The sequence below is a fragment of the Coturnix japonica genome, chromosome 3 (genome assembly GCF_001577835.2).
Source record: "Coturnix japonica isolate 7356 chromosome 3, Coturnix japonica 2.1, whole genome shotgun sequence".
NCBI classification, from domain to species: domain Eukaryota; kingdom Metazoa; phylum Chordata; class Aves; order Galliformes; family Phasianidae; genus Coturnix; species Coturnix japonica.
Window position 1 is genome coordinate 51,976,559 of NC_029518.1, and position 126,924 is coordinate 52,103,482.

Consider the following 126,924-nt stretch of genomic DNA (forward strand, 5'->3'; position numbering starts at 1 on the left):
AATAGTCATTCATTGGACCGTTCACTCCGAGTGTGTCTTCATCAGTATTGGGCAGAGCACCAATACCATCACTTCCCTTTTTCTGCTGGTAGCATTTCTCCTAATGCAGACTAGGATAGCATTGAACCTCTTTGCTTCAGAGGTACATTGCTGGCTCATGCCCATCCTGCTCCAATAGTAACACCTCCCTATTAATTTCCATATAAACTACAACAGATACAAAGAACACAATAACACAGTTTCAATTACAAACCTTTGCCACCCCATCTGCAAGGAGCAGACTGCATTGCCATGAGGCACTCCTTTTCCTCTGTTCTGATCTTTATGTTTTTCATAGCCTGACTGGAGGCAACTGTCATTAGACTAATTCATTTGAAACTGTTCACCTGAAACCATCCCTCCTTTTTTCTTCTTTCTTTTTTTCCTGTGTGTTCTCTTCCACCTTTTCACATCTCCTGTGGCTTCAGTTCCAGGCATTCAGCCAGGCAGCTGTGAGAAGTAAACAGAAATTCACGTACATTCTGAGAAAAATACTACTTAACTATCAGTCTGATACCCAGCATTTCCCACTTGTGTGACTACAGGAGTTTATAAACCAACAAGAGTTTGAATCCTGAGGATCTGGTAAGCAAAAGGCCATGATCCTGAGGAAATAAAGACAACTGAAGAAGTTAGAGAGTTGAGATAACAAATCTGATCTTCTCCTGTTCTTGGCCTCCAAAATTGTCTCTTTCTATTTCTTTGTCACTCCAGCAGGAATTACTGGGTTTACACATGCACATGCCAGAAGAATTTGTGACAGTCCCACAAGCCAACATTTTCCAGAGAGAAAAATCATGAGCAGTAATTCTCCAGTCTTCATTTCAGTGGTCTGTGTTTCGTACTCCTCCCCAGAGATCCATCTACAAGATGCAGAAGCCTGGTACTCACTGTTTGTAACAAAGGATGCAGATATACTGCCATGAAACAAAGAATTCATGTGTAAACCTAACAAAACACGGGTTATATGTCTTTCTGACTCTGTATCTTGTTACTGGGAGAAAAAAAAGAAAAAAGAAAAATCCACCCTTCTTCTCTGTCGCTTGAAATATTTCTGTGGAGAACTGCTCCTCTTGCTGTAGTTCATTGACTTTACAGAGTGCCAAGGCGGGAGGGAAGTCTGCATCTGCTTCATGACCTTCTGCAAATCACAACCCATAAAGATGATACTGTTTCCCTCCAAGAAGATTGGATGCATGACCCAATACATCATACTAGAATGATGCGTGCCAATGTGAAAGCCAGGGAGACCAGATGGTACCAGTGCCCATAGGCACCTACAATTGCAGAGTTTTGATGTGTCCATTGATCCTGCAGACAATCAATGAGCCACACTGAAGAGACTAATTTTGTTAATCTGATCTAGAGAAAAATGTGACAGTAGAACCACTGGCAACAGTTTGTATGTAAGGACAGGTGCTGTGCATTACCTCAGAGAGCTGGACAACTCAAGGTCTTTCCCTAACAGTACATAACTGCTGTCACATTGCTAGCTGAGCTGCTGTGAGTGAGATGGGCTGTATAAATGCAAGGAATTATGTACTCAGTAGGCTGTGACAGTGGTAGCCAGACAGCTCTGGAGAAGGTTTCTTCTCTGAAAAAGAGCTGATCATTTCTCAATATTATTTTGCATGACTTTGCTTTCAACAAAAGAATGGAAATTATTCAGCACCAATTCACCATTAATTTGCTTTTCCTTTTTCTAATATATTTTTGTTACTTGGTAGAATATAATGTACTTGGTAGACAACATTAAAAAATAAATATATTGCCCAATAAATACCAATAATTTCTGTTTTTTGACAATTAATTTACTGGGAAGTATTGTTTGTTTGGAGTTTATTCTACCTCGGATTTTAATCGTGTTCTGATTTTGTGACCAGCTTAGGGAAATGGAAAATCCCTTAACTCTCCATCCTTGAACTGACCAGATAAATGCACTTTATTCCCACTTTGTCTATATAACTTGATGTTATCCAATATCTGTCAAAGAAAAAAAAAAAGAAAAAAAGAAAAAAAAAAGCCTGAGTGTTATTTCTGAAACTGTTTGATGCTGATATCTATTATATTTCCAGAGCTAATAAAACTTCTATGTGGAAATTCTTTTGTTTCATTTAAAAATTACCTTCAGGCAAAGAGCAAAGAATAATTTTGTCATGACACCGTTTGGATAATAGTTCAGGTGAACCAGAAACCATGCTGTAATGGTGCGTTGGTGAAGTGCTTTATGTACCAGAAGCTAAGGAAACATGGATGTGGGAGTTTCTGTGTGATTATACTGTCTTGACAATGGTTGTGTTGTGGATATCAATGCTTCCCAATGTGTAAATAAAACAAGAAAACCAGATTTTTAGCGAAAAATGGTTGCATTTCTGCCTCAAGATCTGTCATGCCTTTTCCCAGAGATGTAAGCCATGGATGTAGATCTGAAAGGAATGCCTCCTATTTATTTCCATGGAACCACAACAGATATGAACAGAGCTCAATAACACTACTTAATAGAGCAACTTATCAACTTCAAAATGCTATTTTTTCAACAGTCACTGTTATTTTCAATGCATTAAAGCCAATATTCATCTCAGTTCAAGATTCCCCAGTCATAATTCACCAGTATTCATGTGAATGAGCTGATCAAGATATTCTTCACTACGTAGTCTGACAGCATTACCTGGCCATCTGGAACACAGCTTGTCTTTCACATCACAATTGCCACTGCTGAAACATATCACCCACAATCTCACTGCACTCACATTCACTCTTCAGTCTCCATAAACATTCAGCAAGCATCAATGAACGTCAGTGGGTGCAACTTTACTCTGTGTGGGTGCTATCTTGTTCCACATGGGAATTCAGTGATACACCTTTCCTTTACATGCACTTTCATGTCAGACATCATCTGCCTCTGACATAATGGACAAACATAATAAAATAAGAGGCATTACTTTTGGAGCAAACCTGTACTTAGGGTGTGGAAGTGGATCATCAAGAAGGTAAGATCTTTTTTAAATCGATTCAAAACAGAGGGACTTTGAGTTTCTCTGTAACAATAAAAGGCAATTTTGCTTAGAGACACAGTGGTTTGAACATGCAGTGTGTCTTGAGAGTAGATTTGAACTTTCTGAGTGTATTTTCCTTTTTCCTTTGTAGCTCTTTTCTCTTTGTATCTATTTTAGGAGCATCCATGTACAGCTCCCACCCTGTGACAGTGAAGGAATCTTAATAGGGTGTAGACTAGAACAGACTGCACTGTAGGATGATGTTGTATTACTGTAGCCTCATATTATAAGCAAATTTAGCAAGTATTTCAACAAGCCAACACAAGAAATAACAGTAAGACCATGAAAACAATGTCTGGAAATATAAACCTGTGGGTTATTTTATTCTAAGAACATAGGTAAGTGGAAAGACAGTGAAAAAGATGATGGAAGAAAGAGCACGCTACTATAAGTAAACCTGCATGAGTGATTTCCTGGTTGACTCATAATCAATCACATAAAGAGGATCTTTGATTAATTTTTGACTAAATCCTTTCCTTTTATTTTAAACTGCTTTTAAATTGTTAATAAGTTATATTAACCAGATAAATATGTATTTAGTAGATTGCAGGGACAAGAAAGGATTCAAACATCTTTTATGGCTGTTGAGGCTATCCAGAGGTCTGGGAAGGGCTTAAGGGTTTTAGAGAGATGCAATACCTCCTTCTCCACTGTGTGAACCAATCTATTGTTAATACAAGTTAATTAACTTACTTGGTGGCCACTAACTCTCCACTAACAGCTGGGCTGTCTGACAATGAGCAGCTTCTACCAAAAGATTAAGAAAACTTGCCTGTGTCCTTCAGTAGATGGTGCTCTTCCCTACTCCTGAAGTTGCAGATCATGATGGTGATACCCAAAATGCTCTATTTCAAAGGTAAATTAAAGCTACAATCCTTCTACATTTTATGCCATGATTGCATGATACGTGTTTTGCCAACATTTGTATATGTGTCCAGGCCAAGGCCTATTTTATCTTGTTTACTTCATTTATTTAAAGCATCCTACTTTCTCACCTGACAAAGTCTAGTTAACAAGGTTTAGGTCTACCAGCATTTTGCTGCTCTCCAGGAAAGAGCAAGCATACGCATTGTACATTGACTCATTTCCTCCCTTGACATGTAAGACCCACTTCTATTTTTGTTGAATTAAAGAGATTTTCTCAAGTGTTTTTCCCATTCAGTCTGCAGTATTGACTCATCTTTCTGTCTTTACAGGACTTGCACCTATACTGGTAGACTCCAGTGGGCTTATGAATGCCAAGGTCCTGATGTCTGCCTTGAGTAACCTTATTCCTAACCTATGCTGGAGCAATTATTGGGCACTGTCTAGTCTCCACTTAACATCTTGCTAACTGGTTCTCATCAGGAGAAAATATGATTATATCTGTTTCTGCCTAATCCTTGATTTTGGAGAAGTAAAACCCAGAGGCACTGCAAGAGAATGCCTAGCCTGGAGACAAGCTAAGGAATGAGGTTTGAAGAGGCAGAAAAGTTGTAAGGAAAATCCCAAGCTAAAATACTAAGCTCAAAGTTCAGGATATAGTTGGAACTGCTGTTAACAGTAATTTCCATGTAGTGTCTGATGGACGGGGTTAATTCCTAGAATACTTTTCTGAAAAGAGAGAGGTTTTTACTATTTTTGTGTGTGTACAGAAAAATTGATAATTACATTTTAAGCTTATTTAATTTTGGAACACATGAAGGAGAAGATAACTAGGAACAGCCAGCATAGATTTACCAATGATTTGCTATGCTTGAGCAACTCAATTACCTTGTAGATGAGTGGAGAGGAGTAGATTGATTGTTGCAGGACTTTCTGCTCTGTCTCCCACAGCATATTCTGTTAGGATGTGAATGTCTGGATGAGCAGAAAACAGTGAAGAAAATGCAGTTGAATGATTGGGCTCAAGTGGTAGGAGGTAGCACATTATACCTTACCTGGAGGCATGTAACAAACTGTTTGAAATCACTTTCATCAAATTTGTGAATGGACTCATTCTGAGGGGTATAACTCAACACCCTTAAAGGAAGGTCTGCTCTTCAGAGGTACTTAGACATGCAGAAGACATTCATGAGCTGACTGGAATATCATGAAATTCATCAGGGACAAAAGCAGTCCTGCATCTGGAAAAAAGAGCCCTTGATAGAGCTGTAGACTAGGGACAGCTGTGCATTGTTGGAGACTGAGAGAAAATAGGTATATATTAAAAACATTTTTTCATAGTGAGAACTGTTGTGCAGGGGATCAGAGGATGGATCAGAGATCCCTGAGATACCTTCCATCCCAAACTGCCCTATGTTACTGTAATTCTCTGTAACATTACAGCTTGGTTTAAAATTAGAAGAAAACCAGCAAGATTACTGCGGTTGTTGGTGGGATTTTATTTCAGCCAACCTTGTAGAGGAAGGAGATGCTTAGAGAAATGTGCCCAAAAGTGACCTGCAGCTGCCAGTACTGTCCACTTCTCTCCTGTGAGAGGGAGAGCCTGGGCACCTGCAGTTGGGCTGGGGACAAGCCCTGGCACAAGGGATGTGGAAGCTGAGGGACCTCAGCCTCCTAATTGTTCACACATTAGCCCTAGCTCCATTTATTTTTCTGTATTACTTAGAGACATTGGGACATGGTAGCAAAAAAAGAAGATTAGTCTGGGCTGACGCTAAAATCAGTAAGATACTTAGGGTTTTCCTTTGAGAAGCCACTGCATAGCATGGAGCTGGAACAAAAGCCTGGTTGAGAAATGGAAAATTTCTATAAGAATATAAAACTCTAATGGAATGCTTCAGCTGCAAACTAATGCCAAGGGCTGTTTATTTTCCATAGAAAATGACTACACCTTGTAATAAGGAAAGCAATATGCACATTCAGATAAAAGAAAATATATCTCCCTGACACTTTATTATAGGGTAATATAATCTCCGTATTCAGCAGACTAATGGACACTGTTCCAAAACATATGATAATATCACATCATAAAAGTGTGATTTAATAGGTACTACTCATTTTATTGGAATTTCTTGTATATTAAATTTGTGTTCACGCCTGTGAATGTGTTTTGCTATTTTGATTTAAAGTTACTAAGAAAGACCATCTTCCTTTACCTTTCCACTGCATTGCCTACCATGCTGCTCTTTTTTGTTATGGAGTCTCTGCCAGCCACTTTTACTTCTAGCTGGACCTGCAGAAATGTTCCTGAACTATGCTAGTGTTCTGTCACAATCTGTCTGGGGTTTGCACAATAATCCCAAGTGCAAATCCCACCAGTCCACACTGCAAAATACGAGCCAGAAAGCTATGACAACAGTTTTGGAGTGACTGCATTGCAAAAACAATTAGACCTCTTCTGCCTTTGTCCCAGTGAACAACAGTGCTGCAACAGGGAAAAGTAATGCTAAAGGTGGGATGACTCTCAGCACTATAGTAGAAACAACAGATACTTGTTCTACCCCATCTCCATCTCTACAGACATATCTGCACACTTCAGACACCCTAACAGCCCAAACTAGATTATAGATAATGTATAAAGGTCACTTTTATTGCAGCATAGCAAACTCTTCTAGTAATGTTTAGTAGGTAATGTGAAAGGGCCACCATGCAAGAATAGACATGGATCCATTTTATAAAGAAGTTAAACAAAACTTACCATAGATGTTGCTGTTCAGACTCTCAGGTTAGATGCAGTGTGGGTAGCATCGTGTAAATAAGCATCATTTTCCAGGCTGATTTTCTCATCCCTGTTCAAAGGTGAACATTGGATACAGTTCAGAATCTAGCAAAATAGCAAAGAAAACCACCACAAAAATGAATATTTATTATGAGCTATTTCACACTCAAAACAAAATACAGAGATGAATTTCAAAAGATTCCTTAAACTGATCACTTGATATTTTGATTTTCTCTTTGCCTGGTATTTGACATGTTCTGTATTATTCTTTACTAGTTGAATTGAACTAAACAGGGTTTTTAATGGCTCTGACTAATCTTTATAATAGGGAAAAATTTCTCCCGTGAGCAAGGGGAAAGCAGGAGGCACTAATTATCTCCAGCACAGAAGAATTCTGTGTCAAAGAAATCCAAGAACTGAAATATTTCTTCCTGTCAAACTCGGCTCATTAATATGCTTATCAGTTGTGTACATATTCAAAGTATGTGTCATATCATACAAATTTGAATGTGTCAGTGTCATGTGGATGTAATACACGATCCTTTTAAACAAAATTAATTAGGAGCCTTTTCAAAATGTATTTACCCTCTTCTTTGATTGTTCTTTGCATCTCTCCCTCTTGACTAGCCAGCCGGTGGGGGAAGGCTTCCTCTGCAATGCAAGATTCTGGTCTTTCCAGTAGGAAAACACAAACAACTTATTTATTTATCTATCTATTTATTTTGCATCCTGAGCTCAAATCTTGGTAAGTGCTGACTTTCATGTGTATGGACAAAAAAAAATCCCAGCATTAAAATGTTTCCCCTTTTTCTCCTTGGCCTCCTTTGTCTCTTCATGTAAATATTCCAAAATCAGATAACAATAAAACATCTCACAAGACCAGCCATTTGAAATAAGTATTTTCTTAATGTGTGTGCTTCTTCCCCTTGTACTTTTTTTGCCATCCAGACCTGCATTTGAGCTGGTTGTACCTTCAGGCAGAGCCTTTGCTACAGGCCTGACATCCTACTCAGTCCCCATAGTAAAGTAGGAATGTGAGTCTTCCATCTTCCATTCTGAATTTCATCTCTTTCTTCTCTCCCCACCTGAAAACACTGATGTCTGCCTTAACTGAAGGACATGACTGTGACCAGCAAGCTGTCCTATACCTGGGTGGGCAGGCATGCATGTGTTCAGCCCAAACCCCATGAGTGCTTTTAGCCATCACACTCCAGCTAGAACGTCCCTGTTGTGAAGGTTGACTGATGCCTTCCACTCTCCCCAGCATCCATCTGTTTGTACTGCATTTTGCTCCGGGCTTCAAACCCAAAGTGGAATCATTGATTGCCCTGACAGCTTACTTATGACTTAGGGCTTTATTTTGTCCTCCTTATTGTAGTTACTCACCAGAACACATACGTACACTTCGTTCTGTCTGCTGTCTGAACAGGTATAATTTCCTGTCAAAGGCAGTGCTGACAGTGAGCATACAGGGCTTACTCACTTTAAATCAGGCACTGCTTAAATATATGTTAGTGCCCATGGAAGACAGATGCTCTATCACCAGAAGACATTTGCTGATTGTGGTCTACTCCTATGGTTCACCTGACTGATGTACTGTGTTTTGGATGGGTAACATTTTAAGCTAAGACAGCTCTGATTTTATGTCATGTAGGGTATGTGTAGGAGAACTGCCCTTACATCATTCCTGGTTACACATATGCAATTTTAAGACTATTTGAAGTTCAAGTTTTCAAGAAAAAATAACTACATCACTTATTTTCAGCCAGATAAACTACAAAGGATATGCTTATACAATAATGCATTTCCTCTTCCCTCCCAGACTGCTGACTTATCATTTTAACGTTAATCTGGCTGAACTTTGGTTTGAATTGGGAGATTGACAAACCTATATTGAGTATTTTTCACACTTGTTGTCTTTCACCTACTAGTATCCAACAGGTTGGAGCTACTGTCTTTGAATTCCCTCAGTATGTACAGAAAGAAAACCCTTCCTTCCATGTTCAAACTAAAAAGTGGAAGTGCAAGTCATAGTCTTGGAATGCTTGTTTTATTTATGTTAAAAGTGTACCAAACTGAGGTCAGAGATTTATTTGGGATGAGGAATTATGGAAGATCCTGCTGGTAGCACCCAAATTTCAGTTACCTACAACCAGCTGAAGGCCTGGGCTGAATGCCCCCAGCTGGCAGCAAAAATCATCATTTGGGCTGCTTCAGCCTTCATGTACCCCAAGTAACAGGAAATGGATAGCATTTAGCATATAAGAAAGGAGAACTCTGAGTCTGGGTTAATGGATCGACATATAGAGGATTGTCCCTTAAAAGTGCTGAGGTTCTTCGTGTCTATTGACATGACAAAAATTAATTACTTTATTCAGCATTGGCTTAATTTTCAACTCAATAAACTAACTGAGCAGAGCAAGTGCACTCTTCTAGGCTTTTATTTCTAATTAAAACTAATGAATTGTCAGGAGAACAACACAGACCAGTCATTGATTGAGTCATATACCAGATTTCTAAGCAAACAGGCTATTTGGTTCCCTCTGGGAAAGTGTTCAGCAGCATGTCATTCATAGAAGGTGTTGTACTGAAAGGTGACATTGACACTTTTGTTATTCAGTATTTAATGCTAAAAATCATAGAATGGTTCAAGTGGTGGTTTAAGTTGTTGAAGTGGTCATAGAATGGTCTAATGGTTTAAATATTCAAGATGAGGTCAGAGCAGAAGTTGAAATCTATGCAGTTTTTTATCTCCTTTCAGAAGTGGGGGAAAGAGCAGTGTTATATCTGGAATTTCCACAGATCCTGAAGTCAGGCCAAGCCTGCAGCCCTGATTTGAGGGAAAATAATCCCATTGTTACCAAAATGGCTATTTTTAGTCAGTAAGGTCTTAGTCAGACTATATTTTAAAAGTCTGTGAGACAAGATTAATGGTTAAAAAGACAAATAAAAAGAGAACAAGCTCCATACCTATCACTGACAAAATCCTTGGAGGTTTTAATGCAAAGTTGCATTTAACTTGCATCTTTCATGACAAACTCTCAAAACGGAAGAATGGGGATAGAGATGCAATAAAGGCACCAGTGATGGACTCAGAAGCCAAAGGAATTCTCTATTCCTTTGTCACTGGACTGCAACATCCCTGGTTCCCCCAGCTGATGATCCAGTTTAAAATGTCACTTCCTTTGCAGGAAAGATCAAAGGTTGTGTTGCAAGACATTCACCTTAGTTTCTGTTGTATTTCTCTATGGTACGTTTGGTTTGATCTTTTGAATGCAGTTCTGCATCCAAGAAGAGCTGTGTTCACCATGAATTGTTGACCATTAGCAGTGTAAGTTTGGGGAAACACATTCTGTCTGCATTTCTTGATGGTTGCAGCTATTAGCTGATGCAATATTCTGAACAAAAAAATTGAAAGCTCAATAGGAATTATAGTTTTTGCACTGAGAATCTGAAAAGTGCCAATTTTCTTGTGTATAGAACCATTACTTTTATGTGTATTTAACTACTTTATTTTGCTAGAGTATAATATACATATGTCTGTGTTCTGGTGATCCTTGCAGAGATCTTTTGGGTTTCCTTTCTGCTTTATTCATTCTTCCTTCTTTTCTGTATTTAATGCTCCTTAATCTTTAGCTTTGTCTCAACCGTTTTAACAGATAAGTAAATTTTGGAAGGATACATCAATACAGCCCTTTACTGAAGGTGCAGTAAAATGCAAATAGACATGAACAGTGCCTCACACTGGGAGAGGAACAAGAAGTGGTTTAAGAAGAGAAAAAAAATCTCATTTTCAGGTGGAGAATTCTTAATAAAATGGAATAGAACTATAAGATCCCCTTCTGTTTTTTTAAAGTTAATTGAGTCTATTTTGAGATGTCTCAGACCAAAAGCACTGACAGAACTCTCATTCCTTAATACCTAAATGTCTCTCCTACTATTCAGCTTCACAAGTTTAAAGATGACAATATGCATTTCAGCTACATGTTATCTTCAACAGAAACCAAGACCTGGATACACCACTGGACTATGAAATACCAACAAAATACAGCCATAAAAGAAGTTACAGAAGGTAAAGGACAGCATTGTCACAAGAATATACAGATAGGATCTGGCTATTTATAACCACAACATGAAAACTTGGAGATCTGTAAGCATCAAAGCCGTGAAGTGTTGGCATGCTTTCCCACAGGAATACCGAGGGAGAAAACTCCACTTGCGCTTAAAAGCAGCATTTGCAAACTTTTCAGGAGGCCTCACAAAGTAACAGCATGACTTAGAGACTATGTCCCAGGAAGGTCCTTGGATCCTACACCTCCTGGAGAAGGGGAGGACATAAGACACCAGCAAAATTTCTGCAGTTTTTTCTCTTTATTATTCCTTTTTTTCCACCCCATTGTCTCCATTTCTTTTCATTCCAGTCTGACTTTTCATCACTTGTTACCCCTTCCTTCCCTCCCTATGAGGCAGGAGTACGTCTGGCTTGAAAATAAAACAGAACGTATGTTGTGATACGCATTGATGTCTGGCATGGCAAGATGCCCCAGAGTGCCAGGAAGCATTGATCAGAACTGCATTCAGCCACATGCAGGCACTGGTGCTGGGCTCTCTCTGTTCTTTCTTTTCTTGGTGGCGAGGAGCCACCTGCTAGCACAATGCCTTCATTGTCAGAACACAAAGGACAAAATGGCATGTTTAGCCTGATTGGTAGTGAAACAAATCACTTGTACTTATCAGATTGCAAGGCCTTTTCTGGGAACAGAAATTTGGAGCTCTTCAGAGCTTAAAAGAAAAAAATAATCCTCAATGAAAATAGCAACATTTGGGTGAGCCAAAATAAAGTGAGCTAGCTCTGCATTTGGAATTACGGTGTCTGACTAGTTGCTGTCACAAATTCATTCATGTAACTAAGTATTACAAAGCTGGATGACACATCCAGAGTACTAAACTGTAGGAAAGCATCTCTCTTGTCATTAAATACCTGCTTGCAGTAGGTAGATCCTTACTAAGTACAAACAGACCTCTCCTTGTTGGGAAGGTAGGTGTGAACTAAAAATATAGGGATTTTAACCCAGGGCAAGGCTAACCCAGTGCCCTCCCTTAAACTTTTTCATGCCAGAGAAGTTGACAAAAGGCTGTTTCACGGAATCACAGAATGGTCCAGGATGTAAGGGACCTCAAGGATCATGAATCTCCAACCCCTGCCACAGGCAGGGCCATCAACCTCCTCAGCTAATAATAGACCAGGCTGCCCAGGGCCCCATCCAACATGGCTGTGAACACATTCAGGGATGGGGCATCCACAGCCTCTCTGGGCAGCCTGTTCCGACACCTGTTGCTGGTTAACTGCTCTCCGGTGTATTTCTTCCCACTTCCAGCACTTCAATTACAATGGGTGTCAGATGATGACACACAGAAGGGCTGGATGTATGTGTCTTATTGAAATTTTCCTGGAAGTAACAGAGAAACAATAAACAGGGAATGGCCAGTGTGTGTATTTGTTCTGAAACTGACTGTTCTGAAAAATAGAAGAAAATATATAAGAAGCGGGTCACCTGAAGCAGTTATTGGGATCTGCAGTTCAATGACCTTGGCATTCTTCTTTTCTTCCCTCCTGTATTATTTCCAGGCCTCTGAAAACAACAGTTTGATAGTTACCAACTGTCTTCTCCCTGAGTATGCTATTATATACTGCTGTTATTTTTGTGTTTGTTGTTTTTTTTCCCCTAAGCTTCAATAATACTGAGTTTTGTGCCAAAAAGCCCTCACAAGCAGAAAACTGACAATTGCTCTCCTCGTTTAGCTCCAAAAATAATCTCCTCACACCCAATGTTTTGCTTTTCTTGGAGTATGGCTTATTTAATGCAAGAAGTTATCTGGAGCAAGTAGATTTAAGACTTCACAGCCTTTTGTTAACCATAGTATTCTCTAAAAACCTTATGTCTAAGTACATCTAAGTATTTTTGCTCTTCAGCAGTCCAAAGAAATAACTACAAGAAACTAAGAATTATTTTATCTTCTTGTTTAATTTTTTTTAATTATTTTTGTCCTTGACAGTTCTACTTTGCAATAACTCAGTAAAATTCCTCCAGAGTAATTCATAACCATTCTTCAGCATGAAAAAAAAAAAGTTAATATTTGGATAATTAGGGAATAATCAAAGACTCAATATATGCATGAAGAATGTCATAGTAATGGCTAAAGACTCGGCTAGGTCCTGCAGGCAACCACTCCTTCTGGCTGTGATGTCTGAAAGATACCTGGTCTTCTTTTCCATCCTGGAAAAAAACATTCTTTACTGATTGTCCCACTGCACTACTTAAATACATTTTACTACTTCCACAAAACAAAAACAAAAACAAAAAAAAACAAAAACAAAAACAAAAAAAAAAAACAAAAAAAAAAACAGGTAAGGGATGTGTTTAAACCTGATGGGTATCATTTTATTTGGCAATCTTCTTATCCCAGCAGCTGAACAACTACAGCCTGAAAGTTTTACTACTGATTTTTACAGGGCTTTGTAACATATAGATCAGTCAGATAGAATGATGTGCAGCTCTTAATCTGTTCTCTGTATATCTGTAGACATGTCTAATGTGTGAAGGATTATCTTTTATGTATTTAATGATCTTTCATAGTAAAAAGACTTAACTGCACAAAATAGGTGTTGATTTCCCCATCTGTTCTTGACCACTGACTTGGCAATATCTTCCTCATTGACATGGAAGGGCTGGACCCAGAGGAGGCATTTCAGGAGGATACAGAGACTATATAAGACATTTGGTTTGATTAGGGGGCCACATGAAGTACGTGTACTCACCTATTTTTATCAGTACACTCACCCCTTGAGGATGGGAGAAATGGGAAGAAACTGTATCACAGCAGTGTGACTCTGACATTCTTCCCAGTCTGCAGGCTCTGCAGTGCATCAGATCTTAGTGCCACCACCCTTGCCAACACCTCCAGATTGCAGGGAAAAAAAAAAAAAAAAAAAAAAAAAAAAAAAAAGAGAGATAAAGGAGAAAGGATATAAGATGCAAAGACAGACAGGGATGCTCATGCTCTGGGATGCTGCTGCAGAGCCAGGCCTTGGGCAGCTCATGTTGTCTCCATGTCCATTCCAATGTTCCTTGACTGCGGTCAGGTGAGATATGAAGAGTGTTGGAGCTGGCCTAGAAACATTAAGATGGGACACTTGGGACAGCGATGGATCAAAAGGCTGGAGTGAAGGGTGGAGGCAAAGAGAATGACTGTGGCCAGTGCCCAAAAGGCAGGGAAAAAAACACATTTGTATGGTTTGATGGGTAAGCCCAGAATAACAATAAGAGTAGTATGACCCAGACAAGAAATTGGTGAAAGAAACAGGACCATACTAGCAGTGCTGTTCTTTAGAATTGGAGTGACCAGAGAAATGAGGTTGGAAGAGCTGAAAAGGGGGGGGGAAAGAGAATATGGATGGCAAAGAAAGGAAAAAAAATGAAGCTAGGAAGGGTAAAACTTAGTAAAATTGGGGAAAATACAGAAAAAATTGGGCACAGAAAGTTCATGAAAAAATAGGCTTTCAGTACTGATTAAAACAACATCAAGCCTTGTACTTTTGTCATCAGTGAATAATTACAAATTCATAAAAATATGTACTCCCATCTTCTTTTATCTGATGTTCTTTTTAGCTGCACTGAGATAACCTTTGAGAAAAGCAGTCATTTCATTATCCTTGAGCTGACTGAGCTCACAGTCCCCTTATAACCAGAGTTGAAAGAGCAGGCTTTGAATAGAATGAAGGACACAGGAGAGCAATGTCCAAGATAGGGCACGGGCTAAAATGAGCATTCAGAGAAATTCAGTGACTGTCATGACCCAGGTTGTATCCTGCAATGGGCTTTTGTATTCATCATGCTTTTAATACCCCTGACAGTGTAGGTATTTGGGCTGAGATCTGGGTTTAACTTCTTCAGCTGCAGCAACAAATTCTGGTCCCTACTAACCCGATTCACGTTTGAACCAGTAACCCAGAGCTGAGAGGCTGCCTTGCTCATTAAAAATTCCCTGTGCGAGTTTCCTGACCCAGTTCCAAAACCACAGAGAAAGCTGTTTAAGTTGTTTTTCAGAATTCATGTCATAAAAGATTCAGGCAACATATGGAATATTTATTCGCGTAGGGAATTTAAAATTGCTGCTTTATTTTAAAAATAAAGCATCTGATTTCCAATACTGTCCTTATTTTGCAGCTATTCAGCAGTTACTGAAAGAGCAGGTGGAGGAGGAAAGGGGGAAACTGGGACAAGGTCTTGAGTGCTACTGCAAAGAACTAATCATTTCAGATCTTGTGCCAAGCTGTTTTAATGAAACATTTGATTTTCTACTTGCCTGTGAAAGTCAGAAGGCCACAATTATTATTTCAGCTATATTATTCAGTTCTTTCTGTAGAAAGAACCTATCCCATTCTCCACACAGGAGTATTTCAAATTAATCAGAGAACAATTTCTCACTTCTTTTCTTATGCAGAATGTCCTTTATTTTATCCAGACCCTCAACACAAGTCACCAGGGACCAGTCCATTGAAGACACATTTTCTGTCCTGATTTGTACCAGCTCCAGCTTCACTCCACACTTTAAAAATGAAAATGTACGGAGGCTCACAGCATCCTCAAAGCTATTGCTCTTGGCTTCAGGCTCTATATAAGCCCCCTCCTATTGCAACTGTAATGCACATCAAAGTCTTCTAAAGGAAACCGAAGAGAAAAATAGAAAAACAGCAGCATCACTGCAGACAGACCTCAAGCAGGCTGTCGTCTTGCTCCAGAACATGTGCTATGTCCAGTTACAGGTTCGGACAACGAAATATGTGGGGCATTAGGAGTCATCACATTGGGATTGTATTGTAGACTTATGGCCATAAGCATCTTCACATTTGATAAGGGAGGGTACCTGGATTCTTCCCTAAAGAGAGAAGTGCTAAACAGCAGAAGAGACACAGACAAGATCATAGAATCATGGAATATCCCAAACTGGAAGAGACCAATAAAGTTCATGAGGTCCCTCCCTGATGTCCACAGGCAGGTTCAGCTCTGAGGATACAGAAGCAGTGCTGACCCACAGCCACATCCTCCCCATGTTCTGGCAGCCTCCCCACTCTTCCCCTGTTCTTCTGGTATCGGATGACTCTTTCCACTTATTTAACCCTCAATAAGACTGATCTGAAGCCAGAGGGGCGTAAGTTTTATTTCCAAAAATTTTCAGCATGAGAAAAATGTGGGAGCTGTGCAGTGGACCAGAATGCATTTGTAAAGCTGATGTCCCACAAACTGATCTGTGGCTCAGATATTCCGAAAATAGACTAACCAAAATCATGTCATAATTAGGATAAACATCTACTGCTGTACCATAGGAAAAAAAATCAGCCACATCTACCAATTTTCTCAAACAAAACAAACAGAGCAGTCTAAGCTTGTCATTATAAGCTTGATAAACTGAAACTTATCCCAGGTAAAATACTTTGCTGCTGATAAGGGAGCAAACTAATAAAATAGTTAAGAAGAGGTGGTATATTTAATTCAGAACAGAGTTCAATTATGAAAAACTAACTTCTTATCTGCTGATAATATGATGAGATTGAGTGCAAAACCTTACAGGGGTTGTTGTAATAGACTCTGCAGGGTGTTCGATGTGACAAAGCATAGCATTCAGATTAAGATGCAGGGTGGATTAAAAACTGGTTGGTAGGTCTCAAAACGTAATGCGGATTTCTGTTTTAATGGTTGCATTTCTGCTGATTCCCACAGAGATCAATTTGAAGTACTATGTTGTTTGAAACTGTTCCCTAACACTCTAGAGAAGTCCAATAGTCTGTTAATTAAAATAAAATGATCATAAAATCATAGAATCATAGAATACTCCGAGTTGGAAGGTACCCATAAGGATCACTGAGTCCAGCTCTTAGTAAAATAAAATAATAAAGTAAAACAAGAAGAGATTAAAACATTCTGAGGAAAACAGACCTCTAATACTGAACAGCATGTATCTCAAAGTAGATGAGAAGCAAGTAAAGAGCATTTGAGTATGGCCTATAATGAAGATATATGTTTACAAGGACTGCGTACTGGGGAGGAGTGCAGGAGAGTCTGGTGGTCTTGGTGCATCATCTGTTGAATATGATGATGTTGTTTTACAATGATGATGGCAAAACCACCTGATGTTGCCTTTGCTCTCTTCTGATGATAAAAGTAAAAAGCCAAAGTAAAATGAGTTTGTGTTATGCCTACAGGGAGGCTGCTGCTAAAATGTTTGTCAGGTCTGATGCCTGAAAATTCAAGGAGGATGCTGAAATTGTAGAGGATTTAGGAAAAGAAAAATACATTTTGGTGGACTGGAACACGTCTCTTGAGAAGGTGATCAAGGGTTTTAGCTTATTTTGTTTATTCAAAGTATGTTTGGCAGGGGCTTGTTTCCTTATTAAATATTGGGGACTGCAAATTGATGGTCAGTATTCAAGATAACAAACAAACTCAAAAGCTGGCAGATATATCAGGCTGGGTATAGGGTATTTTTTCACATGGTTTCACAGTCTCCACAACTGGGGATATCCCTCCATCCTTCAGTTCCATCCCTTGTTTTCTCTGCTCCTCTCCCACTCAGGCAAGCTTAAAATGTTCAGCATGCTTCGGCATCTTTGCCCAGTTACAACCAAACATACCATAGTGAGGCAGTGGGAAAATCTCAGAGATATGCCAAATCTTTAAGTGTTCTGACAAGAAGAAATAGGGCAGAGTTGTACGGATTGATTTATGCTCTCACACAGAGGAAATCAGCTACAATGATGCTTTATGCCTTGAGTGCAGATGTGGGCTGGCTGGACAGTGCACGCACACAGCCTGGCCAGCCTATGCCCCATTTGGCCTGGATGAGATTTTTCTGAAGGCCTGAGCAAGTGTATAATAACAAAGGCTGCATTGGAGCAGTCCTGCAGCTTGTGTGTCACAGAAGATCATCAGAGAAAGCAGTGGCAGCAGCATTTCTGCCTCTCACAGCCTCAACATCCACTTAACACAAAGAAATAAAAGCTTGTGAAAAAAAAAAAAAAAAAGTAAATGAAAAAGAAACCATAACCTATAGGATTGTCCAAGGGAAATATCCATGTCAGAGAATAACAAGCACTGTGAATGCCTTGCTCCAGCTCAACAGGAGCCACTTGAGTCTGGCTGTGCCCTGCCCTCACTGCTCAGAGCTGAGTGAGCAGGGCTACCAGGGAAGCACTAGAGAGGTGTCTCTGGCATTGTCTCTCCCACAGCCATTTTATCAGGCTGGGTATGCTGTCTGAATAGCACACCAGTGCCTACACACTTTGAGCCCAGCAGAGCCATGGCTTGTTGTGAAAGCTCATTGGCATACATACAGGCCCCAGAAGATACCTTGCAGAAGACCTGTGGGCACCTGTCCTGCCACTACTGGCTTCTCTTGCACTACCTCTCTGGAAACACCAAAGGGAAAGGGCTGCTGACTCTGTTCCTGAAGAAACTATGGCTCAAAGTGCAGAATTTCACCTCACAGAAGCCCAGAAAGCATGAAGTAAATGCAGAGACCAGTTTCTGTGCAAGGAGAGGAAGATATTTACAGAGCTTGTTCCAGGAAGAAAAGAAAAAGCTCTGGGGGTGGTGCGGGAGAGGTCTCAAAGCACTGAATAAGGTTTTAATAGCGTTATATCTGCCTGAATCAACACAGCCAGCCAACAGTATTGCAGAGTTAAATACCACACTGATTTCCTTCATAACTTTCTCCCTCTGGCCCTGGCCTTTACTCTTCCATCTCTGCCACCTGCTTTCTGTGTTTCGTGCTTTCTTTTCCTACCCAAGTCTGTTCTGCTTTCCCTGTTGTAAGCCCACATGTTCCCCAGAAGAAAATACCAGATGCTCTTTGGAAGTCCAAATGAGGAGTTGTTGGGAAAAAAAAATGAAGCTGAAGCCAAATATTTTGTGACTGCTAAAAGGCACTAAACCCAGCCCTGGAGACTCACTGCTTTGAAGCTCCAGGGCTCTCTTGTCAAAGCTGTCAGCCAAGGCAAAACTTACATTTGTGAAGGAAAGGCTGGTGGTCTGTGTGTCACTCGCAGCTGGGATGCTGCCAGTTTCTCTGTGACTTGAATACAGTAGAAGGCGGTGCCCAAGCTTCACTCTGCTTCTCTCTGGAAGCCAGAAAAAAACTCACATTGTAAGCAGTTATTCTACCTTGTGGAAAGGACTCATCTATGTCCATCTTGGGAGGTGTGTTAGTGAAGGATCAGACCAGGGCACCAACACTTTGCCTAAGTATGCATCTAATTATCTTAGAGGAGTTAGGAAGATTCCGTCACTGAAGCAATATGACGTCTGCGTTGGGCCTCTGAAGGGCTTTGGTGAGGGGGCTTCAGTGAGAATTAAGCTATGCAGCATAAAGCATAACTTCTCACTTTGGCAGCATGGGCAAACTTAGTAGCAAATCCTGTCAGCATTTAAGGATTCAAATCCAGAATCAGGATTTATTATTTAGTTGACAGCACAGACAAAATTAACAGGGATAAAACAGAATTTACAACTGTTACGCTGAAACCTGTATCAAACTTGCTTGTTACTGGAAGCTTAAACTACAAATCTGCCAGGTTGTCCTCCCTTTCATCGCAGAGCAAGTGAGTGGTGTTTTTATAGTGGTGAGATCTAGCATAAGAATAAAGCCTTTTTTGCATTCATCTTCAATCACACTGATGCAAACATGCAGAGGAGTCTGTAAGTGTATTTAAAGTGAAGAGCAAAGAAAACTGCCACGCATGTGTTTTTTTTCTAGACTCCCAGGAGCTGTGAGTCAATCACAGCTGAATATGCATAGAAAGCCCCTGATAACCTTGCTGGAATTTCATTACGAGCATTGAGTGAAAACTGCGCATGAGCAGAAGTTCGAGCGCTATAAATAAATCCTTCTAACTGTTTTGATGTTAAACATAACGTCAGTGAAAGCAGAACGAGCCTTCCCTCTCTGCCTGGAGGGCTCGCAGTGAGGGTGGTCCCTGAGGTGCGTCATGCATCAGTCCCTGAGAGGTGCCCAGCCCTTTGGGTGCTGCTCACTGTGTCCCACAGAGCTGCACTGCTGCAGCTCCCCCCAGACTGCTCTGCCCCCTCGCATGGTGGAGGCAGAAGTGCAAAAACATGCAGTGGCAAAAAGTGCGGTGGCACTAACCCAGCTTATGGCTTTACCAGGGTGGTGGGAGGATGGAAAGCCATGGAAGTAAAAGAGCTGGCACTGCCTGTGTCCTTGTCCCCTGCTCAGCTGCATGGAGCTGCATTTGAAGGCTGCGTGGTGATTGCACTGAGCTGTAAGCAAATACACTGAGAAATAATCAGCCATCCAGGTTGTTTGGCTGATTTTCTCGTTTTTGCCTTTCTTTGGTGCTAAGTACCATCCCTAAATAGATTAATGAAGCAGAACCCAGGAAACTCTGCTATTAATTTAGTTGAAAAATATGCCAGCTTCATAAGCCAGTAATATATTAATTAAATAAGTTATTTGGATAGCAAGCCATGTGGATAAATAGATTTATTACTGAGCTGGAATTTAGAAGATATGTGAGTCATTATGTTCTGTTCATAGATATTTCTCCTAAATTGTCATGCTTGTGGGGCACATATATATGCTATCATATTTTGCCAGGCCAAGTCAACACTGGTACCAGCTTGAGGGACATGGCAACAAAATAAGGCCAGTGTCAGACTGAAAGGTGGCTGAGGGAGGGTAAAGACACCTCTTCCAACACTAGCCCAGCCTTTACTCAGCCTTAAGTTATTTCAGAGAAAACCATTCAGCTAAGCAATGTGAGAGTAGTCATGGAGCTTCCTCATCAAAGCAGTGGCTTGTACTGGGTCACATACTGTACAGCTTATTGAAATAGGTGTCTGAGCTAAACTGAGAAAGTACTTATCTTTAATATACCAGGGCTGCTCAGAAAGCAATGCCTCCTATTTTATTATGTTGGCCCACAGTGTAGAGGTGGGTGTTGGTGATATGGTAGTAGGGACTGAAATTTCCCATGAATATTCCATTAAAGATGTGTAATTGTATTGCTTTGTGCAGGAAAAATATGCCCTATGAAATAATGTTATTGTGTTTTTTGTATCTGCTGTAGTTTCATCAGAAATAAATAGGAGGCATTAACTTCAGAGCAACTGATGTATCTGGCTCAGAGTTAATCTTCATTCTTGAAAATGCTATTGAGAGGTTATTTTCAGCTGCTGGCTGAGCAAAGGTAGTGGTGGCTCAAGGGAGTCACTTGCAGAGCATGGTTTGCAATTGGTAGTGCTGTCAAATGACATTTCCTCCTTTAAATTTGTTCCTTCAACATGCACTATCATATAGACAGCCAAAAATACTATAAAATCTCAGCCAGTTTTTCTACTCTTTGCTGTTCTTCAGTTCACAAATAAAGAGCAGAAGAGCAGGAAGAGAGGGAATAAAGGAAATGAAAGGGGAGATAAAGGACTTTCAAAATGATTCTCTGACCTGCAAGTGAGGGATGAGAAAAGAGTTTTTTTCTCTCATTTATGTAAATTAGCCTGCTGCCTAGATAGAGATAACTCTGCAATGCAACTCCATTCTTGCTGAGCTTTTCTTTCCTTTAATCCTGCTGACTAGAAACAGTTTATTTTTGTACCGTAAGCATCATCTACTTCCACTGAAAAGCTTTAATTTAATTTTTCTAGGCATGACTGTGAGGTGTTCCTGTGACTTTCATTATGAATTGAAAAAAAAAACTAAGTACAGACTTTTTCTTTCCCAAATTAAACATGGTGACTAAAGATTTAAGTCCTATGAAATAAGGCAGCACACTTTTGGTTCCCCCGCATCATCTTGAGAGATTCACAAATGTGACTATAGTTTTCTGGCTCCATAGAGAGATTATGATGCATAAATCAGGCGCTGAAGTTCATCTGCATTTCATCTGTTGGGAAGGAGGAATGAGAGAGGAGTGAAACGAATCTCCATGTGGAGATCCATCTGATAACAAAATCAAAGATGAGATGAATTCATAGCAGCAGCAGTTGTGATATGTGGAGTGCAATGCAGAGTACAAAATACACAAGGCGAGCTCATGAACTAGTGATAATTGGCTTAATTTTACCCAAGGTACTGGAATTATGCTCAGTTTTCTCCACCTGAAAAGCAGAAAAGCAAAAAGCTTTCATCAAGAAAAGTGTGAAAACATATTTCACAGAGAAATAAATTTTTCTCAGTTGGGAGAGAATTACTGACACAGACTGACACATCACAGACACCTAAATAAATCTCTTCAGTATCACTATATGAAGAGATGGAGGAATCATTAAATGGTGATGGAGGGGCCAGAGACTCAACACTGCAGTGCTGAAAGTAATATTTCATCATGGGACCCACTGCCACAGTTATCCATGCAAACATAAACCCAAACTGGCTGCTTTTCCACTGCTGCTGTTGGTTTGGGAAGGCTTTGACTGTAACTCACTGATGGCTGGTTTCCCCCCCGCCGCTCTGCTGCTTGCGCATCAGTCTCCCAGCCTCTGCTCCCTCTGGCCATATATTTATCAATTTTTAATCTCAAGTGTTTGCTGGAAGTTTCTCAAGCGTCTTTCAAGTTTAGAAGTGTGCCTTTTGTTCTTGTTTTTGTTTTTCCTGCATTCCTCACACAAAGTCCCTCCAGCACCGATGCACATTTTAGAGGGTGTAAATTATGCAGTTAATGGCCCAATATCGGTTATGGACATCATAGACTTGTCAGCAGCAACACACATGCCTATTTCTGTAACATTTATTATAAAATATGGATGCTGCTCATGCCATCACAAGGATCTTATATTTTATGCTTGCTGCTGGGCTGTTTTCATGTGTGGCAGGAGTTCTGGCCTGTTCCTGCACCATGGCAAGGATAGGCCTTGCAGGGCGGCTCAACCTGGCCCCAAATGATGTCCTTTCTTCAGTTTATTTTTAAACTTCCACATGTAATGGAAGAGAGCTGATATCTTGACTGGAGACATCATGGTAGTTGTAGACATGGCAGCACACTGGTACCTTAATGAGGACTTGGGTTTCAGTCCCATATCGCTTCTAGAGTGTGATTGTTTTGTTAGAGACCTAATAGTAACTTAGAGACAGGAATGTAATATTTCCCTTTCCTAGATCTCTTTTGGTGGACATTTTAGACCAGTGGTGCCCAAGTATTTTTGTCTGCTCACCTTTATCAGTAATATTTTTTGAGCAAGTACACCCAATATGTTTGTATGTGTTTGCCTTTAGTTATGTACCAGTGTATTAACATAATATGAACATTATAAAACATCAAAAATAAATTAAAAAGTGGATGAGATGAAGGTGAAAAGACATCCTCTCCCTTCTCCACTAGAGACCATGGGTGTCTACTTCACACGTGGTTACCTTCTCCTCCCCACCAGAGCAGTTCAGCACTGTACTGTCTCAACTTTGCATGTTGTCACACTTCTGTTGTTAATCCTGACAACAATACAGCAAATGCCTTTAGAAATCCCCTGCCCTGGGCACCTCTGCTAACAGCTCTAATGCTGCTTGTATCACAATCACTTAAGCAGCAGGAGCTGAGATTTTAATTACATTCACAGTATGTTCAGCCTGTACAACACACAGATGTGCAGCTGGGTGTTTCTGTTTTTTTTTGTTTTTTGGTTTTTTTTTGTACTTGATATACCCATCAGTCCAAACTATTCTAAAAGCACTTAATTCAGAAGAATGAGAAAAACATGAAGGCATGCTCTTCTGATTTTTTGTTTGACTAATGTTATGACAATAATCTTTGTGCCCCAAAATATCAAGCTCCTTCATTACTCACTTCATCCTGACAAAGGAGATCTGCCCACCCTACTTCTGAAAATACTTCTCATTTCCTACTGTAATCCTGAAGCCCCCATCTGACATAGTTCAGCTACAGCCTGCAGAGATCTACCCTCCAAATCAACTGGAAGGCCTAGACTAACACAGCCAGATACCCTCTCCATCTCTGCAGCCCTCAGAGGGAATAATTTTTGTGTCTTCCCAGTACTCCTCAATGGAGTTGGGCTGGGAACTAGTCCTTACCCTGAGAAGAGGGGAGTCCCCTGGCTCTCAGCAGCACTGGCTTTCTTCTTTAACTCGCAGTGCTCTACATGATGTTATGACGTGAAATACCAGTTACCAAAAATCATAAAACCATGACATTCAGCAATCCAAATCTTCCATGCTCTCAGATGGAGATATTATTACTCAGGAGCATGAACTAAGAAGAAGTCTGGTACCGTGCACTTTTCATAGCTGTCCAGGCCCACTAAAATCTAATATCCAACCTGGGATGCTGACTGAAGTCTGCAGCACCTGAGGGGCTATGGAGGCAGCTACCTTCAATTGCAGTTCATCTTTTCACTCTTTTCTTAAGAGTAATCTCTGCGTGGATAGACAAGATAATGATTGGTGCAGAAAATCAATAGCTTAGAGAACTGAAGACAGTGCTGGAATTTGGAAAAAATTACAGGAACGAAAAAGCAGGCAAGAAAGAGCAGGTATTTTTGTTGTCTCTCTTTCTGGTCTTCAACGTGTCATTCAGGCCAGGTTAGGACTTCTTTCAACTGGGAATTTGGAAAGCTGCATCCTTGGGAAGCCAGGTTACACCCAGGCAGTGACTAGAAGGGAAAGACTCACAGTGTTGTCTGTGGGGGACAGAATCCTTCATGTGCTGGAGCAAGGACTCCCTCCCTCCTTAATTACTCCAGTTTAGTCTTAGAACCATTTATATGTTTCCCTAACATCAGACAAACTCCTTAAGTCAGTTTCTGTATCAAGATGAAGCTAATGGCTGTTACGGAGCCCATTAGAAAATGACAAGGCCAGGCAGGACCACTGCTATTGATTTTGAAGTTTAGACAACATGTACTGAAATAATTTTCTGGGAAATATATATATATATATATATATACATTTTTCTCAGAAATATTTATGAAGAGAATTAAATTTGTAAAACTAAAAACGCTGGTCTCTGACAAAGCTGTATTCTTCCAGTATCTTAGAAAATTATTTTCAGATGCTTTTACAGTGAAACGATATGATTAGTTCCCTGAGTTTTAGTTTCTCGGTCACAATGATAAGGTGAGATCTCTGCCACTAGTAAATGGGGGACAGACTTGCCTCATTCTCTCCCTCTGTTGGATTTTGAGGTAACAGTAAGAGTATAAAACTTTCACTGCTTTTATGGTTGGCTGTGCTTTAATAGCTGTGTCATTGAAGAGGGCATTTCTTTTTGGCGTCTAGCTGAAAATATCAAACTCAAAATTCTCTCAGAATGCCCTATTTGTCCTCTGCTGATAGCATTTTTATGGCACGTGTTAATAATTCATGGGGAAAAAATAATCATGGTTAAATTTCTACTACTAGCTGCCTAAAAGCAGTTTATTGACCCTTCAAAGGCTTCAAGGCTTTTCTTTTTCTTTTTTTAATTGGCTTATCCATACTTCTTTTGAATGCTGAGCTTTACAGGTTCCTGATGCAAAAACCTGTTTCTTGTTCGTGTAACAGTGGGTAAACTTGAAGTGCCCCAAGTCAAGATAAATTTCAGGAAAGAGAAAACAGAAGCAGCAAACTGAATGGTGTCTCTTAGGTGCATGGAATTTGCTTGAACCAGCAAGCTGAGTACTTCACACGGGGGATGCTCTTCTTTCAAGAATGTTTTGGAATCTTTTCCATCATGCAGAAGCATGTCATCAGAAAAGATGAGCACTGACTGGGAACAGTTTGAAGAAATGCCTTACCAATGGCACTTTACATCCAGAAATATACAAAGACTTCACATACGTCAGTTCTTGCAATAGAGCTGTGAAGCACCAAGATTTTCCTAGCTGCACATGAAGGTGGGTACACCGAGCTTCGTTTCCTTACATGAAGCCATTCCTGTGAGTACCCTGCATTAAATTTCACTTTTTGGTCACCCATTGAGATGTCAAAAAGACAAATGGAAAAGTCAAGCATCTCCTCGGTTTTGACAGCTGCCTCATGCTGCTAAGCACACTGATGCATTTTGAACCAAGTTCTGTGGGTCTGCTCCTGAAGTTACAGCTCTGGGTTATTTAAAGTAATGGAACATTACTCCCATGGTACATGGGAGAAGCAAGCACACAAAACCTGATTTTATAATTTTTTTTGGAGGGAGAGATGGGGAAAAGGGGGAGAGAAAGAAGGCATGAAGGAGGACCAGGTAGTCGTAATCTGAAAGGATTTTTTCCTTGAACTTTTTGCATCCTACATGTGATCTAAGGTCACTTTTTGTTTTCCTTCTCTGTCCCAGACTATGCCTTACAAATTAAATAGCTTATGGACTGCCTGTGTAGAAAAAAGGCCCATTAAAAAGCTCCTTTTTTTTTTATTCCACATAGAAAACTTCTGGTTCCACTTCCATATTATTATTCATCTGCATGACTGAACAGTAAGGAAGAACTTACTGTAAAAGAACCAACATTCAGATCTGTCTGGGTCTGGAGGAGAAAAATGTCCTGATGAGCCATTAACATCCATGGTACCATCAGAATTTACAACATCTGATGATCAGTATTCTGCAGTCTGCTCTCAGCATTGTTTTCTTTCTTATCCTTCCTTCCATTTCCCATGTTATTGAAGCCTGACTTGGACAGGGTCCAGCTCTTCCCTGGGAAGCTGGCTTTGCTGTGTTGGAGACATCAATAGAGGCTTCAGGCTGGTATCAATTCAAGTTTTGCTTGTTCTGAATCTTCTTCCATCTCTGTCTTTATAAAGCATAGCGAGGGATGCTGGCCAACAGGAGCCCCACTAACCATGCTGACTGCAAGTTTCTCATAACTGGGTAAGTAAATAAGAGCCCTGTGTGTATAACCCTAGTCTATAGGTGCAAGTCAGTTGTTTTCAGTCCATTCAGCATCACACACACACACTGCCCCAGGGAATTCAGTTTCATTTGTAAGGCTGGGGATTAGCCCGCTGTAAATACACCAGACCCAGCAGTCAAGCTAACTGTTCACAGGCAATGCTGTACTATCACAGCATTAATTCACTAGGCTCATCACTGTTTTAATCACAAGATCCAGGTGGCTTTTTTGAGCCATGGGATTATTAAAGCACAGTGGGATTTCTTATACCCATTGCCTTAATTTTCTTCAATAAGCAAATATTCTGCGGCAACAATGACTTTATTTCTTACAGCAGCTAAATGTTGCGAACTGCTGTTCGTCCTCATTAGAGCATGTTGGATTACATCAAGGTCAAAACTGCAACGGATTTCATAGATCTGCAGTGCAGAGTCCAGCAAAGCAGAGGAGTAAATAGTGATATTAAGAAATTAAAAACAAAATCATGTTTTCTCGTGGCCTGGGAAAACATTTCCCAGTTCAAGCAGTAGCATTCTCCCTTTGTACCCAATCTGCAGGCTGAAGGCACCCAGTCTGGCACAGGAGCATGAGGGATGGAAGCAGGAAGACCAGGTCTGACCAGCTGCTGCCAGGTGATGCCCAGTGCTGTGCCACCACTGCATCTGGTGCTGCATATCTACTATTAAACTGGGGAGGAGAGTGGAGAACCATGAAGATGCCATGTGGTGCCAAGCACACAGTGACTTGTATGGCTACAGAACTGTTGAGGAAAGGTAAAACAAACTGATGTAATGATGTGCATCATCTGAATGTGGTCATGGAACCAGGCAGAGTGCAGTTGAGGGTGCTGAGGGAAAAAGGTATCCCATAGCACAGAATTTTACCTAGTCCTCTTCACATTCAGATGATCAGTTAATCTGCTATGGAGAAGAATCCTCTGTATTTGCAGATATTTGCAATGAGGCGACATGTAGACCTGAACAACTTCATCTAAGTCATGATGCTCTGGAGCTCCTTCTACCTGCAATTGTTCTTTAATCCTATAGCTCAGGATAATAGATAACAGGTAAAAAACAGATAAGAGGCAATATTTTTTTAAGGAGATATTATGGTCTCTATGGTTACAGATACTGATGAGAACTCCGAAAAGTGGCAGGGTTCCTACTTCAGTCAGCAACGCCATTGAAGGAAAACCTTCATATGATCTCTTTCTTAAAAGTCGTACCTCATACTGTGTTATTCTGAAAGAATAAGCTCTTATTTGCATTTTTACGTGTTCGTATTTTATGGCTTTTCACTGAAGTGCAATACTAGGCACTGATATACCAGACTAAATAAATATGAACTAGAATTTTGGCAGGACAATAGTTAATCACTGAGCCTAATGTTTGGATCTGCTAGAAAAGTGGTTTCATAGGGAAAAATCAACTTTATTGCATCTATTAGAGTGACAGATGTGAAGTGGCCAGACCTTTCCCTTTGGCTTTGACAAAAACTATCGCAATTTCCCTTCCATGCTTATAAGGTACTCCATTAGCTCCAAGGTCCACCAGGTTCACGATGGACTCAAGTGTCTCTCTGTCAAACACTGTATTATATACCCTATAGATTTAATCTGCCCCTACTATCCCTCTTTTTAGAATATCAGATGTACCTCTAGCCTCCAGAGCTTTATAGAACTGAAAAAATTCTATTGACTTAGCACAGAGGAAACTACTGCAAGTCAATTGCATGACCATGGATGAGCTAGAAAGCTGCACTAGGAAGAGATGATGGAATACATGGGTACACAAGAAGGAACAAGCCCCATGAAGATATACAGGCAGTCTCAGTGGTGGTCCTTGTGCCTAAAGGGAAGGAGATGCCAGACTGTAGCAAGAACAACAAATCTTCTGGCAAACACAAGTGGGAAAGTGCAGACAGCTTAGGAGACTGGGAGCCAGGAAGGTTGCTCAGGCATCCAAGCCCTTTTATTTCTGAGTAGACTTTTTAAGTGATGCTTTCTTTTGTTTCTTCCCATTTTCCCATGCCACCTGGAAGGCTGTGAGAACTGTTCTGCATCCTCTTCATTGAAGGTTTTGGCAGCTCAGGAACCAAGGCAGAGAAAGGCAGATGGGAAGAGGAGGAACTAATGGTGCATAATAATCATAGTGTGTGTATATATATATATATATATATATATATATATAAACTATGATTATATATTATATATATATATATATATATATAATAAAAAAATAGAAGAAAACAACAAAAAAGTTGCTTTTAAAATGTTTTCTCTGATCTGATCTTCTTCAAAAATAAAGGAAAATAGTTCATGCTTCTGTTTCTGTTTCTGCCCTGGTTTTGCAATGCCTCCATGAGTTTCTGTAGTACCCACACTATTGCCACATAAACCTATTTCAAGAGCAAGGCAAGTGGACACTGTGATTCTGCTTTGGCAACTTCCTGCACTCTCTGCCTGTATCAGATCAACAAATCAATTTCTTTTAATGTGGGCTTTTCTATTTAGTTGCTGTAGACAGAGCTAAACTGACGTTGGTGTATTTAGCATGTGAATGTGATCCAGCATAATTGTCTTGAGGAGGACTGATTAAAGAAAAAAATCTTAATTGTTCCTAATAAAGTTAGAGCTGCTGCTGCTTTAGAAAATCCTTCATTGGAAAGAAACCCCTTGTCTGAACCCCTGTTTCAGAGCTGGGCACAATCTGCCATTCAGGATATCTGATGGCTGCCTTACATCACTTCACTGCATCAAAAGTGTTAAAATGAAACACTTCAGTCACCATTTTACACAGCTTTTTTTGTTGTTATGAACATATTTTAGATTCCTACTGATGCTAAAAACCTGCTAACAAGGAAGGGGTCAAACATTTGCTTTAAGAATAAAAAAGAAAACCTTTCTTCCATTTCACTCCGCCCACAACTAGGAACTTAGACTCCGGAGCACTTTAGAGATAAGTGTTACTAAAAAAAAAAAAAAAAAGTAAGAATAATAGTAAAAAGTAAAGAAGCTTATACCTAGACGTGATAATAGTTTCTAGGCAGAGTTAATCTTTCCTTGAATAAAGTAGCTTAGATAGAAAAAAGAAAAAAAAAAAGAAAAGCTTTTGGATACATAAACCCAATCTTGGAATATTGGAGGTTTGGGGTTTCTTTTGTTGGCACCTGGTTCCTTGTCTTAAGAGAATTTAGGAGATGCTTCCCAGCATCCTCTTCTCCTTCCGATGCCTCAGCTCAAGCACTCAGAAACTCATTTAAGAACTGCGTTAGCACATTAAAACAGATTAGCCATATAAATGGTGTAGTTAGAAGGACACCGTTAAGCTTAGTTGTATCTTCTTAAATTTCATGGTCCTTATTAACTTCTGAAGGAGCTCTGCAAAAGCATCCAAGGGCACACTTCAGTGTTTGAAGTGTAAATTTACCCCTCCCCATCCCAGCGGAAATCCCTAGTGTGCCAATTTGCAAAGCCTAGAAGTAGTTTTTCGCATCTTTTTGGTAGTACATCCTGCAAATTGTATCTGCAGTGGCAGCATTATTACCTCTCAAGCGGCAGTTAAAACGTAAGTCACTCACAGACCTGCTCACAGAATCCATCCAGGACACAACCCCAGTGGAGATGAGGCTCATTCCCCTGAGGCTATTGGAAAGACTTGAGAAATCGGTTATGCATTCCAGTGGACTCTGCAAAGAGTGGGATGAAAATCATCTAGAATTATCCTCACTGCCAAAGGGACTAATAAGGACTGTTGCTTTTGTAATTGCCACTTCATTAGACATGTAATATTTCCATGCCTGAAGAACTTGAGGAGCAAAGCTGCAAATACACTTGCAAGCACACACTCTTTGCTCTCTTCTGCTAAAACTGCATGTTCTGGCAACATTCCCGAGAAGCTGGAGGATTAATAAACCTTTCTCTGGTTTACTGAAAGAAATTTAATACCTCCACCATCACATCCTTGCTCCTCAGCAATGTATGCTTTAAGCTATGTGAAAGAGAAGCTTAAGCACTTGAGTGCTATAATAACTGTATTGAAAACATTTGAAACATAAACAGACAAAGAAAACAGAAACAAACAAAAACAAACCATCTTATGTGCTGAACCAAAAAAGAGAGGAGCAGCAAATGGAGATCAAGAAGTGTTCCTTGCCTATTTCTGATCTTGTTACAAGGATATCACAGAATTATAGAATCATAGAATTACTCAGGTTGGAAAAGACCTTAAAGATCAAGTCCAACCGCAGCCTAACCATAGTACCCTAACTCTAACAACCCTCTGCTAAATCATATCTCCAAGTACCACATCCAAATGGCTCTTAAACACATTCAGGGACAGTGACTCAACCACCACGATTGATTATGTATTTATGTATTATTATGTATTATTGTCTCACAGTGGGAAAACAAACAACAAACACCTAGGTTGGCCAGTGAAGGTCCTGCATTTGTCCCAGTGGTACAAGAGCCAGCCCTCAGCAATGAACTGAGTCTATGAGGCCATATACAACCAGAAGTTTTGCTTCCCTCTCCTTACAGCTGCTCCCACCTCACCCAACGCTCACAGCTGTGGGCCAGCTCTATCACACTGGCTGCTCCTAACCTATGTTTCTCCTCATCCATCACCTTGCATCTGGTTGTTCTTCTGAAAGCCCAAACCAGGAGAGAGCTGCTTTCACAGGGTTAGCAGAACATCTCACTCCACATAGCATAAGCATTATATCACGTTAGATTAATTAGATGGGATATAAGAAGTTTTTTACACTAAAGGTGGTGAGGCACAAGAACAGTTTGCTCAGAGGGGTGATGAATGCCCCTGGGCACATTCAGTGTCAGGCTGAGGGGGCTCTGAGCACCCTGATCTAGCTGCAGGTGTCCCTGTTCATTGAACTAGATGGCCCTTACGGGTACCTTCCAACTCAAATGATTCTATGGTTCTATGATTCTATGATTATTTTGCAGCACAAACTGTTCAAACTGTCAGCATTGCATGAATTTAGCAGCCAGCCCTACATGCCTATTCACATTCACTTGCAACAGCAGGACTTGCAATACATGCGGGCAAAGGGCACATCAGAGATTGAAGGAAGTACTACTCACCTTACAGAGAGCAGCAGCACTCTGATGTCCTCAGATAAATGCATAAATTCTTTCTGAAAAATACTGGGTACATCAAAGAGGGTTAGTCTTATTTCTGAAGACAAAAAAGAAAAAGATATTGTATTTTAAAAAAAGACATTAAGATGTTAAAATCCACATATTTTTTTATAATACTGGATGTGTCACTGAGCTTTCCTTACTCGTTAGCTTTTTACAGACTAATAACTGTATTTATTTTTCTTCCCTGAATGGAACCCTGAATAGCTTACTATGAACAGCCAGAAAAGAACACCAGCTCAGCATTCCCCTGAATGACTTTCAGGAAAGGAGGCTGTCCCTGCCCCACATCAGGAGTCAGGCACCAAACTTCAATCAGAAACCAATTGGAGCCTCAGGCTTCTCATGGCTGCTGTGGCTGGTGTCTGCACACAGCGGCTCCATGGGGCTGGAGCAGAGGGAGAGAGAAGCAAGCTGGGCTGCCTGATTTTGTCTCCCTGCAACCTAGTGGCAAGGAAGTATTTTGGGAGCACACAGCTGCTGTTACACATGGCACTGGTTCATGTTTGAAAGCAGACAGAGGTGCCTGCCTAGCCCGGGGGATTTCTGTCTGGCAGTGGGAAGATGTGATTTCTCTAACCCTGACTGACATATCCATGGCAATTCATCCATCCGTAGCAGCCATCCATTTTGATAAAGATCCTTTGCACCCAAAGATGGTTGGGACCCTAAATCTGCATGGCAGTGCTCATTTACGCTCTGGCTCTTACTGCAGAGAGCTGCCACGTGACACTTCTGGCACCATTAGTTCTCTAATGAGGAGCAGCGATTGCTGAAGGTGCTATGAGAGTCAACATCTGGCCTTTTATTCACGCTCCGCTTGCTTTGAATTTTCCCTTTTACTATCCCACCATGCAAAGCTGCTTCAGCCACAGTGCCCTGTTCTCACAGCCTGACTGGAAAAGATCCCTTACCCAAATGCTCCCAGGTCCTGCTGTTACCTGGGACCTGCCCAAGGATAGACCTGCAGCCTCTAGGGGTTCAGCTGGTGCAGTAAAAGCCCCCGTGGGCTCCACTTGCTGGGTGGCTTACAGGCCTCCTTTGAGATAGGCTCGGCTTACACTCACATCTGCATTGCCTTCACCATCAGGGGGCTGGTGTGTGGGAAAGCAGAAGCTGGGAGCAGCCAGGTTTGCCTCACCAAGTCAACTGGTGGAGGCCAAGGTGACAGACTGAGGCACTGAAACGTGGAGCTGATGTTCTCCAGACAGCTGGGCCTGCTGCTATCGGGGAGAGAAGGAACAGGCCTTGGATGCATGCAAATTTAATTCTGAAGCCTTGTAATGGATTTAAATGGGTTTAGCTATCCCAAAGCAGCTTTCATAGATGCCTTTCAGCAGCAGTTTGCAGACCTCCGTGGAGAATTTGACTTCACACTTTGTTGGTTTGTTTGCGCAGGGATTTTGGCATTTTAGAGGTTAAAGGAGCTTTAAAACACTGCTGGCTGCAAAGCAAAGGAGCCCATTGACCAGAAATGGACAGAGGCAATAACTGATCTGTCTGATAAGAAAGCTTAATTCAAAATGTAATCAGTCTTGCTTCGGGCTTATCACACAAAATACTCTCCCCAATCATCTTCCAAATGCCAAGGGAGGCCTGTGCTCCAGGATAAGGACTACAGAGGAAGTAAGTACCTTTTAGGTGGAGGAGGCAGAGAACAATTGGGTCACAGTCTGCTCCGAAATCTTAAACCAGTTGAGTCCATTACAACTTCCAGCAGTGACAGCAGGGAAGGTCTTTTCTGAACTGCACCCACTGCCTAAATGTGCCCATGCTGCTCAGCCCCTGCAAAGGCGTATTCACACCACTGCTCCATTTCTTCTCAGGACAGCAACTCCCAAGTCTGCCTGGGAGGCTGCTGCCATCTCAGTGTAACACGAACATCTTTTTCATGCCAGGCTTATCTCTCACAGCCCTGCTTAGGCTGGCAGCTGCACTGACCTTTGCTATGTTTGTTACTGTTCAGCACTTAAGTAGCGCCATAAATTTACACAGCACTTTACAAACACAAATACATCATTCCTGTTCCAGAGAAGGACCCTATCAGTTCAAAAAGGGCTGTGCCATGAGAACAGCCAAACCAAGGTTAATGAGCTATTCAGTCATGACTGGAGAGAAGCCAGAAGCATGAGGACCTGGGTGATTTTATTGACCTCAGCCCAGCCGAGCTCAAACTAATGGCACACTCACCTACTGCCGCCAGGAATAAAAGCTTTCCATAGGAGGCTTTCCCTATTTCCCCTGGCTGTATGAGGCAATGCTGAAGCCCTGTGACCCACTGTGAGGCAGTCCTCAGGGCAGGGAGAGCAGAAGATCTCAGTTTGCTTTGAATTTCTTTGTCATTGCAATAATCTCTATGTAAAAAGCTGCTTTGTGCTTCTGGTGCCCATGTGTTTTGCTTCTGTACTTTCTCTGGAGCAGCACAATGAGTGTCCTGGGCTGAGGCCTCTTCATCGTTCTGGAGCTCAAGCATTTGCAGAGGTTTACTTTAGCTTTCAGAAGGATGTAGTTTTGCTGTGAATATGGAACAGACTATAGTGCACAATTACCTACAAATTGCCATCAGATGGAAGCTGATTACAGTAAATAAGAACTGAAGAGTCTGTACGGAAGCAACCTGAAAGCAACGGAAATGAAGCTCATTTATATTTTCTCAGCCTGCCTCCAGTAGCTTTGTTGCATACACACTATGTCCTCTACCCTGACTGAGATACAAATTGCTTCTATGCAGGAAGGTCTAGTGAGAACTAAGAATACCATTCAGCTGTAGATTTGGTAATCATGTATTTAAAATGTAATATTCAGACAAAAATTAGGTCATCAAGCCAAGCAGCTTGACCTGAACAAATGAAGGGGAAGCACCTTCCATGAGCAACCTGATCCAGCTGTAGGCATCCTTGTTCATTGCAGGGGAGTTGGGCTAGATGGTCTTTTAAGGGTCCCTTCCAAATCAAATGATTCTGTGATCTATGACACCCCTATGGGGGAAGCCTTGGCTGCAGGGTTGGTGTAGGGGAGACCCTGGTCCCTTGCCCCAATCCCCTCACACAGAGATGGGATGGGCTGTGCAGGTAGCAGAGAAGAAAGCATGAGGAGAGCTACCAGTGGTGAGCCTCAGGCTGACCTTGAGCAACCCATCAGGGCCACCTTCTGCAATTTGCCCTTTTATGGCCTTACTTCTCTAGTGCTGCAGAGCTATGGATGATCTGGAAGTCATTGTTTTTTTGGTTGCTTGCAGTGAAATTGTGGCTATCTTGGTGAGGACTGACAGGACAAGTGTTACTAGTGAAAGCACCAAGATGCGTCTTCTAAAGAGGGTGAAATGTTACAGTTCCAAAAGAGAGGTGGCAAGAGGTAAAAAAAAGGCAGTGGTGAGGTGTGGGTGTCTGACAGGGAGTAGGTGGGTGCTCCTTAATGTTTACAGTGCAGTCGGTGAGGCAAGAGATAGCCCCATGATGCTTTGTTCCACACAGTGTTCCTCATCAGCAATGGGAAAAATGGTGAAGGGCACTCGTATAACTGAAGTTGCTACTTGAGAAAACACCCTGTGCTGCCTGGCATCTGTGTGGCATCTGAGAGAAGAACTCAACTTGTACAGCTCCTGCACATTCCTCACGTCCTGCTCTACCCCCCTCACCCTTCTCATTCACAGCTGTCTGCAGCCACCTCAACACTGAGGGGGCACACTCCAAATGTGAGGAAATGCAACACTACAACAGATATCCTGGAGCAAAACAGAGTCTGAAAGCTGTAGATGTGTCTTGACAAATGTTAATTCTTTTTACTGATAGCTCCAATTTAAAGTGACAGGTTTTAAGAGGATTTTGGATCTGACTTTCAAAGTGGCCCAAGCCATATTTTTTCCCCTTTGGGCCATGACAGATGCAGAAGCAATGCAACGAGTGTTGACTTCAGTCCTGACTCAGGCTTGAGTAGGATCACAGTGGAGACAAGCTTACCGAAAAAGCTGGAGATATTCACAGTGCTTGACTACAGAAGTTCCTGTTCCCGTTCTGAGGGTGAATAGAAGATCCTCATGTATATGAATTAGTGGGTTTTGTTTATTTATTTATGATCAATTTCCTGGACAATAAATGCCCTGGGAACTTGCAGATTGTGAAGGGAAGATTTCTGTGGAAACATTCAGTAGGACTGCTCCTGCTGAAAGATGAGATGAGGAGAGACAAATGATCTCATAGAGAATCCCCTACACAATGTTTTTTTGTGTTTTCCAATTTGATATTATTTTGCTGTTCTCATACCTGGATCTTATACTGTAATTATGACTTATGATGCCCCCAACTCGTCCTCAGTACGTATTCTGCTCCCTCTGTTGCTTCTGCAGTTGGTGAGTAACAAAGGCTACAGCATCCAGCATTAATAATGAAGCAAATGCCAGGAAACAGCTGATGGTCCCTGTCACACCTAGCAAAAAAGTAAATACTGCAGTGTGGGCTGGCCTGTGCTGCTATTCACCATGCAGGAGGCTGCAGTGATGCAGTGGCTCATGCTTGTACAGCCAGGCTGAAAGCGTGGATAGAATAGCCAGGCATGTTTGTTCTGGGAAATGTCACCTGGATTTGTGCTCCAATGTGAGGAGATGAAGGAAGCTCAGAAGGAGAGGGCAGTATGATAGACATGTGTACTCTTTAATTCATAAATATGACCCACATAGCCAAGATTCACGAGCAGTGGGTCTGACAGTTTCAGGCAGGGTGGACAGAGCTTTGCAGCAGAGATCTCTTGTGTTGCATCACCAAAGGGGCCAGGCATCAGCTGGAGCCAGCCAGCACCAAACTCAGGTCTCCCCTCATATAGGGGTCTTGTCACAATTTTTGTTACGGGATCAGTGTGCAATGTAGCCAATGGCTTCATTTGAGTAATACTTTATAGATTTCACAGTTTTCAGGGATTAGAAAGTAAGACCCACCTTCTCTGCAGGCTCCATGTGAGAACTCCTAGCATACTTCAAGAGAGAGATGTATTTGATGCAAAACAAAAAGGGCACATTCAGAACTTAAGAGTTCCACCCAGCACTTAAATTTGAAAATCACTGTAACCATAGTGAACCCACACAAAGTATTCCCAAGGTGTTGCGATTGATGGGAAAACATCAGTATGTCATATTCCCAAGGTCAGAGCTCAGATCTGCAGTTTAGCTGCAGGTCTTCAAAACACATTATTTGAAACAGCTCTCTGGTCCTTGAAAAGCTAAATAGGTGACCAGCAAGTTGTTTACTCATCCACAGTTATTTAGATAAATATTTCAGAGCACATAATGCTTTTGTGCTATTGTTGCTGTTCCTCCGCAGATTACAAACATCGATCTTGTCACTGCTTACAGGAAATGCAGCTGAGATTTTTTCAGCATAAAGGTATTTTTCTTCTTTTTATTTTTGTTCTACAAAGCGTAAGGTCTGAAGGTCAGACACTCTTTGCTGTGCATCCCTGAAAGCCCATTGAACACCAGGGTTATTGAATTCCTGCAGCTGTGCGACACAGTGCTGCAGTGCCGAGGGACAGGCGGTGGTCAGCAGATCTGGGTCTGGGAGAGGGCTGGAGAAGAAGCCTCTCAGCACACTGCTCAGGGCTGCCACAATAGTGTTATCCTTGCAATAGGAGCCATTGACTCAGGAACAGCAGGGATCCTGTCAGGGCAAACTCTTTTAAGCGAAGTTAAAAGCATACGAGCTAAAGTAGGCGTCCCTGTTCATTGCAGGGGAGCTGGACTAGACGGTCTTTAAGGGTCCCTTCCAACTCAGGAGGATGATAAACTGATGAGGCATTTATGGCACTGTAGAGATGGTAGCAGTGCAGAAGTAATCTGACTATTTCTTGGCTAACTTGATCATTTGAAGAAAGTTATGAAAGCGACCCAACTCATCTAACCATTCTGTGGGAGGAATATACTAAAGAAACCTTAGAAGTCAATTGGAAAAAAGACTACTGCATTTCTTTTGCCCACACTCCCTCTGTTTAATAAAGATGCCGGATGGGGAGACTTGCTTCTCTTCCTGGCATCCTCTCTCCCCCTGCAGAGCAGGCATTTCTGCTCACCAAGTGTACAGGGCTCCATACATCTCCTGTCCAGGTTTTGAACCTTACACTTACTTCAGGGGCATAAAGCTAATTATCCACAGGCAGCACGGGAAAAGTTTTCTTAGGGCTTCTCTGTGGGAGTTCTGTGTATTTTCTCTGTCTTTGGTGTCATCTGCTCACAGAAGGGGCTGCGAGTGCTCTTGGCAAAATTTATTTCCTTTTCCTCTTTAGGAGAGAAACCACGTTAGTAAAAGATTTAAAAAATTGGGTTTCTGTATATTTTGATTACAGGAAACCAACTGAAAAATCTTATATTACTATACACTCTATTCAGCTAATATGGTTGTATAAATATTGGGCAAGCTTTCTCTACTTCTCTAATATGTAAAACAGACCAGGAAACAAAAAATAATCCAAAGGCAACTGTCTGTTCAGTGTTCCTGAAACTTACTGTGCTTGCACTATTTTCCTTCTGATGCCTATAGCCATGGTTTGATCCATCACAGTTATGCATATTCAACGATCTGTCTCTCCTTTGATGTTGCTAAATAAGATCTTCAGATATGAATGAAATTGTTAAAGGCCCAAGGGTCTTCTACTACCAGTCAGTTCTCTTCATTTTATCAGTCCTTGCATTGGGTTCAGACTAATACTATAATAATAATTTTAAAAGAAAAAAGGCTATATTCATGAATAATGCCATAACACACCCTGGGTTAGGTCTTTGCCATTAGAGAGAAAAAAGTACTTCAGTCCAGGTAAGTGGCTGAAGTAGGACTGAGGCAGCTCAATGAATGTATGTGCTACAGACTGGTAGGCCTGGTAGGGCACGTTCCACCTCCAGGTTAGCAGCAGCAGAGCTGTGCCTGAACAAGTGAGCCACAAAGCCAACTTTGTTTCCAAGGTACCCAGGACCTGCCTCACGTTCTGCCAAGCTGGGGGTCTGTGTCTGCAAGCATACAGCAATGCATGCATTCATGGATGGGATCCATTAGCTATGACATAAAATAATCTTACAATTCTATGAAGTTTTAAAAGAAAATTTATAAGAAATTGATACGATAGGATGAGAGTTAATGTCATTAAGGTGAGCCACAGGAGGTTCAGGTTGAATATTAGGAGCAATTTTGTCTCAGAAAGAGTGGTGAGCCTGACACAGGCTGGAGGTGGTGGAGTCTCCATCCCTAGAGATGTACAGAAAAAGGGTGGACGTGGCACTGAGGGATGTGGTTTAGTGGGCATGGTGGTGATGGGTTCATGGTTGGACCAGGTGACCTTAGAATCATTCAGGTTGGAAAAGACCTCTATGATTGTGTTGATGCTCCCTCTGCTTCTGCTCAGACTCCTGGGAAAGAGGCCCACGTTGGCTCTGCTGCTCAAAGTGACACAGACACTGTTGATGGTGCCAAGCAGGACAGGTGATTTTGTTTTACTTCCCTGTCTGCTTCCAAAAATTCTCACCTAGTACCAAAAACCAGTGGGAGTTACTAACTGAAGTGGTTGCACAGGCCTGTGAGTACCATTAAAAATTAACTCACCATCCCATTTCTGTGAATAATTTTAAAAACTTCCATGTTCAAAACAGATTTTACTCTGTATTTGGAAATAGGGGAAGCTACCTGGTCCCTATTAGGATGCCACTGGAAACTCATGGAAAAGTTAAAAATATTCAGGAAAAAAATAATGAATAGAGTAGATGTAACTAATCTATTCCCACCTTACGGGGATTTTCAAAGAAATCTTTTCCCCATTAACAGCAAAGAAGTTCCAGATGATGGAGCAGGGTGATAACACAGTGCTGATAGTTTTTAAAAGACTGTCAGCATGAATAACGTAATACGCCTCGACATGAACCCTAGGAAAAATGATAATGTGAAATAATAATGAAGAATCATTGCTGATAAAATCCGTTCGGTCCATTTCAGCTGTCATACAATGATTACAGCATATATCTTTTCCAGGTACAAAATAAAAGACGTAGAGAACTTCTTTAGTCTATCAGAGAACATAAATCAAAAAATCCTTCCCGAAAGGTAAATCCAGAGGAATTCAATTAGCAATTAGGACTACATTCTTACTAGTAAAAGCACTTACAGAGACAAGCTGCTTGCAAAAGTGAGGGACCTTCTTTTTCATGACGTTTCCCAGGGCAAGCTGGATGTACCTGCTTTTGGAGCAGGCCTGGGGCCCGCAGCAGGCATTGGCAGTGCAAAGATAGAGGACTGCACATGCTTCTGGGTGTAGACATGGGGATTGGCCTCATTACATACCTCAAATTTCCATTTCAGCTGCTCACTGCCTGCACATAACCTGGTCTCTTTCAGCACCCTGCTCCATAATAGCTAGTGCTCCTTCAGCCTGCTGGAAAACAGACAGTTTCCAGACCATGTTAGGGTTCTCTTCTTCCCAATATAGGCCAGAGATCAGCTTCAGTACCATCACTCTTTAACTATCAGTATTAGCCAATAAATGCCTTTAGCCACCTGAGGAAAGTCTCTCCCTTCCCAGCCTAGAATTTGGTTTAATAGATGCTGGGAGAGAGGCAGGGAGGAGAAGAGATTTACTAAGAGCTCAGTGGAAAAGAACTTGCCAAGCTGGGTAAAATTGCTTAGAACGTTGTTTTAAATAAAACGTTGCTTTAAGTGCCCGTAGGCAAGATTAGTGTCAAAACCATCAAAATGCCATAGAAACAGTAACAGAGTTTGTTAAATCGTAAATAGCAAGAGGAAATGCACCGTTCTCTGCACAGTGGGGAAGAAAAGGAACCGATCAATAGCAGACTAATGAAAGTATTGAACAATTAAATTGCCTCTGGCATTGCAAATGAGGACTGCAGATAAGTATACATCTAAAACTCAATTTACAAGGTCAGAAGAGGACTCATACAGCATACAAAGTGACAGAGATATATTAAGAGTATTATAACTGAACAAAGACTCACATCTTCAAAAACCCGTTAAGATCTTCTCTTGGTTTATCAGTATTTTAATCATTTCTCTGGGCAAAGACATATCATTAGTTACAGAAATGTTACTTTTTGTTTTCAACATTTTCCCCCTCTCACAGGTTCTGTTAAACTATTTGCAAAGTATTTTCAGCCCAAATAGCAATGGAAAACCCCAGTGACAATAAAGAAAAACTTTCAGCTAATCCAGCCAGTAGTTAGGACTTGGGTTAGTTGCTTATCTAGTCACCTGTTGTTAACTCTGAGCAGATTTTCCAGGATTACTAATTAATGGCAGCTGTGATATCTGGAGGCATAAGCCTATTGCATTTGCTTAAAATTTATGTTGAACACTAAGACAACCACAATCCACAAACATAAGTTCAACATTTTTACTCTGGTAGATGAGGAAGAGCACACTGTGGAGCACGTCTGAATACACAGATTTCTTTTTATCACTGGATAAATCTGTTTCTCCATTAGTGTGGAAAGAATAATCCTAAAAGTACATTTTCAGGTAGGCTTGTACAGAATAAACTTTAGTCAATAAAACTACACTGACATATGCCAAAGATCTGCTTCAGTGCTGAGATCTGCATTTGAAAATAAAACTTCCTTGAATTACTGTGGCTGTTGCTCCTGCCACAACCCTCAGAAAGCTGGTGGGACCTCGAGCCTATTGCGGTTTAAGCTGTCCGGCAGCTCACCACCACTCAGCCATTTGCTCAGTGCCCTGCAGTGGGATGGGGTAGAACCCTGGAAAAAAAAAAACAACAAAGGTAAAACTTATTGGTTGTGATAAATACTGTCTAATAGGACAGAAAAGTATTATCATTAATAGTAATGGTAAAAGAATATACAAAACAAAGGTTGCATAAGCAATTGCTCACCACTTTTTGACTTCTGTCAGCCAGTCCCCAAGCAGCAGCAGCCCTCCTGACTAACTCCCACTTGGTAAGGAACATTCCTTCGGCCAGCTTAGGTCAGCTGTCCTGGCAATGTCCTCTTTCAGCATCTTGTGCAACTCCATCTCCTTGCTGGTAGGACAACAGAAGGAGCTGAAACATCCTTGGCACTGTACAGCACAGTTCAGCAACAGCTACAACACCAGTGTGTTACCAGTCTTATTCTCATCCTAAATCCACAAAATATCAGCCACTATGAAGAAAACTGGCTCTATTCCAGCTGAAATTAGTGCAGAATCTTTCAAGTTCTTTTTATTTTTTTTTTCTTGCAGTGCCAAAATAACAGGCAGCATTGCCACTACACTTTGCAAATGCAGAAGCAAGCCATGGGGTGAGTCTTGGTTCTGTTTCTGGGGATATCAGAAGGGGATCACAACAACAGGATCCTTGCAAGGATGTAGCAGCTTGCTCCTTAAAGAAACAGAATATCTGGAGAGATAATCTGATATTGGAAGCTCAGTATTTATTCTATCCTCACTATATCATTTTTGTAACTGAATTCTAGAGATCACTGCAACAAAGTCAATGCTTTCACAGCAGCAAAAATAATTCCTGACTGAAAAGTAGAATTTAATAGTGCAAAATAGCTTCAGCAGGACAGAAAATTAAAAATAGCTTTCTTTTTGAAGGCCAAACTCTTCTTGTATGAAACAGTGTTAAACATGTACCTTCAGTATGTGGGGTTTCCATTCTTCTTAAATTCTGTCTTTCTTATACTTTTCTGTCTCTCAAATTGTCAGAGTAAATACAGTCACTGGGAAATGAGTGTAGACCAGATCTATTGTAAATGCTTGGAAAATTCTTCATATTTTCCCTCACACAATGAAGTGCTGCCTGGCTTTGTTGCCTAATTTCACCTGTGTAAGCCTTAGCAAAGGATGAAAGGGGAAGAACATCCAATTTGGCTTTCACTGGTAGCACTCTTTTTATTCACAGGGTGAGGACAAGCTCACCCTGCTCGGCAGCTCTGATCAATCAAACTATTCACCTGAAAGAGAAGACACTTTTTTGGAGGGGAAAATAATGGGGGGGGGGGGGGGGAAAAACACAACAAAAAAAGAGTGAGCAGATTTTCCCAAAATAAAGACTGCCACTTCAGGTGTTCATTAAAAAAGAAAAAAAAAAAAAAAAAAATAAAAATTAAAAAAAAAAATGGATGCCAAAAAACTTTATAGAAATACAGCCCAAGATTCTCTTTCTTGTGAGCTGAAAAGTTGGTAGCTGCATATGAGCTCAACTATTTGAGTTTCTTATACAACAAAACCAACTAATCCATATGAGTTTTGTAAAAGTTGGACTGTGAAACCCCGCTACCTGAGTGTGAAGCATTTCTGCTTGACTCAGCCCTAGAATGGTTTGAAATGACGAAGCCATTGAATGCCCCTCCACTCTACTGCTTAAATTACCTCAGATCCCAATGACTGGAATAAAATCAATGTGATATCAGTATTTCATAATATCCTCCAGGGGAATTTTGAGAATTACAGGAAGTTAAATCTGCCTTCTGTATGGAGCAGATTAATAGTAAGCATATTAAAAATTGGAATTAGTGATTTTATAGATAATCATGTAAGTTATAAAGGGAATTACTTTTAGAGTAAAATCTGTTGGAATTATTTGAAGATATCAACAAACACAGTTAAGGATGAAGCTAATCACCAAATCACTTTAATAATGTATCTCCTCATAGAACCTTAAAGAAACTAAGAAATTATGCATATAAAAATCAGCAAATAGAAAATCAAATAGCTGTATAACTCCATAAAATGTCTGTAACTGAATATTAAAAAAAAACCAAAACAAAACATGAATTATTATGAGAAAAAAAAATTACTGATGATACTGAATTATTCACAGTGGTCAAAGTTATAAAGAGTTGTAAAAGGACTTTGAGAGAGCATCAGTAGATAATGCGGTGGTTAATGAAATTCAATCCTGATAACTATAAATTACTTCATGAAGGAAAACCAACTCTAATTACACAGCCACAATAATGTCCTCTAAATTACCTATTACCCAGGAAAAACATCTTGGTATTGCTATGAATACTTCCCCTACTCAGCTGTGGTGAGGATACACCTGTAGCGTGGGGTCCAGTGCTGGGCTTTGCAGTACAAAGGATGACAGATCAACTGAAAATAGCCACCAAGATGATGGTGGCTCATTTGTCTCACAAACTGAAAGCGTAGAGTAGGGAACAGAGGAAGGAGAGTCCTCCTCTGGGCAAGAAGCCCTCATTATTGATGTGCCTGGTTACATTCCCAAATAAAAGAGAAACAGCAAGTAGCTTACTCGTGTTGGTAAAGAGCTCTAAATCAAAATAAGTGGAAAAGGATGAAGAAGGATAATTCTCTGTGCCAGCAGTGGGAAAGATCCTAGTGAGGCGTGAAAATCCCCTCAGGCTATAAAAAAGAAATCTGCACATACATATTATCACCGACAATAGGCTATCCTGAATTTACTCACTCTACAGTTATATTTTTACAGATAATCTATTTGAAGATTGGTAGTAATGTTTTTTCCTGTAGTACAACAACCTTTCAAACCCCAAGAAGTACGGGTAACAAAGCTCACAGCTTTTACACAGTAGCTGAATTAAAAGGTTAAATATTTTTTTGTTATATGTTTTTAAAAGCATATTCAGTGATTTAACATTTTAGAAGAAATGGAAACACTGTACTCTATTCTTTGTTACTGACACTCTCAACATTTGATAGGAGTAAGACCAAGGCTCTAGAGAGTTAATGTCCTGTATCCAAGGCTGGCAGATACAGAAAAAGAAGTAGAAAAGGAGTAAGAATATAAATTATTTTTTCTTCCATCAATATCCTCCCACCTAATTTTACTGGTGCAGCTTTACTCAATTGGAGATGGTTTCCATACCAATCCACAGAGGATTTCCCTTCTGAGTATTCCTCCAGTAGGCCTCTCGAGCCACGTAAAGATTTTCCATTAGCAAGAGCCTTCTGCATTGGGTTCCATAGGTCAATTATCTGTTGGATGATAAACCCCTTCCTACATTTATTTTGAGGCTCATTTCTGCTAGCTTATTCTGATGCTACTCATTGAAACACAGTTTACTGCAAGGGCCTCAGCTGTTGAAGCACCAAAGAATAATATGTCCCTAGCTGGTTGCCAAGTGTTTGAAACAGATAATAATTTAAAAGAACTTGAATAGAAAAGGCACATAAGAGGAAAGGAATATGAATAATACTTACTCAGTAATACTTTCTCTCCATTTAGCAGATCTGGTACATAAAGAAGAATCAGACTCTTCTGCTAGCTGTGGTAATGCTATTCCACCCCCAAACTGAGTGGAAAAAACAAAAGTGCATCAGGCCTGAATTTCAATTACAATTAGCTTTCATATGACATTTCTCCTGACCTAAGAGTGCTGTAAGAACATTGTCTTTCAAAGTACAACTGCAGCCAAAAGGCTGCTCTGTGTTAGCTGTTCTGCCTGACATACTACATTTGACCCTCTGGCCTGGCTGAAATGCATTAGACCTGAGAGGGTATAAATTACCCAAACTGTTCACCTGTGATAGGGAGAGCTTGTTAATAGTACCTCATCCATTCTGTGCAGAACAATGTGACTGCTCCTCAGCCAGTGGCCATGGCCTTTGGGTTGTCTGGGTGGCAAGGATTTGAACCTTCCTGTTAGAAAACCAGTGCTGCCCACATCCTCCTTACACAAGAGCCTAATGTTTCTGATCCAGCACGGTAATAAAAAGCTGATGATCTAAGTATTCAAATGCTTTGGATGATGCTTGCTACGTGGTGCTAAGGTCTGTGATACAATATGTGCTTTGCCACTTCCTGTGCATGCTGTGGTGGGTACGTGTTTACAGCATATGTTCCCAAATCAGGTCCATCAGCACTTTGCTTTGGTGAGAGTTAGGACGATACCAAACAAAACTCAATTCATCATTGTTAAACAGAATTGCGTTCTTCTCTAGCTCATTAATTCCCTTATGCCTCCAACTGTCTTTTATTATTCTCTCCTTATGTCTTTTCATTTTCACTTTTTGTAATCAGACTTGTAATCAAACCCTCCAGCTCCAGACACAAACTCCCACTCTCAGAATCCCTGAAAGGCTGATTGCAGGAAACTGGGAGGATCTGCAAGGGAAAGAAACACTCAGCTGCCACTACTTAAGCAGCTACTGCAGCTTATTGTCACAGGTGGATTTCTGCTTTAATAGAGCTCCTATATTTGTATGAGCAAAGTGTATTTGGAAAACCTGTGATTCGAAACAATGTGTATTTGCATGAGAGCTCAATGAGCAGAATACCTGCTAGGGTAGGGGCTAGATCACATTCTCACTTAGCTCTGAAATACTTTAGGCAAGGAAACTCAAAAATGAAGGAAAAAACACTTCTCCAGTATTTATTTGACACAGGACTGGGCTGATTATTTACGCAGTTTGGTGCACAATGATTTTTGAGCTCGTTAAAGAGTAATGTCACTTGAGGAATGAATTTTTTAAGATGTCTGCAAGTCCACTTCTCCATCATTTATCTGCGTTTACTGCTGCGGTTCAGAACAGAACATTTGCCCTAAAGCTACTGTTGTTTTTGTTAAATGCCCCACCTTGGATGCCTTTTTCCTGCAGACCATTGGGTGAAATTACCTCAGTTGGGTGGCAGTGACAGTTTTTAAGTGTTACTCTAAAGTAGATTGGAATACTACTGCTACTACTGCTAAAAGTCCTCTATTGTTCAGTCAGTATCTCAGCCTATGAACAACTGCCCAATAAATGCCTATGAACAACTGCCCCTGGTTCTAGTCTGGGATTCTGCCCCTATACCCTTTCTCTCAATGCAGAAACCTGAGTGATCGAAGACCCTTTTGAAGCATGCTTTGATTTGAAATCAGTTTTGCTGACTTTGTTGTTTCCCAGTCCATGTTTGTTTGGCTTTTGGGTGTGCTGTCAATAGAAGCTTCTTTTTCTCCCTAGCAGAGAGGAGTGGGAAGGAAAAATCTCCTGGTACCTGCACCTTTCTTCTTATAAAAGCCTCTGTCTCTGCAGAGGAAAGTAAAGGGAACACAAGTGAGTATGTGAACATCCATCCCTCAGGGTTTCTGACTGATTTTGGCCCCATGCCCCCTGTGCTATCATGACCGATCTCCTGGGCCCAGCTGCAGCAGAAGGAATCTTCTCTTTGGCAAAGGAAATGGGGTAAGGGAGCGCCCAGTATTTTGGCAGAGCAAAGCACTAAGGGATTTCTTCAAAGGATAATGATTAACAAATGTTAACAGTGCTCTGAAACCTCCTTTTCCTAATTCTTACAAGGACCAATTGGAGGCTGGAATATTAATAGTAATGTTAATGTGCTCATGTGTTAGCTAACACAGTGTTTGGTGGAAATGCCTGCTGGTAGCAGGAACAGCTCTGCTTAGTGCCCTGGGCCTGGCTACTCCACTGGCTGCTTTGCAACTACAGATGTTCTGTGAAGCAGGAGTAGAGGGATGAGGCCCCACAGTGCAGGCTGTGAGCTTCCCCTGACCCCATGGCCTGGCATGGCTGGCTCAGGTATGTGTGCTGAGCATCAGGCTTGGCTGCACACCTGTGTGCAGATCCAAGCGTAGCTGGCTTTCATCTCAAGTGTTTTTTTGGCTCCCCTGATGGATAAGAGGCTGCTTACAACCAGTCTGAGCTGCTGTACAAGGCATGGTGTGGGGAGATACAGGATCCTGATGGCAGCAGTGGAGACTCCTCACCTCCTACCCCATGCCCGCATGGTCATTGGAAAAATCTCTTCGTCATCAGTTGAAGATGCCCAAACTGAGGCAAAAGAGAAATGTTGTGCTATGATCTATTCATGTTCACCTTCCCACCCTGGTTGTCTTGTGCTGGTGTAGTAGGTTGTTCACTCAGCGTGATAGGACACATCTTTTCTCCTCTCCATGAGGGCCCTTTATTCAATCTTCATGATCCTGATATAAATGACTACAGCAAAGATGTTCGCTTTGATCCTGCAGCCTCCAGGCTCTGTTACTCCATCAGATCCCCTAGTGTAAATTATTATCTTACATAAATTATTAATTCACATTGATGATCCAGAAATGCTACATGAGTAAAAGAGCCAAGAGCTCAGCCAGTGATTATGAAGGAGAATCCCCATAGTTATCATGGATATAAATTAAATGTACAATAGTAACAAGACAAAATGACACAAACTGATGTGGGCGTTCTCCACAGGGACCTTCTTTAGTGGGACTCACTAAATCAGGTAATGTCCAGTAATACGTTTAATCTGTGTTATTTTGGAAATAATAAATCTTCATAAACTGAAAATGCAAGAAGTGTCTGGGATAATATTAAACGAGCTAATTCCTAGTCTCTCAAAACAGTGCCTAATTTCATGTCCTTTTATCTTCCTTCAAGGCACAAGTTAAGGGGGTGTCCTCTGTATTTTAGCCCCCTTGTAGTTAGTTTGATGAACAATAGTTCTATATGTATGCTTCATTTAATACTGAAGGCCACTTCAGTTATGTTTCCTTAGAGATTTTTTTATATTTTTCACATAATGCTACAATAGTCTTTAGATACCTGTCCTGCACTTGAAGTTTTGCCAGGAAGGGTGAAATAATAAATATCTGTATTTACTTAAGAATTAGTCTGCCTTTTTCCTTTTTCTGCCTTCACTTCTGAAACTTTGTCTCCATCTTTGCGATATTATTTTTTAGTACGTTGGGCTGGCAGTTCTATACAATGACCCTTTTTTAGCAGTCATTCACTGCAACCAAGTGCAGCAATGCATCTCATTTTATAGCATAATGGTCTTTTAATTTACGCAGTTACCATATTTGCCTGTTTTTGTAGTGACTGCTAATTCACCTACCTACACAAAAAACAGACATTTCATTTCCTCTTACATTCTGTACATTACAAGCATATTGTGACACAACTGGCAGCTTGATGCTTCAGTCGCTTGTTAGCATTTGCTTATAAATATGCTCCTAGAGAAGGGAGGGAGATGTGTTACTGCTCTGCTCTGTGCTGCCCTGATGGCTGGGAACACAGAAACTCTAGGACTGTAAGATCATTCACAGTGAGACTGCATAGCTACCTGTGAACATTTGGGGACTTGGCTTTGATTTCCAAACACAGAGCTTCAGTGGACCTGCACTACGGAAAAACATTCTCAGTGAAAGAATTTCAATAACACATCCTGCTTCTTTGCTTCTCCGGAGATCCCTTACTTGAGTGTGCAGATTCAATCTCAGACTTCTTTGTCTTGTCTTGTGGGGTTTACCCACAGGATTCCCCACACACCTCACTCCAGTGTTCTGCCAGAGAGGTATTACACAGCAACATGATCAGTCAGCCTTTCCTCGCTGATATATTTGATTGGAAAACGTGTCCAGAAACAATGGCATTTGGCTCTACAGTGCATCTGAGTGACAAATGCAGGTGTGTCCCCCTCAGCTGACCAGATGCAGACAACACTGACAGTTTTCTTCATCTCACCACTTATTCTTCCGAACATTTTCACTCACCAAAGCTCTCTTACTCTGGCAGCTGTTTTGCTGGTAGCTGATGGCTTTTTACCTTGACTTTGTTTTTCTGCTACACCTTGGTTGTCTGAGTTATGACTGAAGTCAAATCATGCCAGTATCTGTTATTTCTTCTTCTCTTCTGAATGTTTCAGAGTCTGAAGTTCTTTGTGTGGCTGAAAAGAATGAAAAAAAGGATTCCAAAAGTGCAATGCTTTCCATGATTTCTAATTCATAGCTGTAATCTTCCTCGAAACCCAGAACCTCCAGAGTAAGCTCCAACCTCAAAACACCCCTTTCTTATCTGAAAGAAAAATCTCCTTTTATTTCAAATAAGCTTCTGCTGAAATCCTGATGTGTTGTTTGTTTCTTAACTCTCTTAACTACCTTAATTCTTCAGGGACTTTAATTTCCAGTAGTGAGGATAGACCCTTGGAAGAGATAGTTCCCCATTCCAGTCTCTGCATTTTGAATCTGGGAATTGCTAAACAAAACCCAAACACAGCAGGAGCAGAAAGCAGACCCCAGCAGTCAGGCACATTGTGCCAACACTTGCTTATCAATGCCAGCATGCCCGCTTTGCTATGCCAGGAATGGCAGCCGTATCCTTTTTGGTTTTCCTATATACTGCTCTAATTACTGCTCCACTATGAGTGTGTTTTACTTCTCAGCCCGGCTCTCTCTCAGGACTGATTTTCATTCTGCACAAATGTTCTCATTATAAAGACTTAACACGAGGAGAATGTAAATGAGAAGATGAGTGCACACTGAGAACTTGCTTACCCAGAAATTGTACTGATCAAAGGAGTGGTGGAGTTAAACACATGCCAGCATTCATGTGCTCCCATTTACTGAGTTCAGTTTCTATTTCCCATAGGAATGGTGTGACTCTTGGCCTCTGAAGCCAGGCCAATTTGGTGACTTTGCTTAACTGAAAGTACAAATCATTTCACAAGAACCATTATACTTGCCACTAGTATGGCAAGCAACAAGGAGTTCTTTGCAAGCAAAGTTCCTACCATGCTCATGCATGAAGGTTTATCATTATATGAAACTTCACGGAGGAACTGAAATTCCAAGAGGTGTTCACACATGAAGCCACCAGGTGAGCCTGGCTGGGAACAATCTCCACAAGGCTGAAACGTCCATTGCTTCATCTGACAAGCAGCTCTATGGCTGGATTTTGGGATGTGCATCCCTCAGGAGCTGCTTTCATCCAGTATTTTTAGGCTGTCCCTACTGCCTCAGGATCCAACAGCAGCCACCTGAAGAGCAAGACTTCAGCAAACAGCCTCCTCTGCCCCCTCCCGCTGTGAACAAGATTGGAAGTGGCAAAGACACAAACTTCTTTGGAATTTCAGCATCTACTTTTCCCCTCCTCTGTGGAGAGAGGAACTGCTGAAAGCCACACTGCCAGTTCAGCCTCTCCTTTTCTAAGGCTCAGACAACATATCATTAAGGGCTGGACAGAGGCAGGGGGCATGCGCAGATAAAGGGCTGCTTTGATGAAGACTGTGCTAAACAAAACCTCAGGCGAGGAGCAATGCTGCCCCAGGTGTCCAGCAACCCGGCTCCCTCTGAGGCCACTCCTGGCTTCCATTGGGCCAGCTCTGCCTCTGCAGCTGGTGTCTCATCTGCAGAGAAAAACTGTCAATTTACACTTAATTTCACCAGCATATTCCCAGGCACAACTGAATTTAAAATGTGCATGTGTATTTCTACTGAAGTTCAATTTACAAGCTCTGTTGAATGTGGTGACCTCAGTGTTTTTGTTTTTCCTGCTGGCAGGTTGTAGAGATGGGTAGCATGTCCTCACGACTTTCACAAAATCAGAACTCTAATGAGAAGATACACATCACATCTCCAGGCTGACATAAAAATGGAATGGTATCGTTCTTGTCACTAGAACAAAGCATGGCTCACATACCTTGACTGCTCACTGACCCAATGTGGCCTTTAGACTGAAATAGTATACATGGAAGTGTGCAGTCAAAATCAGGAACGCCCATAAATACAGAAAATGAGGTCTCTTAAATCCTAACTTCCAAGTCGTATAACTTTAAGAAGCATTTTTACTGAAAGCATCTATGTTCAATAACTCTACCACTAGACACAGTGTATTATCCAATCTAGATTCCAGTATCTGTGTATCTGGATACTCAGTGCCTGAATCACCCCTGAGGTTCCAGTCCCTATTTAGATTTGTACCACCCTCAGCCAACACAGAAGCACCACTAATTGTCCTCCTGCACATAATCTGCTGTGTTAGTCTCCTTGCAGACTGAGCATCCTCGTGCCATGTTCACCTATGCTTTGAGTCATTCTTTCTAAAACGGTCTCTCTCACCACACCAGTGAATTCACATCTGTTGTCAGGACTTAGACATGATTTCAGGACTCAGACATGACAATCCTCATGGACCACTTGCCTATTTGGGTTACATTATGATTTACTGATGTCCTTCATTACTCCTTCAATCCCTAACACCTCAGTTCAACAGTGCAGACAATCTATGGCATGGGTTGTTGAGGTAACAGAAGTATGGCTTCTACCCGGAGCAAGTGTTAATATCAGACACCGTTCCTCAGAGGGTCACAGCAGCCCAAAGAGTTCCAGCCAGACTTGGAAGCTGCTTTGGAACCATCACAGACATCTCCATAACCAGCAGGACGGAAATAGTATGGAGCATGAACCAGAGCTGAAAACAGAACGTGGATGCACTTGCACCATCTGTTTTTAATGCCAACGCTTTCCCAGAATAACCTGTGCATCACTACCTCGAGACATTCTTCCAAAGAAGCACTTAAATAAAAATCAAAATCGTTGTCTGAAGATAGAGGAGGAAGGCAACATATTTCTTCTGGCGCATGATGTTATGCTGCTCAGAGCTTCACACCTTTCTACATGAGGTTCGGCCTCTGTGTAGCTGCGCTCTGAAGCGTTCACTCCACTGCCAGTGGCTACAGCAAATAAATAAAGAAAGAAATGAAATCAAACCAAAACATGTCGTTTTTTTTTTCTTTTGTTTTTAAACCCTATTTTGAACTCAATTTTGAGTAAATTAGCAATGGCAAAACAAAACAAAACAGAAAAGAAAGAACTTTAAAAGAAACAATGCTTTTGAAACAAAAGCCCTGTTTACTTCCATGGGTCAAAACACCTGAAAACCAAGGGTGGGGTTCACTTACTTAGATACAGACGTCTAGTATGTCTCTTAGATGCTCTGGGGTGGCCTCCAGCCATTCCTGATCCAGAACACATCCCCCAGAGCCATGCTGGGCCCATACCTGGGCACCTCAACAATATCAGGTGGCCATTAATTCCCCTAAGATTAACTCTTTCAAGTTTCTATTCTTGATGATGGCCATAAGTACTGTAAGTGTGTGGAGCTTCTATCAGGTCACCCATCAAAGTGGCTGGATGTAGCTTGACTGAAACATTAATTTCTACAGCATTACTGGAAATCTGTGGGTGTTGCGTGTTGTGCACAATGGTACGAAAAGGCACCTATTCATGGCAATGACTTGTGTGGATGAAAGGAAAGTGACAACCTGAGACTCAGACATCATACAGTAACTCAGTTTTCTGTTTTCCTGCTTTGTGTTTCCATTAGTAAGGTGTACTTAAATTACCTGATGCCATGGTAAAGAACTATCTCCGGATAAAGTAGTTGTCAATAGTACGTATCGAATGTCATATCAGTTTGTTATAACCAAGATTTTAAACAGAGATACAGCAATTACAGCTTCTCTCTCCAGCTTTAGGCATCCTGTAGAATAAGAGAAAACGACAGGAACACTTGTGAAAGTTTGGACTTTTATATCCAGTAGAATCCCACAATCCAGTGGGGTTTATTTGTTTGTTTGTATTTTCATTATATTTGAGACCATTTGATAAATTCAAACTTAATTTTCTGAAGATTGGAAGAAGTGGGCCTGAAGGAAGTTGTAGCAGCATCTCCTTAAATCTAAACCTACATCACCTGCATTGGATTTTGAAAGTTTTATCATATAAAATCTTGCCTTGGAAACTTTTCAAAGAAATTAGCATTTAAAGGAAGGGAATGTGGGTAACTGGTGGCTTCTTGAAACAGCAATGACTCAGGATTAGCTTATCTGCAGGAATTTCTTCACATGATTTCAGCGCTCAGACTCCAGATCGGTGTTTTGGCTCAACACCCATCGTCAGCTTGGTGGAGGTGATTCATACAAGCAATCGTTCTGTCACTTTTATTACTTGCAAAGTATTTCATTTTATTAAATTTCTGTTTGGAGATGGCTGAAAACATACACAGTACCAAGGAAGAAATACTTTATTGTGAGCATGGTTTGAGAAACGCACGACATCTCAGAATATATTGTTATATACTCAGTGAGAGGAAAAATGCAAGCCATGAAACATGAGATAAATGATCAGTGCTTGAGATCAATGAAGAATATGCACACAGCTGTTTTAGCAGCACAAAACCAATACCAATCGCTACATGTATTAAATAGCTTTTGTCATCAGAGGCAATTTTAAACAATGTTTATAAAAATGTAAATATTGGACCTACTCCTATATTGTACATCCAAAGCTTTTCTGAATCTTGCAGGTGTATGGGAGGAATAATGAGAGCAAATGGACACGCAACCCCAGGCAGCAGAAGGCAGAGATGGAGGAAACATCACAACCCCGATACATAAAACACTGTTCTACAAAAAAAAAAAAAAAAAAAAAAAAAAAGGCAAATATCATCCCAAGGAACATTATTATCTTCAGAAGATCTTAATTGCAGCATCCTGACTCCATTAAAGCCAGCAAGTTTGCCCTTGACATTAGTGGAGCCTGAATTTTATTCTGAAATTTAAAACATTCTTGTGGTAGTGTAAACATCTGCAGAAACAGCCTATCAGCATCTAGACACGTATTCAAGTGCTGTTTAATAAAAATTACAAATAGACAGTGCCAACCCAAAACGCCGGTATATATATAAAAGGCAGAGAATTAAAAGACCTTGTTTCAAATACACATTTTAAAGTATTTAAAAGCATCCATTTCTTTTTAAATATCCACATGTATGAGAAAAGTCTGAAGTATCTGCAATGATAAAGGAAGGGCACAGTGTTTGTTCAGATTTATTTGAAACCAGTAGTTTTCCACTTTGGAACTATGATGTATATCTGCACATTCAAAGTGAGTTTCAAAGCAGTGCTGGGGAGTGGTTGTATTTAACGATGAACTGCAATCCTTGTGTGCAAGTACTTCAGCATTATTCCGCATGAGTCGTTTACACCCATTTGTATTTTCAGTTAAAAAAAAAAAAGAGATGAAAAGAAAGGAAAATACTTCTCATCTTCAAACAACCTGATGAGGTCTTATATCACAGCAATTTACAGTCACTCATTTGGAGATTCAGAGTTGATAGAACTTCTTTTCTGTTTATTGTTATGGTTGTGCCCATCTTCAAACAGTTCTTTTCTAATTTTCATGCGGACCTCGGCAGTGGATAACAGCTCCTTTATTTGACTCAGCCTGGATAACAGGGCCTGTGTTTCTCTGTGCAAAGCTTCCTTTACTAAGTCTGCTTCGTGGCTCTTTCCTAGAGGAAAAGAACAATATAGCATTTTATAATAACCAATGTCACTTAGAATCATTAACATACAGAGACAGAGACCAATCGTATCTGTTTTGGACAGTGTTGAGTGCTTTTTCCCCATTTTTTTTTTATATAAAAAGATACTCTGTCAAAAGAAAACATACAGTTTGCATCAACAACAGTTACCAAAAATACAGAACAGAAAGGTGTCGCATTTCAGAGAAACTCCTGCTATGTTACATACTGTGTAATAATATCTGTGATGAGTACCAGTAGTGGTAATTTTTAGCTCGGGATGCCTGCTGCTGACTCTGCAACAGCATGTGCCCTCGCATCCAGCGAGCAGCCCCATGGCAGTGCCAGGCTGTGCACTGCGCATTGTTTCCACTTGTGGCAAGGCCTCTTCGTGCCCATTCCTTACGATCCAAAACGCAAACACAGAGAGCTTAGTTTCTCTTCAAAAGCAAGGAAAGGACTCTTGGTATTAAGAGCCCATGGAGGCTGGAGCTGTTTCACCATTCTTGTCCTTTTCCAGCATTCAATAGATTTTCAGCAATGCAAGCGCTTATTAGACCAGCGGGCAGTGTCCCTCGATTCAGAACAAACTTCTGATATGAGCCTCTTAGAGCAGAGTGCCTGTCACCCAGCACCACTCAGCAAGTTTCAGCAGGGAGCTGGAACATGTTTTTGCCATTATTCTTGGTGGGATACTCGCTCCCAGTCTTCTGCACAGTGCTCACTTGCTGGTGTCATTGTTGCTCTCATTCTTAGTGCCACTAGCAGCTTCCTCAGCTTTCACAGGGCTCCCATCAGTCTGTCTGGCTTTGTTTTGCGTTTCTTCTAAATACTGCTGTACAGCCTTGAGCACTGCATTCTCCACCAGCCTTTTGCTGAGGCTCACGAGCTCTGCGTCATCCGGCTCTGCCGCGTGCTTTTCACCTATGTGTCACAACAGACAAGAGAAGGAATTCATTGCCATGGAAAGAGCAGCTGGAATTGCATCAGGAGGAGCCTCTGGCTGAGCTGGACATCTAGATTACAAGTTATTAGACAGTTCTAAGTCTGCCTCTTCCTGACTGTAAAAATAATTTCCCCCTCCAGGAGTTCTGAATCAAGTGTTTCATGAAGATGTACCAGTACATCAGACTAAAAGTATTTCATTTCTCATCTTTATTGTAACAGTCCTATATGCCGGTGGCTAACGTTAACAGCACCCGCTCAGCTCAGGAGTGTGCAAATTTCACTTCCTTTTCTCAGTAATAACACGTGCCTCCTGGGCACACACCGAATTTACATGTTAGTAAAATTCTTAAGCCTAGCTGCCCCTGCTTCGTGAGTTTGCTTAATAAATTTGAGAACATCTACCTTTCTATTCACTGCTTAAAATTCACGTTTCTCAAGGGAAAAAAAATTACTAAAGTATCTTGTCTGAGAGCAGGTTAGAAAATATGCTATTACTACTATTTTTCTTTTCAAATCAAGCACAAAACACGGTAAAACCATTTTGTGCCCCCGTTTCACCCTTCTGTCTTCTGATCTAAAGTTCTGACATTGATGTAAGTGCCAACTCTATTCATAGGTATCTACTGATAAAAGCAAGAAGCTGCCATTTCCCCATACTGAGTTCACAGGAGTAAACACATACAACCAAGTCACTGTATACATAACAAGGATTTACATATTACATATATTTTGAAGGTATATTTTTCCATGAATCGTTTTCCTAATGACTTATGCAGCCTACTACAGCATCCTCCTTTGATGAGGAACAAAATCCAGGCAAAATGCAATTTATTGTCCAATTTCCACAGGCTGTATAATTTGCACTTGCCACTCTGCAATTTCTTGCCCTAGGCAAACAACTGTTTCCCTGCACGTACATTTAAAGTCATATCTCTAATGTCCTTTTCTGGAGTTCGCATTCTGTAACCAGTAATAAAAGGCTGCTTAGTCACACACATCTGGTGAAAGAGATACTATTGTATGTTCTCAGTACAAAGCTTTGCACTGTTCAATTACCTACATTTGTTCTCTTTCATATATGTAAATTTATTCAAGTTTGCCAGCACATATAGATTATAGTTATAAAAGACTTTCATTAGTTTTCCTAGGGGACTGTACAACCTATGAGCAATTTCAGTGATAAAACACCGTTCATAAGGGAATTTGAGAGGGAGAGGTACACAAAAGCCTCCATTTCCAGAGGCAACGCCTTTGTAAGCTGTTAGCACGAGCATCCTGCTCTGGAACAGCAAGACAGACCTATGTCCTCCAGTTCTGTTCATACAGTCAATATGGTGCTGTTAGAACGGAACTGGAAGAACAGGGGGCTTCAGCTGAAGAGCAATCAGACTAGATGTGGGCAAAACATTTCATTAGGCTTTGTAAAAAGATGGGGAAAAGCCTGAAAGATATTCAGAAAGGCATCTGTGAGGGAGGGGGGGAAAGAAGGTTAAATGAGAAATAACAAAAATAAAACATTAAAAACTGATTTTGCAGCTCCAGGAAGACACATTTCAGGTTAACATATGAGTCACAGATACCCTTCCCAAAGCCACTCAGATGACTACATACCCTCAGGCACATCAGTTACCATGTTCTTCCATTAACTGCATTCCCTGGGTTTAAGTCTATCCTTTAACTTACTTAGAGGAGGGACTTAGTTCAGGCTCTTATCTCTTTGGAGACCTATGATATACATAAGCAGCATCTCCCTTCAGTTTCTATGAGATGATCCCTCAGGCTCCTCTGAATGCAGCCCTTTGATTCCAAATTTCCTCTGCTTTTATTAAAGATGCTCAGAACCGAAGCAAAATGTTTTGGTTGTCACAGTCTATTTATTCATTAGAAAAAATACTGCTTTCCAGGTAAGAGTTTTTTTATTTCTCAGAACTGCCACTGAATCACAGAAATTGTTACTCACACAGCTCTAATGATCTGCCCAAGGAACTCCATAAACAAAATCAATGGGAAATAGGTGCTCAGCAGCCCTGGCACTTGACCTAATAGTATTTAATATGCAGAATATGAGTAGCCAGCGACAGATGCCTCCAGGTAACACAAAACAGTTGTGATTACATTTATTCAGAGCCATTTTACTTTCACTAAATGATGCACTGTTTTTATATTTTATTCTACTTTGCAGAAAAGGACAGAGCTCTTCTCCCATAAATATTACAAATATTTATATATATATATGCATTTATATAAATGCATATATATATATGCATTTAGATGCAAGTAGGTGGTTTGCAGTGTAATTTCTGGAGCATGAAAAAGATTTAAAATATCTAAAATGAGCCTCCTAGAAGTACACTTTAGAAAGCCACAGAACTACTTTTAAAATTTTATATATTTTTTAATATTTTGAGATGTTCATGGCTTACCAAAAGTCCTAAATTCTAACTGGGAAGATCTGCATAGGATCTGGTTGATGTATGGTACGTGCACATCCCTATATCAAGAGAAACCCTATATTTATCTTCCACGCACTTTAGTGGCCTGGCACATGGGGCTATATGATTCACTAATGCTCTCTTTATATTTTCAGATTCCCTAAATAGCACTTTGTGTATGTGTGTGCATAATACTGAAGTTCATTGGCAAGGCAGCTGTGTACTCTAGCAGCATTCCTATTCATGACCATTAGCAAAATGAAATAGGTCAGGCAATAACAACAGGTATTGATCATTTATATTTGCTTAAATTGTTAATGTCTACGTCTACTCCATGTATTTTTCTCCATGCTGCATCTGCTGCTTGCAGGCAAAAGTTCCTTTGTGTAGACTGTCATGAATTTTCTGAATATCAGCAGAAAGTCATTGCTCTTCTGCATGTTTTAGATTTAAAAGGGAGGTTTATGAATTCAGAATTACTTTGACTGTAATCTCAGTTCTGAAAAAGGGAACAGATCTACCACGTGCACTGTTTTTACATCAATATTATGTCTGTTAGTATGGACTACACCGCTACATTATTTCTGTGCCTGTGAATAAAAAAAATGCTTCCCATCTTGTATATGGCTTAGAATAGAAATGAAATAAAGCCTCCATTTTATCCCAGAGTCTGATAATTTTTGGAAGATGAACACAAATTCTTATCCTGTGAATACAACTCAATGCATGCATCCTTTTAATTATTACCAAAACTGAAGCAAGCCTGTTGCCCTGAAATGGCCACACCTTTTTTTTTTCCCTCAAAAGGGAACTACCAAGTGCATAGAATTATTCAAACAAGGATTTCTGATCCCACAACGTGCTGCTGCAGTTACGGATGTGAATAGGAGTCCTGAAACCAAATCCAAGTTTAGATTCAAACTCGCTGCTGAATATCTCTGTGGGATTAGGTTTACTCTCCAGTTCTACACTCCCTGACATTTTTACAAGACCAGGAATTGGATTTTTAAAGATAGTACTGGAACATATCAGACGTGGCTTTCCTGGTCCAGTCTGTGTTAGATACATATGTGAGTACTTCAGGTTTGGAGAGAAGCAAAACAGTCACTTGGATCAACTCCTGTTTATTCTACTTGTCCATTTTTGCAGGACATTTCACCTAAAGAGTCAGCTATACATCCATTTTACAAGAAAAGACAGTTTTACAGCCTTTAATCAGCTACATTCTAAGAAAAATCCTTGCTTTATGGCCTTAACACACCCCATTTTGTTTTTCGTTCCAAAAACCTTTCAGCACAGAACGTTGCCAGCATGGGGCAAGGAGACTGCTGGTAATTCACATAGGTGGATGAGACGAGCTGGGAAGTATGTTTTTTGAGAGCAGAGGTTACAGGCAATGAATGCCTTGAGGACTTCTGTGGTAACAGAAATGCCTCTGTCTCCCATTAGTTCATCAATTTCTAATACTCTTTACAAAATCTGGAAACAAGAAAAGCCATAAAGGACTCTGGCAACCTTTCAAAAAACTAAACTTTATGAAATTCCTCCTGAATGCTACAAAATATCATTTTTCTGCTTACATTGCACCTCCTGCTGACACTCAAATAGTGAGCCAAGTTGCTGTTGCATGTGCACAGAACTTTGTACTTCAGCAAAAGAATCCCTTTCTGTGTGCAATCCTGCAATGACTGAGGAGTCCACTCTAAATCTTAATAACCACTCACCATCAGCTGACTGGCTATGGTCCCTCTGTACAGAGGCAAAGGATTTGCTAACATGCAGTATGGTGAGATTGGAAGGGAAGAGACAACCACCCAAATTACTGATGGACTAAGGAACTTTCAGCAGATGACTATCAATGATGTATATGATGGGTTTGAAGCAAACAGAAAAAGGCCAATATGAGCAAAGTCAGACAGATTTCAGCCATGTGAATCCATGCAGTTTGTGACTTCAGTGGTTGTGTCTTTACCACAGTTCACTATCCCCATGTTACGAGGAGAAGATCTACACTCATGGCATCCATGTAAATGTAGACTACTGCAAGGCTGCCATGCCCTGCTACAACCTATGGAAGTACCTCATTCCTGCTGTGATACACCTTTGTGTCCGCGGAATCTAATTCAAAATTAAATTAAATCTCATTGACTTTAGTGGGAATGAGATTCTCATACTTGCACAAAGAACTGCAGTGTCCAGACCATTGTGCTGAACATCCTCTTTGCTGAGGACTTTCTGATAAGTTTGGTTGGCAACATATTAACAGAACTACAGCACTATAAAATACCACCACCTTCATCCTGCTAAGACAGAACCCACAGTCCACAATGAGATGAATTACAGGCTATGACCATTTACTGGACTGTATGCTTCCCACTCTTGTAGCAGACTGTGAATCATCCAGCACGGTCGAGATCATGGTTTTGAAGCAATGAACACAAACAAGAGCTTGTGCCCATATCTAATCAACACAAAAAGCATCAGCAGGAAAATCACAACCCTAAACAATTTCTTGTTAATTAGGAAGGGTTTCCATGAAATGTCTCCAGAGGTCACTTAAGAAATTGGCACAAATAAAGCAATGAGAGGAAGGGTGAAATTACAATGTTGTTATGACATTACGGTAAGGACACTGAGTTGCTGCATGCTCCATAAACGATGCTAAGCAGCGTATGTAATATAGCTAGTTTAGCTCACCTTGGACATGTAAAAAACTTGTTTGGCTTTAAGAATCACAGAATGACCCGGGTTGGAAGGGACCTCAAGGATCATGTAGTTCCAACCCCCCTGCCTGGCAGGGCCACCAAACATACACATTTACTAGATCAGGTTGCCCAGAGCCCCGTCCAACCTGGTCTTGAACACCTCCAAGGACGGGGCATCCACAACCTCCCTGGGCAGCCTGTTCCAGGGCCTAACCACTCTCTTAATAAAGAACTTCCCCCTAGCATCCAACCTAAATCTTCCCTCTTTTAACTTAAAGAATGTCTTTAAGTACACATAGAACTGCCTAACAAAGCAACACTAACCCTTCACACTGAACGTATAGGTTTCTAGTTAGCTAATTTATGTGATTTGGCCTACAATAAAATAAAACCATAAAAATTATGAATTTCAAGTGCAGAGGAAATTCAGGCTCTTGCAGCTGTTCAGGGAATATGATGCTTTTGCCAGTTTTTATGATGAAAGCAAGAATATCCGCAAGCTGCCTTCAGTTTGGAAGCTTAGTTAACTTGGCAAGATTTGTTTTGTTTCAGACAAAATCCTGCAAAGCTCAGCGATCTGAGATTTCTTACCATCTCTACTCACAAGTGGAGAAGCACAGAACATGCTCTGTTAAACCTGTTATTTCATCTCCAAGCACTGAAGGATGTAATGCAAGTTATGAACTTTCCAAAAGAAAGGAAAAAAAAGGCCTAGTTTGTTAAGCAAATAATTCAGACAATCGCTTGACTGTAAATAATTCTGTCTGTCATAGGATTTTGGGCATCTTGGCTATACGAAATCAGAGTTGCTATAGTTAAAGAGTAGCTAATAACAGCTAATAACTGTGAAGGTGTGATCACAGTTTGCTAACAGTTAACCTAATTCACAACAGTTCAGAAAGCGTTGTCAGAACACAGTGTAGAGAGATCACCTCATCTAAAAAAAAAAAAAAGGGAAGATCACTATACCATAAAACTAAAATTAATACAATCAACCCTTCAAACAAACCAACCAGATTAGGCTAAGACAAACAAACAAATCACATTTTCTTTTTTTTCTCCTATTTTATGTTCAATAATACATGTATCTTAAGTTCACTAACAAGCATTTAATAATCAAACATAATTTTATTCTAGAGTCTGTTTTACTGTTAAAAATCAAAAATCACTGAGTTTTGACTATTTAAGCCAGTGTGCTTTATTGTTCACAGCTTCCCAATGCAAAAAATGAAGTAGCTGTAAAAACATTTTCTTTGTCAAACAACATAAAACACCTTAAGAATATAACCAATATTCTCAACCTAATTGGAACATTTCCTTCACAAGATTCATTACAGCTCCAAAAATGCACATGTGCAGCAAAAGAATACTTCTCTCTCTCTTTCCCCCATATTCCTGCTTCCTTACAGTCAGTGAGCCAAAGTCTATTCCACTGGCATTTCTATGTAATGAAAAAACGTCAGCAATGACATAAACTGAACTAACCATCACAGCTTTTACCAGCTTACACTCCATACCACAACACATTACTCACTAACATGCCGCAACATTCTGTTCTCTTTCCTCTCTGTTGTCCATTCTCAAGTGTTATTTTCTACAACTACACAGTATTCCCAACTCTTAGCATCCTAATAATAATAATAATTTTGTCCTTTTAGCATCAATGGAGAACTGCTTATTCATGCTGGTCCTTTATTTCTGTCTGGCTAAACAGTTCTAGTCTGAAGTTTCATCTTTGCCTCGTCATCCCCTCTTTAGTTCAAAGCAATGTTTTTCACAGTCTTTTGTCAACTCGAGGTAAAGGAAATAAGGGTTTGATATTCAAGCTAAAAAGCATTTTTACATTTTTCTTCACTACATTCAGAACTAGCCTTGAAAAAATAAAGCAGTATTTTTTTCTTTAGTCCTGTTAAAGCAGTGCATTTGCTTCAATAGTTCACTATGCCTTTACATTCTTCATGTCTATTTTTGGCTAGAAGGGCTAAGTGAATTTCCATAAAATGAGGATTAGGAAGAAGATGGGCAATGTTTCCCCTTAAGATCAGATCATATCATTCACAGTTTTGGGATTTCCTGCATCAGAAGTAACAGCACCTGAAGATCAGCCTGTCCTCATAGCCTGGGTGCAGCACCACGACAATCCAGCTATTCTGCCACTGATGTGAAAACTTACACTTGGATACATCACTGATGTGGGAGCCTATACTTGGACACATCTTAACACATAACGTGTTTTTATCTAAAGTCTAATCCTGTAATGCCTTGTATAGAGATTATGGTTTAAGAAAAAAAAAAAAAAAAAAAGGACCCAGGGAATTAAATTAATTTTTCAAAACTTCATTTGCAACAGAGTTAGTATTATTATTACTCATCACACTGAAGTGGGCATGACAAACAGTGCCTCAGTGGCCTGGGCTGTGATGTCCTTGTTGTTCCTGGCACTCACTCCCTATGTTTCAGTTCATTTGTAAGTGCAAACGCCCACAGTGCGTGAACAGAGCACACAAGAAAGAAATATTTATTTCACTAAATCAGAGCATCAAGCCTTTCAACATACGTGTGCGCTACATCAGATTTCACATTAGCAAAAAGGATATCCCCAGACTTGAGGAAGGTGTTCCATCCCTGGAACTCACCTCAGTCTCACATTCTACTACAAAAACAAACAAAGCCTCTTGCATTCTATTACTGATGTGTACATGAAAAGTAAAGGGAGAGTGGAAAGAAGAGAGGGAGAGAGAGAAACTGTTATGATTGCATTTGTCTACACTGAGTGGTAATGGATTTTTAAAGAGAGCAAAACATGCTTCTGGTTTGCTGTTTCCTCTCAGCCACAGAAGTGCTGCAAAACCTATGCCTGATACTTAATACGGCTTTGTTCAATCCTTGTGCTTTGTACTAAAGTGGAAAATTGAATAAAATGCCATTTAAAAAATTATTGCTATGATGTGAAACGGAATGAGTAATACCATAATAGACTATGACATAATACATTTCTCTTAGCGATACAAGTTTTCCAGTGAGAGTAAATGAATTATCCACATCTCAGTATTTTAACTCACAGGAAATGAAGCAAGTGGCCAGGTGGATTCCACCTGAGACTGGAAGATATTCAAAGGGATTAAGCCATCAGCAGGAATGATAAAGCTAATGGTGGATTTGGAGACTTAGGGGACTGGAATCCAGACAAGATACAAAATAAGGAGCAAGTTTTCTCTGTATCAATTTAAAACTTCAGGTTCATGAGGGTTCCACGCAGGGTTATGGGCCTGACAGAAGTTCAGCTGTGCATGTTAACATCAGAACTACAAGTCAAAAAGAACCACCCATTGCAAAAGTCTGGAAATGCAACAAGTGTGCCAAGATGTCACACTTCCAGGTAAAGGCCCAGGGATTTAGTCTATACTCAAATGTTTCCTTTGGTGGAGGGTAAACTTTAAACATCTGTGATATTCACTCCATTTTCCTTTGATAAATGCAGAGTAACATCACATCCCTTTCTCCAGTATGACTCCCAGAGCATCAGCAACACCTCTCCAACACCCAGAACTCTCCCTAAATCTCAGTCTCTTCTGCTAGTTTCACACTTCAAGGTTAAGGGAACGGAAAAGACAGCTTTACCCAAACCTTAGGAATAGCAAAAACAATTAGAAACAGTACTAAACCAATAATAACTAGCTGCTGAACAATACATCACTATACTTTATTACAACACTTTACAAGATTCCTTATTTTCCCTAGTGTGTAACAAGTAGTAACAGGACCCTTGGACCAAGGACCCTTGTTTACCTTGTCTGCTTTGTTTGTCTGCATTCATCTGAAAATCTCAGTCACAATATTGCAAAATGTAGAGTCTGCTCTGCAGCCCAGCATCTGTCACTGGAAGGAAGCGTTCCCCAGAATATATACAAAATGTTCCCTCTTGTTCCTATTATGCATGATGTAATAGAAGAAATCCTGGGCTATCTTAACAGTTGCTTAATCAAATTAACCTCCTCCTGCCGTCTGGGTTTGTAGCTCCACAGCTCCCCAGCCATTTTCTGGAACTGAAGATCCTGAGTCGCTACTTTGCTTTTGGAGCATTACCTTCTGGTGAAAAAGCAACCTTTCTGACTTCTTCCACCTGAGCAGCCCCTCACACAGAGATGTCCTCCAGCTGTACCCTGCTCAGCCCTGCTTTGTGCCTCTGGAGCTTCCTGGACACAAGTGACTCTGATCTTTCCAGGGCAGACTTAATTAGTACCACACGCATGTCCTTTATGCTAAAATGAAGTACTAGGCCCAGTGACGTACTAGCTTGCTGAAGGAAAAAAAGAGAGAAGATCTGGGTTTTGTTTCCCTTCCCAAACATGAATATTTTTTGTATGGATGAAACCTGTTCTCCCCCTTTTTTCAAAAGGAGGCAGAGTACAGCCTCCCTGTCATTCCGAGTCAAAAGTTTGTTTGACAATCTGATGATTTATCCAGATTTCATTATCTAATAAGCCAAAATGAAGTTGGTTTTTAAATGGTATCTTTAAGAGAGACAGTGCAGGCCAGGCTTCTCGCTGTTGTTGTTGTTTTAATATTTTAAGGGTTTCTGGAATAAAGGTTAGAACACGCCTGGCTGTTTCCAAGAATACCACTCTCCACTAGAAAACAAAGCACACAATTAGCTAACATTAAGCATTACAATTAAGATGGAAAAAAAAATACAAAACCACAACACTCATTTAAAACATCATGTTAGGAAGGAGCAGACAACCGCTACATAATGGCCTTATAACACTTTTCCCCTACCTGTGCTTTTCTTCATATGTTAGGATTTCTATGCTGTGACTTACTTTACTCCGAGCTCTGGTGGACCAGGCTACCACATGACCTGTCATTTAACAATACAACTGCAGAAGCAAATGAGTTTTGCAAATTGAGGTAGCTGTTTGTATCTGATAAGAGAGAACAGTATTCAACGTTCAGCACGTCACACTTCTTGTCCGGCCATAATTTAGGTTTACTCACACATCATCTCTGAGCAAAGAAGGAAAGTACAGCTTAGGGTTCTCCTTTGCTATTAGACAAACCATCAGTAACATGAAAATAATTCCCGCAGCCCAGTATTTGATTCAGACACACATGGCTATGTTGGTACAGATGAGCTGCAAAGGCATTTGCTGTCTGGCACTAAGGCCAGCTTGGGCCCACACCACCAAAGTGACTCAGGGATGCAAGTTCCTATGCACTGCCATGCATTATTTCCAAAAGCGCTTCTTCTCCAGGGCCAGATCTGGACCGTTCACCAGCACAGGCAACCAATATTACCAAGAACACTTTCACAATGCAGTGCAGCAGCAGTAATGCGACTGACAGAGGCAGGATTTGGCTTAAGACTCCAATAAAGCTGTGGGAACAACACAGCCAATTTCCTCTTCCATTATGATGTGATCCTTCTGCAGCACTTCTGATTTAATCTTCAGAAGTAAGGAAATGCAGAGGTAACATTCATTTCCCTTGAGGCTCTCTGACACTTCCTACTTTTCAGGGCAGGTCTGAGAGGATTTGAGAAAACATACTGCTCCTTCTTTTGTTTGGTGAGCTGCAAGTGGCACAAATTCTTTCTTTCAACTTGTACAGCAAGAGGAAAGGCACCATACCACAGCATACATACAGCTCAGTAAGCTGAGAAAGGAGTACTTGAAAATTAATATGAACATGAGAAACAGTAATAAGCAAGGGGAGTTCCCTTAGAATAGGCCATTTGGACACTACTCTCTTGTCCTCACAGGGAACATAAGGCAGTTTCTAACAGTATCTGTGGTGGCAACAGCCTCTCATTTACACTTTGGGGAATCAATACAAACACGTCATAGCCTTTGCTTTATGTAATAGTACATTAGAGTGAAGTAAGAACAGCTCTGAGCACCCTGCCTTGCCTTGTCTTCCTTTTGTTGCAGCAATGGTCTTACTAAGATTATCTTAAAATCATCTTAACGGCTTAAAAGAGAGAATATCCCATATCTAAGCATGTATGTGGTAGACCTGGAACATATTTTATCACTTACAAGCAGCACTGTTTGACCAGCACACTTGAAGTATGAGAAACTCAATACAACGCTTTCTCTGTTTAAACGGAACACCTGCACAGAGGACAATTATTGAAGTTTACCTAAAATGTATTTGTTTACTCTGCCGTCCTTTATTCTCCCTTTCAAACCCAAGAGGATATGGGATAGCAGTAAACAAACAGCTTAAGGAAAACAGTATATATGCAGAACATTTAAAGTGGCCTTACTCTCCTTATAGGTTTGCTCTCTTGTCACTTGAAGAACCTGTGCAGGAAGTCTCTTCCAGCAGCTGTGAGCAGAACACCAGCCTTCTTCAAAGGGAGTCTGACAGTGTCTGCCTAAGGCTAAAAGAACAGTATTTTTAACCTGTCCTCCTCTTCTTGCTACGAAGCAGATTCCAGATGAAGCTGGCACTTTGTTGGCTTGCCATCTGAACTAGCCCTCCTGATACTATTTATAGAAGGCCAATTTTACGTGGTCTTGCTGATATTCCCATCCATCTTGCTGCAGTCCTTGACTCCAGGGGCTGCCAGCAGACTGTCACAGCCATGACACTTGGCAGGCCAGGTCCCGGATTGGTATAAACCAGCACTATTCTTACTTACAGCTGCTAAGGATTTCACTTGACATTTTCACTACCACTTTATTCATGCCCCAGATAATCTGTCTTACTTTCGTGGTTTTACTTGCATGTTTAACAAATACCCGTGCTGCTAATTAAATACTTTAGCTTAGGTGTCCTTTTAGACAGTTCCTGAGCACTGAAATATCTGAATGGTATATTAATGACATAATTATTTTAAATAAATATAACGATTATTAACTAACTGGGCATTATAATGTACATTGGCAATCTTTTTAATGAGTTTTTATCACTTGTAAAAAGCTATCATTTTTATTGCACAGAAGTAAGCTTGCAGGCAAAAGCACCATGAATTGTTACTTACGGTACGCTGTCAATTGACAGACATTAGTTCACAACTAATTATTTGGTGAAAGGATGTTATCCATTCCAGTATAATTAAAGAAATATTTATTTTCTATTCAAGTTTCTATTCTAACTTTATATGGGAGATCTACAATACACAAACTAATTGCAGCTGAAAGATTTTGCCCCAGGAAAGACGATATTCCCCATTCCTTGGTCTGTGCTACTGTTCTGGTGTTTTGAACCAAGCAGCAGCATAATTTGGAATATTAAATGCAATTGTCAGCTGTAATCTGCCATGGCAGCTGCTAGCCCACAGAAATGCCCAGGGCTGCTTGAACTCTACCTCAGCAGAATTTGCTCCTATTGCAAGCTACTGTAAAGCTTCCTTTTTCCTAAACAGCCATACAGAATGTTTCGGATGTATTCTTAGGCATTCTCTGCCTGCTGCCCAGCCAGGCAAGGAAGTGACCTACAGTGGATGGAATTTAAACTGACATCTTCAACCAAAGAAATTTAAAGCTCAGTTCTGTATCTATGAAAGTTTCCTGTTGCACCAAACATTTGCCAATTAACTGAAGGAGTGCTAAGTGTGCTCCATAGACAGAGAATACACTATTTTTTTTTTGCAATCTGTTCTTCCATTCATGCATTTCTTTGAATGAATTACCTACCAGAAACAATGAACAAAACATGTGTCTAATGTCACGGTGAGAAATGTCTTCGCATAAGCAAGTTTCCAGTGCATTACCTCTCCAATTGGACTGCCTGACCCTGTAGTAAAGCGTGCTAAAAAGTTACTTGAGCATAAATTTTGAAATAGAGAGCAAACGTAAGAAAACAAGTGACAGAAATAATTCACTGCATCAGCGCGCAGTAAAATAAGCATTAGGGAAGGTTCTTCTCCCTGATTGAGGATTCTCTTTTCTGTTCTTTAAAGTGCAGAATATACTGCATGGTCTGTGCTTGATTTCTGCCCAGTAAGAGCTCTATAGTCACAGTGTAATAAATAGTTCATTTTTCCCTATCCACTATTAGGCTGATGAGTGCACTGAGTAGCTCCAGCAGTGGCATCCTCTGTACTGGCTGACTCAGATCGTAGGCTGAGTTCACATAATCTATAAATAAAACAACGTCAATGCCATCTCTCATCTTTACTCAATGAAAAAATCTCAAATGACTAAACAGTAAATAATTTGTTCTTGTATAATTGAATATATTATTTTACCTGAAAATACATAAATGGGTTACAGAACGCTCTTCAAAGCAGAAATGTTTCATGAACTTGCTTTAGTCATTGCATTTTCTTTCATTACTTCAAACACTCCCAGACTGGCAAAACTATGATTTCTTTCTCAATTAAACCTGGTTCTGGAATTCTCAGAGAATTATGGTTTGGAAGATACAAGGAAGATGGAAAAGTACACAAACGTGAAGATAAAATTCTTGTGAAACACAGGTATGATACACCTTACAGAACCTTTAAGCCAGGAGGAGTACAGCACTTTATCTTTGGGGCAGCAGCCACGAAGAAATAAAACTGGTAGGAATAGCAAGAGGGAGACGCACAGTCCATAAATCTCTCAGAGATTTGTCCCTCCAACTATTCTTGTTGCACTTCCCAAAAAGCATTAGAACTACAACCAGTTGTTCTCTCCATCTGAGTCCCATCTGATGTCTATCGCAGAATCACCGAACTTGTAAGGTCAGCAGGGACCATCTGGTGCAATTTCTGCTTAACTGGGCCACCCAGAGCAAGGTGTCCAGGAACATGTCCACCATCTGAAGATGACCAAGGAGGAGACCTCTCAGCCACTAGTTTAACATTTATCCATGAGTATTAGCAGATCAGCCTGCACTGAAGCAAAGCTTAGTATTTTAGACAATGTAAAATCCTTTTCATTGTGCCAAGGGATTTATATCTAAACATGATCACCAATACTGAGTCCATCAAGAAGACCGCAATGCCTGCACATCCAATCCTTCCCTTCTGCAAGGAACATTTCAGCTACTTGTCCTTGCCAACATCTGTCCTGGCAGCAATACGAAAGCACTGTTGTGTGCACATGTTCACAAGGGATCAAGGCTGCTCATTACTTTGCAAGATCAAGTCCATATACTTCTGATGTAACACAAAGGTATTTTTTACTTGATCCAGTCCTACACTGGAAGAAGTTATACATAGCTGCTTCTTATCATCATCTGCTCCACGGGTTTGGAGAATTCCTTAATTCACTTGAAGGAAAACTAGCTGGGTTAGTTTTGATCAATAAAGGAAAAGTGTTTCACTCCACTTGGGTGGTTTTGCTTTAAAGGACTGCTCACACAATATGCTCTGCTATGAAATGATATATGATATATGCAGCATACATCACCACTGTATCACCAACAACATTGGCAATAATGACCATGTGGGATTGGTAAACACTTCTGTCAGCACTTCTGAATTTAGAAGAGAATGGGGTTTTATGGCCTTACAGCCATTATTGTTTGCTTACTTAACAACTGCCAGGCTAACAGCTTTGTTTCTATCAACATTAAATTGTAACAACAATATTAAAATGTGTTGTTAATAAGCACTGCACATAACCATGTATTTCTTACTAGAACTCACTGTAAGAAAAGACAGCTTCCAGTAATCCACCACAAAGCACTGGCAGGATTACCAACTAGGCGTCCAGTTTTCAACTCCATAGTCTTATCCAGGAGGTGGGCATGCCAAGTATCACACAATTCCTACATCTGGGCCAAGACGAATTTGATCATAATGAAGGCGAGCGTTAAAGGCATTGTTACACTACACTCCATTCTGCCAGTAACTTAAACAGATTTTTGGAAGCTAACACAGCTGTGGAGGTTTTCACATGGAAAGTAGCTTGCAAATAGAGGCTCTTGGCCTCAACATGGAAATCAAACTTATGATTTCAACACTATACAAGGAATCTATGCAAACATTTGTGCAAAATCACACGTGTCATTCAGAAGTAAAAAAGTCCTTATTTTGTCCACATGTTCACAGCAATGATTTGGCAATTGCGCTTATTACAAAATGACAGAAAACTATTTACCCATAGATGCTTAAGCTAATGGTCAATGCTGGTACAAAAGACAGCAACAAACTGGCCACAAATAAATCCAGACGGGAAGTTTTGATAGGGTCTTCACCATCAGAACAGACATTTTCTGGAGCAGGCGCCCAGTGAGGATGGTGGAATAAAGAAACAACCAAGGTATCGCAGTAACAGTCTGTGGCACCCAGTGACCTCAGCACTTCTCTCATCTTGCTCTATTGAGTCACAACCACTTGGTGGCTGATTCTCTGATCATACACTTTTGCAATATGAGACCCCCGACTTCATAAAAGTTCGTAAAAGTTTCAAATAACATGACATTTTAGCAATCTATCTCATAGTTATCCATCAGGTTTTTCTGAACTTTCTTACTACTCTTCAACCTTTTTCATCTCTTCTCATTGTGATCAAGGAGAAATGTTGATATGCGTCCCTCACAGAACTAGTCACCTGTACCAATTAGATCATACTGGTCTTCTCTTTACTACAACTGAAATCTCTTCCTAACTTCTCAGGGATATTTCTTCAGCTCCTTTAATAAAGATAGGTTTGGTTAAAGGCTTCACTGAGGTTCCTCAGTGTTCAGCAGAAATGGATCGTTGTGGTCCCAAGCGCTTCCACGCAAGGCCTTAGGCTTCCTACACATTTTTATTTCACATATATGTTACATAAAAGGTTTGACTTCTAACCAAATCCACAATTTAAAGTATTTAAAAGCAGTTACAAATTACCCTGGACTTTTTTAGATTATGTACCTAAGAACTTTCTGCCTTTGCTCATGTTTCCACTCAGAAAAGCAGCAGTTCTGCCATATATCTAAATAAACTCTGTAATAAACACTGCTGTTCCACCTCCCACTGCCCCCAGTAACATAATTTAATATCAAGGCAATCACACTTGACTTGATTCATCTCCAGAATTCCTAGTTGTAATTCATTTAACATAAAACATCCTGACAGATATGTGGAAGGGATCCCAACATCTGCAGTCTAACACACTATAAAGTAAGACAGTCAGCTGGATCTTCACGAAATAGGAAAATGTAGCCTAGTTCTAAAAATAATACAGCTCTGTGCTCCAGAATTCCTTACACACAAATAAAAATCGACACAAAAAACTGAATTCGAAAAGCTGATTTCTTCCCATGGGACACTTGCACTTCTAGGACTAACATTTGTACTTATCTTCCCATTAAACATAAAGGGAGAGGAAACAAAAAAGATTTTCTCTTTTCAACCACAAGTCAAATACAGCTGAAATAACTATGGACAGTAGAAAAAAATTCAGCAACGTGTGTTCACACCTCATAGGAATACTTTCTAAAAGCAGTAAGTAATTATAATCAAATAATAGGGACATTTCAATTTGAGGGAGGACTGCATAAAGGCATAAGGATACATCTAATGTCATTCTACAATCCTCAGTTTCACAGTCACCTTTAGTTTTACTCTACCATCTCCTCTGAGACATCTTGCAATGAAGTTGAACTTATCAGCATTATTAACTCCCCTACTTTACCTCCCGGATTTTCTCTTTTTCTTCACTGATAAGTACAACTCCTCCTGCAGCCTTGGCTATCAATAAGCCTTGCTTAGGCTTTCTACTTTGATCGTTAAGCCTAGCATGATTGGCAGAAGAAGAGACATTTGTGTAATTATAAGTACTGAACATTCAGTTTCAGATGAGGCCACCAAATCCTAAAGGCACTAGCGACACGATCATGACACATTGTTCAGCATTGTACTGTAGTTCTTCACTGTTTGAGAAAGTCTATGGGATCGTTGTCTCTCACGCCCATTTTCTTACAGCAGAAAATGGAAGTAATGTTAGAAACCTCATTGTGATCACTCAGAAGCTTTATGAGTGGAAAAAAAGATAAATAATAATAACACCTAATTATGATTCAAGCTGTCATTTTGAGAAACACACGCCCCTTTCCTTCAAGCTGTTTGTTTCTTCATCCACATCATGCGTAACTTTGCTTGCACATACCTTCAGGGTGCAAGTGAACAGGTGTGTAGGAGTGGAAACAATTCTGCATAGAAAGAATGTTAAGACCAAACACAAGCACTAGAGAATGGAAGATCTACCAAGCTCAGCTAATGAGTGCGTTTTCATATATAGGGAAGAAGACAGGAAAAGTGCAGGGCCTTCCTGGTATCTGAATGGCCATCACTTTGAGCTTCCAGCAGTTTAAATCTCAGAAAATATAAGTGAAAAAGTCATGCACCAATACATGTGCTTGCTGGAAACCAGTTAGACAGCTTGGCAAGCATACAAGGACTGTTTAACAACAGAGACTGACTTACTGTTTGTGGTAGGCAAACCTGTCCTGTTTCTCATGACAAAAGGCTGGACAATGCATCTTCTGTGTGGATGTAGTACAAATACAAAATAATTCATGTCAACCTCTATCCAACACATTAAAAGTTTGGTCAACCCTCTGATTTAGAGTAAGAACTTTCAGAATTAATTTGAGGCTTAAATAAAATCATCACATTTTGTCCACTGACCTTTCACTTACTCTGGAAAACCAACCCCCAGTCTGATGTATTTTGGCAGTTTTGGGTCAAACCCAAAAGAGCAAGATTGAGTTTTGCTGGCCTAGCTGTGTATTTCAGCTTCCCTTGTTCCTGCCTACAGAGTATGCAGCCCCAGTCCCTATGTTCATTTGCTTACTCCCACATCTACTTTCAGGTATTATATTCACTCTACATCATAAGTAATAATTTATTGCTTGACAGCTACTATGCACTAAATGCTTAATCTCATTAAATCAAAACACAAGTGCTCAAATTGTTATGCTCTGCCCTTTCAACTTTTACAGTGCAAATAAGTTTCATATTCTACTGTGAATATCATATCACTAATTATCTGATACCACGTACCTAAAAATTAAGAAAAGCTAGTTAGGACATGAGTTATTTAAAAGGGTTGTTTGGAAAGGACTCAGCATAGGATGTGTAGAAGAATAGACATATAGGCAGCATTTTGAGATGCTGTGTGGTATCTCTCCATCCTGACAGAGCCTTTGAGCCTAGCAGCTGTTACAAGACTGTTCCCTGAGACAGTGACACGAATAGGCTGTGCAGACCGGACATGCATCACCTACAGCAGTCCCATGGCTTCACTTGTCCTGCTGTCCCTCAGCCACCGGTTAGAACTGACATTTTTTTTGCTCCTCTGAAGAACACCATGGCTCTTCGATCCCCCAGACACCTTCAGTGTATTGATTTCTCTCAGGTGTAGCAGGAAAACTGCCCATTTAGCACTAGGCAAAGCAAACTGTGTTTGTTAGCTTGACTCTGAGGAAGCACTTCCCTACAGCTGCCCTTTTGCAGTGGTCTTATTGGGCTCCTTGTGCTTGTGATGCTGGGGAGAAGCACCATTCAGATGTTCCAGAACAGCCATTCTTAACATCTTACAGTAACCATGAGGCTTGGCTAAATGTTTTTCAATGTTGTATCAGCATTTGAAGAAAACTGATATGAACTATACACTGTGTGTGAATACCTGTTTGAGTAACACAGCTCACAGCAATTTAATCACTGGCATTTGTCTGCTGGTTTAACCTGAGGAATGAAATCAGAAACAAGCCTATGGGAAGACAATAATGAATTTTGGGAATTTTCATCTTTACTGTGACTGACACAAGTAACATGGTGAGTGATAGTTTCCTGCCAAAGCTCGCCTTGAGTCAGAGTGCGCCTTGTTTCTAGTGCACAACAACCAGATGATTGCGACTGTCACTGGCCAGGACAACTCAGAGGCAATAAAAAGCCAAGGTTAATTTCCCAGTGCAATCAGTATAAAGGCCATCATGATAGCACGACAGAATATGACATACACACATGAATGCCATTCCCTTCTCCCCCTCATGTGCTTGTAGTTCCAGGCAGGGCTGTCACAGAGCTCTGATCAAGGAAGCAATCACTGACACAGCGGCTATGGAGGACAGAAACACACATGGCATGCTGGGCTCAAAGCCACGGGACATGGGAATCTGCACTGGCACACAGGGAGACAGCTCTGGTTCATTCTCCCCTCTTCACTAGGCTGTGTTGGGCTTTGCTCTCAGCCCAGCATATACTATCCCCGTCAAACACTTCTGCTGCCTTTCTCTTTCCAAGGCATCTCAGCACACCTCCTTCCCACACAAAGAGTGGTGCCACCTCTGTGTTTTTATCCCTGCATCAGACACCACTCTCTTACCTCAGCCATCACCAGATCTCCCTGCTTCAGTTCCCCTCAGCTGTGTCCAGTAACAATGGCTTTTCCACCCTCCCCAGGGCGTGTGCTGCCCACATCAGTCACTGCAGGCCCAAAGCTTGCCCTTCCAACGCCCTTCTCTCTTTGCCACAGTGCAATCCCCAAACACCACTGTCAGACCACAAGCAGCTTCAGGTCATGCTGTGCTAAATGCCATACACACTGTGCACTGCTCGCAGAACCCATAGGAGGAAAGCTGGTGCGTGACAAGGGATGCCTGAGAGAACACATAAAGGTGGAAGCATGAGAGGACTGAGAGCAGTGGGATGCAGGAGGACCCACCCCTCGTGTATCTTTGGTTCTCTGCCAGCACAACAGACTCAAAGTACACCTGCTATTGCTGTTTGTGCCCCTCCACTCCGTGCATTAGAAACGAGGAGCACTAGCAACTTGCTTCTCACACAAAGCAAGTCTATACTGGCTATATGACAAAAAAGAGTTATGAAGTATAAAATGTTCATAGCCACATTCCCCATGCAAAATTTATAACAGTTATCCTCATCCCACAACCTGTTAAGGAAAAACACCTATAAATAGGAAACTCCTTCAGGTTGCCTTCTAGACATACAGCATCAGCGGTGTACACATGATTTTGACTGATGATACCACCTCGAATTTTATTTATGCCTGGACAGCATCCTGAGGAACAGAAATGAACACAAACCAGATCCATAAAATGGGATTCTCTAGCTTTATGGCCAACGCACTATGTGAATTCAGTTAAAACTGATTTCAGAAGGAGCATGACAGAAATTTGGCTGCATCCTCTAGAAGAAAGGTTGCAAATAATTCACCCAACAGCAAGTCAAGAGTGAGAATGTTATTGTGTAACCACACTTAAGACAAACACCATTTTCAGCACATAATTGAATAGAAGTAACACTCCAGCCAAATTAGCCTGCTTGACTCGGTGCACCAAAGGGTGAAGCAATCAGAATTGCTTCCTCTTATCCAACACGGGTTTGCTCAGCCAAAAACCAAAGAGCAGCGCTGCGCCTGTTGGCCACTAAGACACGCTGGGTGGACGCAGACTGTGCTGCCAACCTTTTGCACGTTGGCTGAACGTTGCGTGGGCTCCCGCAGCACCCACACAAAGAGGACTGCTGGGTGCTGCCAGCCACCGGTGCCCTGCCCTGCAGTCACAGCCTGCCTGGTGCAGGGAGCACTGCCAGCCCTGTGTCATGCTCACAACAGTGGGACCTCTGCGTCCTGTCCTGCACCTCGCCTGTTAAATGCTGTTAACAAGGAATACCGAAATGTTCACTTAGACTGCTTCTGCCTATGGAAATGGATTGCCAGAAAGCGAATTCAATCAGATGTAATTACTCAGCTGTATTACAAAAAAATCATAACCTACTTAGCAGAAATATTGCCCAGTCCGTCCCCACCTATTCAGAAAGGTACAAATCCCACCCGCGGAACGCCAGCCGTTCTCCTCTGTTCTAAACTCCCCGACGCGGCAGCACGCCCAGCGGCACTTACTGATCTTCTCCTCGCCTCTCGAGAAGGGGAAGCAGCAGAGCTGCCCCATGACAGCGGCCACGCAGCGCTCCCCACGCCTGTCTGCCTGCCACGAGCTCGGCCGGGCGCAGACCGGAGGAAGCTCCGCCGCCTCCCACCCGCTCAGCTCCCGCGGCCGCGGCGCGGGGTGGGCGGAGGGACGGACGGGGCAGACGGAGCCTCCGCCCATTGACCCTCCCACCATCACCTGGCTCCGCCCACGGCCCGAGCCCGGCCGGAGGTGAGAAATAGCCACGGTGCCGCGGGCCTTAGCGCTGCGGATGCCCCCGGTTTGTAAAAGTTAAGCTCATAGTGCAAGTTCTACATTGATAGAAATTCTCTTCAGCTGTGCAGTTCCCTCATCTGAGGAGATGCTGTCAGCCCAATCAAGAGCAGAAAGAATGAACGTGACCCATATTCTGCTATGCAAGTGAATTAAACATGAATACTACAGGGCATTCGTGAAGCTAGTCATCAAAGCACAGAGGCTATGTCTAAGAGCCAGCGGGTCCTTCTGCACTGTTAAGGATCAAAACCAGAACACAGGCAGTATTTTATGCAGGAAAATAAATCTTCTCCATTAGGAAAAGTTAAAAAGAGAAGCATTTGAGTAATACAGCAAACAAAAGCATACATTTTTCATTTTTATGCAGGCATAATCTCCTATACACCCTGTCTATGCAGTATTTGAATGGAGAACTCGGGGTGTTGTCATTATCTTTTGGGTAACGTACAAAGCATCACATGAAGCATGTGGTGTCAAAGCCTTTGCTGAAGTCTAAGTAAACCACATCAACATTCTTTTTTTCATCCATCAGGCAGCTCATTTGATCACAGAAGATCAGGTTGGTCAAGCAGAATCTGCCTTCTGTGAACTCATGCTGGCTAGGCCTGATCCCCTGGTTTTCCCATACATGCTGTGTGATCTCACTCAAGATCATCTAATGAAAGGAGATTCAAGGAGGGCTCTGTCCAGATCAGCCTGTGATGCTGCAATACGCAGGTGAGAGCAGGGTCCATGAAGTCAACTTCACAGCTGGGTATGGTCCATTTAGGTATCGAAGCACATATTCACCGCCAAAAGTGTGACTGATCATATATCAGTGCTTTGGCAGCTTTAGTTCATTCTGTTTTGACGCTTCTTGAAATTTTGGTGAGATACATAAAGCTGTTACAGGCACAGAAATGTGACTGGATGTCTAATTATAGCAACTCTAGCCACATGAGGCCTGAGCAGCCACAGCATTATAAAAAGCAAATAGGCCCCACAGTACACTGCTGTCTGTTTTGTTGAGAGGCAGAGAAGCTGGAGGGGCCTTTGGGCTGTAGCTGATGGGTGGTTTCTCCAGGGAAGGCCTGGGAAGGAAGCACCCTTAACAAGGATGCCTGCCCAGACTAGCCAAGCTGAGCTGGTACAGAACCAGCAAGAATAACTGTTGGTCTTTACCAATCAAAAATTATAAGTTTTAATCTCAGAAAGTGTCTCTTTCAGAGCAGACTGAGAAAAACTTAAAGGTATTCATTCCAGGCAAAGATGATTTCAGCCTTCTTAATGCTTCTGTCCACACTGATCCAGAAGGAACGTAGCAAAGCTTTCTTTTTGGATTATGCTGGTCATGCAAATTATGGAAAAAGTGGTAAAGGAAGAAAAGCTGATGAGCATTTGAACTTAAGACTACTTCTGCACTCAGAACCTAAGCTGTTCCCAAGCCTGGATATCTCTCTCTATGTGTATATATGTATCAGATGGTCTGTCACTGTCAGGAGTTGTTTTCTGAGAATCTATCAATTCAGGACTACAATCTCTTGTCAAGAAGAGAAAAGCAGAAACAAATGAGGAAGCTTTTAGGACTACATGCCTTCTGTTGGACTTCCTGAAATGCAAACATTTTCCTACTGTGCTTAACACTGCAGACTACACTTTCACTTAGTTGACACGTGGTTTATAATGCAGTATATAATTCTATCAACATTTCCATTGTGCCCTTCTGAAAACAATTCCATTTGATTATTTTTTTAGCAGAGAAAAAGCTTAAATGACTAAATTCATTTTAAAGTGTTTGATTTTCTTATTCTTATGGTTTAAGTATATCCCTAGAAACATCTGCTACAGAGAAAAAAAGACACTGTGTGTTGGCATTTGCATTCTAAAATAGAACTGCCTATTTTAGCTTTGCTTTTTTAAACTACATTAAAATACATACTTCCAGGGAAGTCTCACCACTAATATGTGTTTTACAACACTGCCTTCTAGAGAGAGAATCTTGCTCTTATTCACTGTAAATCACTGCTTCTCCGACTTCCACTTGCTGAACATACGGTACCTTTTCAGCAAAGGCTGGAAACTCAGCCACTGATATGCCTGACTTCTATTTTAAGTAAGTGTAACCTGAAGGCAAGGCTCAAGACCAAATCTGCCAACTGCCCAGATTGCTTACCCTCAGGAATGCATTCAGAGCAACATTTGGAATGAGTCACACAGTTCTTCTGGGTGAAAACCTCAAATCTGGGAGTAAAGACAGCGCCCTTCCTTACAGTGTGCATGTCTATCTGTGGTGCATGCCCTAATGCATCACACCAGCTCTTGTGATTTTGCCTAAGCAGAGGGTTGGTGTATGAGGTGGGCTTCCTAAAGAATGCCAGCATATGTGAACAATGTGTAGATAAGCCCTGTGAGTATGACAATGTGAAAAACTGGGGCAAGGCACACCTCATATTTCAGGCTCTTTCCAAAGCTCACTTTACAAGCCTGAGCCTCTGAGTCCTTTCAAGCATTCCTTTAATCCAGAACTCCTATTGGCTCAGTTTGAGCGAAGGATACATCAGTTACAGACAGGGGAAAAAAAAACAAAACAAAACGAAAAAAAAAAACCCAGAATCTTTTAGCTTAATAAAAATTACCAAATGCAATGTGAAACAACACTGGAATTTAATTCAGGGCAAAAATGCTTGCATCTGTGAACTTTTTCCTTCTAAGATTTCAAAGGTGATTTGAACAGCTGAGGCTTGAAAAGAGCTATGTTTTTAGCAGTAAGGAGTTAGAGACAGCTATCACTGTTCACTGATGGTTAAATAGGAGTTAACCTGACTATGAAGATACTAAAAGAATTTAAAGAGAAAATAAAGATGTTCCCTTTTTTTAAATATATCAGATAAAGTAAAAAGATTTTTTTCTACTGTGTATAGAAATTAAGCAAGAGTTTAAAAAAAGACAGTGGTGAGATTCTAAATGGCTATATTCAGATATCTAAGCAAGTATGCCTTCACCTCCAACAAATTAACTTATGCTGTATTTCTTTTAAAGGAGTTCTGATTTATTTATTTGTTTATTTGTTTGTTTTGGTCCAAGTTGTGTCTGGAGAATTTGCTTAATTTTCCTGATTATAGCCTTTAAAAATACTTATTTTAATGAACAGGAAACTTGGCTACCAAGTCGTTAGATGTTCTCCTATGTCTTATCTTGATTGCATCCAAACATGCCAACTTTCTACATTCAAAATAAAATGCAATATCAATATGGCACAGTGTGATGTTCTTTGTTCTTTGTGCTGACAAGCCCTTATTGCTTCAGCTATGAGGGGGTGTCATCATCACAAACTCTCATCTCGAAGAGGGATTTCACACAACCCAGATATCTGCTGTGAAGGCAACATGGCACACTGCAAACAATCCAGCAGATTCCTGGAGTATGCTGAGGATAACTTCCTGGTCCCAGGTAATGGGCAGACCAACCAGAGGTGAAGCATTACAAAACCTGTTCAGAGGAGACCATTAAAGAAGTTAAGACTGGAGGCAGTTTGGATTATAGTGACCATGCACTGGTCAGGTTTGTGATTTTGAGGAATATGGGCCTGGCAAAGAGCAGTCAAGACCTTGAGCTTCTGGAGAGCATCTTCAGGCTGTTTAAGGAATTACTGGGTAAGGTCCCCTGGGAACCTGTCCCTAGGGAACAGAGGTGGTAGCTCTTTAAAAGACACATTTGTGAGAGCACAGGCGCTCTCCATCCCCCAGCAGAAGAAATCAAGCATAGGAGGCAGGAAACCAGCATAGCTGAATTTGACCTGCTGGTCAAACTGAAGGAAAAGAAGGAAATGTACAGTCAGTGGAAGTAGAGAACATGCAGCCTGGTAAGAATACAGGGATGCTGTCTAGACATGCTGAATTGGGATCAGGAAAACCAAGATGCAAATGGAACTGAATTAGAATAAGGATGTGAAAAAATAACAGGTTCTACAGGTACACTGGTCAGAAGAGAAAGTCCAAGGAGAATGCACCCCCTCTGATAAATGAGAAGGGAGAACTGGCTTCAATAGACTGAGGAAATCAACAAGCTCTTTGCTTCAGACTTCACTGGCAGTCAGGCTTCCAACAACTCTCATGTCTCTGAACCTCTAGCCAGGGGCAGGGGGAGCAAATCCCTCCCGCTTTAACAGCAGAGCAAGTCACATGAGACTCAATGCATACATGTCTCTGAAATAAGACAATACTGCTTCGCTGAAATCTAACAAGTGCACAAGCTGTGCACTCTAGTAAACTGCACACCTTAACCAATCTGTTTGTTCAGAGTATAAAGCAATAAATATTTGGAAACGAAAGGATTAACCTTTGACACCCCTTCCTTTGAAACATGTAGGACATTCTATCTCATAATTTTCCATTCAGATTCTGAATGTGCTTAGCTGAGTTCCAGCTTCCTCCACACCCATGAGGGAGAATGCAGCTTCATCTTCCCAGCAGCCAGACCTCCACTGCCAGGGCTTTGACCACTGCCTGCAGGCAAAATATCCTTGTATCACACACCGAGTACTGCAGTTTCCACACTGCCTGCGTGTTAATCTATTGGATTCATTATCACAAATAAATGTGCCAGACAGTCTCTGGTAAAAGATCAGAGAGGCAGTAACAACTCATGATTTCCAAAGCAGGAAACTCACTCTAAATAGAAGGTAAAGGAGAGCTTGGAAAGAAGCTTTCTTGGGTGGCTTTGAATAGGTCTCCTTTCAGTTAGTCACAGTCAGATTCCTGTTACTACCAAATTACAGAATTGCAGAATGGCTGAGGTTGGAAGGGACCTTTGGAGGTCATTTGGTCATATAGTTTCAAACACAAACACCTATGTAATTTGTAGAAAAAATGATATTTTGAGAAAAATATCTTAATTCTTAAGGAAGATTTCAAGAACTGGGAGCTGTGACTGAGGCACCTATATAGACACCATAAGCAACTGAGCAGACATTCCTACTTATTTCTTCACCCAAAGATCACAGTGGTATTTATAAAGACAAGAAAAAAAGGAAAGGGATTCTGTACACATTGTCAAAACAAAATCATACAATATCTGTTAAGCAAAATAACAAACCCTTCCTCCCTTCCTCAGTCTACTGAAAATATTCCTTTATAAAATGTAGTCAAGCATTACAAAAAGTGAAATGGTTTCCTCTGCTTTGGATACTATTTATTTGCATAAAATCTTTGTGTACTGTAGAAACTAAAATTGCATTCACTCCTAGAAAGAAAAATCTTGTAGAGATCACTGGCTACCTTTGGTATAAATACTGTTATGCGCTAATTGATGGGATCTGTGTATTTATTTTACTTATAATGCTAAACATGAGCTTTTCATTAATATGCTACAGAAGCTTCTAAGCAAGAATGCAAAATAAAGCGTAGCTTGAAAAGTAAGCTCACATACAAAAGATAATCAAATATGCTCGTTTAAATGGACATTCACAAACATGTCAGTCAAGGAAACTCTGAACTGTTTCCAAGTACAAGAACATTTTAATGAATCATGTACTAACAGTACATGTGAGAAAGAACATCTGGGCTTTACTCAGTCCAAAGCCTGTATGTAGTGGGCAATCTGTAATCCATGTGACTGGTAGGAAGCAACTTTGGTGTGTCAAAGACCATACCAGTTCAACAGTCAAAGAATGTTCAAAAATGCATGCTTATTCAAATGCATTTCCTTTATGCTTTTTGTAACTCTCTCCATGTGAACACACCAATTCTGAGGTTCAGTTGCTTAAAAGATTTCCAGAGAGAAAAGAGCAGCTTAAAGGCAACTTTTAGTTAAGTAAACAGCTGTGTTATGGTATACAGACATGCATGCATGTGCACATAAACAAACATGGAAATATACACACAGATATCAACCCTATATGTTGATAATTTGTCTTTAATGAATGAATTCCACTATAAGAGCAGACCAAACAGAGCATTCTGATATGTCTGCATCCAAAAGTAGAATATAAATTCTGCTATATTACATTCTAATAATTACATTCATAAATTCTACTATTATACATTCTACTATAGTCAAGCACTCGTGTAGCAGTACTCATGTTCATTTTGAACAGCCTAGAAATGGAGGCATCTCATTTTAGGACCAAATGTCTGCAAAAGATATTCCTTTCTTTGAATCGTAAGTTTTGTTTATACACAGACATATAACACTTCTTCTGTAAGACAGAGTAAGAGGACTTGTCAACATAACACACCTATCAAATGCAGAGCAGTAGATAACATTCATTCAGTCCATGGGTTGTATTTCATTGCACAAAGGAATGAAAATCTGTTTGGAGAACAGCCCTTAAGATAAGAGTCTGCAGAGGGAATTGTTAATACAAGTGCAGAAACAGCACAAAGTTTTAAATATAGTTGCAGTGGTGGACCATTACATTTGAATTTCATAAAATTGTTTGAGTTGTTAGGGACCTTTAAAGGCCGTCCAGTCCAACTCCCCCACAATGAACCTACAGCTTGATCAGGCTGCTCAGAGCCTGTCCAGCCTGACTCTGAGCATCTCCACAATTAGTCTGGCTCTATGCAAACGTACATTCAAGAACATATGTGTGTGACAGAAGCAACACCTTCCATTAAATTAATTGAATTCTTCCATTAAAGTAATTAACAAAGACTAGAGTTCAAACAAAAATCACCTGTCATGATAGTTACATCTATAAAAAGTGAACTTATTAAATATCAGCAGCTAATTCCATGCATTTAAGAGTTGCAACTCATCTAAAAAAGAGGGATTTTGACATACAGTGCTTTGTGTTTCCAATATGATAGATAAAAATGAAGAAGGAAAAGTACAGCGCTTTCCTGCATTTGAAAGATAAGACAGATTAACACTGGCTGGGTGTTTTAAAGTACTAAGTGCCATTTCTGGTCAATTCCATATGTGAACACTCTTATTTTGGAATAAAAGTGCTTTGTTCCTGTTCAGTTTGACCCATTTTTCATGTGTATTTAATCAGGAACAGTTTTATGTGTAAAGAAGCCTTTTGTTTGTTCTCTTGATTAAAGCAACAAAGCTCAGTACCTAGGCATTCTGACCTAAACATCTTTAAACAAATCAACAAGCTAAGAAAACACTAACTGGGTATTAAAACGCATTTCCACTGTTTCCCTGAATAGATGATTTTAAAATGACAAAGTCTTTTAAACAGTCTTTGGTCAGCAAGTACTTTCTGCAATGATTGGTGGGCTGTGGACAGTTAGTCAGAACAATTGAGAAATACTGACAGTGTAACTACAGAATACTGTTTTTCTTCTCAATGTACGCCCTTGGAATTACTAAAAAGCACTCCATGCAGGTACTGCAGAACAGCTTAATTGAATTACAGTAAGTCAAATATAGCTTCCTGTTGATGTTACAACTATAGAATAAATATGCAGCAACAAGATGTGGCTTCCTTGGAAATTTTCCTTTGGAAAATTGTAATAATAAAAAATTATTATTTTCTAATGGTATATTCAATTGAAAGAACACTAAATATTTTATTCACTCCTCACAACTTAGGCAGTTTATTTATTTCAGGCCTTTAAAATATCTTGACCTTAATATCTTACATATTTGCAACCTATTTAAAACACATTAAATTTAAGAATAAATCAGCTGTTTGGAAACCAATGTCTGCCTGAGGAAAAATGTTGGTAAAGCAAAAATACTTAACACACACACACACAAAAGATTGGCTGGTCGTTTTAAATTGTACTTTACAGCATGTTAGGCTACGTGATGAAAAATCAGTTGTCTGCTATTTACTCTACAAAATTTTCACTATGAGCCACATTCTCATTGATCTGAAATTCAGTTTTGTACTTTCCCTCAGATTTACTTCATCAATTTTCTTCCCTTGTCTGCACATAATTTTGAAAGCTATTTGTGGGAGATCTTATTTTCGCTGTCTCATCTGCTGGTAAAAGCAGTGGCACAGAACATCTCTACTTCAAACATCTTTTTGTTGGAAAATACAAAGACAAATACCAGCGTTTAGACTTCAGACAGCCCTAGAATTTTAATACGATATCTTTCAAAGAAAATTGCAACAACTGCCCCATACAAAGTAAATAATATGTAATCACAGAGTCACAAATAACAATCATGGAAGATGATGAGGTTTTACTTTGAGTATTAGGAAATGCATGATTGAACACCAAGCATCACGCTCCTGAATTTAAGACTCTCTGTCACCTTCTAATGAAAAGTTTCTTATACATTTGCCTACGTTAGAGCTCAAAGTTGGGGACATTAGAAGTTGCCCTTGAAGCAATTAAATATCATTCTGAAATGAAAATCTTTTCAAATCATATTTACAATGATTAATTTCATTTCAATCAACTTCTCACCCTTCCTATCTACACATAGTATTTATCACTATAGCTTTTAATCTATAGCTGGTATTACAAAGTTAACATAAAAGTGCTCTATCATTATGAAAAATGCTGTGCTATTGGTTAATGGTTCAATAGCATAAGGAGGAACTTTATACAATGTATAGCATATGTCACTAGAACTAAAGAGAGCACCCATCAAGTTTTAATGTAAGAGCTGAGAAAATGAATGACTGGGACCATTTTGTTCTCAGCAGTGAACAGAAAATATCAGATGTGTACAAAACTACTGGATCACCACTTTCTATCCACTGTCCATAAAGAAACTTGCTTTTAGGTTACAAAATAAAATGTGAGTGTTTCTCTGCCACACTTAAAGGAATCCCTATTATATGTCAGTATTTGATGACATGACACTGCTAACATATAGTGATTTTAAGAAAGAATTTACAAATTAACCCATGATGTCTGTTGCTTGATATGTAGGCAAAGAGCTGTTTAGCATATTGTATGCATAAAACTGTAGCAGCCGTGGAAAAACTCATCACAAACAGTGAATGAATTACTAATTACAAATGTTAAAAAATAGCCCCTGTGAAGCTGCCCAAGACACTTTTATCCATTATCAGTACGAGTGCTGTTACTAATTAAAATTTAGGAAGTGTGCCAGAGATATGCAAGAAACACAAGAATGGTTAATCACATCCTAATGCAGCAGAGAAATTAGAAGCTGGCCTATAAATAGATCATCAAGGAAAGAAAAATTAAGAAGTGGAACGATATGAATAGGAATATTCAGAAATTACAGAACAAGAAGAAGGACAGATAACAGGCAAATTCAAAGGATGATTCAGAATTTTAGAAGTGATTCAATGCCATGCCATGATGGAGAGTAAAAGAAATCAACAAAAGACATGCATCGTTTTAAAGGATGTAGAATCTGGACAATCAAACCAACGTTTACTTGTTTACCACTGCTGTTTCCAAAGTGAGAAAATGTTTAATTGCTGTATGAATAAAATCCATCACAGTTGGGTCAAATCAGCAGCCTGGCTAGCACTGTAAAATGTAATGTGGAAGCATAAGGTGCACCACTGCATCCTAAACCGAGGCTCCTATAAAAGTTACTTAAACAATTCTGATGGCCTAAGAACAGTCATCAGCAAGAATATGTTGTTTGTAACATGTTCTGCTTATAAGATTATTGATCTCCCTCAAACACAAACCTTACAAATATAATGCATCCTTTAGTTGAGTATCTATGCATTTTTGTCTCTATATAATTAACCAGCAAACTAATTATCAAATACAACTGTTTAGATGGTGTTATCTTAGATTCACTTACTGCCCATATTAGACACCTCTTAGCTCTAGCCTGTCTGACATATGTTTTAGGATGGGATGAATGACTGTGCAGGTGTCTTCCACTTCAGAGAGACTGCAGAAAGCAGACTGGACTCCTGCCTTCTACATAGCTCCAGAGAAATAGAGACTGACACACCAATGCTCTGCTGTTTAAATACCCATCTGTTTGAAGAATTATTTGAAAACAGCATTTTTGTACCATATCCTTACGTTTTTATCCATAACAACTAAATGGTTGTCACCTGCTATTTCAATTTCCAGGTTGGTACTGCTAGATTGCAAGGGTTAAGTGGAGCTCTAATAGTACTTTAACCCCTGGCCTGGCACACAGTCCCAACATATAAGTTCTGGTTGGGCAGAAATTGAGAGCGTTCTCCTGAGTGGTTTCCACTAAAGAACAGACAACTGTTGAGGATTTTCTGTCTCAAAGATATCACATAGGAAGTCTCACATTTAACTTTACTACCAGTCACTCAGGAGAACCTTACCACAGTTTACAGGATAAATACAGCCTAGCATGTGAAAGTTTCCTTTGATGTATATATAATTTAATTTTATATTTTATTACTGTAAATACATTTTCTTCAAAACAAAAGTCTACAAAAATCTTAATATACAGATCTTGAAAAATATTTAAGCAGGATACTTAATATCAAAGTCATGCTTAACATAAGAAAATGTAATAATGAACCCTTTGATGACCAGATGGCAACTGAACATCTCTACTGTGACATAAAGAACTGACCCATCATTCCGCTAAGGGAGTACATATCAAGAAGCTCACCTCAGTGCAGCATTCACTGTTCTTTCAGATTTGAGGTGATATACAACAGGTGTCATAGTGAGTTGTCTGCAGGAGCACTTTGTGCTGGCCGGCTGTTCTATTTGCTTTAAAGAATAAACTGATCTCTGCTTTGAGAATGAAGCTTCAACCCCATTGTCACCGTCACATCAAATTCTAACTTCTGAATACATACCCTGTGGGGCTAACATGCAGATGCAGAGAAAACTGGTGCACGTGTCCATAATCTATGCTAAAGATATTGGATGTTTCTCCGTAACATACCATCAAAGCTTGTTCACCTGCTGTGCATACTGTTAAATCTCAGCAGGTGTTCCAGCTCTGTCTTTATCAAGCTTTAATGCTTCCTTTATTTTTAAGTGTTTTTTTTTTTAATGTGCAGCTACCAGCCTGGTATGCGTTGTGGCATTTCTTAGCAATAGCAATGACAGTATGCAGTCCTTTATTGAGCATCGATTTGTATTTCTCTTCCAACATTACATCTGACCCTTTTTTAGATCTTTTCATCTTATTAGATGCAGAAACTTGAAATTTGGCCAAGCTCTACGAAGCAAAAAGTAAATACTGCTTTGGCATTTTCTGTGCACTTTGAGGAAAAACAGAAGTGCTTGAGTGCATGTTTGCAGAAAGAACAGGGGCTGGGTATAGCTCCCGTCTGTAATTTGTTAGTTTTTCTATTTCTGATGCATTGATAGAACTGCATTGATTCCCTCCCACGTCTATCTGAATGCCATAGCTACCTACATTAACAAAAGCCCCTATTCAAATAATATTCTAAAACATATAAAAATACTTAAAATACTGATTTTTTCAAAATTCACTGAAATAGTTCCTCCTTCTCTGAAATTAAACATTGTCTTGAACTCTGTTCAAATGTAGCCATTTTTCCTCTACTGTTGCCTTTAGATAACTAAGTATTAATGTACACAAAACTAGAAAAGCAAGATGCATATATGTTGGAAAGATGCATCGACCCTCTGAGGGCCTGAGGAAAGTGGGGATCAGAAAGCTCCATTTTCTTAATGTCATGTCACTGAAGAACATCTACCCTCACTGCAAAAAAGACATTGAGGCCCTGGGACACGTTCAAAGGAGGGCAACAAAGCTGGTGAGGGGTCTGGAGAACAGGCCATATGAGGAGCGGCTGAAGGAGCTGGGAATGCTCAGCCTGGAGAAGAGGAGGCTCAAGGGAGACCTTATTGCTCTGTATAACTTCCTGAAGGGAGGTTGTAGTGAGCTGGGGATCAGCTTCTTCTCTCGTGTCATTAGTGATAGGACCAGAGGGAATGGTTTCAAGCTGCGGCTGGACATTAGGAAATATTACTTCTCAGTAAGGGTGGTCAGGCACTGGAATGGACTGCCCAGGGAGGTGGTGGAGTCACTGACCATGGGGGTGTTCAAGGAACGATTGGATGTTGTGTTGAGGGACATGGTTTAGTGGTGGAAGCTATTAGTAATAGGTGAAAGGTTGGACTGGATGATCTTTTAGGTCTTTTCCAAGCTTGGCGATTCTATGATTCTATACCCAAATATTACAGCTAGAAAAAGCCAAATGCAGTACTCATATAAAAGCAATTGAGAGAATTCTGTTCAGATTGTGAAAATTACACTTCCCATAAATTCCTTCAGCATTATCACGTTGCAACTCAGTTAAAGCCAAAGAAGCATCTGATTCTTGCTTTGAATACCAGTTGATTCACTGCTGTTAAGAAACATTTAATGAGACACATACTCAAAAGCTGAAAGACTGTCTCATTTTAGCATTCTGAAAAGCTGCAAACACAAAAAGTTCAACAAGTACAGAGATTTAAATAAATATACCAAATAATATTGTCAATATCTACCAAATATACTTCTAAAGAGCTTTTATCTGTAATGAGCTATTTACCACATTCCTTAATCAGATACAAATTCCAAAACATTCTGAAGGATATTTGTGAGTAGCTGAACCTTACTTTAATCCTGTCAGCAGTTTACGGGCTGTTGAAAATGTTGTACCATGGTAAATAATCTTTTACCTTCCCTTTTTCTAAGTATTTGAATATATATAAGTACCTAATTGGATGTGCAAACATATGCCTATGTATTAGAGAGATATATACACATAGACATAGCTATAAATCATCCATAACACAAGTAAAAAATATTACATATAGTAAGAGAGAAAGATGTATAAATGAATCTAATTTTGGTTTTGACTCATCTGGACTTTGCAGTATTGTTGTCGCTAACTCAAAGAGCCATCCTATATATTTTTTTTTAATCTGCACCACATTTTCTGTTTGTTTTGTAACAGGAAATCCAAACAAAGATGGCCCAAGTGCAAACAAAAACATTAACACGAAATAACATTTAGGATTTGCAAAGTGTTTGGTGTGCTGAAAGCGCTGTGTTTAATAATAATTACTCAAGACAGACCTGAGGACCAGTAAGAACTTCCACCATCAGTGTTGGAGGATAGGGAAACAAGGTACCACAAGGCACAAAGCCGGTTACCAACCACACCCTACATGGGGTACAGGAAACAACACTACCTTTTAGTAGCAGTGTTTATGCAAATCTACTCCAAACAACAGATACTGAATAGATGGTAGTAGCTGCTCATAAACGCCCTTTGTCTTCTCCACTACAGGGTTAGTTTTGACATAGCATGAAGTATTAACAACTTCAGAAATTGAAGAGTAGGTGGAAAACAGCAGATGAGGCATACAAACGCAGTGTAGTTTTTATGGTGATGAAATAATAGTCTTTGTTAGGGAAAAAAATGGAGTATAATGAATTAATCCCATGTATTTCTGTCCATTTCAAGCCTTATGTTGTTGTAGCTTTCCACTGAAATCATCTCAGACAGAAAAGATGCCTGTATCAGCAGTTTTCTTTTTTGCTCACTGTGCCTTTTTACAGAATTTGAGGATGAATGGACACACTACCTTTGCAAAGTTCCCATCTTATTACAATTTCTTAGTCTTTAAGGATGCATCTTCAGAATATGCAGAATTTTTCTTCTTTTTAAGATTTCTTGGTCCTTAAATATGAAGTTATGGCTTTCCTTTCGAACTGCTTACAATGAAGATGTTTGAGCTAGAAGGGATGACAGCAGTCTTGAAAGATTTTCCTAATGTACATTTTATTCTCTCTTTCTGAGGATTCCATCATTCCTTGGTCATGAATATTTTCATTAATAATGCTAGGATGTTTTTAAGTTGGAAAGGTTATATCCACTGACTTGCTTGTTTGATATCCCCCTGGTCAATTTTTGTTAAGAATATTTCTGCTTATTACCAGAACTCTGGAAAATGCTGCAATGTATATGAAAATTAGTTTATCGTAGTCTTTAAGTAAGCATTTTGTTGTTGAGGACACCTGTAAAAGATGTTTTATATTTCTTTCTTCTTGTTAGAGGAACTGCACAAGAACAGATGTACTCTTTTTCCTTGAGTATGTCAAAATGAAGACTTTGATTGAATAACATTTTTTTAAGACTGCCCATGTTCTTGTTGGAAAGGAACCACCGCTCATTAACAACATGCAAAACAGAGTTCTGCTCTATTTCTGATTTTCTCATTCTAAAGAAAATACAAAGTTAAGTTTTCACATGAGCTTTTGGCATGAATGTCAGTATTCCATGTCTTCCAGCACCACTACATTAAAACTGACATGACCCAGAATATAAAATCAACGGTATACAAAGAAGAAGCATAAGTTGACCTTCTAAGACCATGATCTCTGTTATAAACCTCTTCTAAGATTCACATCTGACCCAGCACAAATAAAGATCCTGCCTAATTAGGAAAGGGGGGAAAATTACAGTTAATATTAAAAAATTTAATTTTGCTCTATGACTACTTGCCTGTCATCCCATTAAAGACCTCCAAAGTGTGGGAATGGTGTCTTTCAAGATAATAATTTACACAGTACATACCTAGGTTGAAAGAGTTGACTGTGTTTAAGTAAATATCCAAAAGATTTTCTAGGTCTTCACTTAGACTATTTAAAGTCATGTTCCTGATATGACTAACAGCAGTCTCAACCAAGCTCTACCATCAGCTAGTGGGAACTAACAAAGGTTTATGACAGAGCTTTTATCCCATAGACTCTCGGTGCATAGACCTTCCGTGCATACTACTTGAAGTGCCAGCTATATATGATTTGTGGCAAAAGTAACAAGTCATGCATAGAATAACTACTGAGATGTGAAAGTTCAAATACACAAATGTAATTTCTGGCATTGAAATGATCTACACAAGGTATCTGTACAACTTCAGAAGTACTGATGGTACTCTGAGAAGCTATTAAGTTTGTTATACCATTTACATTCTCTCAAGATATGAGTAAGTGAGGTCACATCTCTCCCATACCAGAGACATTTCACTTATCTTTCATCATCTGTAATTACTGTGCCTAATCAAATTTGGTTACATGCACTGCCTTTGTAGTCAAGAGAGAGAAGAGCAGCCCTCACTCATTTTAAAATAAGGAATGGAACAGGGGATGGATGGTTAACCACAAGCTTTAGTTGTCATCAGGAAGCACTACACAGTGTACCTGGAGAGCCTGGAGAGCGAAGACTTGAAGGACAGACTTCTGTCAGACTCCATAGATATTATTGCAAAAATTTCCAAACATACAGTGCAGAAAGAATGGCTTTTATCATAGATAAATTATAGACATCATTGATAAAAGAGGAAAATGAAGATGTACTTACCAAGAAAAACAGAGGACTCACAGTAGTAGTAGCCGTTGGGTTGCTTCTTTTTCAACATAGAGCAAAGATCAAAGCGATGCAGGATTTCAGCTCCAAAATAATGGCTTTTATAATCTTCGTAAAGGCTCGAGTCAATTTTTTTCACCTTTAAATATTAATATAAAGTTCAATTGCAGATTCTGCTAGAAGACTGAATTTTCACATTTATGCCTATAGTTTTCATTTTAACCAGAGATATTGTTAGAATGGAAATTTGCTTCCAAAGGAAAGAAGAGTACTAAACCAATGCTGTGCCAAATATTCTGTTTCAGCTAAGCAGTTATCTACTACAGAACTTAAACAAAGGATTAAAAATGTCATTACACCTCCTTTCTACTCATCCCTCTTCAGTCATGTAGCATACACAACACGGCAAGTGCTTTAATTTCAAATGGTTTGCAAGAGTCTTCATGGAACATGTAACTGTAAATTATTCTCCATATCAGCACCAGGCAGGTTATCACAGAGAAAAATCTCAAATGTTTGTCAAGGGCAGTTTGTTGTTTTCAATGTCATCAAACAGGAAAAAATGTACTGGTTGATATTTTTTTCTAACAGACTTGGCGCTGTAGGGACATAGGCTCTGTGATGGATGCACTTGCTGCTGTCCTTTGTTTCTCCCCTTCACCTGCACATTCCTCCATCAGTCTGCAGTCCTGCCAACTCTCTTAATATCCTGGACTCTCAAGGTTTACACAACCAACAGTTGCAATGTCCTGTTTTGCCTGTACTTTCCTAGCAGCCCACCAATTAGTGTCATTGTCAAGGTTTGCATCTTGGTTTCACTTGTGTTACATTTGCCTGACAGCTTTGTGTCTCTACATGTTTTGTTTATGGCCTCCCTCTTCCCCTTATCACCCCATTTGACAAGGCCTTCTATTAGGCAATCTGATGGAAATAAGTATTCCCATACTCCACACACTCAGAGCAATCACTGTGACTGACTAGGTTTAGCTCTTGTTGCTGTCTCCTTAGTCACATTAGTCAGGCTTGTGTCTCTATATGCCACTGTTTTTGGCTTTCTCCTTTTCTCATTATCCCCTTCCACACTGAAAAGGTCCTCCACCAGATGCCCTAAAACAGACAGATGCTCTCTGCTTCCACATCGCTTTATACTATATCCATTCATCCGAGCAGTACACATACTCATTTCTTGCAATCCCTTCACAGTTACTCACATGCAATATGTGCTCATTGGAGGCATTTTTACTCAGTTTTTATTTCAATGAAAATTCACTTCAGGAGAACCTTGTTTCTCTAAGTACCTGAACATGTGGTTCTATCATTTGAAGTCTTGTTCAACAAGGTCAGAAATGTCTTTCCAGTTCCTTAATCTCTGAAATGATGACATCTAGTGGTACATGTTTTCTATTTAGGGTGCACAATCTCCTTGCAAGTCTAAGTGTATTCCAAACTCATTTGTTATTTAAAATATGATATTCTATGGCTAAATTAGTTCTTAGATACTAACGTTATTTTGAATCTAAATCATCAATTGGTGCTCTCTGACTGACAGTTCTTTGAAATACGCTTAGTCTTCCATCAGTAATTTAAAGAAAGACCTTTTCAGCCAGGAGGATTCTTGTCAAAATGTGAAGCCTCAAGTACTCGGTGAAGAAAATGAGGGAGAGATCAATGGAAGAAATCACGATCATCATGCTCCAATAAGAAACAGCTTTCACAAGGGGCTGGGATGGTGCTTGTCAAAAACAGATCGGTCATGAGTGAATCAAATGCTAAATGGCCAGGAACTGAGTTTTGCTGTTGAGACATTACTGGAAGATATTTGGAAAACTGAATGATATTTGTAGTGAGTTGGAGCAGCTGATGACAAAACAATGTAACAATGCAGGTCATGATTCATTTACACAAACGTGTGTATGGATCAGTGGAGAAGAGGAACTGTTCCCACATGGTAAAGCTACAGACACTTGATTACGATGATATGCCGTACTTCGGTGCTCAGTGGGGAGGCAGAAAACACCCGGCCCCTGGGCAGCACCACAGGGAGCAGAGGCCTGTGGCGAGGCGCGGCCGTGCGAAGGGCCCGCACAGCACCGGGACAGGGCCGGGCTGCCAGCCCAGCGACCAGCGGCGGCGCTGCGGGCACAGTGGAGCGGTTCGGCCCCGGCGCGGGGCCTCCTTGACAGGCCGGGAGCCAAACTCCTGCCCGGCTAAGGGAAAGAGGCCGAGATGGAAGTCGCGGCCTTCACACGGCTGCAGTGAGCTGTCCTACGGTGAGAGAGGAGGATGCGTGGAGAGTAAGGAGGAGAAGAGCTGGAGGCAGAGAGCTGACTGTGACTGTAGCCTCTGTAGGGGAGACTGGCTGATCCCTTCATCTACTTGCACAGAAATTGGCACTTCCTGAAGAAGGAGATGCATAAATACCCAGGTAGGCCCAGCTGACCATTCCATGTGGTTGTGTCTTGTAAGGCACTGTGGTCAGTGTGGGTGGGCCTCCCTCTGTGGGCAGATGGTTTTGTATGCACGTACATTTGTGTGAGTACGCTACTGTATTTATGGGTACTTGTGCTTGCATATGGTAAAGCTGCACAGCTCACTTCAGTGAAATGCTGGGTGCAGATCAGAGTTGCTGAGGTTGGGAAGGACCTCTAGCAATCAACCTAGCTCAGAGCAGTAGCCTGCAGCAGGTTGCACTGGATCACAACATCAGGGTTTGAGTATCTCCTAAACCAGAGTCTCTGCAGCCTCTCTGACCTAATCCCAATCTACACAACCTAAAGACAGGTATTCTTTAAGTTATACCTGTTATGTCTGAGCTTCTGAGCTCAGTGCCTAAAGGTGGTTTAGTTTCTCACACTGTGGATTGTAGCAGAATGGTGCAGTGAACATTGCAAAAGCTTCAAAGGGTGTGACAGTACTTCCTAAGAAAAAAAATAGTCACGTGAAAAAAACACTATAATATGATTCCAACATTGCTGTTAGTAGCTCAGTTACAGTCTCCTTAAAAGCAAGATGCATCTATAGTTACTGGCTGCATCTTTTCACCTGAACTGGTAACACCAGGCCTTAATTTCTGTTAGCATCTTAGTTTCTGCAGGCCTGGAATAATGAGTATTAACTTGTTGTCAATTAAAATTAGATCTCAGGATATTCTGGATGAGCTGTGAATAACAATTTTGTTCTCCAACAGAATGAGTGCCACAGCAGCCACGAGTTGCCCCTTGCCACCACTGCTTGCACCTGAAGAAGAGGAGCAAGAGTGTTCTGAGACACATATGTCTGTCTTGTGGTATGCAGGGGAGTTTGCAGTCGCCTACTATGATACAGAAGACTGCTCAGTTTACTTCATGCCTGACACACCTGATAATGAAGGCCTCGAGCTACTACAAAAAGTGACTGGGGAAGTTCATCCCAAATGCATAGTGACAAGTGCAAAACAGGACCAGAATATTGCCAATTTCCTGACCAACCTAGCAGACAGTGACAGCAATAAAGGAAAAATAGAAATTGTCCTGTTTCCTAACATAGATTTTGGCCTGGAAGTCAGCAAGCAACGAATCCTATCTAGACAATTTCCATTTATCCCATCCCATATGACTGCTACAGAAAAAATTCTTTATTTGTCCTCAGTCATCCCTTTTGAGAGCCCACTCGTGATCAGAGCATTAGGGGGGCTCCTTAAGTACCTGGACAGGAGAAGGGTTGGAGTTGAATTGGAAGAAAGCAGTATTGTAGTTCCTGTTTTGGCCTTTAGAAAGTTTGTGCTGTCAGAAACTGTGAATATAGACCAAGACACTTACTGTGTCCTGCAGATATTCAAAAGTGATATCCATCCTTCTGTGTATAAGCTTTCTAGTGGATTAAAGGAAGGATTCAGTTTATATGGGATTTTAAATCGCTGTAGGTGCAAACGGGGAGAAAAACTTTTGAGGCTGTGGCTTACGCGACCTACTCGGAACTTGACAGAACTAAATAAAAGGCTGGATGTGATCCACTTCTTCCTGTTGGCTCAGAACCATGAAACAGTCCTTACCCTTCAGGATTGCCTCAGGAATATAAAAAATGTGCCTCTTATTCTAAAAAGAATGACTCTATCCCATACGAAAGTTAGCGACTGGCAAGCACTCTATAAAACAGTGTATAGTGCACTGTGCCTTAGAGACACATGTCGCTCTCTTCCCCATAGTATCGAACTCTTTCAGACTATTTCACGTGTCTTCACTGATGATCTGCAATACATTGCTAGTCTAATCAGCAAAGTGGTGGACTTTGAAGGCAGTGTCTCACAAAATCGCTTCACTGTTAGACCCAACGTGGATCCCACCATTGATGAAAAGAAGCGAAGGCTAATGGGTCTGTCAGACTTTCTGACTGAGGTGGCACAAAAAGAACTGGAAACGTTGGACAGCCATATTCCTTCCTGTTGTGTGATCTACATTCCTTTGATTGGGTTCCTTCTCTCCATTCCACGGCTACCAAGTATGGTGGATAAAAGCGACTTTGAAATTGAAGGCTTGGACTTCATGTTCTTGTCCGAGGATAAACTGCACTACAGAAGTGCTAGAACTAAGGAGCTAGACAGCCTGCTGGGTGACTTGCACTGTGAGATAAGAGACCAGGAAACACTTATTATGCACCAGCTGCAGACAAAGATCTTGGAGAGGTCTGAAGTGCTTAACAGCGTGATCGAGTATACTGCACACCTAGATGTGCTGTTGGCTTTGGCAGTGATGGCCCGGGAGAACTCTTACTGCCGGCCACGCTTTACACAGCGCCATGGCTTCCACATCAAGGACGGAAGACATCCACTGATGGAACTATGTGCAAAGACATTTGTGGCTAATCCTGTGAACAGTGGTGAGGCTACCAGACGAATAAAGATAATCACTGGGCCCAACTCGTCTGGAAAGAGCATCTACCTAAAGCAAGTAGGTCTTATAATATTTATGGCTCTAATCGGCAGTTACGTGCCTGCAGCAGAGGCAGAGATAGGAGCAATTGATGGGATTTACACAAGAATCCACACTAGGGAATCAGTTTCTGTAGGACTCTCCACATTCATGATTGATCTTAACCAGGTTGCCAAGGCAGTAAACAACGCTACAGAGAGGTCATTGGTACTTATTGATGAGTTTGGCAAGGGAACCAACACACTAGATGGCCTGGCCCTTCTGGCTGCTGTGCTGAAGTATTGGATCAATCAAGGAACCCAGTGTCCGCAGGTCTTTGTCTCCACTAATTTTCACAGCTTAATGCAGCTGGAACTCTTGCCTGACACACCTCTTCTGGAATATCTGGCCATGGAGACCCACCAAGATGGAGATGAGTTGGTGTTTTTCTATCAGATCAAACAAGGAGTATCCACTGTTAGTCATGCTGCCAACATTGCTGCACTAGCTGGAATGCCAGCCAAAATTATTGAAAGAGGAGTGGAAGTGTCAGAACTGATTCGCAATGGAAAAGCTATCAAACGTATTGATCATCCTGCCAAAGGAGACCAGATGGAAAAATGCAAGGCTGTTGTTGAAAGGTTTCTTAGCCTAGATCTTGATGATCCTAATGTGAACTTAGAAGAGTTCATGCATAAAGAGGTGTTGCCTTCTGCAGCCTCAATTCTGTAGCATGGCTATGTCTATAGGCATATATTACAAGTTATCTGCCATGTTCAGTAGGGTGGTTTGGTAATTTCAACAATGACTATGACTAATGTATCACACTACATTTTACTTTTTAAAACTGTCTATAGTGCATGCTATTTCTTATTCCTGTCTAAAATCAGTATGGAAGCTATATATCTCTGTATGGTGCATGGTATGAAAGCAGGAAGACTGAAAGAGGAGAGAGAATTCAAGAACCTCTTCCAGCTGTTGGATCGTGCATTTTGAGCCCCTATTGTTGGATTCTCAGACTGGAAAAATACTGTAGAAAAATCGAAATAGTTCTGCTGGTCTCGTGAGACTATAAAAACAAAGTGTTTATTGTTTTGTGTACAGTGGAAGTAATCATTTCGGTCATTTTAGGATCATCACCAAACGATCACAGTAAGTATGTGCCTTGGACTCCCAGATCAGCAAATAACGTTGCTACAATACAAACCACTAAAGTAGACTCTGATTAATGGAAATACAGAAGGATCTAATGAGCTCTGTGACATTTAATAAAGCTGCATTTCTGGCCATAATGGCAGAGAAACTCCAAGAGTTGATATAAAAAGAATGGAAGTCAGAAACAGTGGGGTTTGACTAAAAGAGAAACACTTTGGTTTTATTGAGAATAATTTTTCTGTTATTTCTGAGTATGTATGCAACACATATTCACGAACAAGTGAATAAAGAGAAGGCATGATATACAGTTACCACAAAAGTAATAACCTTCCCTGCAGTAGCATAAATGCCTTAGATTCATTATCTAAGTAAGACAGAAAGACATTAGATATCTGATTGACTGCCAAAGCTTGCAGTAACTGCTAACAATATTGCTAATCAGAGATAATCAGCAGATATATTGGATCTCACTTCTGCTCTACTTGTTTTCAAGAAGACAAGATTCCACTACCACTATTTCAAGAGAGAAAAATTATATAAGGAAAAAAAATAGTTATATTCATAATTACTGGTACTAAACATTTTATCTGTTTGGTATATTTCACTGAAGACAGTGAGGTAAATGTGAGTGTCCACCAAAAAGATCTGAAATCAGAAACAGTTCAGTGCAGGCTCAGTGCAGAATTTCCTCCTTTTATGGTGTGCATTTATGATAGTACAAAATAAGTAACTTTTGTTATCTCTAAAGAAACTAGGATAGTGACAAATGTTTAACATACATTACATGAAAAATACAAGAGTAAATGACTGCTGCTTTCAGTGTGATCATAATAACACTACCTGCAAAATAATATCTGACATCTTGGGGATATTACCGCTGAAGTTGAATGGTAGCAGTGAACAGCCATGGACTATACTTACTAGTGCTGTTTACAGATTTTTCTCACAAATATATTATCCTTTATTAAATACACATACTGCATTCTAAATATGTGCTGCATAGAGGAATATCGTATGTTAAATATTCTTAAGTTATATTTTTTGAATACTTTCTTGTCAGCCTATGCCTGGACTAAGGATATACAGCTTTTTAATTAACCAGATGCCATCTGAGCAGTGTAACTGTCAGTCATCTGCTAATAAAATTCATTTCATCATATTTGCAGTTCAGACAGCAATACGTACTAAAGGATTTCTGGATGTTATGCAGCATTTATCAGGTGAGCCTCACAACACTCCCTGAAATAAATAGCAGATGAATGAAAAACAGAGGGGTCGTGACTGACCTACAGCAATGTAGCAGGATAGTGAGGGAAGGAGGAATAGAAAGGTTATTATTAAGTGCAAAACTCAAGTTACTTCTTTCACTGTGTTCAGTTGTTCTTTGTACAGAAGATAATGATACTAACCCAGTATTATCACCCAAGTCAGCTGTGAAACAACTAAGCATGTGCAAGTCAGTTATCTCCCTTTGTCTCGTTCCAGAGAACACCCAAAGAAACACTGTGCCTGCTTAACCTGGGGAAGTTTTCCATGGCACATTTAATTTCAGGACTGTCAAACTAAATGTAAAGAATGAGTTTCTCCACTTCTGAGCAGATAAGAAGGTAACCTGAGAAGCTGAGTGGACACTCAGACATCTCCTCCCTTATCCACTTTATCTGAAATGTTATCCTTTATTAATTTCTATTTCCAAGGTTGTGCTTTTTGTTTTGTTTTTACATTTATCATCTTGTCTATGTTCAGCTTAATGCTGCGACTTCAAAGTGGAAAGCTGCTTTCTTCAGATGTTTCACAATTAAACTCAAAATGATAGAGAAGACTGATGCTAATGCCAGTGGATTGACTGACGATGCTTCCTGTTAATTTACAGATTTTCAATACATAATATCTTTCTAAATCTATAGAATACTACGTGTATTATCCAGTATTATGGAGGACCAAGGAAGATTATTCGAAATGACACCGACCCGGTTCTGTCAGTAGCTGTGAATATCAGAACACAGAAAATATGTATCCTGGCCAATACTTCATGCAAGGTAGATGAATGCTTTAAAGAAACAAGAAAGAAAGAAAGAAAGAAAGAAACAACAGACTGGCAAAAAAGCACCTTGAAGATCTGAGATATTTTAACAAAACAGTTACATTGATGAGCAGCTGATATTCTGCAAAAGCTGTGGATTTTTAGAATATTTTTAAAAGCAGCTGTTATAACAAGCAAAAGCTTCAGCCTACGATTTTATGAGCTACAACACACCACCTACAACTGGCTGACAAGTCCTTATTTTGCTTCAGAGCAACTCTGCATTATGTCATGTCCCTGAAGCTACTTCATGTATCTCAGAACTCATTTCATCTTCCGGCTGATTTCAGAATATTCCTTGATTAAGATCTTCACCTTTCGTATTTTATAGGTTTTTTTTTCTAATGAATAAAGTACTTTAATGCTTGCTAAATCAACTGACAATAATTATACTATGTACATAGTTTTAGAAAATATTTCTTCTGAAAATTACTTTCCTGGCCAATGTTGAAAGGTTACATAAAACATTTTATTGCAATGCTAGCAAAGAAATCTTATGGAGATATATCTTATGTTAATAATAATTTACTGTTAAGTTAGTGTGAAATAAAAAGCTAGACAACCTATTATTGCTTCTCTATATTTCTCATAGATATTGTAACTTATTTCTATGTTTGTCTACTTTTTCTTGTCAAAAAAGCTAATAAATGGGCAAGAAATAGATACCGGCAAGAGAATATGATACTATGATTTCATCACTAGTGTGTAATTCACCAAAACATATTCAATCAAGAGAAATGTTAGCCTGCAAATCATGCATAATCAACATATGAATTCCCCTGTTTATTTGCTTATTTTCTCCCAAAGGGGAACCAAACAATATCCACACAAGCAGCATATAAATACGGTGACAGCATTTCTAACTATGTAATCTACACTATAGTTCTAATTCTGTAATTTTGAACAAGTAATTCCATCTTTTGGCTTTGCATAGTTTCACAAAATAAAACAGGCTATGATTTTACTGTAATGAGAATATCCAGAGCATTAACCTACAGTACAGTATAGCACTACTTTTTACACAGTAGATGTACTAATAATTCCTTCTAATATACCTGTATTTTAAAGTCTTACCTCTTCAGCTGGGTACAAAGATGTAAAAACTGTGATGCTATAGCATAAGCAACTCCTTCGTTCATCTATAAATTAAACTTTCTAGATTGCTGCTGAGCTATATGAAATGTGAGCTCACCTGCTTACGTAGTTGTGTTGATTTTGACAACTTCATAAAGGTCAGATGGGGCTTAAAAGCTCTTTCTTCTCCTGCCAAGATGCCCTTTTCTTGAAATATCTTCCTCATAGTCTCTGAAGGGGGAAGAGAAATGTAGCGGAACTCAGAAATTATACCACAGAATGCTTAGAAGTGTGTTTCTGACTGTAGTGTGAATCACAACCATGCCAATATGGGGGGGGGGAAGCATCGAAAGGCAGAGAGATTTCTATCAATAGGCCTCACAAATCTGGCATTAGTAAAATAATGGCAATTAAATAGCAGTCAGTGCTGTCTTCTTTTGCCATCAGATTAAAACAGTCCAGGAGTTATTCTCACTGAAAAGAGTTTTGCAAACTTCAGGAAAACTATAAAGAAATAACATAATTTTCTATCTTTAAAAACACAGAATCATAGAATCATAGAATTACCAGGCTGGAAAAGACTTCAAAGATCATCAAGTCCAACCACAGCCTAACCATAGTACCTTAACTCTAACATCCCTCTGCTAAATCATATCTCTGAGCACCACATCCAAATGGCTCTTAAACACATCCAGGGACAGTGACGCAACCACCTCCCTGGGCAGCCTATCCCAGTGTTTAACAACCCTTTCTGTAAAGAAGTTTTTCCTAACATCCAACCTTAACTTACCTTGGCACAACTTGAAGCCATTTTCCCTCTTCCTGTCACCTGTCACCTGTGAGAAGAGACCTGCCCCACTCTCACTGTAAGCACCCTTCAGATACTGGAAGAGAGCAATCAGGTCTCCCCTCAGCCTTCTCTTCTCCAGACTAAACAGCCCCAGCTCCCTCATCCTCTCCTCATAGGGCTGATTTTCCAAGCCTCGTTGCCCTTCTCTGGACCTGCTCCAGTCCATGTCCTTTTTGAACTGAGGTGCCCAAAACTGAACACAGTACTCAAGGTGAGGCCTCACCAATGCTGAGTACAGGGGCAGGATGACTTCCCTAGTCCTGCTCACCACACCAGTCCTGATACAAGCCAGGATGTCATTGGCCTTCTTGGCCACCTGGGCACACTATCTATAGATATACTATAGATCTATGCATCTATGTATCTCAGTCTGCTATCTGTCTATAGATATGAGGCTATACACAAGATCAGCTTACCTGCCTGTATTATTTTGTGTCTGTGGGAAACATTTCTATGTTTGCACTGAATCCCTGCTAAGCTATTATGCAGCTGTGCACACAAGTGTTCATGAACAACAGATTAACATATCAAAACAGATGACTAAATAAATGTTTGCTGCTTATTCAAATTCAGATGCAGAAGTTCAAATGAAGTCATTTAGTAATGCTACGCATGTATTTCCATGGCCAGCTTATTTTCTGATGTTGGTAAGCTGAGTAAATGCTGAATAAAGCATCAGACTTATTTAAAACTGAAATGGTCAGCAACAAACCCATTTTCTGCCTTCTTTATTTGTCTCTCTGAACAGCATTGGGGATTCTTTGACTTTGATACTCCAGCAAAGGATTAGTCTTACTAAAAACAAGTTCATGCTGCCCTGTGATAGTCTCATGGATTGTAGTCTTTTTTTTTTTTCCTCTCCTACAAAGCTCAAATTTACAAAGTTTAAATTTGATCTATTTACATGTGTATGTATGTGCCCATGTGTGTGTTCCCACAGTGATCAGATGTAACCTCAGCTTTGCTGTGGTATAGATCATTATATAAATTTTGCGGGCTCAAGAGATTGGCCACACCTATTGGCACTAAAATTAATTTCAGTTATATAGTTTTGTAGTACACTTTGACATTTTACAGGTTAAGGTGACTGACAAATAAAATTACCACCATGTTCCTTTCCTCAGAGACAATGAAAATAGAAAGAAATCTGAGGAGATGGAGGGGAAGAAAGAAACAAAGCAAAATGTTATTCTAAGAGCACAGGAAGGGTAGAAGATAATGTAATGCTATTGATATCTATGTGGCCCTCTGCAGAAGCGATCATAAGGAGGGTTTTAAAAGAATGGGGAAAGGAAGCATGGATGTTGTGGGCAGGAAAAATTTCCAGCCCTATGGGACTTTATGAAAGGGGATCTCAAGAAGGAACAAGTACATGAAGGTTCAGCTTCATGATAAGGATTGCCTGAACTGAAAGCAAGCAGAGGCTAATGACAGAAACAACAGACAGACAACGCACATGGGTCTGACCATCTGCCATCTTTCCCTCAGACATAACATTACTAGCTAGACTGAAAAACTAACTGTATTTAATAACTGTATTTTCCCCTATTAGTTTCAGGGCAACCAATGTTTGCACTTTCAAAGTATAAACTCAGAAAGTTAAGGCTGTATTTACAAGCTCTGTGACTTCCTAGAACAAATTTTTGGACAGCTCTCAGACCATCTTTCATGCAGTTTGAAGTACTCTGAATATCATTTTGTACATTATTCTTACAATGTCAAAATTACTGAATGTCATCTGCACCTTTTATACTGGATGTAGCTGAATCCATTAGACAACTGTTTTCCCATAATTAGACCTGAAATATGATACATGAAACTTGTCTAGAACAGCTATAAACTGGAAAGACTCAAAAATTCTACAGCTAGATCAATACAGAATGATTCATAGAAAAATTGTTGTATGAGACCTGTTGGGTCATGGCCTGAACCACTGATTGATCCCCTGGGGAAAGGACCCGGTCAACACTGGGAGCACAGGTGAAGGCAATTCAGCTGTGTGACTAGAAGGGGTGGAGACTGGCTGCACCTCTCTTAGACCTCATTTAAGGGCTGAGCGCCCCTAGGGAAGGCTTTCTGGAGATCTTTCCTTGGTGAAGCTTTCCTCTGTGAGCCTGGAATCTTCTGATATGGGTGAGCAATCTTGATTCATAGCACCTTTCTATTGTGCTGGTCCTTCTGCAACCACACCTTTACTGATCTGTCAAATTGCTATAATTGTACATTGAACAATAATCCTAAATATCTCTCTTATTTTCCAAGATTTCATTAATTACAGAAAACTATTATGTACGTAGATTTTCTTCCAGTTTACTAATTTCTGCTTGTCTGTAAACCACATCCCCTAAATTAAAAGATTTAGTAGACATATTCCTGACTATACACTTAATACTGAAGACTCGGGGGAAGCTAAGCATTGCTAAATTACACTATTATAAATCTAGCACACTAAGTCATGTAAAATTTTTTAAGTAGCCAGTTGTTACTTTAAGAGAATATTTTTTTGGCTACTGCTTAGCAAAGGTTTAGATATTACAAATAAATTCTTCATGTCATCCTTACTTTCACAATAGTATCTAGCGTAACATGCTCATAAAGCTTCACAAAGCCCTATTTGCAGGCCAGTGAACTCTAAACCAAACACTTCAGATGATAAATTTATTTTACAAACTCAAGAGAAGTGAACAGCAAGCAAAAAAACCCAAAACCAACCAAATTGATATATCAAGAAATCATGTTATTCTTGGAATAAATAACTCCATACTGCTGCATCAAGCACTAAGTATCTCTAGTGCCTTTCAGTTATGGCCCCTAACAGGATTGGGTCAAACTGAGAAACAGCCCTAGCTACTGTTGGACAAGAGCTATTGACTTATCAACAGCTCAGCAGTACTACAATCTCCTATGGAAAAAATTGGTTAAACTAGGATCAGTCATTTCCCTCATGTGCTTTTGTGCTGTAAGTGCAATGAGCTGAAGGGCAAGAGGCACTGCAGTACAGCATCCCAAAGCCAGGCCCCATCCCAGTCCAGTGCTCCTCATATGCCCTTCAGCCTCTTCTGTTGGTCACAGCATTAAACATTCACTAATGGATAACAAGCTCTTGATCATGACACATTGTTAGTATGTAATAACTATTACCTACTGGAGTACAAACTCATAAAATTAACTGGTGCTAAACTGAGCTTTAATGGTGAATGTTTATTTTCACAAAAATGTATGTCTCTTTTGTCAGCATCTGTCTACTCAAAGGGCCTAAATTGAAAACTGGCATGTAGCAAAAGGCTTAATTAGAAAAGGCTGCATGCAGAAAACTGCGTCATATCAAATGGCATGGACAATGCTCAAATCTACTACCAGGTAGGTGTCCTGGCTCTTGTAATGGAATCAGCAAAACCACTGTTTTTCTCTGACGGTTGTATTCATCACATGATATAGCATACATGTATTGGCTGATATCTTGAATAGAGTTCTTAGGAACATGGACTAGCAGCTTTTTTTGTTTGCTTTTTACTATTTAGTTATTTCAATGAAACACTACAACAATTCTGAGTTCATAATTTTTACATCATAAAACATGGTTTAAAAATAACTGACAAGAGACAAAATGTATTTATCCTAGCTTCAGCCATCTGGAAGCTAAGTGAACTAAATTAACTGAATTGGAGTATTTCTTTAGGCTCTCTGAAGTCAGGGCAACATAACTCATCCTAAGACAGATGACAAACACGTGGTTATGTAATCTTTAAAGAGGCTCATGCTCTCTAGCCCCAGGTCAGCCACCACTCCTATCCTTTGTGCTGACAGTCATGCAGCATTTCAGTAAACTACACTGACAAATTGGAAAGCTTAAATTTACCTGGCAAAGGAAAAAAAGGTTAGTTTAATCGCAGCTGAATTCACTGTGTGATTGCAGAATCCCACAGCACAACAGGGAGCCAGACTGCTTTGGCATGGTTGTAATGCCATGTTATGCTTGAGTAAAGCTGTAATGCACTTAGAGAAACAGGCTGTGACTGCCTCTCCATTTCTCTCTCTAGTGGTGACTGTTACGAAAACCAGCTTAGAGAAATTAGACTAAATGTCACTTTTAGAAAACTACAGTTAGGGAAGGAAGGCACACTACTTGTTTTGCCAGCCTAGTTACATTTAAAAATTCTAAAAGATTCTAATTACATTAAAATATTTAATCAAGTAATTCAATATTCCTTTGAAAAAACAAAGGATCAAATGCAAGTGAAACAATCAACTGTGAAAACATCAGTAATTCTCGTTCATGGAATTCAGGCTCCCTCTGGTGACCAGAATGCAACAGGCATCATTCATCCGTAAAATCGAAACTACAAACCGTATGGGTACTGAAGAAAACAGGATTCACTCATTCACTTGTATCAGCTTCAAACAGCATTTTTCAAGTAATTACAAAAATGAAATTTGTTTTATTTTTCAGAATTCACTTAGTACTTCAAATATTCCATGACATAATGCAGCACAAGAAATGACAACTTCTTTAGCTTTTTAGCTAAGGACTTCTAAGAGGGCTTAAGCAAAAAGGCATTTCAGTACTTCTCACGCTTCTCTGTTAATGCTTAAATAGTGTTATTTCTAGTAGATAATTATATGATCCTAGTAAGGGAACTATTGTAACTTTCTTATTATTTGTGGTTGTGATGGGATTGTTTTAAAGGACATCAATGAATTAGTAATGTTTGCTGAGAATTTTTATTGAGTGTCTGTAAACAACATAGTTTAAGTATAGCCTTGAAGATAGAAAAAGAAATCTCCACTCTACCTAGTTTTGTTTGCTGCTTCTTGGCTGACAGTTATATGACTTTTCTCAAGGCAGCAGGAATATACAAATTAACTCTATTTTGGATGCATTTTATGCGACTGACAAAGACAGTGGCCTTAGCTCCACTGTTAACTGAGAGTTATGCCCTTGAATTGCTCATGCAGGTATACATGTGTAATGCAATGCATGCACCTGCAACATTTTTCACTAATTTCATAATTGCTGAACAAAGGCAATGGACACCAAACAAGCCACAGACTGGTTCCACATATGCCCCAAAAAGACCCCTCAGGCTTAAGCAGCATGGGCTCTAATTTGATTCCTCTGGCATATCAACCATGTTCTGATTTCTCTTTATCCTCCAGAAGTAAAGTATTGATCTGACTTTACGTACATACCTACATAAATATATCTAAGTATGTATACAATTGTATGTGTGTATGTGCAGTTGTACACAAGCGCATGGTGAGATCTAAGAGTGATACATTTTACATAGAGGAAACACAAAACTTAAAGACTCTCAGACCACAGAAGAGGAACAAATACTGCCAACTCTCTGTTCTCTGTTCAGTATGAATGCTGAAGAGATTTATGCAACTTTGGAAGTCAGATAAAGTGCTTATCAGCTGAGAAACAACACACAGTGTTTGAACCAAAACAAGGTAGAGTCTTTTTATCCATCTATAAACTTGTGCCATGGTTTTTACATATGCTAAGTAAAAAGAGAACAGCACTGTAATTAAGGTTCTTTTCAAATATGTTGATAAATCAATTGTGCAAGTGCAGCAGTTGTTAAATTAATATTGACTAAATTAGCACCAACTTACTCGTGTTGGTATGGTCTAGATAAGGCTCCCTTCATAAGGTTGTCAGAAAGTCTTTAAAGCACTTAGGATTATATTCACAAGCTGTACCTGCTATTTCCAGAAGTAGAGCTTTATGATCATTTTCTGCCAACTGCACAAATCCAACTTCATTTTTGAAATGATCAACTCCTTGAAAAGACAAATCCACAGTTTTTCCTTTTAGGAGATCTTCTATGGAATCCTTGCTGTCAGAAAGAGCACCAACTGCTCTGTCAAGGGAAAAGAAAATACGTCTGTCACAGTCAAATATTTTAGTATTGTTTATATATTACTAATCTCTCTATACAAAAACTTTAAAAGCATTTTTAGTATTAATTTACTATTTATTCAGGTACTTTTGTGCTACTTGCTATCAGCGTGGTCAGTATTCTCACTCTTTTGTAATGGCAAACTGGTTCACACACCCTGCTGTAAAACAGTAGAAACAGAAAGGAAGACAGACACAGGTGTAATTCCTGAACAGAATTCATCTGAATGACTAGATACTCAGATGATAGTGTTTCTACTGCTCTGCACATCACATTGAAGATGCTTATTCAGAAGCACCTGGTTTTCTGTTCTAAAGTAGTTTACTTTAGTCCATGCCCTGTTATCTGAGTGGGTCACTCTAAGATTCTGCTTCCTTCAAACTTGCTACAGAATGTTATTTAAGATTATAAACAGATGTTAGTGACACTTTATGTGTAATATAATGATAAAATTACATGGAAATAATTATTAAGCTTATTAGAACTGACAGGAAAATAAGTACCACCAAAACTAATGCTTACTTTAAAAGACAGAAGTAGCAGGCACGAGTAATTCATGTTATTTAACAGCAGCAACACTCATAACCTTCTAATCATTTTAATTAGCCCTACTAGGTATGTGTATGAGAACATGAAACATTTGTTCTGAATTGTTTGTATTGAAATAATTCACTATCAAAAACAACCCTATATTAATGTCTTCTAAAGACATCTGCTCTCATCTGCTCTTTACTTCTAGAATTGGAAGTTTTCACTAAACCAATGTTGGCTTTATAAACTCTAGATGGCAGAAACAGGATAAAAACTCTCAAGAGTTTATTTTACTCTTTTTACAGCAAGTGGATGAAAGACTTCAGTGTGATTTCTGACATGTTTATATTTTTTATGCCTGCACATACTTATACAGACATCTCTACACACTTTTCCAGTGTGCTTAATAAGATGGAGCACTGATGAGAACTATGCAGTTCATTGAAACCAAGGCCAGATTAAGAAAGCTACTTCATTTCAGTCAAGGATTTTTTGTCATGTAATACGAAATAGTGTCAAAACTCTTGCTTGCTTTCTTCACATTATTTTAAATTTTACATTTTTGGTTTTAGATGTAAAGTGTATTTATGAAGGCCAGATTGCAGCCTATCTGTTAGAAAGTTCCTATGCAAATTGCGGGTCCGGGTTCCTGTACAAAGAAAAGCCTACAATACATATCTTCCATTTCCATGTAATGCTCAAATGAATATTATGTTTAGAACAGTCTTATCACGTTTGGGCTCCAAATAGCATTCAACACATTTCAATTCTGTATACACAGGCACTATATGATAGTGTAGATATGTGAATAACTTAATGGGTCTAAACTTATGGATCTGTGAACTCTCAGCTGCCTAGATCACTAGTTGCAGTATTACTGTCACTCAACATTACACACAGGTTCTTTTGCCAGTCTGGATCTTGATTTCTTTCCATTAATATGGTATCTAAAATTGGTGATGAAAGGAAAATGCAACTTTTCAGTCTTGAAGTCCTCAAAGGTTATTAAAAAGAAAACATCAGTTACAAGGAAAAAATAAGAATCCCATATAATAAAAATGCAACCTAGAATACCTGAGGACAGCTGAACTAGGTAGCTGCAGGAAGCACCTGGCCAGGAAAGGGGAGAATCACTGGGGAAGCTGCTGCTGACTAGAGGACAGATCCTGTGTTCCTGGACTGTGGAGTTCTGCTGGGAGAGGCAGAAAAGAGCTCCATAAGCAAGTGCCCCGGTGGCCATCAAATAGCAAGAACTGAGGAGCTCAAGGTGTGGCTAAGGATACTGAATTTGGCAATGTTTGTTTTGATATGCAGCTTAGGACTGTATAAAAATAATTACTAATGACAAGGCATATTTGCCTTTGAGATAATCTTTCACACTCCCTTTTTAAAAAGTTCGTACTTAAATACCTTCAATAATAAGCTTGTTCTCACTGTTTTCACCAATTCCCAGGTGCCACCACAGTTCCTTCATTAACCAGAGCAGGCACGTCTGCTCCAGGACACAAATGGAACAGCAGATGTAGGACACTTTGCTTTGCTTTCCTTTCTGCACCTGGTTAGCTGCCTCTCTCTTTTCTGAGCATTGAAGGAGGAAGGTTACAAACTCATAACTTGAGGAAGTGGTAAGAACATAGAGGCCTCAATGATTTAGTATTACAGCACTCAAGGAAACAAGTGTGGAAAAACAAACAGGGCAACTGATTTATACATACTGGTATCTCATTATTTCTAAGTGTTAGATGTTTTCAGCCCAAACACCTTCCACTAAACACCTTCCACTACTTTCTACCTTGAGCATTTTCTTATAAGCCATCTGTACTTTAAAAGCAAAACTTTTGGGGGATAAAAGTAATATGCCACACACATTTAATAGACACGCTGTTTAGTAATTGTGTTACCATAACTCAAGCAATGTCTCACTGCACTTATTAATCACTGATCTAGATAATGCAGTGTATGGACCACATGGCTTTTAAGATGACTGAGATATACAGATGATGGAAGCACCCTGACAGACCTCCTCTTGGGAAGATAAAAAAAAAGTAGGGCTTTTCTATAACAGAAATACAAGAATATAATGAATTTTGATTCATACCAATTTTGTGAATTGCTCATGTAAACTGAACGATTCCCAGTTGTTTATAATACCAGCAGGCTATTTATCAGCATTTTAATTAACATCAGTTGTCAGCAATTTCATTTTTGCAATTAGTCTGCATGTATAGAGACAGTGTATATATATGTTAGCTACTAGAAACCACATTTATGTAGAAATTGACAAGAGAGGCCATGCAAAGCAGGACTGTGAAACACGTTTTCATTTCAAGTCACAATTACAGCTAAACACGCAAACTACTATTCTAAACGTTTTATATTACAGCTGTATAGACTTGAGTATCATTTATATTAAGAACTTCACACTAACCACTGAACTCGTACCTTGAAGTAGACTTGCCTGAGAGCTTTACAACATGTGACAAAAAGCAAATGCCACCAAACCAGAAATTGCATTTTTATATAGCAAAGTCACGTATAACACTTACATGCATATGGCATTGTATAATACACATGCTTTTCTACAACTTTTATGCCTTCCGTATGATCAAACACTCAGCTATTTCCCTGAAGCATTATAAGGCAATATAAACACCTCTTTTAGTGTGAGTATATTTTGGAGGCATTTAGAGGCATAAAAAACTAACTGCATGAGACAGTACGTTGCAGTTAAAGCTTATTTCATTATAATCTTTCATTAGCTATTACTTACGTAGCCTGTAACATCTCCTGAGCTATGAAAATCTGAAAGTCCCTGTTAATCTGTTCAATATCCCCTACATCTGAAACACAGCTATGAAATAACTACTTTAGCAAACACAAGATTTTTGCATTTAAGTTCAGCATATGATGTGAAAAATGCAAGGAAAAGGTGTACTTTGAGCAGAGCTCATGACATACCATGGTATTAAAATACCTAATATTAAGATTAGCAATTTAAGAACAACATGAGTTAAATATTCAGTAACCCCAGTAGTTCAGGTCTAACAGAAAGCATCAGTTATTCATTGAAGTCTATTTGTAAACTCCACCAACGAAACTACTTTTCCAAAATACCTACATGCTAATTTCTTCTTTGCTGGATAAATGCATCACTAACATTGTGACGTGCAATGAACCACAGTGAACCATTGCTTTGGAAAGCCTCTCATCCTTCTGTATTATTGCGTCTTGGACAGCCCGAACGTTGGCAGCAATCTGGGAAGACAGAGGCATAGAAACAACAGTTAGCCATTACAGTTACTGCATCCCATCATGCAACTGTACAAGAAAGCACACAAACTGAAGTCAAATGTTGATGCAGAAATCATTCTTGCAGAAGGAATTTTTATCCTGCAACAAAGCTGTGCTCGCTGATCTGAGTAAACTCAAAGCGAATACAAATACAGTGATTAATAAAGTGGACACTCCACATCACAACAGGAGCTGCGTTCCCTAAGATGACAGATTCTACGAACAGCTTAAGATTATGCAGTTAGTTGTACGCTGACAGTGGCCCAGACCAGAGACTTCTTTAGTGAATTTCTCTCCTGTCTGTTGAATGTTTATGTGCTACATACGCACAAGCATCTGAAAAGTGGAAGAGGTCTTTGGAAGATCACAATCAGGCACATTTAAAACAGAATATTCTTATGTATATTTGTATGTGTGGAGATACCCAACTTACAATTCTGATCTTCCTGTCCAAAAGAAAGTACAATGTGCATATTCTCTTCAAACATTTTAATGAATTTCTGTAACATTTCAGCAGATCTAACACCATCAGTCTTCTTTAAAAGTACCTGATTTGCATTTTTCTCCAGTGAAAAATACGTGCTTTATAAATTGTATCCCAACTGTTTATTGTGTTTGCAATTAGGATAGCTGTTGAATTGCAGTAATTTTAAAAAACATGCAGGAATGCTCGAATCTATGAGTAAATCAAATCTAATAACCTTGACTGACTGGCAAATTGAGTTACTTCTTTAAACCACAGCAAGCAAAGACCAATCAGCTTTGGTGTACATAGTCTAGAAGAAGCACGTAGAAACCATCAGTCTGATTTTTATTAGAAACTCACCAGTGAATTCTTAACAAATATATTGCATATATTGACTTTTATAATGAGCAGAAGGAGCTGTGAGGCTTAAAATAGCCATATTTAGTTATAACAAACATACATTTCCTGAAAAAGCAAACTGTAATGGGAGCAAGCAGTACTTTTGTGACTCACATTGTTAAGATTGGTTTTGCTGTGCAGTGGTTTAACCTAATACATCTAGTAGCACCTTCATTAAGTATTTAGAACATAAAGCACCATATACGTTAAATATATATATATATGTATATAAGTGAATGGTATCAACCTAGGGAGAATGGTAAAGACAAAGGAAGGTAAAAACCATTTGCCAGAAAAAAAGTGATATGGAATCTACAAAACCAGAAGCAATTTTACTAGCATCACACACATGAATAAAATCACACCAACACTGATTACGTATCATGTTGTAACAAATTTCTTTCATGTAATACATTTCCTTCATGTGTCAGAACTTATCCTGGCTACATGACACATTTACTGTAGTCTCAGATGCAGGAGAAATATAAGCTGTACCCTGATGCTGAGGAAGATGAGCATTATTCAGCATTCGTATTAGAAGGCAACACCTCACGCTGCCTATATTATAATACTACCCATACTGTTTTCTGAGCTGTGCATCTCAGTCCTTTCCTGCCTGTGTCCTGAGCTCCCTGCACTACCACCGGTTTCCCCCTCTAGCTATCATATCAAGCTGGCAATTTCATGCATCTTGAGGTTTCCCAGCTTAAAGAGATGCCTGTCCCAACTGTTCCCCTCGCAAGTTATTCTTAAAAATTCCCACTGAATAAGGACTTAAATATTGACTTCAGTGTAACCTCTCCCATGACTTAGAATACATTATTCTAAACAGCAGTAAGTAACTTAGTTTTGCTTACTGAACCCTACTGGGAAGTAGCTTTAAAAATTTAACAGCTTATTGCAATTATAATCAAGACTGAAAGACCCTCAAGGATTAATCTAGCCAGTACTAACATACCAGGTGACAGATAACTTTTATCAGAATCTTGGTACAATAATAATCTTTTTTTTTTTTTAAATTAAAAATACAAATTCAATGTAAATCCAAAATGAATGGAATGCCACAGTTTGCTTCTAAAGATTTAAGGCACAATTAAAATGAAAGCAAGGAAAATGTTAAACTTCCGAGAAGAACTGTTCCTTAAGTGTTTCAGAAATATCCCTTACTACAAAGTGGTTCTTTGTGTAAAGCTCAAAATACTACATAAGATATGAAAAAAGAGCAATTCTGCCTAAAACACTTGACTGGAATTAAATTAGATCCTCACAAAAGGAAGACCTCTGATTGCTAACTGAAATACTACTAGTAATTACCTGCCAGCTATCAAGAAACCAGATGTCTTAAGTCTGTATTTTGGCTACTGTTGCCTAAATGAATTCCAACATGTGTTTTCTACTTTGATAACAACTCTACATCTGAGGCAAGTGTTAACAAAACTTTCTAGCAGAATCTTGGAATTCCTAAATGTTCTGAGATTTAATACATTTGTCGCATTACCTCCATAAATGAAAGATCAAATACACAGAAAAAAAGCACATTTAGTTAAGATTTTTCCACTCCATCAGTAATTCAGTGTAACAACTGCGAGCAGTAATTCTCAATTATCAGATTATATAACTCCTACATTAATTGTTGCTGTTAAATCGTGGAAGAGACAGGACAAAAAGATATTTCAGAGCAGGATGGCATAAAAGATCACCAGCAGTTGTGTCGGGCTATCCTAAAACTATCCTGAGAAGGGAGAGTTCTGCCATCTCTCCTTCACACAGCATTTTCTGAAGAATCAAAGACTGCACTGTCATTTCCAAAACTAGCTTACATTATTTGCATTGCAGGTTCTCTGCATTTTTGACTTTCACTGAACACACATATTACGGATGCAGAATGAGTTAAAATTCACCTGGGAGCTAGGTTACTGTTAGGTTAAACACGTGCTAATTGCAGGAGAATAAGTTTTGAAGACTTTGCTGCATTTCCACTTCAATTGCATCTCACTTAAACAGTAGCTTATTGGAATTTAAACAAGGTGATCAATTTTATGGGAAACTTATAAAACTTCAAAACATAAAGTTAAAACAGCGACGGATCCACATTTAAAATCTTGTGCATAGGGAGAGCTAGAAATCCTGCAGTGGTTTTCCTATTAACAGGAACGTCTCTCTTCCTTATTCCATTTGAATGGTAGGAATGCCGTGTTGCAACACCGGAGGCCCGGGTTCGAATCCCCCCTGTGGCGCAAGTGGTAGAAGTGCCGCTCTGCTACACAGGAGGCTCGAATCCTGGGGATTGGACTCAATGATCTCTAAGGTCCCTTCCAACCCGCACGAGACTGTGAGACAAAATAAGCAACACTGAAACAGTGCAGAGGGAGAAATTAAGTTTCAATCAAAATAATTTGAATTCCATAAGAGAGAATAAAAAGATAACCTTTCTCCAGTCTTTCCCAGGTGAGTAATTTTATTCACAAAGATGTTAGTTTAAAAAGTTAAGTGACAGAATAGGCTGCTAATGTTCTTCTAAAAATACCTGGAAAAATGAGCTTGCTCAAGCTCAAACACTGCCCTCCTTATAAACACAAGCAGCTGCTGAAGTAACTCTAGTTATACCAAAGTACTGTAATAAAGAATCTCACCTCTGGATTAGTAATTGGAAGAGAAATGAAATAATTTGGCTGATATTGCTTTTTCTTTTTCTTCTTTCTCTCACTGCCTTCTGGAATTTCCTTTCCGGTAGCCCTCTTCCTTTTCTTTTCCATGTTTATTTCAGAGGCTGTATGCACTGTAAAAAAAAAAAGAAAAAGAAAATACTTCCAGCACATAGACAAATCAGAATAAAGATACACTTAATATCATACCCAATAATCCTTAATATCACTTCAGTCAGATGACTGGATAGCATTTTCCCAGGCATGTGATCTGCCCACGCACTGAACTGTCTGACTGGGATCCTATGCCAGCTTCCATTAACATAGCCACGCAAGTGGAGTACCATACTTGAACTAATAGTCTATTCATCCAGGCAGGGTTTATAAGCTGTTAACACACATGCATGGCTTCCAAACTACAGCTGTGTTTCATTGAGCCAAGTTGCTACAGTGGACTAGGCCAGCAAGTGTTCATACCTGACATGTCCATGGGCATGACTTCAGAGCAATTTCCCACATACTGCATTTTACAGTATAAAACAAGATGATAAGCAGGATTATTAAAGGAGAAGGTTGTGGTAGACTAGGAATGGCCAACCTACAGTTCATGGACCAAACCCAGAGAGTTCTTCTGTGTACCACAGATTACTCTTCTCCCAGCTTATTTTGTTTGCAGCCTCTCTCCACTGCCTAATAACAAGTGCATTTCTAGCCACATGCTGGGAATACACATCTGGAAGACAGCTCATAAAAGCCATCGCTTCAGCAGCTCATATATAGTAATGTGAATAGACGTATATGAGACATCTTTATGCTGTAGCTCATTGCTTCAATGAATCACAAAACAAATGTTTAACATGCTCAAGTGTCTGCAAGACTGAGGACTAATCACAGAATCACAGAACTGTAGGGATTGGAAGGGACCTCTAGAGATCATCAAGTCCAACCCCCTGCCAAAGCAGGTTCCCTACACCACGTCACACAGGTAGGCGTCCAGGCGGGTCTTGAATATCTCCAGAGAAGGAGACCCCACCACCCTCTGCAATAAACCTAATAAACCTCTGGACTTGGTTCTGTTTGCAGGGAGACTGTACTCAACAGGCCCAGCCTACCTGTGCATTCCAACAGACAGGATCAGGAACTGTGTGCACAGTATGTTTATGTTGTGACACTATGTCCATTTAAATACACTTACTAGCAAATTCATCTTCAGTATCTATGCCGGCAAATGGCATTTCTGCCATCAGAGAATCTTCTGAATCAGCATGAGGACATGGCTTTTCTTCCTCTCGTGTCCTTTTTTTATTTCCTTCAACAATTTCCTTCTTTTGCTGCATATTTTCCAGCCCATCTGTAATATATTTAAATAACACACTGGGTGTGAGTTTTCAGCATAAACACCTACATGACATTATACATAACCAATGTGCAAAACATAAATCTATCTAGTTCTCAGCAAATAAATAGTGACATAAATCCCTATTAAGAACGCTACTCTTCTTCCTTGACAACATATCAACAAAAACACTTCAACACTTTATGTGAAATAGCATAAAAAGAGAGTCCAGCCTTCTACATTTAATAACTTGTGGTTTGGATCCATTCTAAGCAAATGCAGTTAGAAGCAAAAAGGACAGTTATACTGACTACAAAACAATACAAATCTTCATATATCATGTAAGGCTCACTCTGGATAACAGTAACGGCATGTGAAATTTGGTGCAGATAAACACAAGGAGATTATTTCCAATGTAAACACACTGAAAACGAGGCATGAAGGAGCAGAAAGGGAATCCTACAAATTCACATAAAGCAAAGAGTTCTCAGCTGACTATATCATGCAGGAATGAGATGATTATTCTAGTCCTGCATCTCCCACACAGTGCAATATGTGTATTAAACTACAGCTTAAGAAATGCAAAATCAGTATCTCCTCTAGCAACATGTACACATAGCGAGACATCCAGTAATATCCTCCTGGGACAGCTCCACAATGGGATTACTGTAGTGCAAGAAGCCTTGTGTTAGAATTGCAGTTTATCCCAGGACAGCTCATTATGACAGACAACACACTTTGAAAGCTTCTCTTGTGACCACTGCAGATAGTCCAAATCTGGCCCAAGGGGAAAAACTGGCCTCAAAAGTGCATATGATGTTACTGTGGCATGCAAAGCTCTGCTACATGTGTAAAATCAACAGTATAGAGTCTGGGCTATTGGGATGATAAGCGAAAGAAGAATCTGGTTACATGCTAACTCCAGCCTAAAGTAGGAAGACATAAATCACTATGTTGCCGTGGTCTGACACCTACATTTATGCCAAAGGCTAATATGAATAAACAAACTGGAGTGGCTGCTTGTTCCCTCTGCAGACAATAAAGAACTATATATGACAAAGAGATGTTAAAAGCAACAATAAATTTATTACCTAACACTTAGAGTTAAGCTTACATGCTGGTGATCCACCAGCATACAGAACATAACGTTTTCTCCTTTTAAACAGGTCACAAACTGAAGGACAAGACAAAAACCCATGAGACTGACAAACAAGGCAGAAAAGTTGCCAACAAGATGCAGAAATGCAGAATTAAAAGCAAATGGAGTTTAGTATGGAAGCATCAGCTGCGGAACAAGGATTCACCTAAATCTGAGGGGTGTGTATTGCAGATTACGCCCTCCTTCTGCCCCATAGACACAAAGCACAGTATGTGATGAACAGCAGCAGGTGGGCAGAGCAGGAGCACAGACATTACATCCCTTCCCAAACAACACATGCACTGCTTCTCAGCCCTACATATCAAGATCCCAATCAAAAACTCTATCCCACTTTTTCCTGAATTAAACATTAAGGAAATCACCAACAAAATCCAAGACTTGTATCCTAGTCACTAAAGCAACCTTTCCAAATACCTGGCAAAATGTTAATAATCTGAGACCTATGTAACTAGAAGAGCTTCCACAGCAACTCTTACACCACCAAACTACTGAAGGATAAATTTTATTCTTAACTGCATGAATTTCATATATGAAAAGGGATCTATGCCTTCCCTGTATTTGTCTTAGAGCAGTTACTGATCTATCTGTCATAAAGCAGTTACTGATGCTCATGAACATGAGCCACCTGTTCCTGTGGGAAAAAAAAAAGAAGAAAACAAAACAAGCTACATATGTCTCATAGAGAACACAAAAGCAGGGAAAAACACTCTCATTGTACTCCCTTTTCAGGCCTCCTCTCTCCACACTTAGTTGCAGGAGCAACAGTTTTCCACTCAAGACCCGGACTGTAGGCACTGTTTGCCGTGTATAGTAACAAATAATGATTGGGGTTGAAACTGGATGGGCTTTAAAACCCCATCCAACCCAGTCTGTTCTGTTATTCCACAACTGAATATAACACTGCTGTGGAAATGGATGGCCTTTCTCTCTAGGCTTTGTGAGCCCCTACTACTAGCACAAGCTTCACACGCCCAGAGAATTGTAGAATCATAAAGGTTGGAAACACAAAGATCATCTAGTCTAACCATTGACCCATAACCACCACACCCACTAACCAGGTCTGAAAGTACTCTACATATTTCCTGAACACCTCCAGGAACAGTGACTGCACCACCTCACTGAGCAGCCTGTTCCAGCACCTGACCACTCTTTCAGATAAGAAACATTTCCTAATATCCATCCTGAACCTCCCATGGTGCAACTTGAGGCCATTCTCTCTATTTCTTTTGGTAGTTACATAGGAGAAGAGGCCGACCCTCACCTCACTACAACTTCCCTTCAGATAGTTGTAGAGAGTAATAAGGTCTATACAAGATGATCCAAGGGCTGGAGCACCTCTTCAGTGAAGATAAGCTGAAGGAACTGAGTTTGTTCAGCCTAGAAAAGAGAAGGCTGTGGGGAGACCTCATTGTGGCCCTCCAATATTTTAAGGGAGTTTATAAACATGAGATAAATAAGATTTTTACAAGAGTAGATAGTGATAGGACAATGGGGAATGGTCTTAAACCAAAGGAGGGGAGATTTAGATTAGACATCGGGGGAAGTTTTTCCTGCAGACAGTGGTGAGGTGCTGGAACACGTTGCCTAAAGAGGGTCTGGATGCCTCATCGCTGGAGGTGTTTAAGGACAGACTGGATAGGGCCCTGGACAACTTGATCTAGTACTTCATTGAGAGCTTGGTGGCTCTGCCTATAGCAGGAGTGTTGGAAATTGATCCTTGAGGTCCCTTCCAATCCGTTCTAATACAATTCTATGATTCTAAGGTCTCCCCTGAGACTCCTCCAGACTAAACAATTCCAGTTCCCTCAGCCACTCCCCATAAGACTTGTGCTCCAGACCCCTCACCAGCTTTATTGACTCTCTCTGGACACACTCCAGGACCTTGATGATTTTCTTGCTGGTGAGGGGCCAAAAACTGAACGCAAGCACTCAAGGTGCAGCCTCACCAGTGCTGAGTACAGGGGATGATCACCTCCCTGCTCCTGCTGGCTGTGCTATTTTGGTACAAGCCAGGATGCCACTGGCCATTATTAAACAGGGTCGGCCCCAAACTGACCCAGCTGAAGAAATCTCCTTTAAATGCTAAGGCAGAAATCACAGAATCACAGAATGACCCGGGTTGGAAGGGACCTCAAGGATCATGTAATTCCAACCCCCCTGCCTGGCAGGGCCACCAAACATACACCTTTACTAGATCAGGTTGCCCAGGGCCCCGTCCAACCTGGTCTTGAACACCTCCAAGGACGGGGCATCCACAACCTCCCTGGGCAGCCTGTTCCAGGGCCTAACCACTCTCCTAGTGAAGAACTTCCAATAACATCCAACCTAAATCTTCCCTCTTTTAACTTAAAACCATTTCCCCTTGTCCTGCTATTGTCAGCCCTCTCGAAGAGTTTACTCCCCTCCTGGGTGTAAGTTCCCTTCAGGTATTGAAAGGCTGCAATGAGGTCACCCCGCAACCTTCTCTTCTCTAGGCTGAACAAGCCCAGCTCCCTCATCCTGTCCTCATAGGGATATGTGTAGCACTCCGCACGGCCAGACGGCTGCGCAATCCCGCCTATGCTCGCACATCGCGCTCGTGGAGCAGCTCATCACCGCCCCGTACCCTCAGCAGCCGCACACCCCGGCGCCCTCCCGCCCCCGCGTCGCGCCTGCTCGGCCCCGCCCGCAGCCCGTCCCCGCAGGCCTCGTCCCCCTCACCGTGCGTTGGGGTCGAACCGGTTGCGACGATCGGCTCTTCGCCACCCCCCGCCTCTGCCGCTGCCGGCCGCAGCGCCATGGGACGGTTGCGCGGGGCGAAAAGAGCCGCAGAGCAGGCCGAGCAGAGCGCGGGGAGCAGCCGGCGTAGCACACGCTGCATCTCCGAGCGGGACGAGCGAGGCCGCCCGCCGGCACAGCGCGACACGGACGGGACGGGGCCGGGCGCAGGCGCCGCGCCCTTCGGCCCGAAGAGAGAAGGGAAACGGGGCCGCAGGCGGGACTACAGCTCCCAACGCGCAGCGCTCGGCCGGCACGGAGCGAGGCATGGCGGGAGGCGGGAGGGGTTGGTGCCGCTCCGAAGCATCGCCGTGTCTTGGGCCTGCACAGCCCGGATCCATAGTTTTCTGTCTTTTAGTTGTGGTCCGGGGAACATAGTCTTGCTGTAAGCAGCCGTTTGTTTTTTATGAGACACCAGAGCGCTCTTACTGGGGCAATAATGTCCCAGCTGTGACTGCACGGCCTCCTGTTGGGAATCTGCCTCTGGGCCGTACGTGGGAGGCTGCTCTTCTGCGGCCATGGTCTGCTTTTGTGCTTTAATAAAAGACTTTGTGCCCCTTGGAAACAAAACTGGCACTATGTTCTGTGGATGGCACCAAACCAAACCCTGCCTTTTACAGAGCTGTCTGCATACAGACGCGATCTGAAGGGACTGGATGTGTATATATAAATGCATACATAAAAATCAACTCTTTCTCGCCTGTTTAGCAATGATGGGTGAAGTACTTAAACATTTGACTACATGAGGTTACAGATCAAATACGAAGAGAGTATTTATTATATTTATTTTGTATTACATTTGTAGAAATGTGAATGTGAAACGCAGTGTTTGATCCAAAGTGGCTCCCAGACAATTCATTAGGTGGCTTGAGGAAACCCTCAGTGAGAAGCAAGGTTTCTATTTGTACAGTGACAGAGGAATCTAATGCAGTGCTGGATAAATCAATATGAGTCAGGAAAGTGTTTTGAGGAAAGATGTTCACCAGAGGACTAGAAAGCTGATTTTTCTGCCCTCCTAAATACCACAAAAGTGACATAGTTGTCACTGACCTGGTGCCCGTCTGATGCAAGCCAGTAGGTATGTTGTTGCAAATGCTTAGGTTTGGGCTAATGCCCAAGTTTCATCAGTTTTCTGTGGCCTTGTCTTTATTAAGGAGAGTTTCTGATTAACCTCACAGTGAAACAGTTGTCCTTTTGAGGAGAGAAAATCAGAACTCATGACAGCTGAGTGATATTAGCAGACAGAGGAAGCACAAGCAGCTCCACAAATGTGTCTACAGCCACATTGCCTGTGCATATCATCTTACCTGGCTGTCTCTTAATCCATTATCTAATTAAATCAAATTTAGTAGAGGGTGAAAAGATTCCGAGGCACAATGTTTCCACATCTTTCCTGAAAATGAGTGTTCTGTGAGAAAAGAGATTCATTTAGCTCCCAAATGAGGAGACAGTACTTTGCGTATGTTTTTCCTGCAACAGTGGCAGCTGGCCATGAGTACTGGTCAGAGCGTTAGATGATAGGTCACAGCACATTTTATCAGCACAGATGATCTCTTATCTTAGTCAAACAAGAGAGATTTGGGAGCCACGAGTATTCAGGACGCGGTTCACTTGTGGGAGGTTAGGAAATAAAGGGGCAAGAGCAAAATGCATTTCAGGGAGGCCTAAGTATTGAAAGAGGATATTGAGATACTGTATAGGATGTGGGAGGGAGTCGATGATATTGTAATGGGAGGGCATCAAGACTGTAGGGGAAGCTTTGGCTATTGTGATAAGATGGGAGGATGTAACTGATATGAAACAAGGCTTTGTTACAGCCACTATTGATAGAGCAGCTTGTTTTCTCACAAGGGAAGAACAGACTGTGATTTGATAGTAGGAAGAGACTTTCTATAGGAACAAAGGAAAGCATAAGTTGCAGAGCTACAGGTACTAGAAAATGGGAAAGAGACAAAGGTGCCAGGGTTAAAGTAATTTAATGCAAAGATCAAAAAGCAAAACACTAGGATTTCTTCAATAACCATATAAAAGGAAAAAAAAAAACACAGCGATGTTGTATACTTATGTACTTAATGAATAGACATGGCATTTGATATCTAGCATGAAGATTAAATGGAAATTGCTTGTGTGGGTATTTGCACGATCAGTTGACATGGTAGTTTATGTGCATTATTGCAGAAGGGAACAGAACAGGAGAATCAGATGAAAAATCAGCTGATTATCCAGAACTGCATTTCCTTACTTGCTACCCTCTGGGTGGTGACCTGTTAAGAGAATCACCTGGTGAAGGTCAGTCTGCATGCTCAAATGCTGTTAATGTCTATGTATTGTTCTGCTCACTTCCACGTACCTCTAGGCTTTTATGATGGCAGGACTCTGAGCATCACAGAGCAGACAGAAGACTCACCTATCAAACTGGGGCATGAATTCACCAGCAGGTTTGCTGGCCTCATAAGGAGGGCTTTAGGCTGGGTTACTGAAGGATAGAGACATAAGCTGGGAGAGAATTGTCCCAGGTGTACTGGCAGAGAGGTGGTGATAGATGGTGGGAAAGCACGTGCAGGATGATGTGGTGGCAGAGGCTGTCCCTCTCTGCCTTAGAAAGCAGCGTGTGTGAAGCTGTAGCACTCAGAACTGGGAGAGACCAGCTGGAGGTCTGGCACACATTTGGGAGGACCTCAGCTGGGTGGAGAAGTGGGACAAGAAGTGCTTCATGAAGTTAAACAGGGACAAATGTAAAATCTTGCATCTAGGACAGATGTTTTTGGCAAAAGCGTCCGGATGCATTTCTGCATTATTTTAGGACCCTGACATCTTTTACACATTTGGATGAGCTCCACATTGAACATTATTATTAGGGTGTAAACTCTAGCCTGAACTCCTTCAACCAATTACCTCACTGTAGTGTATTTCTGAAAGCAGCTATGCTTTATGGATTCAATCTTACACAAAAATTCTTTACAACTTCAATTGGACCCTATTTCTCTATAAAGACTGCGGTGTTGTATTTGCCTACACATCTTCTCAGCCTTCTTTCAGCACAACTCCAAACAGCCAAAATTGAGGAAATCCTTCTGTGGCCTTTAGGGCTTTGCAATAACAGAAACTGCAGGAAGAAGATCTCCAAGTAGCGAACATAAATTTGTATGAGACATATCTATTTAAGAGCTGACTAAAATATTCATTTAATTTTGCTTCACTGGATCAGACTGAAATGACACAGGGTCACATTTGCAGGAAGACATATACCCCTAATGCAAATGGAAGAAGATACCTCTGAGAGAGCTAAGACTTAAATGCAGGATTAGACATACTGAGTGCAGAGAGACTGGCTTAGGACATAGCTAACCCCACAAGCACATAAATATCTTACAGATCACTTTCGGGGTTCTACTTACATCATTTTCAGTTTTCTTATGAATTGCGTTCCTTTGGGGATGGGGAATTAGGTGGGGATACATAGAAGACTAATGGCCCCTGTTAAAAGGCTACCAGTTGCCAAGCAAATCTAGTTTTCCTTGTTCTTTCTACAGTCCCTGTTCCCTGAAAAAGATACAGCTCTTAGTTGTTTACCCATTTGCCCTGCATATTATATCTCATTGGCTAGTTTGAATATTTCCTCTTAAATACTCGAAGCAGAGGGTGCAGCACATGCTTTCCTAATCTAACTCTTCTTTCACTCCTCAACACTAAATAAATAAGTAAATAAATAAGAATGCACCAGAAGTCCTCCAAGTAAGCACTCATTTTACAGCAAACCTGTCATGCTATTGCTGACAAAACCAGTTCTCCCTGTGTTGCTCCAGCGTTGGGTTAAAAGAAGATGCTCATTTCTATACCTGTCTCTGAAGCATAAATTCTATTGCATGATTAGACACACAGAAGTTTAGTTTCAAAAATGCAGGGTGACCATAAATAATATCACAGAATGCGTCTAGTAATTCATATTTTACTATCGTTAAGTATTTATGCACACACAAACGTAACTATAAAACAGAAATTAAATGATTTTGATAGCTACAGTCTTGTTCCTCTTATCCTTCACATGTACCATTCAGTTTTATGCAATAGGTTTTGTGCAGTGGAAGCCATTAATGGTTATCTGCAAAGTGAGGACACCATTCAATTTGATAGGAAACCGCTGCAGATGTGTACATCGAAATAAAAACACATTTCTCTTTTAGAGCCTTTAATCAATGTAGTGGATTTTTTAGCCCCAGAGGTCAAGTAAAGTTTGGTCCGAAGCCTCTGGAGTTCCGCTCATTTTCTGACTGAAATAGAAACTTAGGAAAAGTGTGTGGATGGAAAGTGTTTAATCTAAAAAAGAAGACGCTGCCCTCAGTTTGAGAAGTTTGCTTTGAAATGCAGTGAATATTGCCAAAAGCCATGCGGAAGTCACGCAGCTGAGACACGAGATCCTGCATTCCTTGAGCAAAAGACACTTTACTGGGAGTCTTAGGCAAGTAAAGAATGCAGTTCTGAATCCAAAATGCATATTATTCCAAATGTGGGTGGGGGAAATATGTATTTACTGACTAAACTGAGAAATCTTGATTCTCAGCTGCCTATCTGTTGTGTGTCTTGCTCTCTTCTCCCTTCTTGTTCATCTGTCTGCCCTCTCTTCAGCCACAAACTTCTCTTTCAGCCCTGACTTCTTTACCTTCCCAAGCTCCAAGTATTACAGACACCCGATGCATTTGTCACCACTGTGCAGGCTTTGTGAGTGGCATTGTATCTTTTTTCCCCTTTTTATCTGTAGACTATTTGTAGGGTTAGGATGTCTGTGGCATAGAGGCAGTATCTTCCATGCATGTTCACTGTGCTCAAAGTCCTATAAAAAAAAACACCCAAGCTTCTTGTTGCCAGCACGTAGTGCAGCCCCTTGTGACATGGAGATCATCACTCCTAGTCCAGAGGCATTTCTGGTGCATGCCTAAGAGTTGCTCTCGAAATGCCCTTCTTTCTCCACAGATGGTACAGATGGCCAGAACAACTAGACAGGAGCCCTGCTGAGCGTATCAGTTAAAAGGCACAAGTTGGGCGTAATGAATCCAGACCTACATTTTGCGATAGGCTGGTTTAGAATTAGGAAAAAACCTTTGTGCTTTGGCTTGGTATTTCTGTCTCTGGCAAAGCCTCTTGGAGCTCAGACAATTAAATTCAGCATCTACTCCCTAAGTGGAAACACTCGTGTCAAAGCAATGTTTCTGGGATGTGACACTAAGCCAGGCTCAGTTGGAAGAACCCAATGAAGGCTACTGCCAGTGCTGCAAAGCTCAAGCACTCAGAAAACTTCAGGCAGTGTAGGCTTTGGGACCCCTCCAAGTCAGAGCCTACATAGGGAGAAGTAATTAAGTAGTGTTGTTTTGTGTTAGATGTGAATTTTGAAATTGATTTGCCCCTGGTGTGGCTGGGGCTAGATGCACAAAAAAATCCCACCCACTGCTTTCACATCAGCAGTCTCTTAAGATGCTTGTTTATATTTAACTAGAAGAATAAAGGAAAAAAGCACAAAACAACTGTTGTTCAAAATACCTTTCCTGTGAGCTATTCAGGGAAACAGTAACTTACTGTCTGAAAGGGAAAAGGGTCCTTGACCTAAGAAGCGAGAGGGCTCAGTTCTAACATTGTTTTAGCTGCCGCTTACACCTGGACCTGGCATCCAGTTTCTGCCACTGAGCTCCCAGGCAGTTACTGGATGTCCTGCTCCCCGGGTGACTGCCAGCTCCTTACTAACGATGAGAGGTACTGATCCTCTACTGGAGGCTTAAGGTTTAATGGACAAGTCTTAAAGGTGAACCAATTCAAAGCTCCCACATTTTACAGTCAATATTTTAACTTAGATTAAGTGAAAGACTTAACTTGTCTACTGTTATGAAACAGCCTGAAAAACATTTAAGGAAATAAGTACAATTAAAAACACCACCTAGATGCATTCTAGTTAATGGGAAAAGAAATTGATTTTAATTTTCCACCTTGCACATTAAATCTCCTACATTCTAGTTCAATCCTGCAGCCTTTGCTGAGCCACTTTGAATTCTTACTCACCACACTAAAATGAACTGCAAGATCTGAAAGTGTACAGAAACCATCAAATTTTGTCTGGTAAATCTGGTTTTGAGCAGATCAAATGTTATGATAAATTCCCATGCAACAAAGCAGTACAGT

General features: G+C 40.3%; 2 protein-coding genes and 2 long non-coding RNA genes across 6 annotated transcripts; 2 read left to right on the forward strand and 2 right to left on the reverse strand.

The window, feature by feature from the left end:
• Nucleotides 1-25,212: 25,212 nt before the first annotated feature.
• LOC107311712 lies at nt 25,213-28,778 on the forward strand. Its single transcript, XR_001554202.2, has 4 exons — nt 25,213-25,634; nt 26,533-26,599; nt 27,179-27,394; nt 28,662-28,778. It is a non-coding gene; the product is annotated as an uncharacterized LOC107311712 (long non-coding RNA).
• A 10,632-nt stretch (nt 28,779-39,410) lies between these two features.
• Nucleotides 39,411-50,340, reverse strand: LOC107311706. Its single transcript, XR_001554199.2, has 3 exons — nt 44,946-50,340; nt 41,653-41,897; nt 39,411-41,518 (listed from the first exon to the last, which is right to left on the reverse strand). It is a non-coding gene; the product is annotated as an uncharacterized LOC107311706 (long non-coding RNA).
• Nucleotides 50,341-53,525: 3,185 nt separating this feature from the next.
• AKAP7 (A-kinase anchoring protein 7) lies at nt 53,526-121,638 on the reverse strand. Of its 2 annotated transcripts, XM_015858570.2 has the most exons (9): nt 120,700-121,635; nt 116,700-116,855; nt 115,493-115,638; nt 111,822-111,958; nt 107,973-108,133; nt 101,535-101,647; nt 92,213-92,357; nt 55,550-55,748; nt 53,526-54,812 (listed from the first exon to the last, which is right to left on the reverse strand). In XM_015858570.2, the coding sequence occupies exons 1-9, from the start codon at nt 120,857-120,859 to the stop codon at nt 54,692-54,694; spliced, it is 1,338 nt and encodes a 445-aa protein (XP_015714056.1). In that variant the 5' UTR covers nt 120,860-121,635; the 3' UTR covers nt 53,526-54,691. The 2 variants fall into 2 exon arrangements, with proteins under 2 accessions (XP_015714056.1, XP_015714057.1); XM_015858571.2 differs by lacking the exon at nt 55,550-55,748 and having other exon boundaries at nt 120,700-121,638.
• On the forward strand, nt 94,555-100,476 carry MSH5 (mutS homolog 5). 2 transcript variants are annotated; one of them, XM_032443617.1, is made up of 5 exons: nt 94,555-94,643; nt 95,406-98,256; nt 99,426-99,479; nt 99,745-99,866; nt 100,167-100,476. In XM_032443617.1, exon 2 carries the CDS (start codon nt 95,407-95,409, stop codon nt 97,834-97,836), a length of 2,430 nt encoding a protein of 809 aa, XP_032299508.1. In that variant the 5' UTR covers nt 94,555-94,643; nt 95,406; the 3' UTR covers nt 97,837-98,256; nt 99,426-99,479; nt 99,745-99,866; nt 100,167-100,476. The 2 variants fall into 2 exon arrangements, with proteins under 2 accessions (XP_032299508.1, XP_032299507.1); XM_032443616.1 differs by having other exon boundaries at nt 99,745-100,476.
• Nucleotides 121,639-126,924: the final 5,286 nt, after the last annotated feature.

Excerpts from the sequence above, each read along its gene's own strand:
- MSH5 (XM_032443616.1), top strand. The coding sequence starts at position 95,407 with ATGAGTGCCACAGCAGCCACGAGTTGCCCCTTGCCACCACTGCTTGCA.
- AKAP7 (XM_015858570.2), bottom strand. The coding sequence starts at position 120,859 with ATGCAGCGTGTGCTACGCCGGCTGCTCCCCGCGCTCTGCTCGGCCTGC. Across the intron at positions 115,639-116,699 it reads TACTGAAGATGAATTTGCTA|TGCATACAGCCTCTGAAATA; the intron begins GTAAGTGTATTT and ends TTTTTTTTACAG. Across the intron at positions 108,134-111,821 it reads AGCAAAGAAGAAATTAGCAT|AGCAGTTGGTGCTCTTTCTG; the intron begins GTAGGTATTTTG and ends TTCCCTTGACAG.